The sequence below is a fragment of the Vicia villosa genome, linkage group LG7 (assembly GCF_029867415.1).
Source record: "Vicia villosa cultivar HV-30 ecotype Madison, WI linkage group LG7, Vvil1.0, whole genome shotgun sequence".
NCBI classification, from domain to species: Eukaryota; Viridiplantae; Streptophyta; class Magnoliopsida; order Fabales; family Fabaceae; genus Vicia; species Vicia villosa.
Window position 1 is genome coordinate 51,653,744 of NC_081186.1, and position 144,179 is coordinate 51,797,922.

General features: G+C 39.8%; 4 protein-coding genes across 4 annotated transcripts; all 4 read left to right on the forward strand.

The window, feature by feature from the left end:
- The first annotated feature begins 59,321 nt into the window (after positions 1–59,321).
- Positions 59,322–59,947, forward strand: LOC131619045 (uncharacterized mitochondrial protein AtMg01010-like). The gene has a single exon (XM_058890187.1). It carries the CDS (start codon positions 59,322–59,324, stop codon positions 59,916–59,918), a length of 597 nt encoding a protein of 198 aa, XP_058746170.1. The 3' UTR covers positions 59,919–59,947.
- Positions 59,948–60,012: 65 nt separating this feature from the next.
- On the forward strand, positions 60,013–61,134 carry LOC131620561 (cytochrome c oxidase subunit 3). The gene has a single exon (XM_058891685.1). The coding sequence runs from the start codon at positions 60,294–60,296 to the stop codon at positions 61,089–61,091; it is 798 nt and encodes a 265-aa protein (XP_058747668.1). The 5' UTR covers positions 60,013–60,293; the 3' UTR covers positions 61,092–61,134.
- A 17,796-nt stretch (positions 61,135–78,930) lies between these two features.
- LOC131620563 (NADH-ubiquinone oxidoreductase chain 3) lies at positions 78,931–79,334 on the forward strand. The gene has a single exon (XM_058891687.1). It carries the CDS (start codon positions 78,978–78,980, stop codon positions 79,332–79,334), a length of 357 nt encoding a protein of 118 aa, XP_058747670.1. The 5' UTR covers positions 78,931–78,977.
- LOC131620562 (small ribosomal subunit protein uS12m) lies at positions 79,250–79,796 on the forward strand. The gene has a single exon (XM_058891686.1). It carries the CDS (start codon positions 79,383–79,385, stop codon positions 79,758–79,760), a length of 378 nt encoding a protein of 125 aa, XP_058747669.1. The 5' UTR covers positions 79,250–79,382; the 3' UTR covers positions 79,761–79,796.
- Positions 79,797–144,179: the final 64,383 nt, after the last annotated feature.

Here is a 144,179-nt window from a genome sequence, read left to right on the forward strand (position 1 = left end):
TTGTTCATCAAACTCAAAAGAAAACCTCACCTCTACACAGATCCTTCTAAGCAAATATGAGTATGCTCCATTGAAAACTTGCTTAATACCCACGAAAGAACTGGAAGTTTTATGTGAAACTGCTGTGGACTTAAACAATCTTAAAGCGAATGGCTTTAAGTGTGATGCAAGAATATTTGAGCAAGGATGGTCTAAGTATCTTGATAGATTGGTTGGTCCAATTTATCCTGAACTTGTGAAGGATTTCTGGGTACATGCAACGGTTACCCCAACTGCCATCATTTCATTCGTGCTAGGGCATGAAGTGGTTATCACTGAAAAGCTCATCAGGAAGCTGTACAATATGAAGGATGAAGAAGGCTGGACTGGTTTTCGACATGCATCAGTTGATTGGTCTAAAGTTGAATAACAAATCTCTCAGACTTGTGGAATTGACTCTAATAACACAGGCACCTTAAGGCCGTTTTATAGAGTATGGGCTGAGATTATTCTGGGTTCCCTTCACCACAGAAAAAGGATGCTCTCCTCCTCCTACATCAGTCCGGATCACAAGTATACTCTTTTCTGCATTGGCAAAAAGACTGAAATCAACATCTCCCATATTTTGTTTGAGAATCTGAAGACTTCTATCTTTGAGTCAAGAGAAGACGAAAGGGCGAAGTACCCTCATATTTCAAGAACGACTATTCCTTTTGGAAGAATGATTTCAGACATTCTGATTGAAAGCAAAGTGCTGGACTCCATCAGAAAACTCAATGCATCCCATTTGCTTGGAGTAGTTCAAGGTCCCATTTTCAATGGTGTGGATTTGTTCAGATTAGAACTCATTCAAAGTGTACCTTCCGTATGCTCAAGCTTTCCTGACATTCTCTCAAGAAGAGTTGCTGTTGAAGGTTTTGCCCCCTTGTTTCAAGAAGAACTGCATCAGACTGTCAAGCTTTACCTGGAAGATTGTGTTAGGAAGCAATCAGATATTGATCCTGCTTGGATCCGTGGCAGAATACTTCCGTCCAAGGATGACCTTTTAAAGAAGGATCAGAAGGAACAAAAGGCTAGGTCTAAAAGAAAAGCCCGAGAAGATGAGGCTAAGGAAGCAAAGAAGTTGAGAGTCACCTTTGATCCTGACAAGGTGAACTCTGAAGAAAGAAGAGATAAAAGGATCAGAGATTCCTTTCGCAGAACCAGATCCTCTTCTTCTGTACAAACCTCCAGGCAGGTTTTTACTCCACCTCCTTCTGTCCCTAAACCATCTTTCCAATCACCTCCATCTGAACCAAAAATAAACTTCACCTTACCAAATCCTTCTCCATCATCCTTCTCCTCTCCTATTTTAAATCCCACACCTTTAAGTATTCTTCCTCCAACCCCTTCTGATAAATCTTTCTCACCTATTCCCTTTACAAATACTCCATCCTCTTCTCAATCTATCATCTCTGATATTCCATCATCATCAATCATTCTCTCAGATATCCCTTCTTCCTCATCCACCGCACCTCCATCTTCTATATCCCATCCCTTACCTACCAGAAAATCCAAACCTTACTGTCTTCTCTACCCTGACTACAAATTCACCTTCAATCCGCCTGAACCTGAACCCTATACCTACCTGGAACTTTTCAGACATGAGGTGATTAGCAGTCTAGACCTTCTGAAGGATGCATTTCTAAATGGTCTGGATGATGTTTCTACAAGAAATCTCTGGAGAAGATTTCGCAAGGATTTTCAAGTAGAAGCAATGGGAGTACAGAAAAGACTAGTGGTTGCTGCTCCTGGTTACCCTGGCTACCTTCTGGAGGATGATAATGGTATATACTACCATCCTCTCAGAAATTGTGTTGCGGCTGAGGAGAAACCCTTTGTGGATGAGCTGGAACAATTAAGACTGGCTGCTGCAATGGAAGCAAATCCATGCAGGGATATTGTTATCTTTATTCCTGATCATCCTGTTCTGCTCGGAGACTTCAAGACACTCTTTAACTATCTGAGGGAAAATCCTTCTAAGAAAGGCCCAAGCTTGGTCATTCCGGAAGTTGTTGACCCACCAGAAGTTGAATGTCCTTCTGCTCCCAGAAATCTAGCTGCCATTCTTCAGGCACTTAAGAATGGAGACTCAGAAATTCCTGCTGCAGAATATGGAGATGCTTCTATGCAAGAAGCAGATGCTGAAGATCATGTTGCTGAATCAGATCCCGTTGAGGAAATTCCTGCAAATGATCTATCCATGGAAGCTACAGATCAAGTTGCTATTCCTGTGGTTGAAAGCGGTGAAACTTCTTCTGATCAATCTTCTCGTCTTGCAAGGACTCTGGAAGAAATTCAGAAGAGACAGGATGAGCAAAGCTCACTCAATGCTGAGTTTAGAACTTTCATGGTGAGGCAAGATGGACACAACAATGAAATTCAAGAGATGCTGGCCAAGATCCTGTCAAAGCTAGGGTCATAGATTGAGTCTGTGTTGTTTCTTTCTTTTTGCTGCATCTGTTTTTGTGCATCTTGTCTTTCTTCTCTGTGTGTACTTCTGTACCTGTTGTTTGCACTTAAATGAAATCATCCCTTTCCTCCGTGTGTTTCTTTTTGTTTGTCTCTGAATCTTTTCTGTTTTTTGATGATATGACAAAAAGGGGGAGAAATATGTGATAAATGATTTGATTTAATCAGTTGCTTTTACTAACAAGAACTGCAAGTTCTATATGGTTTAAGTGTTTTGCAGGTATAAAGAAGTGAAGAAAATCTTCAAAGCAAACACAAGAAGCAAAACAATAAGAAGCGTTATTCTGTAAAAAGAATAAGCTTATGGAAACTGAAGCAAGTTGAGTGCTGTCAAGCTTCAGAATCAGAAGCACTAATAATAGAATTTGATCCAAAATTTGTCTATTTGCTTTGACAAAATTCTATTTGCTCTGATTCATTATTTTAGCCTATATGGCTCTGATACATATCATGTGTTCTAATATACATTTTATGTTCTGACTCGTTCATGCTGACTTTTGTCGTTTAGTTTTTGTTCTGTAACATTTCAGGATGTAGAGATGCTCTGATGATGCTCTGGTACATTCAACAATGTTCTGATACAAATCTAGCATGAAGTGATGTTGGTAGAAATTCAAAGCTTTGAAGCTATCCGAGGGAAGCAGAAATCAGAAGCTGTGAACGTTCTAAAGATCCAGAAAACTCAAGTTCTGAAGCTGTCCTAAATGGAAGCAGAAATCAGAAGCTGTGAATGTTCTGAAGATCAAAGAAATTCAAGTTCTGAAGCTGTCCTAGATGGAAGCAGGAATCAGAAGCTGGGAATGTTCTGAACATCAAAGAAATTCAAGTTCTGAAACTGTCCTGAATGGAAGCAGGAATCAGAAGCTATGAGTGTTCTAGGGATCTAAAGAAATTCAAGTTCTGAAGCTGTCCAATGGAAGCAGAAGTCAGAAGCTATGAATTCTCTGAAGACAGAAGCTTATGTGATCGTCTCTACCGAAATAATCAGGGAAGTCTTTTATTAAAGTTCTTCGAGTATTTATTTCAGGGGGAGATTATTTATCTCAGGGGGAGATTGTTAATCTCAGGGGGAGACATATTCACATGCTTATGCTATAGTTGTGTAATTTGTCTTTTGCCGTATGCTCTTTCTGATCGCAAATTCATATCATTTATATATGTTTTTGTCATCATCAAAAAGGGGGAGATTGTTAGAACAAGATTTGTTCTGATCAATTATCTTAGTTTTGATGATAACAATAATATGAATTTTGCTTAAGATAATATGGTACTCTAATCCAATGCAATTTCCTTTTCAGGAAATATATATAGAGTATGCATAAATCAGCGCTCAGAAGCTTTGACTCAGAAGGTTCAGCATGCAACATCAGAACATGGTCTGGCAAGACATCAGAAGATGGTCGAAGCAGAATCAGAACATGGGTCTATGGAAGCATCAGAAGAACATGAGATCAGAAGCACTGAAGTTCTGATGGTATCACGCTCAGAAGCACTTCAAGGTCAGAAGATCAGAAGATGCTTTGCACCAAGCTGTTTGACTCTGATGATAATCAAACGTTGTATTTACAAACATCAGATCAGAAGAAAGTACAAGTGGCAGGCTACGCTGACTGACAAAAGGAACGTTAGAAGCTATTAAAGGCAACGTCAGTAGACACAGCGTGAACAAGGCTCGAGGTAGTTGACAAAAGCGTATAACATTAAATGCAAAGCTGTACGGAACACGCAAAGCATTAAATGCGCTCAACGGTCATCTTCTCAAGCGCCTATAAATATGAAGTTCTGATGAGAAGCAAGGTTAACAACTCTGAACCAAATTCTGTGAATATTAACTTGCTGAAACGCTGTTCAATTCAAAGCTCAGAATCTTCATCTTCATCAAAGCTCACTACATTGCTGTTGTAATACATTAGTGAGATTAAGCTTAAACGTTAAGAGAAATATCACAGTTTGTGATTATAGCTTTTTAAGAAGCATTGTAAAACTCTTATTAGATTACATTAAGTTGTAAGGAACTAGAGTGATCAAGTGTTGATCAGAATACTCTAGGAAGTCTTAGCTTGTGTCTAAGCAGTTGTAATTAGAGTGATCACGTGGTGGTCAGGATACTCTAAGAAAGTCTTAGCTTGTGTCTAAGCAGTTGTTCCTGGAGTGATCAGGTTGTGATCAGGATACTCTAGAAGACTTAGTTGCGGACTAAGTGGAAAACCATTGTAATCCGTGCGATTAGTGGATTAAATCCTCAGTTGAGGTAAATCATCTCTGCGGGGGTGGACTGGAGTAGTTTAGTTAACAACGAACCAGGATAAAAATAACTGTGCAATTTATTTTTATCTGTCAAGTTTTTAAAGCTAGACTTATTCAAACCCCCCCCCCCTTTCTAAGTGTTTTTCTATCCTTCACAAGCCTTGCTGATTAGTCATCTCTCTTCATTCCGTACCATAGAAGCTGATGAAGTGGTCATTGGAACTGCATTCCAAGCCCTGTCTGTTAATGATGAAATCAAAAAGGATGAAGCTTCCATTGCCTCCTTCAAAGATGCTCAACTGGTGGTTCAGAATGGACATTCAGGAGTCTGGGGACAAGTGGTGAGTCTACAAGAGAACAGGAATAGAGCTGGTCTGGGATTTTCTGCCTCAGAAAAGTTTATGATGAAGTCTGAATCTGCTTTTCGTCCTTATCAAGATATGTTTCATAGTGCTGGGTTTCTACACCCGACTCTTCCAGAGGTGAACGCTATTGTTGAAGATGAACCAAAGCCAGAGGTGCCAACCTTTGTGACCCATGGAAAGATGATTAAGAACTGGATCACCATTGACATTCCTGAGTGTACTCATGTCTCAGAGTAATTTGCTTTTATGTTTTTCAAAATCCTTTCATTCTGCCCAAGATGAAAGTGAAGTTGTTGGGGCTATTTTCTGTTTGTTTTAAACATTAAAATCACCAATAAAAGTCATTTTGTTTCTGCATATAAATGCTTTTTATATTTTTGCTTTTTCTGGAAAGTGGTAACACAAAAAACCTTAAAAAAAATGTTTTCATTCTCCATAATCTGCACGATTACATGTTTGCATATATCTTTCCTTTTCCTGAAATAATAATCATTTGTGCAGATTAATCAATAAAACCGTTGAAAGTAATGACCCTGCGCCCTCTCCTAACTTCGAGTGTCCTGTGTATGAGGCGGAAGAAGAGAGTGATGAATGTATTCCTGATGAGATTTCCCGACTGCTTGAGCACGAGGAAGACACTATTCAGCCATATAAAGAGCCATTGGAAATCATCAACTTGGGTTCTGAAGAGGATAAAAAGGAAGTCAAGATTGGGGCACTGCTTGGTCAAGATGTTAAGAAGAGGATGGTAGAGCTTCTTAAAGAGTATGTTGATATTTTTGCGTGGTCCTACCAAGATATGCCTGGACTGGACACAGATATTGTGGAGCATCGCTTGCCGTTGAAGCCAGAATGTCCTCCTGTCAAGCAAAAGTTAAGAAGGAGTCATCCTGATATGACAGAAAAGATTAAGAATGAGGTCTTGAAGCAGATAGATGCAGGTTTCCTTGTCACTTCTGTATATCCTCAATGGATTGCCAATATTGTGCCTGTTCCGAAGAAAGACGGAAAAGTTCGCATGTGCGTTGATTATAGAGATTTGAATAAAGCCAGTCCGAAAGATGATTTTCCTCTACCTCACATTGATATGTTGGTAGACAGCACTGCAAAGTTTGAAGTTTTCTCCTTTATGGATGGTTTTTCAGGATATAACAAGATTAAGATGGCACCTGAAGACATGGAAAAGACAACCTTTATCACACCATGGGGGACATTCTGTTACAAAGTGATGCCTTTTGGGTTGAAGAATGTTGGTGCGACATATCAGAGGGCCATGACTACTCTTTTCTATGATATGATGCACAAAGAAATTGAGGTTTATGTGGATGATATGATTGCCAAGTCCCAATCAGAAGAGGGGCACATGGAAGATCTGTTAAAGTTGTTTCAGCGTTTGAGAAAGTATCGTCTCCGCTTAAACCCAAACAAATGCACTTTTGGTGTCCGTTCTGGAAAGTTATTGGGTTTTGTTGTCAGTCAGAGAGGAATTGAAGTAGATCATGATAAAGTCAAAGCAATTCAGGAAATGCCAGCACCAAAGACTGAAAAACAAGTGAGAGGTTTCCTCGGACGTCTGAATTATATCTCCAGGTTCATTTCCAATATGACTGCTACCTGTGAGCCAATCTTCAAGTTGTTAAAGAAAAATCAGGGATGTGTGTGGAATGAAGATTGTCAGAAAGCTTTTGACAACATCAAAGAATATCTGCTTGAACCTCCCATTTTTGCTCCCTCCAGTTGAAGGAAGACCTCTGATTATGTACCTCACAGCGCTTGAAAACTCAATGGGATGTGTGTTGGGTCAGCATGACGAGTCTGGTCGAAAAGAGTATGCAATATACTACCTTAGCAAAAAGTTTACCGAGTGCGAAACAAGATACTCGCTGCTTGAGAAAACTTGCTGTGCTTTGGTGTGGGCTGCTCGCCGACTGAGACAGTATATGTTGAACCACACCACCCTATTGATCTCCAAAATGGATCCAATTAAGTATGTATTTGAGAAACCTGCATTAACTGGAAGGATTGCTCGCTGGCAAATGTTGCTATCAGAATATGATATTGAATATCGAGCTCAGAAAGCTGTGAAAGGAAGTGTGTTGGTAGAGTACCTCGCTCACCAACCAATTGATGATCATCAATCTATCAGAATGGACTTCCCAGATGAAGATATAATGTATTTGAGATCTCAAGATTGGGATGAACCATTGCCAGAAGAAGGGCCTGATCCCGAATCCAAATGGGGTTTGATTTTTGATGGAGCTTCTAATATTCATGGCCATGGAATTGGCGCCATTATCATCACTCCACATGGATCACATGTCCCTTTCACTGCAAGGATATGTTTTGACTGTACAAATAATATTGCTGAGTATGAAGCTTGCATCATGGGACTTGAAGAGGCCATTAATTTGAGAATTAAGATTCTTGATGTTTATGGAGATTCTGCGCTTGTGATTAATCAGATTAAAGGAGAATGGGAAACTCGTCATCCTGGTTTAATTCCTTACAAAGATTACGCCAGAAGGTTATTGACATTCTTCAACAAAGTTGAATTCCACCACATCCCTCGAGATGAGAATCAGATGGCCGATGCTTTAGCCACGTTGACTTCCACGTACAAAGTGAATTTCCATAATGAGGAACCTCAAATTACAATCAGGCGTCTCGATAGACCTGCCCATGTATTTGCAGTTGAGGAGGCAACAGATGAAAAGCCTTGGTATTTCGATATTAAGCATTTCCTCCAAACTCAAGAGTACCCACTTGGGGCATCAAATAAAGACAAGAAAACTTTGAGGAGATTGGCTGGCAGTTTCTTCATCAATGCTGATGTTTTGTATAAAAGGAATAATGACATGGTTTTGCTCAGATGCGTGGATAGACACGAAGCAGACATGTTGATGCATGAAATTCATGAAGGTTCTTTTGGTATCCATGCCAATGGACATTCGATGGCTAAAAAGATGCTTAGAGCAGGTTACTATTGGTTGACAATGGAATCTGATTGCTACAAGTTTGTAAAGAAGTGTCACAAGTGTCAAGTGTATGCAGACAAGATTCATGTGCCTCCGACACTTCTCAATGTTATTTCTTCTCCATGGCCTTTCTCTATGTGGGGTATTGATATGATTGGCATGATTGAACCCAAGGCTTCGAATGGACATCGATTCATCCTGGTAGCAATCGATTACTTCACCAAGTGGGTAGAAGCTGCTTCATATGCTAATGTAACAAAGCAAGTTGTGGTCAGATTTATCTGCAGATATGGTGTACCGAGCAAGATCATCACTGATAATGGCTCGAATCTGAACAATAGCATGATGAGAGAACTGTGTGAAAGCTTCAAGATTGAACATCACAACTCTTCGCCTTATAGGCCAAAGATGAATGGAGCTGTTGAAGCAACAAATAAGAACATTAAGAAAATTGTGCAAAAGATGGTTGTTACGTACAAGGACTGGCATGAGATGCTCCCATTTGCTTTGCATGGGTACCGTACATCTGTTCGTACTTCAACAGGGGCAACTCCCTTTTCTTTGGTTTATGGCATGGAGGCAGTGCTCCCTATTGAGGTTGAGATTCCATCATTGAGAATTTTAATGGAAACCAAGTTATCTGAGGCTGAATGGTGTCAGAGCAGGTTTGATCAATTGAATTTGATAGAAGAAAAGAGAATGACGGCTTTATGCCATGGTCAGTTATACCAGAAAAGAATGAAGAAAGCATTTGATAAGAAGGTTCGACCTCGTGTATTCAGAGAAGGCGACCTCGTGCTCAAAAGGATCTTGTCTTTCACCTCCGATTCAAGGGGCAAGTGGACTCCTAATTTTGAAGGACCATATGTTGTTAAGAAAGCCTTCTCTGACGGTGCATTAATTCTTGCAACTATGGATGGAGAAGAGCTCCCACGTCCCGTGAATGCTGATGTAGTCAAGAAATACTTCGCCTAAATAATAAAAGAACAGCTCGCTAAGTTGAAAACCCGAAAGGGCGGCTTAGGCAAAAAAGAGCGTCTCGGTGGATTGAAAACCCGAAAGGGCGGTCCAGGCAAAAATTAGAGACATAAACAGAATAAAATACCCGGTGGACTGAAAACCCGAAAGGGCGATCCAGGCAAAAATTAGAGACATAAACAGAATAAAATACCCGGTGGACTGAAAACCCGAAAGGGCGGTCCAGGCAAAAGTTAGGGATTCATGGCAAGTAACTACATCAGACAAGACTTGATCATCAGCAGTCATCTGTTATCATGAAGAAGTTCAACACTTTTCAACGGAAGCCTTTGCTCAGGAATTCCCAGTTGAGAGAGAGGATGGGGTCATTACATTTCAATGTACCTTTTCCACAAAATTACCACTTTCCAAACTTTGTAATAATCTATGGGGTCTTGCCTTTTGCAGGCTATCATTCCATTAAAAAAGTTTGAGCCTTTATCTTTTTATTGGCAATCTTATTTCTTTCATATCTCTCAAAATGTCATTTATTGTTGATAGTAATTTTTGAAACAAAGAGAAAATTGATTTCAACAAAATCCTTTTGAAAATTATAAAAGAATTTTTACTTTGATTCATGAGTGCATTACAAGGAATGGATATGTTGATGTATTCATATGCAGAAGAACGTATTACACTCAATACACCTTTGGCCTGGTTCGAGTTTGGTTTAGAACTCAACTACGGTGTTCTCTCAGCTTCAATGTTCCCTAGTGTTGGGTAACATATATTCTGAAGCCATCGAAAGATTGCTAGCAGTTTCTGCTTTGGTGTTCAGCCTGGGACATGCTTGATTATGTCATCTTCGTACACTATCTCTTTCTACCTCCAGTGGGACGTTGGTAGTTCACCTTCAGTGGAACGTTGGTGTATTTTGTTATCTTCATCGTCAGTGGTACGTCGATGTACATCTCTTTCTACCTCCAGTGGAACGTTGGTAGTTCACCTTCAGTGGAACGTTGGTGTATTTTGTTATCTTCATCGTCAGTGGTACGTCGATGTATATCTCTTTCTACCTCTAGTGGAACGTTGGTAGTTCACCTTCAGTGGAACGTTGGTGTATTTTGTTATTTCCATCGTCAGTGGTACGTCGATGATTCATCTCTTCATATCATCAGTGGTACGGTAGTATATCTCTCTTCATGCCTACAGTGGAACGTTGGTATGTGTTATCGTCAGTGGTACGGCGGTACATCTCTTCAATCATCAGTGGTACGATGGTGTGATTTCTGTTAACGGAAGATTGGCATTCTAATTCAGGATGCATATTTTCTCATCCCCAGTGAAAGAGGATGTTCCCTTTTTCTCATCCCCAGTGAAAGAGGATGCTATAACCTCTCTGACGTGAAGTGTTTTCCTCAGAGAAGTTTCTTTTCCCACCAAAGTTCCGTCTCTCCAACAAAGTCTTGCCTTCCCCAGTGGACCTTCTAAGACGTTTGTTTCCCAAGCGGAGTTATAGCAAGACATTTGTTTTCCCCAGTGGATCACTTGTTATTCCCCCAGTGTTGTCATGCTTTATTATCATCACATGCATTCATTAACATTGCATTGCATCTTAGGCTCAAAAATTGTGTTTTATATATTTAAGTCTCTTCGATTTTTGTCAAAACGAAGATTTCCAATCATCGTATCTCCAAATCGAAGAAACTTAAATAGGGGCATCTGTCATACCCCAATTTTTGACCCTAAGATCATACATCAATTGCATTCAATCATCAATCAAGAGCACCATTGTGAAGCTTGATCTTTGATATTGTGATTATCTCTGAGGGGAATTATCGAGCATTTATAGTTTTTTATTTGTTTATACTAACCAAAAATCAAAAAATATATGTTTTGTCTCTTTTGTTTATATTTTACAGGTGAAAGATCGGGCAAAAATCAAAACAGTGAAAGAAAACAATTTTTGAAAATTTGAAGGTGGAAATCGATTTACCCCTGTGGGAAATCGATTTCCTGTGCGCAAAATTCAAAAAATATAAGAGGGAAGCTTGACATCATTTTGGCACCTTTTTATTTGATCATTTTATCAATTTTCCACCTCATCAAAATTAACTCATTCATTAAACCCTCTTTAACCCCATTTTACCACTTTTTACCATTTAATTGCCACTTTAATCACCAATTAAACACAAGTTAATTACCAAACACAAAAAGACCAATTTGCCACTACTCTTGCTCCAATTCTATAAATAGGGCCTTCTACTCTCTCATTTCTCAAGCTTGGAGAGCCAAAAAATTGCTTGCAAATTCATTTCTCACCCTTTCCAAAACCCTCACCCAAAGATCATTTTCATAAGATTAGTAAGGTTCACATTGAATCTTGCTAATTTTGAACTAAGCCTCCTACATTTCACTCTTTTCTTTGATTGTTCATCTCCATACTTGAAGGATCTACACTTTGTGCTTGTTCTTGAAGCTACTTCAACACTTTAATTCAAGAATTGGTAAATTTCTCAATTCTAAGATGTAGATCTTTGTTGCTTGTGTTCAATGCATCTTTGATGCTATATTGGTGCTATTTGATGGTGATTTGATGGAAAATTCGTGCTCCTATGGATATGTGATCATAAGGTGTTTGTATGTTTGTCTAAATCAAGTTTCCAAGTTCATAATGCTGTTTTTTTGAAAACTGTGCGCAGGAAATCGATTTCCTACAGAGGGAAATCGATTTCCACTCTGTTTTTTGCGCCAGAACTGAACTCTGCACTCAGGAAATCGATTTCCTACAGAGGTAAATCGATTTCCAGTAAGGCAGAATGTGTTTTTTGCCTTTTTTATGCTTGTTTTGGCTTCCTACTTCCTCCACTTCATTAATATCATTGGATCTAGGATGTTGATAGGTTTGAAATGACCTAATCCATAATATTAGATGAATGATATTAATGATAGTGTGAGTTGATTATCTTTTGTGAATTTTATTCTTTTTCCTCCATTTCATTAATATCATTGGATCTAGGATGTTGATAGGTTTGAAAGAACCAAATCCATAATATTAGATGAATGATATTAATGATAGTGTGAGTTGATTATCTTTATGCATTTTATCTTCTCCTTCTCCTTTTTTTCTTTTGATCGATGAAAGTCTTAATACTTTGAGAATTCTTATGGATTCTTAGTAAAGACTAGATCGTTACCTATTTTCTTTTCGTGCGGTATTGCTTTCGGAAGGCGATCTACATATCGTTCTTCTCGCATGCATTAGCACATAAAGTTTTGACCGGCCTCGTTGTAGGGTGATTTCTATATAAATCACTTGGCGATCTGCTTAACATAGCGCAATATTTCGTGTCCCGAATAAAAAAGATCAAATATGGAAGAGAATTGTATGCGGTTGATTTAAGACTTGTGGAGGTTTTTATCGTGTAGTCGCTATGATTTTATCAAGCTTCTGATAAACCCCATTGAATTTAAATCCGAGTACATCATTCACTCACCATCGATCTCCATTACTAACTTTGATAACATACTTGACAAGTTTCAAGATGGTTATCTTTAACATTTAACAACTAACTTTAATTTCCGCACCTTTACTATACCGCTCTTTATATTACCGCTCTTTATATTTCTCGCTTTATCGCTTTACTTTATCATTTCATCATATTTACCTTCCGTCATTTTCTCTTTGTCCACTTGGACATATGTTTATGCTTCCGTATTTTTTCTTTTGTCCACTTGGACCATACTTTATTTTTCGCTAAAACACTAATAAATAACCAAAATCTAAAAAATACATAAGGCTCTCTTTGGAATATCGGTTACTATCCCTAGCACTTTGGAGATTCGGACTTATGGACCTTGTACCTCTGGACTCATTCTATTACTATCCTGTGATTGTTCTGTCTGTCTGGCATTGTTCTGTTGTATGTTTATTTGTGCAGGTATTTCCTTGAAAGCCCTTGATGGTTAATTCCAAGGCATTGATATAAGGATTTTACCCGAAAACAGCCGTTACTCTGCCCGATTTTCGTCAGAATCTTAATATGCTTAATAAAAAATGGTGCTAAGACAATAAGTTCATCTGGATCCCCAAGTGTTAATGTGTTGGTATTGATAAATCCAAAGGATGGGAAAACTACCTTGGCTCTTAATGTCAAGTGTTGGCTTCTTATTCGGTTAGACCGTTTCTTTCCTTAGCTTTTATTTTATGCATTAGGTTAGCCTCTTCATCTCCTCCCATTCTTAAATTTTCAAAATCTTCTCCCTTTTTCCAAAATATTCTTATGTTTGCAATCTTTTCAAAACCTTTTTCTTAAAAATATCTTTCGCCCTTAGTGGCTTTTCTTCAAAAGTTTAGACACCGTTAATTGTCGAAACGAGTGGTTATACCCCACGATTTTGAAATTGATTGATAATAACGAGATCTTTTCCGCATGAGAGAGCTAGTGGCATACTCGTTGATTTTATCCGAGTTGGCGCCCTTCTTTCATTTGCGATGCAAAGAACTTGTTTGTTCTCATGCTCAAGATCAATGGCTGAGTATTTCTCTCTAACGACAACAAAGTGTTTATTCGTTTTAAAAACATTTTTCCCAAAAGTGGAACTACATTAGCTCTGACTTCTCCATTGCACCGAGGAGGTATGTAGGCCCAAAGCTAAACGCTTTGTCGAGCTTATTTTTGAAAATAAAACAAACCGTTTTTTAGCACACACACAACACAGATTTTCAAAAAGGTTCTCGTGGAGTACCACGGATATGAGGGGTGCTTTAAACCTTCCCCTCATATAATCAACACCCGAACCTGAGTTATCTTTCTTGTTTTAAAAACAAAACTTTGGGTTTTACGTTCTTTTCCCTTTTCCTTTGAAAAAATAAAGCGCGGTGGCGACTTTCACTGAAATATTGATTCGAGTCAATATAATGGCTTCGATATCAGATTTTCCCCGCTACAGTTTGATTACGAGGATGATTCCTAAAGGTATCGACGAAGGTTTATACATGCTTGGGGCAGTGTCTACAAAGTAGAAAGCAAGACTTTAGGGCAATGGAATTCAATTCCCATGGAACCTTACCTCAAATGGGTGCGTACCCGTGCACAAAAGTTAATCATGCCATATCCCGCTATCCTACCTATGACTATTGAACCAGGAGTCGAAGGGGAGGAACCTCGAGTTATTATACATCCGGACATGCCAACTGACCTAGAAGAGTTGCAGAAATCTTGGGTTCAGCTAAAAGAGGAAAGAGACACCTTCAAAGCACACTGTCAAGACTATGGGAGGAAAGTGTTGGAGCTCACCAGACAACTCCAAGAAGAACAGCAGATCAAAACATTCATGGGTGCAAAGAGAAAGCGTCCACGGGAGACCTGAGGGATCCTTCATTTTCTTTATTTTTCTGTTTTGTAAGCCCGAATGAGGCAAAGAAAAAAGAAAGAAAGAAAAAGAAAAAAAGAAAAAAGAAATAATTGTTTAACTAACAAATGTTTTTTTTTTTTCTTTTTAACAAATCTAAACTCTAAGATCCTTGAAAACATTGCATATACATTTCATTCATAAACATTGCATATACATTTCATTCATAAACATTGCATAACAGGTTCACATGAGGGGTTTCTCATCTCGCTGTTTATTTCAGTTAGAAGAGATGGAATCCGAAACAAGCATCAAGAATCTCGAAGCGCAGAACGCCCAAGTTTAGGTAGCAATTCTGGAATTATCAAAGGGGCAACAAGAACTGAAAGCCCTGATAATCAAGAAGAAAAAGAAGCCCAAAGGATCTGTAGGCTTGAGTCACCTGAAAAGGAAGATCAAAATCCCAGTCAAAAAGCCTAAAAAGCCACCGATCCCTGAAATAGTCGGTGATGGTGATCAGGAAGACAATCACAGCAACCAGGGTTCTGCCAAACCCTCTCTCTCTTCTAATGAAGAAGATTATCATTCTGGAGACGAACAGGATGATGACAAATACCAGCAGTTGGAAGAACGCATGAAAGCCATGGAGATACAGAAAATACCTGGTTTAGACTTCGACGACCTTGGACTTGTCTCAGATATTGTTATCCCTCCAAAGTTCAAAGTTCCTGTCTTTGCAAAGTATGATGGAGTCTCTTGCCCAAAGTTGCATCTAAGGTCCTATGTGAGGAAGATATTACCTCATACGGCAGATAACAAATTATGGATTCATTTTTTCCAGGAAAGTCTGTCAGGTACTCAACTCGAATGGTACTACCAACTGGAAAGTACAAAAGTTCACACCTGGGGAGACCTGGCTGCTGCTTTCTATAAACAGTATCAATACAATGCTGACCTTGCACCAACTCGTACTCAATTACGAGGCATGACCATGGCACCAAAAGAAAGTTTCAAAGAATATGCGCAAAAGTGGAGAGATCTAGCTGGAAGGGTTCAACCACCCTTATCTGATCGCGAGCTAGTTGACATGTTCATGGGCACTTTAACTGGCCCGTTCTATAGTCATTTGCTGGGAAGCTCATCATCAGGTTTCACTGACGTGATACTAACTGGAGAGCGTGTCGAAAGTGGCATTCGAAATGGAAAAATTCAAGTAGGTTCTTCCTCTGGTACTGCAAAGAGACCCATTGGTGGGAAAAATGAGGTCAATACAATGCAAAATCAAAAAAGTCGCAAAAGTGAACATCACCAATCTATAGGGGCTGTCTTGATCTCTGCATCTACACCTCAACAAGATCAACCGCCGAAGTATATGCGTCGACCCGACGCACCGAGAAGGAATTTCACTAAAATCAATATGCCAATCTCTCAAGCATTACAACACTTGTTAAAGGCAAATTTGATTATATTGAAAGATCCTCCGAAGAATGTCAACACTTCATCTCCTAGTTACCGCCCTGACGCAACATGTGCATACCATTCCGATTGTCCAGGACATGACGCAGATCACTGTTGGGCTCTGAAGAACAAAATCCAAGACATGATAGATGCTGGGGAAATTGAGTTAGATCCTCCAGAAACTCCAAATGTCATCACTGCACCTATGCCAAAGCATGACAAGACAGATAATGCTATCATCGACACTGTTTATATCTATGATGTGAGAGAATTGTCAACTCCGCTCCTTGAAGTTAAAAGAAAGCTAATACGAGCTAGTTTCTTTCCAGGTTGTGACCCCGATTGCTCTTATTGTGCACACCTACCCAATGGTTGTGAGAATTTGAAAATGGGAATTCAAAAATGGATGGATCGTCGTGTCATTATGTTTGAAAGGCTCCCTTCTATGGACGATTTATGCGAAGTTTTTGCAAACAGGTTGAGAATAGAGGACGTTTCAGTGGTTTCTAACATACCATTGAAAATCCCTACCAAAGCTCCCTTTAAAATTTCTGCTGCACCCAGAGTAGCATCTGTGATCATTACCAATCCAGCTCCATTTCCATATTCCACCGACAAAGCTGTCCCGTGGAAATATGACATTGGAGTTTATGTCCATGGAGTTAAACAAAAGGAGGCCGTAAATCCAACTGTTGACAATATTATGGGGACTAGTAAGATTACGAGAAGTGGAAGGATCTTTTCACCAGAAATTTCTCCAAATGTTGCTACTACTCCAGTCCAGGTCCCAGTTTCTAATCAAGATGTCAATGTTCGAGGCAAAGAGCCACTGACCGAACCAGCTCAAGTACCCGTTGAAGTCCTTGTTGATGATCCTTCGAGGCAAGAAATGGAGGAAATATTGAAAATCATCTGCAAAAGTGATTACAATATTGTTGAACAACTGAGGCACACTACTTCAAAGATCTCAATGCTATCTTTGCTAAAGTATTCAGAAGCTCATGCTAAAGCTTTAATGAAATTCTTGAAAGCTGCCCATGTACCACAGGAGATTTCAATCAACCAATTTGAAAATTGCGTTGCTAGTCTTACAATGCACAACGGTCTCGGTTTCTCCGATGCTGATTTAACCCCTGCTGGGAAAAATCACAATAAAGCCCTGCACATCTCTATTGAATGTAACGGCGCCACTTTGTCTCATGTGCTGGTAGACAATGGTTCCTCGTTAAACGTATTACCAAAAGTAGTACTGGAAAAACTTGACTTCGAAGGAGTTGTGTTACAACCAAGTGATGTGGTGGTAAGAGCCTTCGATGGGTCGACAAGAACGGTATATGGAGAAATTAGGCTCCCAATCAGAGTGGGCTCTCAGGTCTTTGATTCTGCCTTTTCTGTGATGGATATTCATCCAACATACTCCTGTTTACTAGGACGCCCTTGGATACATGGGGCAAACGCTGTAACTTCTACCCTGCATCAGAAGTTAAAGTATCCAATAAAAGGGAAGATCGTCACAGTCCATGGTGAAGAAGAATATGTGGTTAGCCACCTGAGTAACTCCAAGTATGTTGAGATGGATGGAGAATTCATTGAAACCCCCTGCCAAGCTTTTGAGGTGGTCTCTCCTGATGTCTCTACTGCCAAGCACATTTCTGTTAATCCTGCTATAAAAATAAATCCAACAATGGCTTCTCTCAAAGATGCAAAAGCTGCAATCAAAGAAGGTGGTGGCACAACATGGGGATAACTCATTGATGTGCCTTACGAATTCGACAAGCTGGGTTTGGGCTATGCTAATGGAACTCAGAAGAACGATCAAAGTCTTCATTCTGGAGGGTTAATGACACATTTCATCAGCCAAGAAGTAAATGCTATTGAAAACGATGGAATGATTCAACAATATCCCAATGGAGTTCCACCTGTATCCATGGAAGTTTGGGACACTTTGGGAGAACCAAGTGGCAAGTATGACTTTATGGTAAAGTATACTGCTCCTCCGAGTTTTTCGATTGCCATCGAAAACATTGTCCCGACTGGATGGGATAATCAGTTCGAGGATTACAAAAGTCTCACAAGTTCCATTATTGAGCAATATCAAAGTCCACCTAAAGAAGTTTGGGATACGCTAGGAGAGCCAAGTGGCAAAAATGACTTTATGGTGAAATATTCCGCTTCTCCAAGCTCACAAGTCGCCATTGAAGACATTGTCCCAACTGGATGGGATGAACATTTCGAAAACAATTTCACTCCTAGAGAAGCCTGGGAGATACCAAATAACGAGGGTTATTTTCTGTCACAGTACACTACTCAGCAAAATGCACAAGTCTCTATCCAAGACGTCATCCCGATTGGATGGGACGGCCTTATCGAGTATCTCTCTCAACCAACAGAGATACCTCAACCTAGATCCTCATATCCAACAGAGCATCTTGCTCGTCCTGAAGGATCAACAACTCATCTCGTCACCAAAGAAGTCAATGTTGTGGGAGACACAGAAGACAATTGCAACTGGGGCAACTGGATATTCCCCGCTCACAACAATGGGTTGAACAACTGGGAAGCTGAAGATGTCATCTCCTTTGATCAGGAGTAAATGCATTTTCCTGTTTTCACTGTCCACATGTTCAAAAATAAAAATGGTTCCTGTACTATCGAACCATGAGCTTGAAAGCAGTGTGCCTTGCCCGAAGCACACTGGTCCTTTTTATAAGGGTTTGTCATATCATGATCATATGTTCATATAATAAAATCATGGGACGTTTGCATGTTCAAATTATTGCGATCCTTTTTATTCATTTCTTCACTTTGTTTTCAAATAGCTGTGTGTTCTTACACACACCCACATAATAAATGCAGATTCACATTCACTCTGGATCCTGTCGATAACGATTCTGCTATTGCCAGTCATGACTTTGAAAATCCGATCTACCAAACTGAGGACGAAAGTGAGGAAGATTGTGAAGTACCAAGAGAACTTGCAAGGCTGTTAGAACAAGAAGAAAAAACTATACAGCCGCATGAAGAGCCAACTGAGGTTATCAACCTGGGCAGTGACGAAGAAAAGAAAGAAGTCAGGATAGGGGCTGATTTAGAAAACAGTGTCAAACAAAGACTGATTGAAATGTTACAAGACTATGTCGAGATATTCGCTTGGTCTTATGAAGATATGCCTGGTCTCGACACGGATATTGTGGTCCATCGCCTGCCAATCAAAGAAGGTAGCACTCCAGTTAAGCAGAAACTACGGAGAAGTAGGCCTGACATGTCCAAGAAAATCAAAGACGAGGTTGAGAAGCAATTCAATGCTGGCTTTCTGAAAGTTGTAAGTTATCCTCCTTGATATAGCTAACATCGTGCCTGTGCCTAAAAAAGACGGGAAGGTCAGGATGTGTGTAGACTACAGAGATCTGAACCGGGCAAGCCCCAAAGATGATTTCCCTTTACCTCACATCGATGTTCTGGTTGATAATACTGCACAATCCAAAGTATTTTCCTTTATGGACGGATTCTCCGGTTATAATCAAATCAAGATGGCACCCGAAGACATGGAAAAAACAACCTTCACAACACCCTGGGGAACCTTTTGTTACAAAGTAATGCCCTTTGGTTTAAAGAATGCAGGAGCAACATATCAGCGTGGAATGGTAGCTCTGTTCCATGATATGATTCATCAAGAGATAGAGGTTTATGTGGATGATATGATTGCAAAGTCCAACACCGAAGAAGAACATCTGGGTCATCTGCACAAGCTGTTTGACAGACTCAAGAAGTACAGGTTGCGACTGAATCCGAACAAGTGTACCTTTGGAGTAAGATCCGGTAAACTCTTAGGTTTCATTGTCAGCAGCAAGGGTATTGAGGTTGATCCTGCCAAGGTCAAAGCCATTCAAGAAATGCCTATACCCCGTACCGAGAAACAAGTCAGAGGATTCTTGGGACGTCTGAACTACATAGCCAGATTTATTGCCCATATGACTACTACTTGTGTGCCGATCTTCAAACTGTTGAAGAAAGATCAAGTAGAAAGATGGAATGACAAATGCCAGTTAGCCTTTGATAAGATCAAAGAGTATCTCCAAAAACCGCCAATCTTGTTACCACCTGTGGAAGGAAGACCTCTGATAATGTACCTAACTGTGTTAGAAGATTCAATGGGGTGTGTACTGGGGCAACATGACGAGTCCGGTCGAAAGGAGCGTGCAATCTACTATCTTAGAAAAAAGTTTACCGATTGTGAAACAAGATACTCACTGCTCGAGAAAACTTGTTGTGCCTTGGCATGGGCAGCTCGCCGATTAAGACAGTATATGCTAAACCATACCACTTTCCTGATCTCCAAGATAGATCCTATCAAATATGTGTTCGAAAAACCTGCTCTCTCTGTAAGGATAGCAAGATGGCAAATGATTCTAACAGAGTATGACATCCAGTACACTTCGCAAAAGGCAATAAAAGGAAGTGTGGTAGCTGATCATCTGGCTCATCAGGCAGTGGATGATTACCAAGCATTAAACTTTGACTTCCCAGATGAAGACATTATGTTAGTTACTGACTACAAACAACCAGGACCGGAGGAAGGACCCGAGCCAGGATCCCGATGGACTATGGTTTTTGATGGAGCTTCTAATGCGCTTGGCAATGGCATCGGAGCTGTGATCATTTCTCCTACAGGAGGACATACACCATTCACTGCCAGATTATGTTTCAACTGCACTAACAATATAGCTGAGTATGAAGCATGTATTCTGGGTCTCAAAGCTGCAATCGATTTAAGAATCAAGGTCCTGGAGGTCTACGGAGACTCGGCCCTTGTAATATATCAAGTCAAAGAGGAATGGGACACGAAGCACCCGAATCTAATTCCTTACAAAGAATATGTGCTGAGTTTGATTCCTTACTTTGAAGAAATCACTTTTGAACACATCCCGCGCGAAGAAAATCAACTGGCAGATGCTTTAGCTACCATGTCATCTATGTTCAAAGTCAGGTGGGACAATGAGGCGCCAATGATCACCATTTATAGACACAATGAACCAGCCTATTGCAATGAGATTGATACCGAAGGAGTGGAAGAAAAACCATGGTTCCATGAAGTAAAAAGATATCTCAAAGCCCAGGAGTATCCTGAAGGGGCGTCCATTAACGATAGAAAGTTTCTAAGAAGATTTGCGGCCAAATTCTTTCCAAGTAATGGAATCCTGTACAAACGCAACCATGACTCGACTTTACTTCGTTGTGTAAACAAGAAGGAAGCAGAACAGATTATGGAAGACATACACGATGGTGCTTTTGGTACTCATTCAAGTGGACATACAATGGCTAAAAAGATTCTGAGAGCAGGTTATTACTGGTCTACCATGGAGACAGACTGCCATCATCACTCCAGAACTTGACACAAATGCCAGATATATGCCGACAAAGTACATGTACTGCCAGTTCCATTAAACGTTCTGACGGCTCCTTGGCCTTTTGCAATGTGGGGTATTGATATGATTGGAGAAATCAAGCCTACTGCCTCCAACGGACATCGTTTCATACTGGTCGCTATTGACTACTTCACAAAATGGGTAGAGGCAGCCTCGTTTGCTTCAGTTACCAAGAATGTTGTAGCCCGGTTTATCAAGCACAATCTCATTTGTCGGTATGGCATCCCTGAAAGGATCATCACAGACAATGGCACAAATTTAAATAACAGAATGATTACTGAACTTTGCACACAGTTCAAGATCAAACATCATAATTCATCTCCATATCGACCAAAGATGAATGGCACGGTGGAAGCTGCCAACAAGAACATCAAAAAGATCATACAAAAGATGACAGTAACCTACAAAGATTGGCATGAGATGTTACCTTTTTCTCTTCATGGTTATCGCACATCAGCACGTACTTCAACAGGGGCAACTCCATTTTCCTTAGTCTATGGTATGGAGGCAGTTCTTCTAATCGAAATCCAGATTCCTTCCCTAAGGATCATGAAAGAAGCCGATCTAGACGAAAACGATTGGATTCAGACTTGATTGGACCAGATAAACTTGATTGATGAGAAGAGACTTGCGGCTATTTGTCATGGTCAGTTGTACCAGAAACGTATGATCAAAGCCTTCAACAAGAAAGTCAAAATTCAGACATACCAAATCGGTGATTTGGTTGTCAAACGCATCATCCTACCACAGGGTGACCCCAGGGGCAAGTGGACTCCCACCTATGAGGGACCATTTGTAATCAAGAAAGTATTCTCCGGCGGAGCTATGTTGCTTACTACTATGGATGGCGAGGATTTCCCACACCCTGTAAATGCGGACATAGTCAAAAAGTACTTCGCTTAAAGAAAAGCTCGCTAAGTTGAAAACCTGAAAGGGCGACTTAGGCAAAAATGAGCGTCTCGGTGGATTGAAAACCTGAAAAGGCGATCCAGGCAAAAATTAGAGACTAAATAAATATTATCCCGGTAGGCTGCAAACCTGAAAAGGCAGCCTAGGCAAAAGTTAGGGAATAAAGCATACGACTATGTCCTGTTTGGCTATTTACTCACATTCAAGGTTCAACACATCAAAGGCACTAATCAGTCCAATCATTTTCTTCCAACAAGTGAGGGATGAGATACTCGAAGACAGATTGGCAATATCAGAATTGAAACTTGACTGGATTGTTTTCACATAGCTATTTCTCTTTATAAGTACTTTTCAAAGTTTTATGACAATTTCCAACTACTAGGATTTTTGTCTCCTTGTACTAATCCGCCTGTTATGGCCCTCTTTCAAAATCAACACAATTCACGCTAAAATCAATGTTTTCACTTTTTCTGTTTTGAATGCATAAACGTCCCAATGATAATTTTGAATGAACATATGCATTTGAATATGATTAACAAGAAAAACAGGAATAGCATTCAGGCAATGTCCCAATCATCTGGACATCGTTCCAACACCAGCATCGGAAGAAAATTTCCCCAACAGAGACGTACTTCTCAGCAAATTCCTCTATGAGATTTTTCTCTCCAACAAAATGATTCGAGAAATCTTATTCCCCAGCAGGGCTGTTCAAGATCACTATCCCCAGAAAGTGTGGTCTCCACACCAAGGATTGGTCAAATAGTGCATCGGAGGATTATGCATCTTTCTCATTCCCATTCAAGGGGCATCAAAATCAGAACTTTCAAATTACCTTCATCCCCAAGTGGTATTCCAAGATCCTTCAATAGAACATTCTGGTTCGTGAGAAAGTTCCCCAGCTGAGTGTACTCAAGCAGGGTAGCGAAGATCGTCAAACATTCATAATGCCATCGTTTCCAAAATAGCAAGCAGGGATTTATTTTCCCAACTAGCAGTTTGATACGCTCTAAACTGCATAAATCATGCATCATACGCATATTCATACACATCATATAATGTTTCATGACAAACGCATACATAACATGCATATTTCTCCTTTAGTTCAAAAATCTCATACATTACATGCATCATGACATTGCATATCACTAACTTGATTTTTCAGGTGGACGAATATCCTCAGCAAGTTATCTTCAATCACGAGCATTCTTTTCAGATATAATCAAACCAAAGATTCACTCTGAAGAGCTCTAATTCTAAACAAGCAAAGCGGATCTAAGTTGATACCTTGGACGGTTCCTTCATGATCTACCTTCAGATCTAAGTTGATACCTTGGACGGTTCCTTCATGATCTACCTTCAGATCTAAGTTGATACCTTGGACGGTTCCTTCATGATTTACCATTCAGATCTAAGCCGATATTTAAGACAGTTCCACGACGATCATTCTACAAGATCTAAAAGCAGATACCTCGGACGGATCTGTAACAATCAGAATTCAAAAATTCGAAGCAGAAACTTTGGATAGTTTTGTAATAATCATCCTCCTAGACTTAAAGCGGTAACCTCGGACGGTTCTGAAACAGTCAACACAGAGGTTTTCAAATCCTTCATCAAGATATAATCAATGGATTCATTCTGATGAACAAACCATCAACACATTTGCCAGATGGCATCTAAAAGCCCATCTCAGGTAATGTTTTAATCTGCCAACAACATTTCTCAGACAACATTCAAATGCAATTTCCAACATCACGTCTGGTGGAGGTAAGTGCAAATTTTCAGGGCATCTAAATATTCAATCATCTTCTACCTTCAGATTTCAAACAATCTCTTCAGGTTTAAGAAGATTGAATAGGGGCAACTGTTGTACCCCAAAATTTGCCCGCATCTTTTTAAGAAAACTTCTGTCTAAAAATTAAGAGCTTCACATAATCTTGGATTTTTATTCCATAAATATCCTGATTTATGAATACTTGGTTTTTAGAATTTTTCTTATACGGTATTTTGGCTCGCTGTTGAATTTATTTTTACGCAAACGCCAAGTACTGTTTATCACTTCACACACGCTATCTATTTGAGATTTATTTACGGATAAATAGTACTGATGCAATTGGTACAGAATTTATTTTTGCAGGCACAAAGTCCGGAGTTTCAGACTGTACTGGTAACAATTAAGTTATTATTGTTTCCCACTAATTTTTGTACTATATTCTATTATTTTCAAAATCTCTTTCTTTCAAATCAAATCCTAACTTTATTCTACACATTTCTCTTTTCAAACCCTACCATACACTTTCTTTCAAATCCTACTACCACTCAAATTTTCCTTTTTTGTACGGAATCACTTCATTCCCCAACGTCTCTATCCTTCTTTTCATTCTATAAATACCTCTCATTTTTTCCATAAAATCTCACATCAAATTTCATTCAATCTCTCAAATTTCTACCTCATATCCATTTTCTCTTCTTCCCCGGCAAAAAAAAATGGCAAAGTGGATGGAGACACTTTTTCTTATAGTCATCACCATTGCTACGGTGATCATGTCCTTCTTCTGTCTGCATAGTCCTGAAAAATATGGACTTGCGATGGTTACACTTCCGATCATCTATTTTCTGTTGGTCATAGCATGGATTATTAATCGTCATATGTAAAGTTTGTCGTATCTTCTGTTTTTAGAATGTACCGTTCTTTATATTTACTGTGCTGTTTACTACGTTTTTTTAGGTAATATTTGTACTGTCAGTATTAAGTATTACACTATCTATTATATCGTCATTTAACCAGTAAGATAATATTATATGTGTTTATTGCTAGTTAAAGTATTTATTTTTTCTGTGCATTAAATCCTTTCAGTCTTATTATTGACGGTAATTTTGTTCTCGTACAGTGTACTTTAATTATTTATTATGTTTGTGTTTTTCTAACAAATCATGTAAATAATTTCTCACCATTAACACAACAAAAACAAAAAGAAAAATTAACTTTAACTGTTGAATTTTCACTTTAAATGCTACATTAATACCCGGACCGCCAGTTGACAATCAAAACCGCTGACAGTGCAATTCTCCGTGTTTTGTACCATCAATCAAATCAATCTTTTGCATTTTAAAATTCCAAGATTTTTGTTCTAGAAGTCTTCTGAATATCACATGATTAGCAGAGACTCAACACTGCACAAAAATCAGGTACGCTTAACTATCTCCTACACAAACAGTCCCTGACTAGGGTTTTTTTTGTTTTTCAGGAGAACAAGTTTTTGAGACCTCAGATGGATTTCATGGACCACCATATATCTCAAAATACCACTATGCAAATTTTCAAACTTCAATTCACTCAGATGCACAATCAGCAGCTCAAACAGTCAACAGACGACCCGTTTGACCAAAAAGTCAACAGACAGTCAAAAATGAAATTTTTTGTCAACATCCATAATTTGTCAAAAGATTCATCATTTGATCATTGGTTGATCATAATTCATCAAGGAAAGATCAAAAATCAACAAAACCCTAAGTTTCAAAATTAGGGTTTCTCCTAAAAAGTCAACTGAACTTTGAATGGCCATAACTCTCTCATCATTCATCAAAAAAATTCCAACCGAGGCTCATTTTGAAGGAAATTCAATTATCTTTCAAATGAAATTGGTCCTATGGTCATTGGATTCACCATTTGGAAAATATGAGCTAAGACATTACAGGTCATTTTCAAAGTCACCTTTTTCAAAAGGACACACAAGGAGCATGGGAAATAATTTTGATATGAGACCAAAGTCATTGGTTAGAGGACTCTTTGAGGTTTCTAAAAAGTACAAGAACTCCTTCATATGATAAAAATTGAGGGATTTATGCCTTGTTGAAGTTGGCTAAATTTTGGGAAAATGCATGAAACCAACATTGATCAAAAATGTTTTTTTCCAAAAGGGGCCAAGTTTTCATGATCCAAACATGTTTCCCATAATGTGAAGGGCCTCCCACGACCAAGACAAAGCCCATAGCATTTTTGTTTCTTTTTTGGTTTAATTTTATCACATTAAAGATTAAATTGAAAAAAGAAATGGAAGGATGATATTATGTAGCTTGGATATTAAGCTAAGTGGCCAGGTTAGAATCTATTCGTCTATTAATTTCTTTTGCCACTCAACATAACATCACTCTTTATCAGATGGATGTTAAGAGTGCCTTCTTAAATGGTTATATAGATGAAGAAGTTTATGTCCATCAACCTCCTGGTTTTGAAGACTCTATGTCTCCTAATCATGTTTTTAAACTTAAGAAATCATTGTATGGACTGAAACAGGCTCCCAGAGCTTGGTATGAACGCTTAAGTTCTTTCCTTCTGGATAATGGTTTCACTAGAGGAAAAGTGGATACTACTCTCTTTTGTAAAACCTTTAAAAGGGATATTTTAATTTGTCAAATATATGTAGATGATATTATTTTTGGAACATCTAATGCTACACTTGGAAAGGAGTTTGCTGAGTCTATGCAGGCTGAGTTTGAAATGAGCATGATGGGAGAACTCAAGTATTTCCTTGAAATACAAATAAATCAAACATCAGAAGGAACGTATGTTCACCAACCCAAGTATGTGAAGGAACTTCTGAAGAAGTTTAATCTTCTAGACTGCAAAGAAGCCAAAACTCCTATGCATCCAACATGCATTCTAGGTAAGGATGAGGTAAGCAAGAAGGTAGATCAGAAGTTACACAGAGGTATGATTGGATCTCTTCTATATCTGACTGCTTCTAGACCTGACATTCTGTTCAGTGTTTGTTTGTGTGCTAGATTCCAATCAGATCCTAGAGAATCTCATTTAACTGCTGTTAAGAGAATTCTAAGGTATCTGAAAGGTACTACTAATGTTGGCTTAGTCTACAGAAAATCTAAAGAATACAACTTAGTAGGATTCTGCGATGCTGACTATGCTGGAGACAGAATTGAAAGAAAAAGTACTTCAGGAAGTTGCCAATTTCTTGGAAGTCATTTGATCTCTTGGTATAGCAAGAAGAAAGCAACTATTGCTCTATCAACAACAGAAGCAGAATATGTCGCTGCTGCTGGTTGTAGTACACAGATGCTCTGGATGAAGAGTCAGTTAGAAGATTATCAGATATTTGAGAGTAACATTCCTATATTCTGTGATAATACTTCTGCTATATGTTTATCTAAGAATCCTATTCTTCATTCAAAAGCTAAACATATTGAGATTAAACATCATTTCATAAGGGACTATGTTCAGAAGGGTGTTATATCTTTAAACTTTGTTGATACAGACCATCAATGGGCTGATATCTTTACAAAACCCCTGGCTGAAGATAGGTTTAAGTTCATTCTGAAGAACATCAGTATGGATTTATGCCCAGAATGAGAAGATGAGAAGTTCTTATGTATGAGTATCTTCTGAAATGAAAATGGATCATTTTCTTTATATCAGAAGTTCTGATTGAAATCTTTTAGAAATTATGATTCGGTTATTACTAACGTTTCATTGTCTAAGTTGATTCAGAACCTCTTTTAAAGCAAAACAGCTGTTACGTTTTATCTCGGGATGGTAAACCTGTCGTTACTATTCATGGATAAACGTGCGTGCAGTTGAAGGGACGCCGACCATAGGTAACTGTGCCAGTCACCTCATTTGTCCTTATTATCTCTCCTCACGTCACGTAACATTAAATGCTATTCATCATTCGTTTCATTTTATCTTCTTTTAAATACTCTTCAAACTCTTCTCTTTCCCTCTCATCTTTCTCTATCTCTTTGCATTCCTCATCAAGTTTTTCTCTCTCTCTCTTCCATATCAAACCCTACCTGTTCATTTTTCTGCAAACCCATCATGAACTCTTCATCAAGCCCAGGAAATAATGAAAATGATCAAAACAACAAAAGAAAAGCTGTTGAAACATCACCTTCCAAACCCAAAAAGATCAAAATCACCTATGATCCTCTCAAGGTGAATCCATTCGAAGCAATGTTATCTGGAAACTATTCTAGACGTGTGTTTCATCCCCCTGGTGAAAGCCCTCCATCATCTCCATCTTCTTCCTCATCGTTCGACCTTCAAGACTCAGCTTCCTCTTCATCTAACCTTTCCTCTCCCTTAATCCATTCCGAAGAAATCTCTTCATCTTCACCCGCTGAGAATGTTGTCTCTGGTAAAGATGGTGGAAGATCTGCATCAGAACCAAGTCTCCCTGATCCCTCGCCTGGAAGCCCAAGAAGCAGTCAATGAGGCGTTTCACTTCTTCATGGCATGCTGGCACAGACTTTGTCTTAGCTAGGGTCTTAGGTTTTGGTCTTTGTAGTTTTCTTTTCCTTGTTGCATCTGCTTGTTAAACATCTTCATGTAATATCCTTTTTGATTATCAATGAAAAGTTTCTTTGCTTTTACATTCCAGTGTTTCTATTTGTCGTTTTATGCATCTGAATCTTTTGAAATATGCTTTTTGATGTTATGACAAAAAGGGGGAGAAAGATAAATGATAAATGATTTGATTAATCTATCAGTTGCTGGGTAAAGCTCCCACACATTTACTAACAAGAACTGCAAGTTCTATATGGTTTAAGTGTTTTGCAGGTATAAAGAAGTGAAGAGAATCTTCAAAGCAAACACAAGAAGCAAAACCATGGAAACTGAAGCAAGCCGAGTGCTATCAAGCTTCAGAAATCAGAAGCACTGATAATAGAATTTGATCCATATCTGTCTATTTGTTCTGACAAAATTCTATTTGCTCTGATACATTATTTCAGCCTATATGGCTCTGATACATATAATGTTATAGCTCTGATACATATAATGTGTTAGAATATACATTTTATGTTCTGACTCGTTCATGCTGACTTTTGTCGTTTAGTTTTTGTTCTGTAACATTTCAGGATGTAGAGATGCTCTGATGATGCTCTGGTACATTCAACAATGTTCTGATACAAATCTAGCATGAAGTAATGTTGGTAGAAATTCAAGCTCTGAAGCTATCCGAGGGAAGCAGAAATTCAAAGCTGTGAATGTTCTAAAGATCCAGAAAACTCAAGTTCTGAAGCTGTCCTAAATGGAAGCAGAAATCAGAAGCTGTGAATGTTCAGAAGATCAAAGAAATTCAAGTTCTGAAGCTGTCCTGAATGGAAGCAGAAATCAGAAGCTGTGAATGTTCAGAAGATCAAAGAAATTCAAGTTCTGAAGCTGTCCTAGATGGAAGCAGGAATCAGAAGCTGTGAGTGTTCTAGGGATCTAAGGAAATTCTAGTTCTGAAGCTGTCCAATGGAAGCAGAAGTTAGAAGCGATGAATTCTCTGAAGACAAAAGCTTATATGATCGTCTCTACCGAAATAATCAGGGAAGTCTTTTATTAAAGTTCTTCGAGTATTTATTTCAGGGGGAGATTATTTATCTCAGGGGGAGATTGTTAATCTCAGGGGGAGACATATTCATATGCTTATGCTATAGCTGTGTAATTTGTCTTTTGCCGTCTGTTCTTTCTGATCGCAAATTCATATCATTTATATATGTTTTTGTCATCATCAAAAAGGGGGAGATTGTTAGAACAAGATTTGTTCTGATCAATTATCTTAGTTTTGATGATAACAATAATATGAATTTTGCTTAAGATAATATGGTACTCTAATCCAATGCAATTTCCCTTTCAGGAAATATATAAAGAGTACGCATAATTCAGCGCTCAGAAGCTTTGTCTCAAAGGGTTCAGCATGCAACATCAGAACATGGTCTGGCAAGACATCAGAAGATGGTCGAAGCAGAATCAGAACATGGGTCTATGGAAGCATCAGAAGAACAAGAGAACAGAAGCACTGAAGTTCTGATGGTATCACGCTCAGAAGCACTTCAAGGTCAGACGATCAGAAGATGCTATGCACCAAGCTGTTTGACTCTGATGATATTCAAACGTTGTATTCACAAACATCAGATCAGAAGAAAGTACAAGTGGCAAGCTACGCTGACTGACAAAAGGAACGTTAAAGCTATTAAAGGCTACGTCAGTAGACACAGCGTGAACAAGGCTCGAGGTAGTTGACAAAAGCGTATAACATTAAATGCGATGCTGTACGGAACACGCAAAGCATTAAATGCACTCAACGGTCATCTTCTCCAACGCCTATAAATATGAAGTTCTGATGAGAAGCAAGGTTAACGATTCTGCACCAAAACAATTTATATCAAACTTGCTGAAACGCTGTTCAAATCAAAACTCAGAATCTTCATCTTCATCAAAGCTCACTACATTGCTTTTGTAATATATTAGTGAGATTAAGCTTAAACGATTAAGAGAAATATCACAGTTGTGATTATCGCTTTTAAGAAGCATTTGTAATACTCTTAGAATTGATTACATTAAGTTGTAAGGAACTAGAGTGATCGGGTGGATCAGAATACTCTAGGAAGTCTTAGGAGTGAACTAAGCAGATTGTAACTAGAGTGATCGTGTGGATCAGTAGACTCTAGAAAAGTCTTAGAGGGTATCTAAGCAGTTGTTCCTGGAGTGATCAGTGTGTGATCAGAAGACTCTGGAAGACTTAGTTGCTGACTAAGTGGAAAACCATTGTAATCCGTGCGATTAGTGGATTAAATCCTCAGTTGAGGTAAATCATCTCTGCGGGGGTGGACTGGAGTAGTTTAGTTAACAACGAACCAGGATAAAAATAACTGTGCAATTTATTTTTATCTGTCAAGTTTTTAAAGCTACACTTATTCAAACCCCCCCTTTCTAAGTGTTTTTCTATCCTTCAATAGGAGTCTCGCATCTTACTCTCCAACTCCCAGGTCAAACTCTCACCTGCCGCACTTAACCATACGACTTTCACCAAGGCGATCTCTTTGCCTCGCAGAGTCTTAGTCTCACGACCCTCAATACGCACTGGCATTGTCTCCACCGTCAGGTTCTCACGCACTTGCACATCATCCATATGAATCACATGGGATGGATCTGCAATGTATATCCTCAACTGAGACACATGGAACACATCGTGCAGATTAGAAAGACTTGGCGGTAACGCCACCCGATACGCAACTTTGCCAACTCGCTCCGATATCTGATAAAGACCAATAAAACGCGGAGTAAGCTTCCTCGATTTCAAGGCTCGCCCAACACCCGTCATAGGCGTAACTCTTAAGAATACATGATCACCAGCTTGGAATTCCAAATCTTTCCTTCGCTTGTCATGATAACTCTTTTGCCTACTCTGTGAACTTCTCATCTTCTCACGAATAAATTTCACCTTTTCTGTAGTCTCTCTTACCATCTCAGGTCCGAGTACCACACTCTCGCCCGATTCAAACCAAAATAATGGAGTTCTACACTTACGACCATATAGCGCTTCAAAAGGTGCCATTGCGATACTAGAATGAAAACTGTTGTTGTAAGTGAACTCTATCAACGGAAGATAAGTATCCCACGAACCTCCCTTCTCAAGAACACATGCCCTCAACAAGTCCTCTAACGATTGAATAGTCCTTTCGGTCTAACCGTCTGTCTGAGGATGATAAGCCGAACTCAACCTCAACTTAGAACCTAGAGCCTCTTGTAAACCTTTCCAAAAATCTGATGTGAATCTCGGATCTCTATCCGACACAATACTCAACGGTATACCATGTAGTTTCACAATCACTTTGATATAAATCTCAGCTAACTTCACAACTGGAAAAGTGATGTTAATAGGAATAAAGTGAGCAGACTTTGTCAACCTATCAACAATCACCCAAACTGCATCAAAACCTCTCACAGTATTCAGTAAACTCATCACAAAGTCCATAGAAATACTATCCCATTTCCACTCTGGAATATCCAACGGTTGCAACAACCCTGCAGGACGCTGATGTTCCACCTTCGACTTCTAACATACCAAACACGCATACACAAATTGAGCCACATCTCTTTTCAAACCAGACCACCAAAAGATCTTCTTCAAATCCTGATACATCTTATTGGCTCCCGGATGGATACTCAAACTGCTTCTGTGACCTTCCTCTAAAATCATCTTCTTCAGCTCGGAATCATCAGGTACACAAATCCGACCACGGAATCTCAAAACACCCTGACCATCCACTCTGAAGTCGCCATCATCACTTTGATTTGCCACCTTAAACAAATCAACAAGTTTCACATCCATCTTCTGTCTCTCGCTAACGGTCGACAGAAAATCATTCGTCACTTTCAACATACCCAACTTCACACTATCTGGTGTCAATTCACATACCAAACTAAGATCACGAAACTGCTCCAAAAGTTTCCACTCCTCTGCCATCATCGCGGACATATGCAAAGATTTCCGACTCAAAGCATCGGCAACCATATTAGCTTTACCAGGATGGTAATTCAAGCTAAAGTCATAGTCCTTTAGGAATTCCAACCACCTACGTTGTCTCATGTTCAATTCTTTCTGATCAAATAAGTATTTCAAACTCTTATGATCACTAAAGACCTCGAACCTTGCACCGTAGAGATAATGCCTCCAAATCTTTAATACAAAAACAACCGCAGCTAACTCTAAATCATGAGTGGGATAATTCTTCTCATGAATCCTTAACTGTCTCGAAGCGTAAGCCACCACCTTACCTTCCTGCATCAAAACACCACCTAACCCCATATGCGATGCATCACAATACACCACAAACGGTTCCTTAGGATCAGGTAAAACCAAAACCGGAGCTGAAGTCAACCTTCTCTTCAACTCTTCAAAATTCCTTTCACAAACTATGTCCCAAATAAACGCCTTACCCTTGCAAGTAAGCTGAGTTCACGGAAGTGCCAACTTTGAAAAGCCTTCTATGAATCTTCGATAATAACCCGCCAAACCTAAGAAGCTTCTGATCTCAGTAACTGATCTCGGAACCTCCCATTGTAGCACTGCATCTACCTTGGATGGATCCACTACAATCCCGTTACCTGAAACCACATGACCAAGAAAACTCACCTCTGATAACCAGAACTCGCACTTGGATAACTTAGCATACAACTGCTTCTCCTTCAAAACCCGTAGCACAACACGCAAATGCTCCTCATGCTCCTCCGGAGACTTAGAATAAATCAAGATGTCATCTATGAAGACCACAACAAACTTATCCAACTAATCATGGAATATGCGATTCATATACTCCAAAAACACACCAGGTGCATTAGAAACCCCGAACGGCATCACCAAAAACTCATAATGCCCGTACCGAGTCCTAAACGCAGTCATCTGAATATCTTCCTCCTTCACCCGAATCTGATGGTAACCAGATCTTAAATCAATCTTGCTAAACACATTGGCTCCCACCAACTGATCCATCAAGTCGTCAATCCTAGGAAGCGGATACTTATTCTTAATTGTCACCTTGTTTAACTGGCGATAATCAATACACAACCTCATGCTTCCATCCTTCTTCTTTACCAACAAAAATGGAGCTCCCCATGGTGAAACACTAGGCCTCACAAAATGTTTTGCTAGCAACTCTTCCAATTGTTTCTTCAATTCCACTAACTCTGATGCCGACATTCTATATGGCGCCATAGACACAGGCCTCGTACCAGGAACTAGATCTATGGAAAACTCCACCTCTCTCTTTGGCGGCACATCAGAAAAGTCTTCAGGAAACACTTCAGGAAATTCTCGCACTACTAGGAAATCCCCAACTGCAGCTCGACCCTCCACAGTTAACGATGCAAACACACCAAACAATTGTGCCCCATCTGCCAATAGTCGATTCAACTCCTTGGTAGATAAGACACCAAATTCTGCATCCTTCTTAAGAAATGGAAATCTCACCAACTTATGATAACAATCGATGTGGACACGATTATTCATCAACCAATCCATTCCCAGAACCACGTCTAACTTGTTCATCGGCAAACAAATCAAATCAACAGTAAAGTCCTTACCGAATATTGATACCGGACAATTCACACAAACAAAAGAAGTAGTCACCGACCCCATTGCTGGTAAATCGATAACCATCTCACCACCCAAATCAGATAAAACAAGATCTAATCTTTTAACACAATCGGTGGCTATAAAACAATGCGAAGCACCCGTATCAATAATAGCAATTAAAGAAATGCCATTAATAAAACAAGTACCTCTGATCAGTCGATCACCCTTATCCGTCTGTGTTCCAGCCAATGCAAACACCCGAATCTTCTAATAACCTACCGCCTTCTTGATATCAGAACGCAACCCATTCTCGAACTTAATGCACTTAGAAAATTCTTCTCCCTCACCAACAAAGTGCGGGTAGAATTTCACAAGTTCATTAAACTTTGCCGCATATTCAGACACAGACATGCTGCCTTGAACCAAAGCCAGAAACTCAGTCTCTTTCTTCCCACGGACATCCTCTGGGTAATACTTCCTCAAAAACTCCCTCTTGAACACCGTCCAGGAAATCTCTTCACCGGTTGTTTCTAACCTTGCCAAAGTCTCCAGCCACCAATCATCAGCCTCCACCGCTAACTGATGAGTGCCATACCTGACTTTCTGCTCTTGCGTGCAATCCATCACACGAAAGATCCTCTCCATCTCCTTCATCCAAGTCAAGGCTCCCTCGGGGTCATGCGTTCCCTTAAACACAGGAGGATTCTCCCTCTGGAAAGTCGCTAAACTCTGAGACCATGCATTCTCATCCGTATGCATAGCTTCAGCCATAGCTTGCAATGCAGCAGCAATAGCAGCGTCATTACGTCCAACCATCTCTAAACTTCACAATAACACCAAGAGAAGTAAGCCCAAAGAATAACACAAGAATGGTTAGACCAAACGACACGACACTTGGTCGGACAAGACCAACCCGCTCTGATACCACTAATGTAACACCCCAATTCTACCCAAGCATATAGGTACAAATATCAGAGTATAAAAATTAAATTCATAAAAATAATTAGGGCGTTACACTTAAGTAACCACATTACCAAATATAACATACTCGTAAAAGATGCGTAACACAAATAATCAAAGAGGAAGGATTCTCATAAACACTTGATAGTATTCATACTTATATATATATGCATCGGTAAACAGAATATCCACAACATTCCCCCAAAATACAACGTATGATAAGGTATTCAAAATGCATAATATGAATACATCCAAAGGATCAAATATACATCAAAAGGATCCTATAAGCATCATCTACAAAATAAGTGTTCGATCCCCCCTAGGTGTTACGTATCACGAGCGGACGACACCAAAACGGATGACTACTAAAAGAGCACCTACACTTGCGGATCACCTGCACATTACCCACGAGTAGGTAACATTAAGGCAGAAGGGTGAGAATATAATTCATAATGAAAAGCATGATAAATATAGTAATGCCAACAAGTATCATCAAGAATCATACAACAAAGTAATCCACTAAGTCAACCACAATCAATATATAAGTAATGCGACACATGAATGATAACATAAATTATAAAGACAGACGATGATGAATGAGACTCGACTATGCATATGCATGTGGTACCAAATCCGGAGTAAAACTCCTCCTTGTCATTATGACAAATACACCTGCCGAGCATTATGCTGGGACTTTATTCCACTCAGGAAGCCCGCAGGCTGTCGTCATCGAGCATTTAGCTCCCACTGATGACCTCTTGCCACTCAGGCTAATATACCGTTACCGAGCATTAAGCTCCTACTGGTAACCAATGCCCGCAGGCCATCTGTTAACAGCATTCCGCCATTAACGTATTGAAATGTTATGTTGTGCATACAAACGACTCGATTACATAACAACAACAACAATAATATAACTCGGTCACATATCCACATCACACCAGTTATATTAATCCACACGGATACATCACCAAAATTGCCACTCAGGCGTTCAAACTCACACAGCACATATATACCGTCAAAACATACTCGATTAGCAAATATCATTTCACAAAATACATTTATGAAAAATTCATTCAACCACCAATACACTCCTCTTTATCATAAAGCATACTTAAGGGTTCCCATAATACTTCAAACGGCGCGTAGAAACGACCTACGGTTCAAAAGATACAACAAAACGAAGTTTGGAAAATCTATATTTTGCTCAGTTCGCTTGAGCTCCGCTCAGCGGACCCAGACAGAAAATTATCAGACAAAAATGCAGAAACTCCGCTCAGCGGACCTCCACAGAGATTTTCCTGCAAAAGAACCTCCGCTCAGCGGACCCTAGGCCGCTCAGCGGACCTGCGTAAACCTAGAAAAATCAGTTCTGCAACAGTCCGTCTCAGCTCCCTCTAAACCATTCAAAACCCATTTAAACCTTCATCCCAACACCAATACAACACAAACATGCTATATATACACCTAATCCATGATTAACACATGGTTGAATCATCACATATTACCGTTGACCTATATTTCTTCATAAGCAAGGAAACATGAAGAAATGAAAAACAAACATGATCAATGAAGATATCTATCATCATACTACACATACACACCACAAAATCAAGTTTATAACTTCAAAACTCACAAAACACCCAATCCACCATTGTTGGTCAAACTTAGAAAAGAACAAGAACAAGAACAAAACAAACAAAACTACAAGAATCATACAATCAAGATAAACTAGATTCACCCCCTTACCTTGGTTAGATTCTTGGCTCTAGCTTGGTTTGGATTTCTACAACTCTCTTCTTCTCTTTGTTTTTCTCTTCTTTCTCTTCTCTTCACAAGTTTTCTTTCTTTCTCTCCAAAATATCTCTCTTTCTCTCTATAACTCTTTCTATTTCTCTACTTATCATTTTCACCCTCTTAACTCTCATTAATTCTTATTTTGGCCCAAATGTTACTAAACATTAATTCTAACCAATTAACACCCACAACATAATAATTACACACATGGAAAGTAATAAGTAAAATATTAGCATAATTAATATTTACCGACTGACTCGACTCAAAAACGGTAAAATTTAGGAAAATGTAGCAAACATCACAATTAATCAGAAAAACACATTTACGGGCGTTACAGTAGTACCTTTTAGATACCTCAGAATTCTCTTAACAACAGTTAAGTGAGATTCTCTAGGATCTGATTGGAATCTTGCACATAGACAAACACTGAATAAAATGTCAGGTCTAGAAGCAACAAGATATAGAAGAGATCCAATCATACCTCTGTAGAGCTTCTGATCTACCTTCTTACTTACCTCGTCCTTACCTAGAACACACGTTGGATGCATAGGAGTTTTTGCTTCTTTGCTTTCTGAAAGATTAAACTTCTTCCGAAGTTCTTTCACATACTTGGTCTGATGAACATAAGTTCCTTCAGAAGTTTGATTGATCTGGATCCCAAGGAAATACTTGAGTTCTCCCATCATGCTCATTTCAAACTCAGCCTGCATAGACTTAGCAAACTCCTTTCCAAGTGTAGCATTAGAGGTTCCAAAGATAATATCATCAACATATATTTGGCAAATTAAAATATCCTTTTTAAAGGTTTTACAAAAGAGAGTTGTATCCACTTGTCCTCTAGTGAAACCATTATCCAGAAGGAAAGAACTTAATCTTTCATACCAAACTCTAGGAGCTTGCTTAAGGCCATATAATGATTTCTTTAATTTGAAAACATGTTCTGGAGACTTAGAGTCTTCAAAACCAGGAGGTTGGTGGACATATACTTCCTCATCTATATAACCATTTAAGAAGGCACTCTTAACATCCATCTGATACAAAGTGATGTTATGTTGAGTGGTAAAAGAAATTAATAAGCGAATAGATTCTAACCTGGCCACTGGTGCAAAGGTTTCAGTATAGTCAATACCTTCTTACTGACTATAGCCCTGAGCAACCAGTCTGGCTTTGTTTCTTACGACTTCTCCTTTTTCGCTTAGCTTGTTTCTGAAGACCCACTTAGTTCCAATGATGTTAAATCCTTTTGGTCTTGGAACAAGATCCCAAACATCATTCCTTGTAAACTTATTTAGTTCTTTTTGCATGGCAATTATCCAGTCAGCATCCTCCAGAGCTTGATCAACAGAAGTTGGCTCAATAAGAGATACTAGACCAAATTGACATTCTGCATTGTTCTTAAGGAATGCTCTTGTTCTGATAGGATCTTCTTTCTTCCTAATGATAACATCTTCTAATTGAGCAGAGTTGAGTTTGGAAGATCTTCTGATAGTTGGCTTTTCAGAAATTCTGAGATTCTCTAATGAAGCAGCAACTTGATCTTCTGATACTTTGCTTCTTGGTTCTTCAGAGTTTGAGTTAGAGATTTCAATATCTGCAAAATTCTCAAACTGCTTTGGCTTTTTAAGACCAAGCTTATCATCAAATCTGATATTAATTGATTCTTCAACAATCAATGTTTCAGTATTGTATACTCTGTAGCCTTTAGAGCGTTCAGAATATCCAAGAAGGAAACACTTATGTGCCTTAGAATCAAACTTATGGAGATGATCTTTAGTGTTCAGTATATAACATACACATCCAAATGGATGGAAATGAGAAAGTTGGGCTTTCTGTTCTTCCACAATTCATAAGGAGTCTTATTAAGAATAGGTCTTATAGAGATTCTATTTTGAATATAACATGCAGTGTTGATTGCTTCTGCCCAGAAATGCTTAGCCATATTGGTTTCATTGATCATGGTTCTGGCCATTTCTTGTAAAGTCCAATTCTTTCGCTCTACAACTCCATTTTGCTGTGGAGTTCTAGGATAAGAGAAATCATGGGCAATTCCATTTTCTTTGAAATAAATCTCAAAGAATCTGTTCTCAAATTCACCACCATGATCACTGAGTGCAGAAGTCAAAGAACATTGTATGAGACTCATCCTTGTGTTTCAAGAACTTTACCCACGTCCATCTGCTATAGTCGTCTACGATGGCTAATCCATATTTCTTCCCTCTGATTGATGCAGTTTTGACTGGGCCAAAAAGATCAATGTGCAGAAGTTCTAGCGGCCTAGAGGAAGAGACAACATTCTTAGATTTGAATGCAGGTTTGGGAAACTTCCCTTTCTGACATGCTTCGCAAAGAGCATCTGATTTGTATTTCAGATTAGGAAGTCCTCTGACCAGATTAAGTTTGTTAATCTGAGAAATCTTTCTCAAACTAGCATGGCCTAATCTTTTGTGCCAGACCCATTGCTCTTCACTAACAGACATAAGACAAGTAACCTTTTGATTCTTAAGATCTTGAAGATCAATCTTGTAAATGTTGTTCTTTCTCTTGCCTATAAATAGGATTGAGCCATCCTTCAGACTAATAGCTTTACAAGACTTTTGATTAAAGATTATGTCATAACCATTGTCACTTAATTGACTTATGGAAAACAAGTTTTGAGCTAATCCATCTACTAGTAGAACATTAGTTATGGAAGGAGAGTTACCAATGCTTATGGTTCCAGAGCCAATGATCTTTCCCTTCTGATTCCCTCCAAACTTAACTTCTCCAGCAGATTTAAGCACCAGGTCTTGGAACATAGACCTTTTTCCCGTCATGTGCCGCGAGCACCCAGAGTCCAGGTACCATGACATGTTTTCCTTTGTCTTCTTTGCAGCCAAGGATATCTGCAACGGGAATAATATTTTCCTTAGGTACCCATAATTTCTTGGGTCCTTTCTTGTTAGTTCTCCTCAAGTTGTGATTGAACTTGGGTTTAGCATAATAATTAACAGGAGGTACAACATGATATTCCTTAGTTTGAGCAACATGATATTTTCTATTTTGTGTCACATGTTTCTTAGTGTGTGTAATGTGAAAAATCTTAGCATGTGATGTGAGCCTAACATCATGGCAGTGGCCATACTTAAATTGATCATACAAGGGCTTGTATGTGATTTTCATATCATCCACAGATTCAAGTTTGTATGGGGTTTCACCCTCATAGCCTATGCCAACTCTCTTGTTTCCACTAACTGCATATATCATAGAGGCAAGTTGACTTCTTCCAATACCTCTAGATAAAAACTTCCTGAAACTCAAGTCATATTCCTTAAGAATATTGTTCATGCTTGGAATAGACTTTTCTGAACTAGAAGATGATTCAACATCTTTGGATAATTTTAAAACTTTTTCCTTAAGTTCAGAATTTTCTAATTCAAGCTTCTTAGTTTCAGATGCAAAACGGTGAATATGTGAGACATTTGTTGTTTTGATTTGAGCAAGCAATTAGGAGGTCTATCCTATATTTATAAGGTCTTTTCCTATTTCCTTTAGAAAATTCTCCTTTTATCAGATGTAAACAAAAGTTCGATTTTTGCATTTTAAACAGTAGAATTTGATTTTGATTTCTGAAAAGAGTAAAAGAGGGATTACCCTAAGAGGTGCAAGTGTGATTGTGTTCTGATTCAGATATTTTATCTTTGAAGTTAGTGACCTAACGCTTCAATTTTTTTATCTTTGACATACACGCAGTTTTATATGTACATAAATTAAAATGCAGAAATGTAAAATGCGGAAAATAAATCTACGCTATTACATCGATTGTGCGGGAAATGTAAACTACGCTATTTACATGATTTTGACAACCTATACACTTATCTAGGAATTTTAAATTGCAATAAGATAAAGAAATATTTTTGGATTTTTTGTATGGTTGATTTTAATTAGAATTAATGCATGATTAATTTAATTAAAATGAGGAAAAGGTAGAAATAAAATTTAAACCTAAAAATTAAGTTTGAAATATGTTCAAAATACTTGTCAATTAATTTTAAAATAAAACTAATTTTTTTGATTTTTTTTTTTAAATTGATTTTGAAATTATTAAGTTAGATAATCATATAATTATACAAATAATTACACAAATAATTGAAACTTAAAGAGAAAATTATCCTAAATATGTACAAAATTAGTCTATAATATATAAACTAAATTTAATATAAAGAATAATTTTTTTATGATTTTTTGATTGGTTGAAATAATTAAAAAGCAAATATATAAATATATACTAATTAATTATACAAAATATTTTAATTATTAAGAAAACTAAAATATTTTTATATAAAAAAATAATAGATTATTTTAGAAACCTAAAAATATTTTTGTTATATTTTTTTGATTTTTAAAACTATTTTAAATTAATTTTGTAAAGAAAATAAAATAAAATAGAAAATATAAAAAGACATGATTATGTGTGGCAATTAGTGAAGGTCTATGATAAGGATGCGTGTTTTGATGCGTTGGATTGAGGATTAATGAGATTAGATGGCTCAGATATTGAGGCACACGGTAAAAGTGAAACCTGCAAAGCACTGAATCAGAGAATTTTAAAAAATAAAACGCGCGCGCTAGCCACTCAGATGAGGACACCTCATCATCTTCAACCTCTCGTCACCACTTTTAACAGCGCTCTTGTATAAACAACACTGTTATCAGTGAACCTTAAACCTGGAAAATAACAAATAGGGGTTAGACACAAAAGAAATTTGGCGCGAGGTCATGGTTTGATTCGTCTAGTTCATACAAATTCAAAGGTACCACTTAGAACCTGTAATTTTGCCTAATTCAAGAAACCCTATTTTTGAGATCATGAACCCTAAAATGGTGGCTTCGTGAATACTCAACCAAACCTTAATTAAATGTCCAGAAACGATCAGGACATCAAACCAAGTTCAAATATATGACTACATCATGCTGAATATGCGTGTATGATGGTATTTTTGGAAGTTTCAGTTTGGACAAACCGTGAGCTCTAGTGGATGATTCTGAGTGTTTCAAGGCTTGCAATCAATATGGATAGATTCAGTGATGTTCAAGGATTGTGTTTGAGTGTTTATTTTGTATTGAAAATGGTTTAAACTCAGAATTCGAATTTTGAATTTCTTTGAAAATTTCAAGTGATTACAAGTATGATCTAAGCATAGCTTTGGTTCTGATCTTGTCTCTCTCATTGATGAAGTGTTGCACTTCATTTATAGGCAAGGAAGCACTTAGAAACTAAGCTAAGAAGCAATAAGTGCTTTGTTGAATTTTTGAATATTATAACATATGTATCTTTGAATTCAAGCAACCATGGCTTGATTTTTCCACTCTCTTCTGCTGTACTATCCTCTTGTGGCAGAGTTTAATGCTCCTTGATGGCCTGTATTCATATCAACTCCGTTGATAGAAAAATCTGGGATGTCATCGTCAATGGTCCTATGGCTATCACCATAACCAACGATGTTGGCGTTACCAGACCTAAATCTCAAGCACAATAGGATGAAAAAGATGAAAAGAATTACGCGTATGATTGGAAAGCTAGAAACATGATTATAGCTTCCTTAGGGGTCGATGAGTACTTTCGCGTATCACATTGCCAAACGGCTAAGGCAATGTGGAATGCATTACAAGTCGCCCATGAAGGAACTAATGATGTTAAGCTAGCTAGAATCAATACTTTGACGCAAGAGTTTGATCTCTTTCACATGAAGCAAGGTGAAATCATTGCGGAAATGCGAAAGAGATTTTCTCATATTATTAATCGTTTGCACACTTTAGGACACATTACTCCCAATGTTGTTGCTACTAATAAAGTTTTGAGATGTCTGAGTAGGGAATGGCAACCTAAAGTCACAGCAATCAAATAAGCCAACGATTTCTCTACATTGGATCTCACGGCTCTATTTGGAAAGCTTGAAGAACATGAGCAATATCTCATAAACCTAAACAAGCACGAAAAGAAAGAAAAGAAAGAGAAGTCAAAGGACACCAAAAAGAAGTCTATTGCTTTAAAGGCTTCAAGTTCAAAGTCATCCACCAAAGATGCGTGTGATAATGAATCTAGTGACGAAGATGATAGTCCGGATGAAGACATGGGTTTGTTCGTGAGAAGATATAATAAGTATCTTCGAAAGAATGAAATTAAACACTCGGATAACAATCTAGTCGACAACGGAAGGTTCTCACCCCCTCCGACATAGTTCTCCGACGATGCCCCCTGGGCGAAAGGGGCCACCATTCTCTTTCTTTCTTCAATCGTTCCGATCAGGACAAGTGGGTTGGTTTCGTCCTTCTATCTACGCAATTCTCTGTCTTCGTTCGTGATCATGTTGGGCGAAAGGTAGTTAGTTGTAGAGGAGCGGCTGTGAAACGGCGATTCCCCCCTTTCCATTGAAGTAGGGGGGGCCTCCTTCCCCACCATTCCGGCCTATTATTTATAGGGATTTTACCGATGCTGAAGGTAGCTTGCTTACCAAGCCACCCACTTGATAAGCTAGTCGCCAGAAAGAAGCGGCGAGGACGCGAAGCTTCCCTCCCCCCTGTAGTCGAAGTACTCGGCGCTACTTTGATTCAAAAGGTAACCGACGGTTCCCGACTTTCTCCGGTTTCCGCAACCGTAATCATTTGTCACTCCATCCATAAACCTTTTTTCAATAGCGGTACGCTCTAAAAAAAGTAAAGGATAAGCTTGCATTCTAGAAGCGGTAGCTTCCCGCCTCCTTAATTTCTACTGCCTTGCCTCCTTCGGTGATAAAAATTCCCTTCCCTTTTCTAAAATGCCCGATTGGTCTGCCTCAGCAAATGTACAAAGTGGACCGCTGTTTGGCTGACCCTCTTCTTCCCATTCGGGTTGGGTTGACCCAGAAGTCAAGTAAGAAGGAATGGAACCACTGGAGAGTCGTCCGCAGTTCACACTTGGGCAAAGACGACTGACTTTGTTTGGAAGCGGAACACGAACCGATTTCCGCTATTCCGGGTTCTTATTGAGCGTAGCGAAATCAAGGTTGTTTATTATAAAGTCAGCGAAGTTTCTATGGTGTTCTACCTTTGCGTAGTATCGGTCCACAGTGGAAGGCTCCGTACCGACGCCTCACTACTACTTAATTAATGGCTAAGCTATTTCATAACCTGAGCTTTCCTTAACCAGCTGACCTTACTTCGTAACCTTAACGTACTTTCTTTCTTACTATATCATAGGCCTTCGCCACTTCAAATGGGCGCTTCGCCCTTTCTTTTTTTTTATTAGAAAAAAACGGGGCCTTACTTATTCAGTTCAGGGAGGATGAAAGACAAAGAAAGGGATCAGGGGGCTTCTTGATCGGAGAAAGGGAAGGGACTTTTTGGACCTAACTGAGAAGGAGACAGAAAGGGATCACCTGACCTTATCTTGAGTGAGAGAGGCAAGTCGCAAGGCAAAAAGCTTAGTCGTTTTCAAGTCTGAGGGTGCGGGATTTCTATGTCATTCAGTGCCTAAAGTCAGTAAGTCAAAGAGTACGAATACCTGCTCTAGTACTAATACCAGTACCAGCAGCATGGCATTCAGTAAACAAACAACTCTCCCAAAATAGACTAGCAGCGGCAAGATAGTCAGTCTCTTCCCCCTGCTTCATTCATAAGTAAGATCGCTTTCTCCGCTCCGGGACTTTCCCTTAAATCAGTTAACTGGGTATGAGAAGGCCTCCCCTCTAGTCTATAGTAGCCCTTCTTCCTCCAACCCTGAGTTCCAGTGAGACCAGCCGAGCCAAGCGAGTCCAATAACAGCATCGTCAATAGCAGAGGATATCCCTCCAACAGCTTAATTTTAGGATGGCACTTGCACTTGGGTTGGGAGCTTTCCCTTCTCTATGGCTAATTCCTCGCTGGCCGATCGCCTTTCACCTGGTTCTATAAAGAAATAAATTTCCCGGTGTGAGCTTCTAATTCTGACAACAGCTAAATCTAGGGCACTGCATAAGGAATAAGGAGGAGATTCCCTGGTATGAATTCAATTGATTGGGCATTTCTCTTGGAGCGATGATTCTTGGCCACTTCCTATTAAGATAAGGTTTCCCATCCGAAGTCTTTGCTGCTGTTAAAGGATTTGTTTCGCTACGCCCCTCTTCCTGAGGCCTTAGCTTCGTGATTAGGAAGCTTCTTTGTGAAAATCCTCATATCCTTTCTTCCGGATGAACGAATCAGACTGAACCACTGTAGAATTTTCAGCTGCTGGCAAGGAGCTACTCTTTCCCTCCACTCCGGGCTGGCAAGCTTATATCTCTCGATAGCTGCATCGGATCTTTCCTGAAAGCTGGGCAAGGTGCGAAGCGAACTCATATCGTCGTATACCCAGGGTGCGTAAGCCTTCTGATCCTACTTTGTCGTTTAGATTATGCCAAAAAGACGGGGAAAATGATCAACTGTCACATTTTTATGCCAGTTTAGGTAGGGCTAAAATGAACTTTAATCCAAAAAGACCGAGAAAACGCTCAACTGGCAGGATTGAACTGTCACTAAAGAGGGAAAAGTGATTGCTTCAAATTTTCCCGATAAAATGGCACATTCACATTGAAGATAATCGGCTGGCTGTGGGCTTGAAGGAAGAGAAGAATTCAAGGATAGCTTTGGTAACTATTTTCCCCACAATGCTCCAGCTGGATTGAAATAATTCAGCAGTAAAACCGTCAGGTCCTTGTGCCTTATTTGCCTTTAGAAAGATTGTCTTCTTAACATCATCAGCCGTCATAAGAGCCACCAGTGCAGATCCTTGCTCATCAGTGATAAAATGGCTTAGCAATGATCTGATCTCTTCAGTGTCACCACCTCAACCATTGCTATCTGCAGTTCCAAGGAAATTCTTGAAATGCTGCAAGAATTCCTTTTTAATCAAAGCAGGTTCCTCAATCTCCTGTAGCAGAGGTGATAGATAGAATTCTGCTCTTAGCAGCTTTGGCTTTGACAACTCTGTGAAAATAGCTAGTGTTTTGATCACCAGCTTCAAGCCTGTTTACTCGGGATTTATGTTTCATAAACTGCTCCTCAGGCAGGACACTTGCTTTCTTTCTTTTAATGGTTTACCCACAGACCAGAGGGTTAAGGCTCTCACCTTCTTTTCAAATCAAAGAAAGAAGAGCCCGGACCTTTCCCACCTCCCTCAGTTTTTAGTATTAATTTATTTTATCCTTTTTATTTTAAGCGTACTTAACCTGAACCCTGTCTATGAGTAAAGCAATCTTTGGAATCTTTCCTAATCCGCTTTCTCTTTTTCTTATGCCTTGGGAGCCCAGTCTTTAGGAGAAGCAGCTGCTCACTCGTGACTAAGGAATGAATGCCTGGTTATGTCAAACTATCCTCAATCTCTTTCCCCTATCGGAGTTGGAGATAGGTACACGCGTAATAAAAGAAAGCTTTGACAGATCCATTGATCACGTTAAGTGCACATAGCCCCTCTCGGTTGGTCGCTTTTCGCCCTACCTCTTTCGCTAAGACCCTTGTCCTGTCCCTAGATATAGCACGTTTAGGAACCTATCCTAGAGATTGTGTGCCAAGAGTGGGACATTTCTCTTAATAGTAAAGGCGTAAAGGCTCAACTAGAGATCTTCTTTCGGTTCTTCCTTTTCTAACCTGAGAGACCCACTACTCCGTTTTTTCCATTCGCTACTTTTTGTAATTGCTGAAATTGGTGGAAATGGATCCTATCTATTTAGCGTGATTCTTCTCTAAAGGAACCCTCGGGCGAAAAAAATAAGAATTCTTCTTCTATCTTTCTTTGTCTCCTCGGTTCCTGGGTGAGTAGAAAGGGGTCGATGAAAGGCCATTCTATCTACGAGTCTATCGGAGAGCCAGTCGGTACGTCGTTACGGATTCATAGCGAAGCCCTTTCTCATTTCAGCCATTGGTGATTGCCCATCTACATCAATAAGAATGAGGCATGACTTCTTTTCCAGTAGCTATGCCTGAACTGAACCTCGTACAAGACTTTCTTTCCGGCCTTACGCTTCCCAGTCTCAGGAAAAGAATAGCTCTTTCGGTCAAAGTCGATAAGGATCAAAGTCCAATAGCTAGGGTGGGATTGTCCTCTGTTCTCAACTCGGGAAGGAAATAAAGAAGCATGGATTCACCTATTCCAGAAAAAAATAAATATGCTTTAGGTTTAGCTTTCGAAAAAGACAAGGCCTTACAACAGCTCATTCCCGGAATAAAAAGAAGAGGATTCTAAGCCCGCCTAGAGTATAGCTTCCAGCTCGGCTAAGCAAGGACTCCATCCTAAGTAAAGCAGTCTGAAAGAAAGATGCCACTTGCACTATATATATAATGCATTTTCCTGGTACACCAAGCCTAAGCAGCTCAGCCGTTGAAGCGACCTCTAAGCCAAAGAGAGAGTCTATGGCGCTACCCCTACTGTCAGGGAGAGGGTCTTTGTCCTCGAGGGAAGGAAGCGTAAGCCAAGCCAGCTTAACTAATGACTGGTCATTGTTACCGAGTTCGTTCCAACGACTACGACCGAGCCTTTTTTCTTTTCATCCTTAGCGCCTCGGTCTAGAGAACTCCAATATTTACGGATAGGGACTTAAAATTCTTAATTAGCCTTGTCTTGACTAGCCTAGTAGCTCTGGTTGCTGAACTATTGATGAAGGCTTGTCGTAGATCAGCTTTTATTGACTACCGGAGATGGCTTTATTGCCATTTCTTTCTTCGCCGACCCGCCTCCCGCTTAGAGCATGAAAGGGGAGAAGGAATAAGTCTTACCTGAGTAAGCCTTAGGCCTTAGGGGAGTCACCTTCCGATCCGGATTCAATGATTAAGGAGTTTGAGTGAACACCCGGTGAAATGGATTTAGGAAAGCACGTGCCATCCTTGGTTCTTGCTCCAGTTGTCGGACTAGGAGCAGCTATATCATCCGCAGCAGATCTTATAGAGGAAGAAGTGATGCTTTTGGACGTCTTTCACGAAGGCTATAAGCATCGATCTTGCCTTGGTGTTGACCCGAGGGAGAAGCCCTTTACTTCTTCTTTTGCGGCAGGAGCGCTGTCTTAACTTAATTTATTCAAAAACCCTTCTTGCTAGACTTTCCATATTGCTAATCTCGAGCAAAGAAAAGAGTTTTCTTCAATCAGAGAGTTGGCTTAGTAGGAAGAAGCGGGTTAGATAATAGAGACTGATCTAAAGGCGAATCTGCCAAACTTAAAAGAAAGAGCCCACTGCAAATCCTCTATCTAGTTTAGATTACACAGTTGGTCAACAGACTTTAAAATATGAACCCGAAGTGGATGCCCCGGATCTTTAATTCTTTGACAAAGAGTCAGCTTCCTTCTTAGTAGATGGACGAGGGCGGCACTGCCATACATAGTCACCCATAGGACTTTATTCACATAGTCTATGATCCGGCAAGTCGAACCTGGCGAAGTATACTCTCCCTAGAAGCTGATGTTGGTTGTTGGCTAGGTATACCCGGATTCGGTTTACCCATGGAACTTGTGATTCCCTTGCGATCTTGTCTTCCTACTATAGAAAGAAGGATCAGCGCACGGATCAGGCTTTCGCGGAAATAGGCGAATGCTATGCCTAAAGTAAAGGTAAGTCAAGGCCCGGGCATTCTTCCAATGCAATACCTTCTTCCTTTACTGCTTGACTTTGTTTGCCTATCCACTGTTTGTTAAGGGCATACCCCCAGGTGCTATTGACTCAGCTCTTGGGGATATCATAGGAAAGAATGAAGCGAGGGACGAAAGCATCTTAGTGAAAGGATAGGATAGCCAAAGCATTCATATTCTATGCTTAAGTAAAGTCCTCACTGCCACGCCATTCACTTCTTTCTACGCTAAAAGATCACAGGCTTGTTAGCGATGTGGAGTCAGATTCCTACTGACCCCTTGCTTGAACCTAAAGTATACTTAACTGAGCAAGCTAGGCAGAAATCACAGTCGTAAATAGACAAGACTGTCCTACCTTCTAGTCAGACGGAAGATAAAGTAAATCCCTACCCTAATACACAGCTTCAAACCGGGCGTAGGTTCGCTGGAAAGTGAGTCTTCATCGAGTAATTTGATTAGCATCCCGCCTTTCCTGGAACTTATTCACTCGGAGTGGAATCGAACCACGAAGGATTTTCAGTCCTTTGCTCTAACCAGCTGAGCTCCAGCTCCCCGAAAACAAGGTTCAACTCTTTGTTGAGGCCACTTGTGTAGGAAAGCCCTTGATCGAATGGCGGGGTCTGCTGAAGAGCGACCCACGTCTTCCTCGTCATACAGCACAGAAGTCTGACTTCCACCTCAAATGCAGCTTCTTATTGACAAATTGCAACCGGAGTTTGCCATGACTGATCCTAGTTTTCGAAAGAAGATCGAGAAAAGAAGCCAAGACCCTTCTACCGTACCGAATTACGCTTTCACCAGGAGCGTAGCGAAAAACAAACAGTAAGATTTTGGTCCGGCTTACTCTCTATACTTAACATATCTTGCTTCCCTATCACCATCTCTTCGGAATGGCACTGAATTCGTACTCCCCAGGCTCCGCACTCACGATACCCCCACAATCTAGTATAAATAGTGGCCGTTCACGTCAGGAAGGAAAATAAGAAAGAGGGAGGACGGATCCCAAGGGTAACTTAAAAAGCAAACATGCTTACCATGCTCATCAAGACTCTCAGCAAAGACTCCAATCGAGTGACTGGAAGTGGATTTGCCCAAACTACTCCTAGAGTGAACGACTTCCTCTGGCTTTGTGCCCATGATCGTCTAGCCCTTCTCCACACTCGGCACATTAGTCAGGGATCCTGTTGGTGCCAAGGAATCAATGAAAGCACCGACCATGTCCTCATAACCTGCCCTAAAGCTACTAAATTATGGCCTCCCCTCTGATCTGAACAAGCCTAACCATGGACTTCGTGAGTGGCTCAAGAATGGAATCCAATAAAATCTCACTTCTGCCCATGCTAATCTTCCTTGGGCATTCTATTTCCCCTTGCGTGCTGGACACTCTTGTCCGAAACAAAGAAGCCCTGGACCCAAACAAAAAAAAGGCTTTGTTGGCAATCCTTATTATATAAAGAAATTAAAGTCTTCAATTTATACTTTATATTTATTTAGAATAAGCAAAGCAGGACTTATTCTTTCTTATCTAGTTACAGCTGATAGGGAAAGCTCTTGTACTCTATAAAGCAAAGCTAGTCTCATAAGACTAGCTAAAATAAAATATTCCATATGCCAAAGCTTGGAGTGGGAGTTCGGTTCGATCCCTCCTGGAAACTTTCTTTACTTCACAAGAGTCCTCCTCGGATCAGAGAACTGGCTTGACACAGCCAAAGAAAAGAGGATAGTTCGATCCCAGATTGAACCGAAGCCTACTTCCTTTTTCTCGGGATCTTTCTCTTTCTTTCGGGAAAGGGAACAGCACCCTACTATGAATAACAGCAGTTCCTAGCCTGGGCATCATATCATCACTTTTATATACGCTATTTATTAATTAGTCATAACACCACAATCCAACAGACCTTCCCCACTAGACTGGAGTAGCGAGAAGAGAAGCCTACCTAGGACAGAAAAAGCACAAAGTCAAAGACAGAAGAAAGGGGCCGAGGAAGAACCTGAGATCATGTCGTAGGGATCAGAGATCCTGACTGAGGTTAGTCAATCAGTGGCAGCTCAACCATAATCAGAGGAACGAGCCACTATCGATTAGACAAGAACTGGCCTTTCTTTTTGTTAAAGAAATAAGACAGCCGGCGCAAAAGCTACAATACAGGAATCATAGAAGCTCAAGCCCTCAACTCGACCTGAGAAAACAGCTGCGGTTAGGCAAGGAAGGGCTGTCATAGCATCGATGAGTTCGCGCCTTCTATTCGAGTAGAGATCCCCACCCAGGTCTGTCTGTGGGAGAAGAAGGGCTGAAGCAAGGAGTGGAGTTTTCTCCCCATCTCGCCCAACACCATAAACTATAGATTCTCCAAGAACTTGGCTGGGCTTTCACTTCTAGCGTGGAAGAAAGGGCAACGAGTTCTACTGCTTACCCAACTTTGTGACATAGCGATAGCGGATAAAGGAAGTATAAGAGTTCCACCGCCCTTACTTAAGGGTCAGGCAGAAGAGCAGCCTTTAGGCAGACTATAGTATACCACCAGATGGAATAGCTGCGGCAAAGAGAAGAGGGCGGAAAGAAGAAGAGCTCAAGGCCGCCACAACATTAGATTCGCTACCTCTCTCTGATTAGCGATAGGGGCTGTCAGCCAACAAAGCGATGGGAGCGAGACGGCCAGAAGCGGAGGATCAATCGACTGGAATAGCCCTTAACTCCTCACGCAACGCGCACTCTAATGATTCATTAAATGGATCACGGAATAAGACGTATCCGAGATTAATTCTTTTTTCATTATATGAGTGGAAAGACAGGGAGAAAAGCATTGATAGTTTTCCAGTTCCACCGCTTGCCTTAATTTAATATAATAAGCCCGAGGGGACAAGAGAAGAGCAATAAAAGGCCCAGCCTTGATTGTTGTAGCTTCAAGCCACTCAAGCAGAGAGAAAGCCCTTGTTCAAGCTTGGAGCAAAGACCAATGGAAAAGGTGAAGGATCTCCGCAGCTAAACCATCGACAGGTTCTCATATAATGGGCTAGCGTCCGGTTTAATACAATTAAAAAGGGGAAGAAGCGGATCGGGATTTGGAAGATCAACCACGAGCTCTATTGATTCTCCAATCCACTGGGCAAAGACATACCCGGCATACTCAGACTAAGATGTTCAGCATATCCGAATTCTTATCTATAGTCACGAATTTTTCGATTCCTGAATCTGAAACTCTCGTCATCGAATCTGTCAGTTAGGGATCGAGTCATTCTTGATCACTAGTTCTCTCTTGATCTCTGATTCTGAGGTCATGTCAAGGTTGTTTTTTCTGAGAGTCTTCGGTTGGCTGTCCGGGGACCGGCTTCGCGAGACCATTTCGATCCACACTGGAGAAGTCCTCTCTCGGGCTAGGCTCTATTGGGCGGAGGTTATCCTTTCTTTACTAGAGGAGCCGGAAAGGAAGAGGCACCAATTTAGGTGCTTGCTTCCCCTGCACCTAGAGGATCTAACACTGATGGTGACTATAGATCTGGAAGTTACTTAGATGCTGGTTATAAAAGCTACTCAATCTGTTACTTGGGACTAAAAACCAGCTCCTGCCTTTCTTTGCTTCTAATGATAGAAAGGAGGGGAGGGAAGGATGCGCGCCAGACAGAGGGAAAGCCCGTAGCTTCACGGGGCTTTTCTTTACTAAACATACGCAACTAAGTCTACTAAATAGACTCCTGCCTTTTCCTCTACCAGATTTTCGGTTCCGTTCCGTCAGGTGCTTTAATAGCTCGATCTGGAACCAACCTATGGTACTGTCTATGCCCATCATGCTATTAGGTTAACAACCGGCTATGGAGCTTGTTATGTTCCTGCCCCTTTCGGACAAGATTGCCTAGATTGATCAGATTCTCTTCCTATCTATTCATAAGACAAGATCCATCAAGGAATCCAGCGGCAGGGTACTTGATTCCGATATCTCCCCCCGAGGGTGAGGTAGACTTCCCTATCCTTAAGGAGAAAATAAGATCTCTTGCTTTGCCCACAAGCCCTACTAGCTTAGCAAGTCTGGTCGCAGGTGTGTTGTTCGTTCTAGCGATAGGCTCCAAGCGCGATTCTGATTCTAAATTAGGTTTTATGTTCTGCAATGAATCTGTTCTAAAGAAAGACCTGCCTATAAGAGGGGCTGGTTCACGGTAATGAATGGTGGTATCGGTCGGGGCAAGCACTCGTTCCCGCAGCCCTTGTTGCAGCTGATAGACTCAAAAGTAAGGGCACGAAAAGCTGTCTTAAACAAAAAACCTTCTCGCGGGAAGCCCCCACAAAAAAAAGGGGGACAAGATTCATCGATTAGGTGGCAGCAAGGTTTGTGACTCTTTGATCTATCGGAATTGCTATCCATCAGAGAGAGAGAAAGGAATTTGTCTGGAGGACGGCTAAGGCTGTTGTCAAGAAGGTTATGCCTGCCAGTCTCTCTCTTCTAAGGCCTCTATGCCTGTTCTCGAATCCGCTCTTATCTTATCCGCTGCTTGAGAATAGGCTTTGAGGAAGGGTACCACATATCCCTCTTAGTAAACCCTAAGATAAGGACAGAGAAGAGGTAATCCTAATAGTAAACTATTAGCGTCCCCGCTATCAGTCCAGTACCATTAGTTCTCCAAAGGTCAAAGGCTAGCCTTCTAAGAACCTTTCACTCTTGCCTGTTGATTGATATTCCTATCCTTCATTACCGGGGAGAACGAAACTTATTAGCATGGAACATATGCCATGATCCATAAGCCTCCAAGCCTCATTCAAACGAAGGATCCTAACTCAAAGATCAGATCATCTTGTGGAACTGCCGATTGCTTCTTTTTTTTATTAAGAAGAGCTCAGTCATTTAGGATCAACAACACGTTATGAGGCCAGGCCGCACTTAACTAAGCCCACCAATTAGATGTTCAGTTCAAAGCCTAACTACCACAATAATGCAAGGCGGGAGAGAAGCCGGATGCGTATCATAGAAGGACTTATTTATTGGTCTATCTAATAGCCGTACAGTCGCTACTAATACTAAGACAGGGATGACAGGATTAGTCTTGAAGTCTTGATCTCTCTAAAAAGGGCTCTCTAAATCCCTAGAGATTGTTAACTTCTCTATATGAAAAAAAATCCTAAAGAAAGATCTAATACCAATTTTGGAAAAAATTCGTGGATCGACTAAGGAAGGCTATGAAGCTATCGATTCAATGAAAGAAAGAATAGTGGTGCTCAAACAGCACAGTACAATCACGGAGTTGTAACTACAATGGCTGCCCATGTACTGGTATCCTTTATGCGTTTTTCTCAATAGGTAGAAGCATAGCGCTGTCCAAATTGATAGCAAAAGATCAAACTTCAAGCTAGGCGTAGGCCGAGCATTCCTTCTTTACTTTAGAGTTTCCTTTTTTCATGCCTTAGCAGAAGAGAGGAGGCTGTCAGAGCCTACTGATCTGTTAGCGGATAAAAGAGCAGATTCGATTCTACGCTCGGAACCTTGGTCCAGCAATCTACTAAAGCGCTTGGATCGGAGATCGCATGACCAGATCCTATTCCATACCAAGCTTGGAAAGCTGTGCTTCGGTGCGGCTTTGTATACAGGGAGGAAGCCTTGAACTGTGCAAACGCAGAACAACCTCCAAACCGGATAAGATCTCAAGAGCTTACTACTCCATCCTAGGGCATGTTTACTTTTTCGGTTACAAAGACTCGTGTTAGTCAAAGCTACTAGAAAGCTTGAGCCTCAAAATCAAGCATGACCTTCGTAAAGGTCCAGTATAACTCGTATTCGTGATTTACTAACTTCGGCGCCCTAGCTAAGGAGACACGACCTCGGACTTGAACAAAGGGGAATCAGACTCTCTAAAAATGATAAGATTATCTTCTATGAGAAATTACTTACAGCGATCCTGCATCTCCGCCTAGTTACTTCGCTCCGCCCCTTGATGACAAAGTAAACATAGCCGAAAGGCCCTTTTTTTCCTATCGCTTTGCTAGACTCCTCTACACCTATCTTATGAAATCCGTGCCGTTAAATTTCCTTTTTCCCTCCCTCCTGTCTCACCGCAACCTGTCGCCTAAAACAGGAGAATCGAAGGAAAGCAAGTTTAGGCTTCAAGTCAACTACATCTCAAAGCCTCGAAGGTTATAAGAAAGCAAGCTAGGCCCCTCATTCAATTTAGCTACTAAAGTCTTCTATCCACTACGTCCCTCAACCTAGCGTATGAAAGACAAAGAGCCTTAACAGTTGACTACCAAAGCCCCCTCTAAAAATAAAAATGCGGCACCCCATTCCCGAGCCCAATGGTTAATAGAAAGGGCTTGCTTGAGTGTATGAACGCCTAGAAAGCTATGGCTTGGTCCCCTATTGCGGATTAAAAAAGCTTTCTATCTCGGCCATAACTAACTGGTAATCAGTAATCAGGAGTTTCAGGAAACATCTAGGATTACCTACCCATTACACCAAACTGCAAATAATCAAGTGTCCTGAAATGCATGTCAGGCTAAAAATAAAAATAAGAAGAAGTCAGAGTACCTACCATCAATCTCCGTAGCTAGATCGGAGATGCAAGAACATAGATTGGAATAGACAGATTGAGATGTGCTCCTTCGTAGCGAGATTCCCATAGATGTGACTTTCCCCTTACGTAGTAGAATGGAAGTGACGAAGCATCTATTGAACTACCATTTATGGAAGAGTAGCAACAAGATTGGAAGCTCTTTCCCTTGGGTGTGCATTCATATGGCAGTCAAAAGTAGCCTTATTTACAGCCTTTTTTACTCCATAGGAAGCGAGAGAAGCAATAGAAAAGGAATCCAAGTCAATAGAAGTAGTAGGCCCATGCCAAATGAGTAGGCTGATAGCCTGGGAATCTAAGTCACTAGACCAGATGGAATCGTTGCCTGGCTTTGACTCTTCCTAAGGCAGTTCGTGAAGCAATTAGCGGAAAGGACAGACTGGCTTGATGCCTTTGCAGATGTCTATGACTCTGGAATCAGTCTCGAATCCGATTTCCGACGAAAAGGCTTATGGCCCGAAACTGGCATCTGAATTGGATTCATTTTCATTTCCCAGTGGCTGGGCACCTGCCCATGCTCATCTTTTGGGCATTCTCTTTCCCCTATCATCCTTTGACCCACTCAAACTTCATAATGTAGAAAAAAAAAGAAACACTATGTGATAATGGTATCAACTATGATTCTCACTATAGCTCTGACGGAGTCAGTTTCTCAACACGGGATCTCTATACCATTATGAAACAAAGAGAAAGCATTATCTATCAGGTCAAGGGACTTCTTTCCATTGGGCTTCTATTGAATGTAATCAGGCTCATCTCTCCGGTTCGTCCTTGCCGGTTGGTTATAGTTCAGATTCAGTGACCACAGAGTCAGTCTTCGGTTCCATATCAGTGTCTACAGAAAAGGGCAACCGGCTCACATCCTTGCCCGGGACAGTCCTAATTGAAACATAAGAGTGTGTTTGACTTGAGTTTGTTCTTCACTCTCTTCCCATCATTATGGAAGAGTAGTTGCTTTGCTGTATAGCTAAGATTTCGACCCTTCCATTGGGAGTTCTTCCTTCGATTCTTCGTATGTTTTCTCCCTAGCCCTAGCAGCCTTTACGGGGTGCTTTCCGGTTGGGTGAGCTACCCTTTTTCAATGATATATGGATCAAGGCCTCGCTGAGCTAGATCAGCACGAGCTACTAAAGTAAAGATAAATAAGCTCAAAGCCTCCGGGCGTGGGAAGAGGTTGGGAAACCGGCCAGGCAAAAGGCTATCCTGAATCAGATACCATTCTGAGGGGAGGGGAGAGACCCGTAACCAAACAAAGAGGCCTAACTGCAAAGCAAACCAGAAAGAAAGATGTCATCTATGCTCTTGACATCGAGAAAGAGCTTCGTTGTTTGATCTGTCCACTGGGACATCTACAAATTGAATCATCAAAGAAGAAGAACAGGCATTGTCCGCAACCCTTGTTGAAAGAGGAACTGCCTTTACTCGTCAAAGCCAGCATCCCAGATGCCTTCATGACCTATAGACTTGTTATTCTGCTTCTGTGGAATCTTTGTCTTGTTAACCCCTAAGGGGAAGATCACCACTCTATTAGTGGGACTTCTACCGGTTTATTGGATAGAGTGAGTCCTCTGATTCTCTATATCGATCTACTGGGAAAGCATCGATCTAGCCTCCCACTCATTCTGCTAAAAGGATGTCCTAGAACGGAGAAGTGGAATCAAATGATCCATCTTAATTTTCCCATAGGACACATTGAAAGAATGCTTCCTTGTCCTTGTTGCTCGGGGAAGATAAGGTATCCATGCCGGACATCGTTCTTTCTCGGATTCTCTTTCTCGGCCCATCAAGAACTCGGCATCGAAGACTCATTGCTCTAGGCTGATGGATTTGCTTTCCAGCCTGTGGTGAAGACCCATTCCTTTGTTCGTTATATTCTATTGGTTCTTGCCCTAGCCTACTCTGATTTTCCAGACGGAGCTTTTTTATTTTTCTATTTCGCCCTTGCTTGTCTAACGGGAGCAAAAGGACTCCTATCTTAACTCACCGTAGTTGAAGAAGGAATGCTTGGTAGTGCTAATGGAATGGATTGCCCCAGACATATGTCAAAAGAGAATCTCGATAGAATCAATAATAAAGCTCATTGGAATGAAACATGGCATCCATCTTCATCAACTTACAGTAAGCGCAGTGGAGAGAGCGGCTCTCGGGGAGCGGGCACTCATGGAACGTAGCGATCTCAAGATACCTGACTTGCTATCTCTTCAAGTAAATCACGATGATGAGGACTCACTCATCTCTATGTGCGGATCATCGTCTGATCCATGCCCTTGGGTTGTTCAAGTAATTACAGATGGATGAGATAGCTACCTTGATTGATTGCTGGGAATAGAGAACCAATCTATCTCTCTTATCTCTCCCGGGGGTAATTAGAAGAAGGAAGCATTGATGAGTTCACTGCGTGTTGGTAGCGAGGATAGAGAGAACAAGAATGAGCAGCCTTCCATGAATAGAACACCAAGGAACCTTTCTGGATCTGCTTACTGCTAGCGAAGAGGAAAAGGAATGCTTGTTGATTGGACTGATGCGAGATAGCTAGATAGAGAATGAAAAAGCCTTAGATGAACTACCAAATAGAGGTCTTTCCCCGGATTGAACTCACAGAGATGGCTAACAAAGGGTATTGATGTTAATATAATTAGAATGGAATGGAGTCCTACTTTCTTTCCCTCGGCACCAAGCTACGAAGCCAATTGATCTATCTTGGGATGCTTTCCCGTAGATGAAGAATAGGATGGATCGGTCTATGCCCACTCACTCATTCTTTTTTGTTTGAAATGAGCCTGCGGCATGCCTTCTACGCGCTATACCCACTTGATTGAATGGCTTTGCCCTCTTCCTTGGCTTCAATCTCTGTTCCAGTAGAAGAAGAATAGGGCGCTTAGCCGGGAAAGAGCTTCTATCGCTAATGGTCACCGATCTAGGGCATCCTAACCTAGGGAATCTAGGTTCCTAGGACATAAAGGAAATGAGGACTTGTTCTGTTCGTCTATCGAGCATCTCCGTCTCTAGCTCTGGGTTCTCAGTTCGCTAACTAGTGTCAAAGAAAGGGTTTATCACTTCCATTGGTCCATAGAATACCGAATCACTGACAGTCAACAAGACAGACCGATTTCACTCCTTCGATGGAGATTCATCACACTCTATGCACTAGCCCTTTTGTCAATTCATTAACGGACAGAAGCAGACATCATTCAATAAGAATGTGTGTATGAGTTACGCCCTTCCGAGAAGAAAGCAGAAAGCTAGTCTTTGAATCGCTTAGGATATGCATTGGTTGTTCTTCCCTCAATAGACAGATACGATAAAGAAAGATCTCACTGCTGGGAGGTGGAGATGGATAACACCCCAAAACAACTAAAGGCTGACCAGGTCGAAGAGGGAAGTAACTCGTAGGATAGGAGTCTCCCTTTCCCTATATATAGCCGGTGAGTGAATAAACAACCACAGGAGATCAGCCTTTCTTTACTCTTTCCAGCTGAAAGAGAATCTAGCTAGGTTCGTAGTGTCAAAGACAGGAGGTTCACAGCACTTTACCTTGTTGTTCAACAATCTTGATACCCATCAAAAGCAGTCCGTTTCCTTGAATGACCTTAGGAGGGGCTCATATGCTTTCAAAACGAGATCTTCTGTTGTATGTAGAGATTCACATAGATAATGTGTCGTTGCCTGTAGCCTGTAGAAGGAGTGGGAGGATGGTCTTTCTTTGAGTTCGATAAGCAGTAGCAGTGCGTGAGACAAAGGAACGAGGTCACAAAGCCAAAGCATTTTCACATTTGATGTCATTGCCACTCTCATCAATCAAATGATTCAAATAATATTGTATATAATATAGAAGGGTGTATGGGGATGAGCAGAAAGACAGAACACCCATACATCATCTTCATCCCATGCTTGGCCCATCTAGGGGGCAGCATCAGAGGGAAGGAAGAACGGGTGAGAGGGCCTTCGATTTTGATTCTTTTTCTTGAGGGGGATTCTGTCTGTCAGAAATCACTGTCTGTCTGGTCTGCATTTAAAAAGTGTTAAGTGGACAATTCCTTCTCTTGATATGGAGGTTTTAGGTCTCTGGAAGGGCCTTCGTTCTTTCTGTTAGTTTTCGTTTGTGAATCTTTCTCCCATGCATAATTTGTTGGTCAACAACCACAACTCAATAGAATTCATTCTTTAAGACTCCGGACTCTCTTTCTGTCCGGAGGGAATCATTGTTTCTCAATCAATCATGCCTCAACTGGATAAATTCACTTCAGCACTGGTCATGTCAGAATTTGCACCTATTTGTCTCTCATTCGTGATCAGTCTGCTAGTTTCTTTGATCTTACTCGGTCTTATTTTTGTTAATCAGTCGCAAACAACACGAAAGTTGCCCCCTGGCTTTGTTTTTACTATGGCTCTCGGTCTTTTCTCTTGCTTTGGCACTCCTCTTCTTGCCTTTAGTGCCGACACCGTACCTTCCCCTTCGGATTTGTTTACGTATACTTCCGACATGCTGGAAGACTCGGCGAGTTCCGGGCGTAGTAGTAGTACCTCAGCGGTCAATCAACCGCTTCCGGGGGAACAAGCTATGCCTCCCGCAAATCCGGTTATGCAGGAAGCTGCTAATCGGGCTCTGCCCTACCCCTATCAAAATAATGAGATTATAGGGGGGGACAGTGTGGAATCCATCCAACGGAGGCTTTTGGGGAGATTCCCCTCTCCTTCAGCCCATGAGATTCAAATGGCCCGGATTGAAGCCGAAGACCTATTCGAGGTCAAGGTCGATATCTGTCAGGTCATGGCGGGCCTTCACCCAAGCGGGGATTGGATGGGACGGGGGGCTAGAGCTCTGGATAATATTCGTACCGCCACAGGGGAGGAGTCCTTAAGTAAGCTCCTTCGAATGCGTGAGGACCTGCAGACTGCGGGTTTTCAGTCCGCAACCTTCCGGCAATTGGCCGACAGAGTGCCATTCCGGGCGGATGCGGATCAACACTCAGCCACCTAGGACAGGATGAGATCGCGTGCAAGACGCGACGCTCCGATATCTTTGGTCTTTTTCAAAGGGAACTGAGCCCTTTTTTTAAGTTTGCTTTGGATTTTGTTATTGAAAGGGTATAGCTGCTATCAAAAAATGCTTGCTGAAAAGAAATAAGGTCCATTTTCCCACGTAGTTCGTCGGTCAAACCAACGATTCTCTTCTCAAAGTTATAGAGAGATCTTTTTCTAGTTAGACTTCTATCAATGCAATGAAAGAACCATCCCTTCCTATTTCTTTGTCCTGTCAGATAGAAATATAAGAAGACCCAAAAGAGCCCTTCTTTACCACTTTAGGGGGTGGGGGTGAAGGGGGGGTTTACATACAACCGAGGCAAAGTGGTTTATGATTGAATCTCAGAGGCATTCTTATCATTTGGTAGATCCAAGTCCATGGCCTATTTCGGGTTCACTCGGAGCTTTGGCAACCACCGTAGGAGGTGTGATGTACATGCACTCATTTCAAGGGGGTGCAACACTTCTCAGTTTGGGCCTAATATTTATCCTATATACCATGTTTGTATGGTGGCGCGATGTTCTACGTGAATCCACGTTGGAAGGACATCATACCAAAGTCGTACAATTAGGACCTCGATATGGTTCTATTTCGTTCATCGTATCGGAGGTTATGTTCCTTTTTGCTTTTTTTCGGGCTTCTTCTCATTCTTCTTTGGCACCTACGGTAGAGATCGGGGGTATTTGGCCCCCAAAAGGGATTGGGGTTTTAGATCCTCGGGAAATCCCATTTCTTAATACCCCTATTCTCCTTTCATCCGGAGCAGCCGTAACTTGGGCTCATCATGCTATACTCGCGGGGAAGGAAAAACGAGCAGTTTACGCTTTAGTAGCAACCGTTTCACTGGCTCTAGTATTCACTGGCTTTCAAGGAATGGAATATTATCAAGCACCCTTCACTATTTCGGATAGTATTTATGGTTCTACCTTTTTCTTAGCAACTGGCTTTCATGGTTTTCATGTGATTATAGGTACTCTTTTCTTGATCATATGTGGTATTCGCCAATATCTTGGTCATCTGACCAAGGAGCATCACGTTGGCTTTGAAGCAGCTGCATGGTACTGGCATTTTGTAGACGTGGTTCGGTTATTCCCATTTGTCTCTATCTATTGGTGGGGAGGTATATGAAGGAACGAAACAGTGGATTTAGGAATGAAAGCTCGAATACAAAGAGAACCGGGCTTTTCCAAAGAATTACTGCAGCTTTCCCAGCTTCGTTATCCTTTGAATTACTCCTAATTTTTATATTCCTAGTGTCATGAGAAATCAAAACTTTCTATACTCATTCCTTCTCTTAGTCGGTGTCTCCTATTTACTTTGTCTCATCTTGGGTGAGAGTGAAGTTTTTTGGGCCTTGCTCTCAAAGGTGGGATACTCCGGTACGACGCGAGCCATATTTATACCATTTCTAAAATTGACAGGTTGCTCCGGAAGGCTGGCTCTTGTTCTGTTTTTCGCCGTGAAAGCGGTGAATGGAACCCTCTTCAAAGATTTTTTATCTTGTATGGAAGAAGCTGGGCCGTCTTCGGGCGCATCAAGCTCTAACCCGGGTAATCCCGTTGTACCCCCTATTGATCAAGGTCTACACGGCGAAGTGAAACAAGATTAAGTTTGGGATGCAGTAGACGCTGAGGAAAGGAGGAAAGAGGAAGAACTGCGTAACTCCAAGGAATGGAAAGAAAGTGAGCGTCACCTGCTCAAGGTGGAAAACATTAAAAAATCCATAGGCCAACGAGCGAAGGAAATAGCTCAGGAAAGGGGATTAACCCCAGGACGCTGCGAGGCGGTGGAAGATGCGGCAAACTACATTGCCGAAGATGTGGAAGATATAGCAGAAAATCAACAAGTAAGCTTCCTAGTCAACTTAATGCGAGACCTTAATAATCCCAACAGCGAGTCGTGGGAGCGCATCGAAGAGGAGGTGAAAAGATGGCGCTCATGGGAGGATTAGGGTCGACCAACAAACAGGGAAGGACCTCGTACCTGGTTCGGCAAATAAATAAAGTATCACACATCCTCTTGTTCCCAAGAGTCCCATGTTCTTCTCTCATGCTTCTGATGGATCTAGCAAAGACGGATCCACCTCTTATAGGGAGGGATCTGGTCACTCATTCGGATTGAGATTCATCCAAGTCTACCATAACGGCTGCTAAATCCCTCCCTATTTCACTTTGACTCTTTTCAGGGCGGGAAAAAGACCGGCTCTCTAGTTCTGTCATGGAAGGGGGCAAGGTGCTGACCGATGTCGATTAGGAAGCTGCTCCTGTTGTAAAGAAGTGAGGCAGCGAAGAAGAAGCATTTTAGCATTCACCTGTCCGTCCTTCTTTATGGAATGCTCAAGCCTAGTGAGAACTCAAGTCGATTCGAATGACTGGATCCGCTGGAACTAAGGCTATTTCCAATGCCCGAAAGGAAGGTGCTTAAGCTGAAAGAGTGGTCAGTGAGGCTCAATTCTTTGTATTGATTCCAAGACCCAGGGCATAAGGAATTCACTAAGTATAATAATATTCTCCTTTTGATTCAATAGAAGGGGATGCCCCCAATGTGGTAATAGCCGGTAGAGACCTACGTTATTCACAATAGGTGAACTTGCTAGAATGCTGTTTAATAAACTTCTTTATATAGGTAACTGGAAAGCTCTATCCCCCTACGTCAGCTGGCTTAAAAAGCTATTTTTCCTTATTCAACTCGGTAAATTGAAAGAAAGAAGTCCCAACCACGAGGCTTTGCCGCGAGAGTTTCGACATTAGTGATTTGCTCTGAATCAGGCCCCTAAACCAAGGCAAATAGCCCATAATACATATGAATCCGACAGATCGGACCGAACTGCCAATGAAATCCATTTAGCCAGTTAAGCTAAGAAGAAAGAAATAGATCAGAAATCGAGTTTGAAGGCCCGAGAGTACGGGAACGGGTCCGGTAGGGAAGGTGCGAGATGATGAATGAAAGGGTCTGCCTCAACAGATGAATCCGTGACTGCTGCGACTGAGGAAGGAATCGATGAAGTCATTGCCAGCCGTCTTGTATCCTGGCAGAAGATCCCCCAAAAAGCAAGCAGCATTTCTTTCCTCGGTAAGGCCCGGGGGATGCCTCCTACCTTCCTTCTCGCAGTCAGCTATGTAACTCAGAAAGGTTAAAGCTACTCTTTACAGCTTCTTGTGGTTGACGCTAAAAGCTCCTTGTGACAACTCTTCTTGTTCGCTCCTACGCGTATGCCGAGTTCCATCTTTGGAAAAATTAAACTCGTTGCCAGAGAGAAAACATCACAAAATTAACCGACCCCGCCCATGGTCAGTAGTCAAGATCTATTATTAAAATAGTTGTCGAGGGAAGGAAGTCGAAAATCAACAGCTCAGAAAGCTTTCCCTTGACAAACCCGCACTTTGACAGCAAAAACCGCCCGCTACTCACAGAGAACAGAGATAAGGAGGATACGAGGGCTCGCTCGCGCTTAGATTTTTTAACATGTATGCGGGCCCCTTTCACTTGACTATTTAGGTTAATTAGGCCCACTACGAACGAAAGACCAATGACACACCGGGACTTTCTTAATAGAGAAAGAACCGAACCGGGGAAAGGCGATAACGACCCAGGAAATGGTGAAGTACGTGAATCGACTCCCTCTTCGAGTAATTTAACATAAAAGAAATAAGAAGGGACTGACTTCTTTCTTGACAAGGATCCTGAAAAAATAGCACATGCTCCAAGGACTTAACGGAATTAGGAGGCACACTGGTAGGTATACCAAGAGAAATGCGGGTAAGCGACGAGGGAAATAACCCCTCCATAAAAGCATGCATTTCCAGACAAGAATATTTTTTTTTGAGGAATTGTCCACATGATGAACCAAACGGAGCGGGCAGAGTGAAGTTACCATTTTAGGAGCAGATGTCCCGGCTGGTAAGGGAAATGAATGAAAGAAGCTTCTCCAATAGGAGGCATGTGTTGAGCATTTGTTTCATTCCTTTGGCAGCTGAAGTTCCAGTTCCTTTTCTAGTTCAGGTTATGGTTCGAGTGGAGAAGCAGAGAGGGCATACCTTCCCTAAGTTGGTTAGATCGCCCGAACGAAGGAAGCTGTCTTGTCTCGCAATGGCAGAAGAAAGATATATCATTGCCAATCGGGAGGAAAGGAAGAGTCATTTACCTCTTTCTCCCTATCGATGTTTGACCCGATTTTGCTCCCCGGGCCTTAGCAGCCCACCCCATAAACCGCTTCCCTCGACTGCCTTAAGAGAAGAGAAGAGGAGGGGATTTCGAAGAATGGAATTAAAATTCCTAAAGGTAGTTTACTTGCTTACTTGTTAGAGTCAGGAATCTTTGTCAATTTTTTCCGCAGGGAAATGGCTCCAAAGGACCTGTGCCTCTATCCTGACGAGGTTATCGTCACCGATGGTAGTCGCGAGTTCGCGGAGTACACAACCTTAAGGTAAGGTCGTGGGTCCGACAATGGCTTAACTGCGTCAAGTGGTACTACATGGTTGCAGTATCTCCAGGCGTAACCATCCAGGATCTCTTAGACGCACCATTCGTGAACCGGAAATGGCAGGTTGAATCGACCGACTCTCAGTTGGTCCGGTTCGGCCTTGTCTGGAAGGTTTTTTATTTTGTTGCCCTAAGGCGTTTGGCCTGTTAAGCCAATGTCCTAGTCGCTGCAGCGATTACGGATACCTCTCAGGCATCTCAACTCTGTGAGTCCCGCAGCTTTCTTTATGTTTTGTGAGTTGACTCCTTATGCTAGAGCCAACCTGGCCTACCGGTCTTGTAAACCGATAGTTCCTTTAGGTTTGACACCTGAGGGTGCCCTCCTTTGGGGTCCATACATAAAGGACCTCATCAGGGTGTTGATAAAACTAGCTAAACCGGTTTCAGTGAGGTCAATCAAATGGAGAGGTACGAAGTCACTCGACTTAAAGGAGAGGAGAGGGAACAACCACAACGTTATGCCCTAAAATAGAAACGGAGCCCTTCCGAATGACCTATAATGGATTCTAATACACTAGACAAGAAAGGGGGCCGACGAAAGAATATCGCCCGTCCGATTTCTTCGTCCGGTTTTTTTTAACTTTTTTTTTTACAGATAAGATATTTCGTTTCTAAGTTTCCGGACTTGCCCTTCGCACGATTCTATCATAAAATGCTCGTTCCAATCGGAACTGCATGCAAAGTCAAAAAATAGGGTTCTCTTATTTATAGAGAATTCCATTATGGATGAAGGAGTTCCATTTTTAATTCAGAAGCCCGGAGATGGTCAGGTGGTTTCTTGTAATTTTGGGAATCTTTTCGTTAACAAATATGGATTCCCCATAGTCTCGGTGTCTGAGGATTTAGAGGATCCTAAAATATAAGCACGATATGATTTCTTCATTATATATTTATATATTTTTAGAGAAAAAGATGGATAGGATTTATGACTTCCACTTCCTATAGGACATGAGGGCTTCAAGCCTATGCTAAGAGAGTAAGGTTCCTGTCTCGATCCTTTTTCTTTCTTCTTTTGCTTTCCCTGCAAAACTATTCTCGGAAATTGATTGCTTGACTTTAAACTAAACAATCAAGAAATTATCTTCCCACGCCTACTAAAAACTAGGGACATGGTTATAGCAGTCTCTGTTCACTCATGCTTGCTGCTTAAGACTCTCTACACCTGAAAGATATAAGTAGTTTGACGGCGAGGAAGAGCTTGAAGAAGGAAGAAGTACCATTGGCGAAGTAGCTTCCTCCAGTCTTTGTATGTATGGGGTGTACCCGATAAAGATACAAAGCAGCTGAGATCAGAATGAGTAGCATTGATCTCTCCGTTTGGTCCGACTAATCAATGTAAAAAAGATTCCATCGATCGGTGAAGCACATTAACGGAAGTGTGCACGCTAGCGCTCTACTCTAAGCTTCTAGTTAGCTCAAAAAAACGGACTCCCCTAAGTGGGGCACATGGGTTTGTGAAGATGCGTTGGTTGATCCGGAGACATGGCCACTACTGGCCTACGGTCCTGTCAGATTGCATAGCACATGCTAAGAGCTGCGATGCCTGCCAGAGGTATAGACTCAGCGCAAGCCGGCTTCCGAGTTATACCCGATTATAAAGCCTTGGCCATTTCGAGGTTGGGCCCAGGAATAGTGAGTTTATATTCGCTGATATGCTTAGCGAGAATACTTCGCAGCCGCAATACCAAGATGGGCTCAGATTTTTTGAACCAGAACTCTGCTGTACAACTAGCTGCTGCGATCACAGCCTCAGCTAGGATATATATGTAACCTTATATCTCAAGAGAGGACTGCTACTACACGGACACAGACTCAGTTGTGCTTGGCCTAAAGAAGTTATTTCTTCTTCTGTCTTAGGTAAGTTTAAGCTAGAGGACAGAGTCATGAAAGGAGACTTTTTAGCACTATTTCTACATCGCAAAAGATAGCACCAATGTACTAAAGTACAAGGGACCGGCGAAAAACCTGGTCAGTCCAGAATGGTTTGAGTCACAGTACGCAGATCCATCTCGTACAGAACAGGTAGCGGTGGAAGCCAACTTCCGGATTGATTGGCACACTCTTAACATCATCAAGAAAGAGATGTCAGGCTTGGGATTAAGCAGGGGACCAAGAGGATACCAGTATATCACGGAGATGTATGGGTGGATACTGATCCAATTGATATCAAAGACTTGTCTTCCCTAGATCACATTGGTAAAGTACTTAAAAAATAACTCAGGTAATACAACTACTTAAAAAAAATGCCCTTTTATCAGCGCAGAAAATTAACTTTCTTTCACGAGCTTTACTGCTTCCATTCTTTGTACCAGGGATAAAAAATAAATTGCGTATAGCAAGAAAGGAATAAGAATGATAGATGACTAAAGTAGGTACTGGGACCTTTTGGAACATGATTAGGGAAAAAAAGAATATCTAATAGACTGATACGTACGAGCGAACAATAGTTCTTATCTCTTCTCTGTACCGGTAAAGACTTTGACCTTAGAGTAAGGGGAGGGCCTAAGACTTTATTTATAGCCGGGAAGATAATTTATTAATCGAAGCCATAGCTTAAACCTGGATAGAAGGACTTTATCTGGTCTGGAAAGGCTCTAGGAATTCTCTCTACTCTAGAAGCCATAGGCCGTTGAGCAATAGACTGAAGAGGCATCTCTAACAAAGGGAGAAGGCCAGAGGTATAGATCCGTTAAGGCCACTCCTTAAGCAGGACTTTCGGTCAGTTCAAAAACCATTAGGTAGGGCCTGTGCGTGCTATAATAAAAAAGGGAAGACCCTTAAATCTACTTGAATGGATCTTGGCAAGGCGGATCGAAAATCATTAATGCCAGAATAAAAACGCCAAAGAAAAGCGGGAAAGTGGGGCTATATATCATATAGTAAAGCCAGAGTCAAGACTACATGCCTATTTGACTGCCCGATCGTACATTTCAATAGCTTTAAGAGAGTTTTCATATAGAAGTCTCGGACCCGCCGGGGAAGAGACTGAAGAAAGTTCAGCTCTTTACGCTGCTTTTTAATTACAGGGGTATTCTAATTCTTTCGGACATTAGCGAACATTGAACCGTTGAGCCTGAAAGAGTGAGAGCTTGATGAGATTTTTAGGGCCGATAGGCCAAGCCGATTAGACGGACGGAAATAAGCAACTAGTCGTGCCATCATACTATACCTTACGGTTGAATTGAATATAGAAGGGCTTCCCTTACCTTCTATAAGCCGATTTCGAAATGCGTTTACTTCCCCTTTCTGGCGGCTAGTGCCCCACCTTTCAAGTTGACAGATTCGTATTACTTCGAGATAACTGTCAGAGCCCCCATTCTCGAACTCCTAGAAAATGCCATTCCATCGGGTTACCACGCACACAAAAATAATTCACATTTGTCGTCATTTCAAATATAACCTTCACGGGTCCCCTCAACATCCTTAACGGCCTGGTTCATTAAGATGTTGAACTGAGACTTCTGTGGACAAGCTGCGCGACAGAGGCCTAATCCTTGAGCTCTTCTAATCCCCGAAGACGCTCTAATCCTTACAAGGCCATAGACTAACTTCTCAAAGAGAATGATTACTCCATTACACAAAAAAGGCATCTGGTTGTAGGCGTAAATCCAAGACAAGGTTACAAAGTATTCGTATTCTCGCGATACCCACAGACAGTTGAGAGACCCACAAAGGTAGGCCCGGTGCTCGCTTAGTGGCAAAGAGGTTCACTATGAAATATGGACAGGATTATGAGGAGACGTTCAGCCCTCTTGCTAAGATTACCACGCCTGCAGCAAGGCCCATGCCTTGTAGTCGACCGGTGCAAGCAGGACTTTCTTTTCGAGTTTGATATTCTTATCTGCAAGGTTAGTGCTTTTTGGTGGCGTACAATGCCTTACTAGGTAGAGACAGGCTAGTTGCCTCGCTTCATTCTTAGTCTTTTGGAATGAGATTGAGATGGTCCTAGCAGACAAAAGACCTTTGCGGGCAGAAACTGGAACGTACTTGAGGCGGAAGGAATCGAAAGTCTCTCCCAGAATAAAGAATAGCCTACCGGCTTCCCTAAAGCCAAGTTGCGCTTCCCGCGTTAAGTTTAACTAGCGGCTTACTTTTAGCCGTCGGGGAAGAAGTGCTGTGATGTTTGAGAACTCTTTCTGGCAAATAGACCTAGACCCGCGCGAGCAATTGTAGCCGAGCAATGGATAGTTCCTTAGGCTGATCTTGCCATTACTCTATGCCTTTATCTAAGAAGGAGGTAGACGCGGTCTTGCAGGGCCTATAATATAAGAGGCTCTTCCGGCTTGAGTTTGCCTGAGTCTGAAGGACTCTTGAGGAAGAGTTAGACGCTAGAGGATTTTCCATCGACAGAATTCGGTAGGAGACAGTCTCATAACTCTGCAAAAATGAGAGTAAGAAGCTCAATGCCCTTACTCACAAGAGTCAATAAATTAAATTTTATCTCTCCAAGAGACTTGACCTCTAGAAAGATATCTTATCCGAAAAGTAATGACGCTCTCCCTTTAAGAGTTCTATCATATGTGAAGCCTTTCACATTATATCCTCCGGAAGAAAGTAAGGCATGACTTTTTCCCATACCTAAATTCAAGGCCTGCTATCACAGCGCCTACCGGAGCAGACGCGGGAGAGACTCGTCACTGTTAACATCCTCTCCTAAGCCCGGTATGACGACGAGCGGACTCCTATGGAAGTTCAAGAGAAGAGGGAGCTCTGAACGTCTCTCAAATGTCGCTACAAGCTCCTTCGGGAAAAGTAGCCCTGAGCCTCCATGACCTACTACTCCTTTAGAGAAGAAAGAGGGTCACTGGCCTCTGTAGGGGGGCCTATTCCGGCGCGGAAAGAGTCTTCGCTTACACGATAAAATTTAGCTTTTATGTGAGAAATAACTTTTACAGTACTACTATTACTACCAATCTTCAACGTAGAACAAAGTAATAAAGTACTTTAGTAGTCCCAGGCCTGATATCACAGCGCCTACCCTGCAGATGAAAGACTTTATCCTTAGAGGCGGCTTCTAATTGAGTGAATTAATTCCTACTGTCTTACTAAAAAATAAATTGCGTATAGCAAGAAGAAGAATTCTATCAGACTAGTCTCTATCATTAAGCGTGAAAAGCCAGCGCCCGAAGGTGCTTTTTCGAAAGCCGGTCAAAGAATCGATTATATGCCTGGCCAGAAGACCGATGAGCCTTACCAGTGAAGCAAAGAAGAGAAATTAAAGTAGCTCTTAGAAAGGTAACTGAATGCGTTTCCGGTGTTAAAGTTAGAAGAGTAACTGCTCTCGTAGTCGTTTCCGCTCTTCTCTGTTTTGAAGCAAAGCATGCTGAAAGCAATAAACATCTTAAATTCAGCTCTGAAAGTATCTTAGCCTACCGGTGGGCGAGCCTAGCTTGTCTAGAGAAGTATAACTAGAAAAAGTCCTGATGTTCCGTTCTTGTTGTTTGAAAAGATCTCGGATCCCTCATACTTACTTGTGACTGTGAAGAGTCTATAAGGAGAAGTGGGCATCTTGATCTGAGCTTCTTCCCTTATATAATATAAAGATCTAGCTTCTTAATTTCAAGGTATAGTCTCAAATAAAAAAGAGGAAGCCCGGCTTTGACAAGCAAGCCATAGCCAAAGCAGCAGCTTTCAGATCATAGTCCTAATTTCCACCTACCTTTCTCGCTCTATCATTCCATTCTATCAGTCCGGTAGTCGGTCCTAACAGCGGTTGAAGCCTTCGAATCGGCTAAGTGTTTAGTATCACCTTAATCCATTCTTTTGCTTTAGTCTTTCTTTCTGAGTAGTCGATAGCGAGTCTGACGGGTCTAGCACCATCCGCCAATCGCTTATTGGTGAAAGGGCTATGTAGTAACCAGTCCGGTTAGCATTTCAGTGTCCGTCAGGAAGACGAGTTTGAATCTTCTTTGTTGTATGAAAGGCTCTTTTTATATTTGGTAGGACTTCCATTTCATATCGTGTGTCGGAGAATCGGATTATTATGATGAGCGATTTGACTCTGATCCACCAGCATCCACTACCGGAAGGAATTACCTAACTTACCGCCTGCTCTTATTCCCATCGATATGCCCGGAAACAAGAACTTTCTTTCTCTAATGCCCTTTAGCTTAAGCCTGACAAAGATAGAATGTTTAACTTGCCCTACCGCTGCCCGCTTAATACTACTACTAGTGAGACTCCTATTCTGCCACCCTATCTAGTAAGAGCCTCTACAGCAATGTTTGGCGCAATCAATATCCATAATCGCTCGTCTTTCATTGATTGAGGACTTGCCTGACCTGGTAATCTTCCCATAACACAGGTGGCTTTCGTCCGGGTAGATTATTTAAGTAAAGTGATCGTGTATGCTGCGGCTTAAACTAGAAGTTAATGATGAACAGGCCTTCATTTCCTTTAGGTATTGTTGGTTAGAAGAGAAGTATTCTCTTACTCTTAGTTTAGTCGCGGGTGAAACTTTTGCTTTTTACTGTTGGAGTTAGGTTTTGGGTGACGATGCAGTTGCATAACAACCTTAAGAGCTAAGGACAAGGCTCCTCTTTCTCTGCTTTTAAATACAGTACCCTTTCATTTAAGAGAATAAGATAAGAAGAGTAGCTGTACTCTTAGAGCCTACTATGACTTCTTCGTCTTCTCTTTTTCCTTTATCTAATAAGAAAAAGGGTTTTAGAGGCTTTTCTATAGCTTTCTAAGCCCTTTCTCTTAGCCAGGGGAAAATCCCAGTCTAGAGGAGAGTTTTCTATAAAAATGTGGAAAGATGAGGAATTTCCTTAACTTACTTAATAGGTTACCCGATCCCTAACTAAAAAGTGGGGGTCGAAGAGAATAGATAAAAGATTTTTCGAGGAAGGGTCTTTGCCAGGAGGCCAGAGATTATTGAATTTACATAGCATAAAGAAAGACGGACATTCTGCTTCAAGTTGCCATTGAATTGCTTTCCGTTCCCTTGCTGAGTCAAAGGATGAACAAAAAAGAAATAAAAAAGGGCGTCGATAGACAATAGACCAAGGAGCGAAAGCCACTCAGTTGATTGCTAAATCTCTAGTTCGTGAGAAGGATTTGCTGCTTGAATTGATAGAGGAATAAGACAAGGGCTTATAGCGCCTTCTCTTTTTTTTGTAATAGGAATGGAGTATCTTTCAAGGAAACTCAAGCAGGAAGCCAGAACTAATCCAAACTTCAGTTATCATAAAAATTGCAGAAAGAATGAGATTAATAATCTTTGTTTTGCGGATGATTTACTAATTTTCTGCTCAGGCGCTGAAGATTCCATTGCTGTGGTCAATCAATGCTTAAAAGAATTTGCAAATCTTTCTGGTCTTACTGCATATCCAAGAGTCAAATCGACTATGGAGATCTTTCTGATGCTGCAAAGTGAAATATTGAAAATCTAATTGGCTTCAATTCAATGAAGGTAAAATGCCAATAAAGTACCTGGGCCAGTCCTTCAAAGCTCTCAGTTAGTGATTGTTTGCCTCTAATTGAGAGAATCAAAGCTAGAGTACAGAGATGGACTGGAAAATACCTATTATATGCTGGGCAACTGGTTCAGAGTGCCCTCTTTAGCATGCAAGTTTACTGGAGTACTGTGTTCATACTGCCTGTGCAGGTTTTGATTTGAAGACAAGAAGATCTGCAGAGGGTTCTTATGGTCTGGTCCTGATATGGTTAAGAACAAAGGGAATGTTGCTTGGAAATTTGCTGCCCTTAAAATTAAAAAAAAGAAGGTGGTTTCGGGCTTCATTGGTGGAGCGGAATAAAGCTGCTATGTTGAAGCATATCTGGGTTCTGGCTGCAAAAAGTCCTTATATAGATTATAGGTATGTATTTTACATACAATGCTTCTTTTTTTTATAAGCATTTTGTTGGTGTATTTAACCACAAACCAAATAATGGTAGCTGGATTTTTAGGAAACTTTTACAGGTGAGAGAGTTGGCTATAAGATATATTATACATGATGTTGGCAATGGAACCAATACATCTCTCTGGTATGGTATGACTCTTTGCTGCCTATAGGTTCTATAGTTGAAAGGTATGTATGGTGAGCAGATCATAGGGGAGTCTGGTGTTCAAAAAAAAATGTAAAAGTTGCAGACATACTTTATAATTCCAAATGGTCCCTCCCTGCAGGTGCAAATAAACACCAGCAATAAATTGGGGAGTGTATCAGAGCCATAAGGCCCTTGAACAGTGAGCGATAAGACACAGTTATATGAATGCCTGATCACTCAGTTTTCCATAAAAAGCGCCAGGAGGTTAATCAGACATAAACAAGCTACTATGCCTTGGTTTAGGAGATATTTTTTAGTTAAGAAGGAACTCATTCGTGGACTTATTCCGACCCTTTACCAGAAGAAAACAGAGGGGCGGTATGGTTTCATAAGAGGTACTCATTATACAGATATCCTTTTTCGAATTGCCCGATTCACAGTGCCCACCTTATTCTCTCCCCAATCACACAGGAATGCTCGCTTGTCCGCCTACCAATGATGCCTTTAACTTTCAGATTCTACATATGGAGTGGAGAATGCCTCTACTACCTGTGCCAGCAAACAAACAAAGACTCTAGTAGAGTAGGAATGGTTTAGCTCGCTATAGGGGAGGGAGATAGTTTACGCGTCAGTTGAAAGTGGGAAAGCTCTCAAGCAGCAAGTACTTTTTATCCCTTCACATTCAAGTAAAGTATTGGGAAGGTATCTAGCCAGTGAGGCAAGTTAAGTAAGGAAATAAGGAAAGCAGCTGAAGCAAGGTGCCTAAGCCTTCAAGTTGCGAGGTCTTTTAGGGTTAGATATACTTGTAATCAGTTAGAAGAACTCGGAGTCTAAGATGGTAACAAGAGAGAACTAAGTGCAATACGTACAACCTACTAGTGACTAATTCCCCCCGGCGTCTTATTCCTGTTATCCCAGTAGTAATTGAGCAGGGCGAGGAGTCAATTTCTCTTCTTTCTTTTCTCATTAAACTATTATATATGAAATGGTGTAATTATGGATCTCATTCGTATTCAAGTGGTTTGCACTAATAGTTGCTCGAAATGGATAGCTTTGTTTCCGGGAATTCGAGGATACTGCCAATCTTGCGCTTCAACCAACCGTATGCTCTTTCATGATGAGGTCGAAGCCCTGCTAGCGAAGGAATGCATCCAACAGTGTTCTGTCTAATTGGTCCTCTCATGCCATAATTTGCTCATAAATCCACTTTGTTCTCCCGGAAATAACTTTTTTTATAAAACATTACTTATGTGACTTCGATCTGATACCTCTCGATTCAGAGAGGAAATGCGCATTTGTATCATTTTGACTCTCCCCATCTCGAATTCTACTAATTTTATATGGGACTGGTTGTGAAGGGAAGCTTTGTGGGAGAAAGGAGGAAAAGGTCAGGCTAGTCAAGGCTTTACTCAAACATATGGGATAGATTACGAGGAAGCCTTTGCCCCGGTAGCCAAGATGAAGTCTGTTCGTCTCCTGCTCTCTATTGCTGCGAATCGAGATTGGCCTCTGTTCCAATTATATGTTAAAAATGCCTTCCTGAACGGGGACCTACAGGAAAAAGTTTACATGAGTTAAACCAATGTGATCATGACATTGTAGGTGCTTGCGATGGGGCGGATGCGACTTCCCTCAGTTGGTTTGGGTGGTATAGCCCGTTGCAGAAGTCCCCCCTTTTTTTGATCCATTTCTGTCTTTAGTCTTTAGGGAGCCAAAGCTTGACTTTACTAAAAAAATAAGGCTCGCGCAGGGGCGCTCACGTTTTTTGGCTGAGCCGTATCTTGCTGGGTGGGACCGAGAGCAAGAAAGGACGGGGGGCAACCATGCATGTTCTCGACCGTGTCTCCGAGGGACAGTTGAACGAGCGACTCATGAATGCTGCCGGGTTGGACGAGCCAATAACTCGAACGCGTTCGGTCTGTTTTTTGAGCAAGAATCACAGCGTTACCTTACCTTCACCATGATACGGACTCCAAGTTCTTATGGCAGAGCGCGAGGAGATTGATCATATCAATATGATGATGGGAATGGAAACCAGAAGCACGACCGACCGGGGTCCAAGATAATCAAACCATCAGTAACAGTAGTAACGTAAGCATGAGACTTTTTGGTAGTACCGGTGAACCAGATGGCCGCGGCGATGGAATCTGGGACGGAGGACTCGTAGTATCTCTCTAGATCTGGCAAAAGCTAAAGACCCCTTAATTCGAATGGGGGCTGACCACTGAGCCCACTCTGGCCTCGCAGGGCGGGCCCCTTTGGTTTCGAGCTGGAGCTGCCATAGCTTATGGCTAGAGCAATGGGAGGGGGCCCCGGCATAGAGAACAGTAAGGATAACGAGCGCTCCGCCCGCTTGGCGGGCGGCAGGAGCTGCGGGCAAGTGCTTGGTAGGCCAACAGCCCAGTGAACCGGGCGGGGCACTCGACGAAAGGGGGGCACACTGAGCAAGTACGATAAATTAGCCCCGCGGAGCTTTATTAAAAGCAAGGACCACTACGGGAGGTCAAACCAAGGAAAGGCCCTATGGAAGTCGGGGCTCGTCCCCGGTCAATATTGGATCAAACAATAGAGGGCCGTAGCACTGACCTATTCTTTTTTTTATTAAATACAGGGAAAAGATCGTAAAGTTCCCTACCGATACAACAGACACTCTCAACGGATCCTCTGCGCGCCGGGCATACCTCTTCCTTCTGTGCGTCTTTCTCGTGGCGGGAACAGAACAACAGGGAAAGACCCGGCCGACCTGCCCAAGGCTCGAGGGCGAGCTTTATTTAAGAGATAATGGGGAGTGAATCGAAAGGCTTCCGTTTTCGTTCTTGGGGTGGGGGGCTCCTCTCGATCTTATTCGTAGTTGGGAAGGGGGAAGGAGTCTAAATCAATGGACATTAATGAACCATCATTGATGGACGTTGCACATGACACGATCAATTCGACTCAAGGTCCGGCGCTAATAGAAGTTGCTTACTCTCCTAGTTAGAAGGAAAAAGGCAGGGCTTTTTTCGTAGTAATAGTGGGCGGGTCTCATGATATCTATGCCGGCCGTCGGAATAAAATGAAGGGGCCGAAGGACCATTCGATTCATTAAGGGGCACAGATCTAGGCCTCTGAGTTTGGTCAATCACCAAAGGCGGGGGGGGGGGAACCACTATGGGCGAGACCCCCCGGCCTCTATTCTTTTGCATAGTCCGGGGGCCGGCCGCTGCAGAGCTGTGGGGCATAGCGGCGCCCTCGCCTGGCGCCATTCCCGGATCTAGCAGCAGACGGGCGGGCCGGGCCTGAATTCAGACCAGACTCTTCTTTATTTGAGCTGCTCCCACGCACGCAGACCGGAAGATCTCAGTTGTCCTGGACTTGACAAGTACGTAGAGATCTTCGTGGGACCGGGGAGGGAGTCTCAATCGATCTTTTCTAGGATTCCTTATCACGCACGGAGATATTTCCATTGATAGATAAGAGGGCTCCCCCCCTTGAACATACTCTTAAAGGTTAGGTAGGTTACTACCTGCCTCTACGGAAGAGGTTTACTTTGTACCGCCCGGAGGTCATATAGATAGAAACCCGGAGCGATAAGAACGAAAGGGTTGGTGTGGCCACAGCTACAACTACTGGCGCTTCAAAAGGCTTAGATTTCTTCTAAGGGCGCTACAGCAAGCTACCTTTTTTTAGGTCGTGTAATAGGGAGGTGTAAGCCTCGAAAGCCTTTAGTACTTCGGTAGGGCGAGCAGCCCTTAAACCGGTTTGGAACTCTTCCCGTATTTCTGCATTTCATTCTCTATTCGGCCCGCCTCAAACAAAATGATAAAAAAGGATAGGACTATTGATTCGAAGTCACTACGAAAGGGTCGGTCAATAGCATAGCTCTTTATTTCCCCGGTCTCCTTTCGAAGGAAAGGCCTTCGCATTCCTAATCCGGTAGGGGGCCGGACGGCTTTGTTTGCCCCAGCTTGGCTAATCGCATCCCCGCGCAACGACATTCCGCCCCTTACCGTTCTCGCTCAGTCTTTGCAACGGCTGGGGAGGCAGTCGTAGAAGCGAAGCCTATCGCCACGCCGACCATAAAATACGAGATTGGGCCCCTTCTCAAAGATTTGATGGAATGGCCCAGCCCACCCAAGAGCGCTTATGTAATATGGGAACTCATGGCTGGGAACAATCCTTCCTTATGGTTTTGATATCCGGTAGGAATAATCAGAATAAAAGTCCAGGTTGGTTGGTGAGCCTAGTGATAGGAGACTATCTAGCTTGGTTCGGAGAGCACTTGTTGGGTTAAAGATTTTTTTGTTGCTAAATGTTACGGCCTAAATGCTGAACTATTGACCCTACTTGTTCGGATGGGTGTTCACCCCAAAGTGTTCCCGGACCGCATGCATACATACGTAAGTAACTTAGTGCAACATGGCAAATTTAATTGAGAGGAATCAGCAAAGAAAAGAAAAACGGGTCAACATCTTAATGTGTATTTTTTATAAATTGTCCTCGGCTCGGGCTGAGGAGTGTCCACATGAGTTCGTTGAGGTGTCTACACAGGTTCGAAGACGCTCTTTTATATTCTGTCGAGAGTTCGGATTGCTCCACCTAAGTAGAACGAAAAGAAGGAATTTGAAATTCAAAGGGGGAGCCAGAAGCTTCGCTTCCGGTAGCTTGCTTACTCTCCTAGTTAGAAGAAGGCTCTTTGGCGAATTCTTTAGATCTGGGTAGAGTCTCGCTCAGTAAAGAGAGTTGTAGATTCCTAGAAAAGGAGAGGAGCCTTGATTCTATTCTTTGATCACCCAAAGGTTTAATTAAGGCTTTACCTGTTGTTCTATATCTATAGGACAGAAAAAACATCCAAGGAAAATGCCCTGCAACCAATTACTGCCTAGGGAACCCATTTGCTCGCCTGGCACGACAAACTAAAAACAGGATGATTGGAAACTGGCCTAGCATATGACTCTATAATCAGCTAGTCGGAATCGGAATATGCTTTTACCCTTGCTTGAACTGGTTTACTCACAGGCACTGAAACTAGATAGCAACTGTAATTGTAATTGGATGGCAAGGAAATCACAAGATTGCTCACTTAAAACCTAGCTTGCTGGCGCCTGCTGGCTCTCCTAAGTCTCTTTCCCTTTCCTGCAACTGGAACTCTAAATGTAGCACTGGATGTAAACTCTCACTTGAAGAATTGCTAGCTTGCCTAGAATTCCTACTTGAATAAAAGAAAGGCCTGCTTTCAATTTAAAGGCTTCCTCACTCACCGTAACAGACTCAGGCGCTAGAGAACTCGAACAATGTCAAAAGAGGGCATTGGGATTTTCATAACCCGGCTTTCAAACTAACTTAGATATGCCATTTTATACACTCACTTACAAGAGGCAAGTTTTAGAAATAGAAATAAACTTTCTTACACTAGGGGAGATTCAGTATATGCTCACTTCGGAAAAGATGAGTAAACAGTCAAGGAGAAGGAAGTAGATTAGGGCAGGCTAACAGCGCCAGGAAATGTATGAGAACTCGCCTGTCCTGCCTATGTAACCTATTCGATTCACTCTCCTGGTCCGACAGCAAAACAAAGTGAACTTCCACGGGATCTGCCATCGAAAGGAAATGGCCTGGACATTGCAGGAAATACATATATATAGGCTGCAGATGGCCCAGAATATGCGATTGCGGATATACCTTAATACGGTATGGGGCTTATCTTTCCCTTGCCAGCTGGGATATTTTATGTGAGCAAGCCTCTTTCTTCCTTTGCTTTGGGACGAGGCCTGTTATCTTAATCCATCCAGAGGGAGTGCCCCATAAGCCAATGCCATTCCATTCATTTCCCGTTACCTGCCAGCCATTAATTAGGAATTAGGAGTTCTGTCCATGCGATCTAACAGACTAACAGGACAAGCAGTAGTTTTGAAAGGAAATCTGGCAAGGAAAATCCAGCAAACAAGGGATAGGCATAAGGCAAGTCTTTCCAGTAAGTGGTCGCAAGCGAATGACCTAGGAAGAAGCCCGTTTACAAAGAAGTTCACATGCCCTGCAACGGATCTCAAACAAAGCGTGGCTGACAGCGCCAAGAAAGTATGGCTTACACTTCCTTAGGAAGTCAGAACTGGTGGAAGTGGGCTGGCTAATTTACCACAAGGGCTCAGGCCTAATTGGACTTATAAAGAGTTTTCAGTCACAAAGGAAGCAAGCTATTATTCCTTTCAAGCAAGAAGGACTCGGCTTACTCACCAGGAATGCACCCTAACCTAAGGGAGAGGGGATAAAGGGATTAGGCTCTGCAGATGAAATAAAGAAGAAGGATAGCATTCTCTACTTCTATCATTGGTGCTATCGTATATGAGGAGCTTTCTTTTTGGTATGAAAGGTGATGTGATCTTCAAAATAAAATCTCATAAGAGAAGGAAATGGGGGTCGTGGAAGAATTGGGTTCGAGTCCCATAGCCCCAATGTGTCGAAATATCATGATTGGGTCGACCAGACCAGGCCCGGATCTTTTTTCTTTTTTTCCGGTATGCCGCTCCGCGAGAATGGAGCGAAAGAACCAAGTGGTTTGTGGTAATGTCAGAATTTGCACCTATTTGTATCTATTTAGTGATAAGTCTGCTAGTTTCTTTGATCTTACTCGGTCTTCCTTTTCCCTTTGCTTCCAATAGTTCGACCTATCCAGAAAAATTGTCGGCCTACGAATGTGGTTTCGATCCTTTCGGTGATGCCAGAAGTCGTTTCGATATACGATTTTATCTTGTTTCCATTTTATTTATTATTCCTGATCCGGAAGTAACCTTTTCCTTTCCTTGGGCAGTACCTCCCAACAAGATTGATCCGTTTGGATCTTGGTCTATGATGGCCTTTTTATTGATTTTGACGATTGGATCTCTCTATGAATGGAAAAGGGGTGCTTCGGATCGGGAGTAATCACTAGTGATAGGGCAAAAATAGGGAGGAAGGACAAAGGAAAGAGCGATGCCTACATTAAATCAATTGATTCGTCATGGTAGAGAAGAAAAACGGCGCACGGACCGTACTCGAGCTTCGGATCAATGTCCCCAGAAGCAAGGAGTACGCCCGCGTGTTTCAACGAGAACACCGAAAAAACCAAATTCAGCTCCACGTAAGATAGCCAAAGTACGATTGAGCAATCGACATGATATATTTGCTCACATTCCGGGCGAAGGTCATAATTCGCAGGAACATTCTATGGTCTTAATAAGAGGAGGTAGAGTTAAAGATTTGCCAGGTGTTAAATCCCATTGTATTCGAGGAGTCAAGGATTTGTTGGGAATTCCGGATCGAAGAAGAGGCAGATCAAAATATGGTGCAGAAAAACCCAAATCGATATGAATGGAGGATGCCTCTGGAACTTATTTTTCTCGGTCAGGAGAGGTACGAAGTCACTCGACTTATAATTATTTAGAATGGAGTATGTGAGTCTTTATTAAAAATTGAGATTAGAGCTCGCTCTATCAGTCCAATAGAAAGACAAGCCATACAAGGAAAGGAAGCCATAGAGGCAAGTCTAAGTGCAGTTCCTATTGAGTCAGATCTCGCTAATATGGGCATTAGGGGATCCCTTTTATATGATATAGATATTATAGAGTATGATTGTAGGCATCTTTCTTCTAGTCTCCTGCTCGTACATTAACAAGGGAAGTTGTCCTTCAAAGAGCTGAACAGTCAAGGAATCAGTCCCAACAACGTCTACGTTAACAAAGGATACTGTAACAAGAAAAGTGCTTACTCCACCAGCCAGCAGCTCCTTCTTTCACAACCAAGTCTGGCTATCTTCCTGAGACTGGTATCCTTACTTAGGGTATTACCCCAGCAGCGGCAACTCTCACTGCGGTTATGAAATCTCGACGCGCTACCACCGCTTTATTTAAGAAAAAACTAAACTAGAGCTGGAAAGCAGAGGAAAACTGATCGTTGCTGAGCTTGCCGTTAAAGAGTAAGATGCTGATTATATAGCTGCTCCGATTCCTTCACCGACCGAGAACGAGAAGGAAGTCTTTTATTACGAACAAGCGCTAAAGAAGGGGGGTGGGATCTCTCCTAAAAGAAAGAATTGACCTCGAGCCTGTCCTACTTATTCTTATTTTCCCGTTCCTGACCCTCGGATCAGTTGGCAAATCGAATCCCACGGGTACTTGACTAAAAAAAGGATCCGACTTTATAAGGCTTCTCGAACCAGACCAGAATCTTTTAAGCTCTATGGGAAGACTGACTCTAGGTACACAGAAAGACCAAGCTAAGCCAATCTCACGTCGAAACAGGGAAATTATAGCCCTTGAAAGCAGCCCACTTCGGAGTCTCTCACAGGAGAAGGACTGACCTTTTCTCTCATTCCTATCGAGAAGACTAAGTCAGGGCGAGCTCTTACTTAGAGAGAGTTAGTTGGGTAGGGTCACTCTAAGATCAATAAATCCTGAGTCACGAGAGAGATTCTCCACACGAACGACCCGTCAGGTTATAACTTACATTGGTGAATCGGACCAACACCTATCTTACACCAACAAGGAGTCGCTTTTGTTACGCAGTTCGAAAGCTTAAGCCTTCCTACATATGCGGGCCCACCGGTTTAGTTTAAAGAGTCCTCTATCCGGACTCCCCCTAGACCTCTGTCTGGCCTAGGGAACTTATCTAAGCTCGAGAGCTCCTGTCTCCTCACAGCGTAAGCGGCTCACCTCTCCCCGGAAACAAACCAAAGCAAGCAAACTAACGACGAGAAAGTCTCATGGTACGTCTGCTAGTCCCTTTGATTCCCAATCGTGCACTGCACGGCGATAATAAAATAAATTCGTAGGCCGCCTTTTGTGTTTTTCTCCCTGAATCTTTTATCTAACATGGTTAAGTGCTTGCACCTAGAACCGACGCTCTGATGCCAATTGAAGGATAGAAAAACACTTAGAAAGGGGGGGTTTGAATAAGTGTGACTTTAAAAACTCTTAAGATAAAAACAATGAACACAATTATTTTTATCCTGGTTCGTTGTTAACGAAACTACTCCAGTCCACCCCCTTAGAGTGATTTACCTCAACTGAGGATTTAATCCACTAATCAATCTGATTACAATGGTTTTCCACTTAGATAACCTCTAAGTCTTCTAGAGTATACTGATCACAACTTGATCACTCTAGGAAATCACCACTTAGATAACCTCTAAGTCTTCTAGAGTCTACTGATCTCACTGATCACTCTAGGAACCTTTTACAATCAATGTAAAATAAAGTTTACAAGAGTATGAATTGCTTCTTAGAAAGCTATAATCACAACAGTGATATTTCTCTTAAGTTCTAAGCTTAACACCCACTAAATATTACAAGAGTTTGTGAGGTTGAAGATGAAGTTCGTGAGCTTTGAATTTGACAGCGCTTTGGTATATTTCACAATAGTTTGTTAACTGCTTCTGATCAGAACTTCCATTTTTATAGGCGTTTGAGAATATGACCGTTGGGTGGCATTTAATGCATTGCGTGAATAGTACAGCACTTCATTTAATGTTTCACACTTTTGTCAACTACCTCGAGCCATGCTTTTGCTGCTTTTACTGACTTTTCCTTTTGTAGCTTCTAACGTTCCTTTTGTCAGTCAGAGATTAGACTTAATAGCCTGTCATCTTGTACTTGCTTCTGAACTCATATTTATGAATACAACGTTTGAATATCAGAGTCAATCAGCTTGGTGCAGAGCATCTTATTGTCTTCTGACTTTGAAGAGATTGAGCGTGATACCATTCAGAACATCAGTGGTTCTGCTTCTGACTTCATGTTCTTCTGATGCTTCATAGTCCATGTTCTGACTCTGCTTGACCATCTTCTGATGTCTTTCCCGAGCATGTTCTGATGTAGCCATCCAGAACCTTCTTAGTCAGTGCTTATGAGCGCTGAATTGTGCATACTCTTTATATATTTCCTGAAATGGAAAATGCAAAGGATTAGAGTACCACATTGTCTTATACAAAATTCATATATATTGTTATCATCAAAACAAGAATATTGACTAGAACAAATCTTATTCTAACACATATGCCATTTATAATGATTGTATATGCATAATCGAATTCAAAAAATATGACACAAATCGTGAGGTGTATGCACGCGTTTCTGTATGTTCCAATTGATGGTGATGATCCTAATAGCTTCAAAAAGTGATGAAGAATCGTTCCTGATGCTTAGAAATGCTTGAATCCACCTAAATCCTTGACTGCAAAATCACTTTTTCTCCATGGTTTTTGACTTTGTTAGGGCTCCTTTTTGCAGAATATTTCGTCCTTAAACCTTGTGAATGCCTTCTGTACTTATAGTACAAGGTGTTAGGTCAACAAAACTCAACTAAATCTTGTTAAATCCATGATTGGAATCTTGATTGAAATCACCATGGAAACCTTCTAAAATTAGCTCTAATTTCATTCTTCTCTTTCCAATCTCTCTAATCACAAAATTTGATCTAATTATGTTGATATAATCTTGATAATCTGATCATATAATAGACCTAGAATCAAATCTTTGATTTTCCATTATTTATTTTAATTAAATTGAATTTAAAATGAATTAAAATCAAGATAAATAAAATAAATAATAAAATGGCATGGGATTGGGCCAGGAGACTTATAACAATATTAGAATCATGTTTGGATCCAAGAAATAAGGGCCCATTTAGAGAATTTTCAATTTTAGTCAATATCTCCTTCATGCATTTCTTCAAAATTTTGCCAACTTTAACAAGGCATAACTCCTTCAATATTTATCATATGAAGGTGTTCTAGGACTTTTTGGAAAGCTCAAGATGTCCTCTACAAGCCACTTTGGAATCTTTTTTACATTTGAGGATTTTATCTTGATGATATGGCTTCTGAGAAAATACTGCTTTTTGCGAGCTCTTGGAAGGACCTGTAATGTTTTGGCTTATATCTCTTATGCGGGAGCATTTCTTGACCTTGGGACCAACATAAAAGTTGTAGAGAATTGGATTTCCTTGAGAATGAGCTTTGGTTGGGAAATTTCTGATAAAGTATGAGAGAGATATGATCAGTCAAAGTTGGGTTGACTTTTAGTTCAAAACCCTAATTTAGAAACTTTGAGTTTTGTTGATTTCTGAACTTTTCTTGATGAATCATGATCAACCCTTGATCAAATGATGAATGTTACTTCAACATAAGGATGTTGACCAAAAATCAAGAATTTTGACTGTACTTTGACCATAGTTGACTTTTAGTTCAAATCAGTCGATTGTTGACCATCTGAGCTGTTTTGTGAATCAAAGCTTGAAATATCGTGGGCAAATTCTGGGGTATGACACAGACCAAGTACTTAGACTTGTCCAACAAAATCAACATTTAGGACATAATAATATCTCAAACACGGTCGAACAAATTTTGGTCCAAAATGGTCTTAACATAGGACTCTATAGGCCAAATTTTGTGTCCCCTTTTTAGAATACGTTTGACAAACTGAGTTACTTAGGGGTTGAAAAGCACCGAATCTTAGGTCCCTGTTTCAGCAATGGCAAATTTCTTGGTATTTTAGTGTTCACTCCTCTTCCACCTTCAGATTCCGACTGGCACACAAGCCAATCTACATCTTCAGGTCTAAGAAAATTGAAGGCAGCTGTCATACCCTAAAATTTGCCCACGATATTTCAAGCTTTTATTCACAAAACAGCTCAGATGGTCAACAGTCGACTGATTTGAACTAAAAGTCAACTATGGTCAAAGTACAGTCAAAATTCTTGATTTTTGGTCAACATACTTATGTTGAAGTAACATTCATCATTTGATTAAGGGTTGATCATGATTCATCAAGAAAAGTTCAGAAATCAACAAAACTCAGAGTTTCTAAATTAGGGTTTTGAACTAAAAGTCAACCCAACTTTGACTGATCATATCTCTCTCATACGTTATCAGAAATTTCCCAACAAAAGCTCATTCTCAAGGAAATCCAATTCTCTACAACTTTGATGTTGGGCCCAAGGTCAAGAAATGCTTCCGCGTAAGAGATATAAGCCAAAACATTACAGGTCCTTCCAGGAGCTCGCAAAAAGCAATTTTTTCTCAGAAGCCATATCCTCAAGATAAAATCCTCAAATTCAAAAAAGGTTCCAAAGTGGCTTGTAGAGGACATCTTGATATTTCCAAAAAGTCCTAGAGCACCTTCATATGATAAATATTGAAGGAGTTATGCCTTGTTAAAGTTGGCAAAATTTTGAAGAAATGCATGAAGGAGATATTGACTAAAATTGAAAATTCTCTAAATAGGCCCTTATTTCTTTGATCCAAACTTGACTCTAATATTGTTATAAGTCTCTTGGCCCAATACCATGCCATTTTATTATTTATTTTATTTATCTTGATTTTAATTCATTTTAAATTCAATTTAATTAAAATAAATAATGGAAAATCAAAGATTTGATTCTAGGTCTATTATATGATCAGAATATCGAGATTATATCAACATAATTAGATCAAATTTCGTGATTAGAGAGATTGGAAAGAGAAGAATGAAATTAGAGCTAATTTTAGAAGGTTTCCATGGTGATTTCAATCAAGATTCCAATCATAGATTTAACAAGATTTAGTTGAGTTTTGTTGACCTAACACCTTGTACTATAAGTACAGAAGGCATTCACAAGGTTTAAGGATGAAAAATTCTGCAATAAGGAGCCCTAACAAAGTCAAAAATCGTGGAGAAAAAGTGAGTTTGCAGTCAAGGATTTAGGTGGATTCAAGCAATTCTAAGAATCAGGAACGATTCTTCATCACTTTCTGAAGCTATTAGGATCATCACCATCAATTGGAACGTCCAGAAATGCGTGCATACACCTCACGGTTTGTGTCATATTTTTTGAATTCGATTATGCATATACAATCATTATAAATGGCATATGAATACATATTCTTGATCATGATGACATTTGCAACCTTTCTGGATATTTTAATTTGATTTTAGTCGCAGACACAAGGATCCACCATTGCTAGGGTTTGGAGTTCAAATTTGGGGATTCTTGAATTAAGGAAAATTGGCCCAAACCGTGGCCACCAATGGATTCAGAGGGAAGTTTACAATTGATCTATGTCTTTGGATTTTGTTTGTTCGTTGTTTTTGGTTAGGATCAAATTTGCAGGGGGCTAAGGAAACACGCAAAAACCGTGGCAAACAAAACGTTGCCTTTTTAGAATATTCGCGAGGAAGAAGATGACTAAGCCAGTGCACGTTTTTCCAAAATTTAAAATATAGCTTTGTTTATATTAATTTTGTTTCCATTACATGATAACATAAACGCGCAGATCTACTGGCAAAAGGCTTAATGGCATTCAGCGTGAGGGCCTGGGTTCGAACCCTACCCTCCACGCTATTATTTTGGTTATTTGTATCATGTGGCTTGCAGGATGATCCGGTGTTCACGCCTATATCAAGACTATGGTGCATCGCCATCTACCAACCCTAGGATCTCTGCAGAATCAGATCCAACGCACGCCATGATGAAGGCTCACCGTAGACCTCACAGGCTTGCCACACCTAATCACAGAGCTAAGTTTCTTTAATTTTTATTATTTTTAATTACATAAACCTTTTTATTTATTTATTTTTCTTATTTTTATTTAACTTATTTCGTTTAAACATTTTTTTATTATTTTAATAATTTCATATAACTATTTATTTTATTTAATCGAAGATTCGATTTTTTCTCACAACATTAAAAATAATTGTTTTTATAACAAAGAAGGATATTATTTTTCGTATGTTTTTTTCGTAAATTGATTAATTAGTTATAATTAATACAATAATTATTTAAAACCATGTAAATACCATATTTAATCACATATTCGATTTCCTTACTTTCTAAACAATTATTTAAATTGTTAAATTAATTGTTTTGCCTATTTTGGTTTAAATTAGGGTTTGTGCGAATAATCAAAAGATCTTTAATACACTAACCTTTCTCTTCTTCATTCTTAATTTTCAGGATTGATCAAGGATCGATGAAGGCTCAAGCCATTTGATTATTTTGAATTAATTACTCTCTTTTTCCTTTTGCCTTATTTTTCTATCCGCAGGTGTTTATTGTAATAGCGTAGGAATTTATATTTTCTGCCTTTAATTTCGCCATAATATTAATTGCTGTGGTTAGTAATCCTAGGGAGTGCAAGCCTGTTAATTAACATAGCTCACTTATCTACAAGATAAATATCTGAATTTAACCACATGATTGTGTCACACACACACCTTTAGGGTAACCCTTCTTATGTTGCATGTTGCCTTTTAATTACGATTCTAAAATAGTCAAGTCCCTCGAATATGAGGATACCTAAGCAAAACAAATGTTACTCTCAGTTCATCATCATAAGCTCATAGTCCCCTCGATGTTGCCTCGGTAATGATGATTGTCCCAATTGCTAAGGTATCCTCGTCGGTTGCCTAAAGATTAAATGACTATTCTATCCTTCCCTGAGACTACCTACCCTCTATATGGTAAGGACAATTTTATGGCGAACGATAATTTCTCGATGACCCTTAACATCCAATGAAAGGACTTCCTACCCTCCTTATGGCATGGATAGCCCTTTCAAACCGAAAAGCTAAAAGAACAATTTTCCTAACTTAGGGTAGGTGCTCCTGATTGCTTACTCTTTTCAAATTCAAAACTCTTTTTCCCACTCATTTTTAAATACTTTCAAAAACAAGGCTACGCTTATTTACAAGCTAAAGTCCTTAACAAAGTTTTTCAATTCACACACGACACTTTTCGAACAATTCAAACAACCAAAGTGAGCTAAGCAATTAAGAGCCCATGGATACAAAGGGTGCTTACACCTTCCCTTTGTATAACTTACCCCTCGAACTCAATCTCTTTTAAAGGTCTTTTTTCTGTTCTTTTAGCCTTTCTAAAATTGGATAAAATAAAAGTCGGTGGCGACTCTTGCTATCCGCAACATTTCAAAAAGTCAGTTCTCCCACCGTATTACAGTCTGCGTCTCGATGTCGCTGGACCATCCTAGGAACTGTTTGATCAATGCGTTCCTCTTCATCCCTATGTGGGACTTGCCTTTGGTATTCTGGCACAGGCCCGTTTTCTGGTGTTTCGAACATCCTCACATTCGACGTCTGTGGGGTAGGTTTAAGTGGAACCTCTGGGGTACTGAAGAAATATTCTATTCTGGCTATTTGACCAGCTAACAATGCCTAACTTTGATTGGTGTTATTTATCATGGGAGTAAAATAGTCCCAATTTGCTGAGTCAAAGAATTTACCATGTCATGATTACTTTCATCCATTTGTTGCCTTATCGACAACATTGACGTGGTGTTTAACGAAGGCGACGCTTGAGGGAAGTATCATGTCCCTTGTGGTTGACCACCTGGGTTGGACGAATTCCCAATATCCATAATATTCTCTATATAAGTCGATGGGGTTGTATGTAACCCCGCCATCATTGATGTAGGCATTCCGTAAGGATAAAAACTAGGAGGAACGGTTCCTCCTTGGAATAATGGTCTTGCCAGATTCATAGGCGACCGTATTTGATTCATTATGGACGAAACTACCGCTGGCGTCGACCCTTGGGTGGTTGTCGTTCTTGGTGAAGATAAAGCCGTTATGTTTTACAGAAGTGTACCAGTTTGGATTGTTTCCACTTCGTTTCTAGGGGGATCAGAAGCGTTGGTGTTATTACTAGACATCTCGTTTAATTGTCTGCCACTTCTTAATCTCATTCATACTCAAAAACACTACTTTGTGTTAATGAAGAACGTTCAAAACAACAGTTTATAACTATAATAAACATTAGCACAGGGTCCCACCAGGTGTGCCAATTTGTTTACCCAAATTTCTAGTAAACAACGCTAGTCTCTTATTTAAGGTTACAGACGAGATCAACTAGAGAATATCATAACTAATTGTGCTATGTTTGGTTTAAATGTAGTTTTTACTTGTATTTAATGCATAAAGGATAAAACTTGAAAAGGGTGGAAATGCACGGAATTTAAGGGAAAGGGCCAAAAAATGACATAAAAGGTGATAAAAAGTGCAAGAAGCAATAAGAATTTAAAGGGATTAAAAGGAAATCATTGCATAATAATGTAAAATGGTACGCATACGTACATTTCAGAAAGTTACACTCGTTTCTCACTAATTTGCACACAGATTCAGTATTCTTTTGCAAACGTAAAAATGCGGACCCTGAATCCTATGAACAAAGTCGTTTATATAGACTTTCAAATAATAATTGCCTTAACGCTCGACTAATAATCTGCCAACACGTGTCTCGACCATGAAGTCTTCGTCCATTAATTTTCCACGTGTCCCAGAGTAAAAACTGTTTGATCTTATCCATTCGCTGTCGATTCTTGGCGTCAAATGGTTGAAATAAGTCCAAAACCTTCTAAGTCTTTACCTCGGACTCCCTCTACACAAACTGCTTCTTCAACTTTCTGACTCAACCACAGTCAAACACCTTTAACGAAATCTCCCTTTTGACAATCGAAAACTTCACTTCCCTAACTCCCTTCTTTGGACATCTTTATGTTATCATTATTTATCCAAATAGCAAGTCGAAATCTTTAAGGTAACAATAGGTTGTCTTGCCAGCTTGATAGTATGTAAAGTGGATGAGTCTAAGCAAGATGGTGTTGTGTTATTGTCTTTGATGGCAACCTTGGATGTTCCTTAGAAGAGAACAAACGAAGAATTGCCAATAGTTCGCGATTGTGCGGAGGTATTTCTTGAGGATGTAAGTGATTTACCGTTGGAACGTGAAGGGGAGTTTGCGATCGACTTAGTTCCTGGAACTAGTTCTGTTTCGATGGCTCCATACCGGATGTCAGCTTCTGAGTTGAAAGGGTTGAAGAGCCAACTTGGGGATTTATTTGAGAAGAAGTTTATTCATCCTAGTGTGTCACCATGGGGTGCGCCTGTTTTGTTCGTCAAGAAAAAGGAAAGATCTATGAGGTTGTGTGTTGATTATAGACAACTGAACAAGGTGACGATTAAGAACAAGTATCCATTTATGAGGATTGATGATATGATGGATCAGTTGGTGGGGGCACGTATGTTCAATAAGATATATTTGAGGTCTAGGTATCATCAGATTTGCGTGAAGGCGAAAGATATTCAGAAAACTGCTTTTAGAATGAAGTATGGACACTATGAGTATTTTGCTATGCCTTTCGGTGTGAGTAATGCACCTGGTGTATTCATGGAGTATGTGAATAGAATATTTCATGAATATCTTGATAAGTTTGTGGTTGTGTTTATCGATGATATTTGGATCTATTCCAAGAGTGGAGATGATCATGCTGAGCAATTGAGGATTGTTTTATCAGTGTTGAAAGAGAAGAAATTGTTTGCTAAATTTTCTGAGTGTGAATTTTGGTTGAAAGAAGTGAGTTTACTTAGACATGTGATTTCAAATGAAGGTATTTCAGTCGATCCTTTGAAGATTGAGGTTGTACTCAATGGGAAGCTCCTAAGTCTGTTTTTGGGATTAGAAGTTTTCTTGGTTTAGCTGGTTATTATTGTAAGTTCATTGGGGGATTTTCTAAGTTGTCGTTACCGTTGATGCAGTTGACTAGGAAAGGTCAAGCTTTTGTTTGGACTTTGCAATGTGAAGCTAATTTTCAAGAGCTTAATAGAAGATTGACAACTGCTCCTATTTTGATTTTGCTAGATCCTTTGGAACCGTTTGTTGTGTATTGTGACGCTTCGTTGATGGGTTTGGGAGGTGCGTTGATGCAGAAATAACAAGTAGTAGCTTATGCTTCGAAACAACTTAAAGTTCATGAAAGGAATCACCCGACTCATGATTTAGAGTTGGCAATTGTGGTCTTTGTGTTGAAATTATGGAGACATTATCTTTATGGTTCGATATTTGAGGTATTTAATGACCACAAGAGTCTGAAGTATCTCTTTGATCAGAAAGAGCTTAACATAAGACAAAGGAGATGGTTGTGTTAGAACAAGATTTGTTCTGATCAATATTCTTAGTTTTGATGATAACAATGTATATGAATTTTGTATGAGATAATGTGGTACTCTAATACTATGCAATTTCCATTTCAGGAATTATATAAAAAGTATGCACAAAATCAGCGCAGGAAGCACTGACTCAGAAGGTTCAGCATGCAACATCAGAACATGGTCTGGCAAGACATCAGAAGATGGTCATGCAGAATCAGAACATGGTCTATGGAAGCATCAGAAGAACTTGAGATCAGAAGCAGAAGCACTGAAGTTCTCATGGTATCACGCTTAGAAGCACTTCAAGGTCAGAAGACAAGAAGATGCTCTGCACCAAGCTGTTTGACTCTGATGATATTCAAACGTTGTTTACACAAACATCAGATCAGAAGCAAGTACTAGCTGGCAGGCTACGCTGACTGACAAAAGGAACGTTGAAAGCTATTAAAGGCAACGTCAGTAGACACATCGAAAGCAAGGCTCGAGGTAGTTGAAAAAAGAGTGAAACATTAAATGCAATGTTGTACGGATCACGCAAAGCATTAAATGCTCCCAACGGTCATCTTCTCAAACGCTTATAAATTGAAGTTCTGATGAGAAGCAAGGTTACGAATTACGAATTCTGAATACAACACTTGCACAAATATACAGAAACGTTGTCAATTCAAAAAGCTCTCAAATTTCATCTTCAACCTTACTACATTGCTGTTGTAATATATTAGTGAGATTAAGCTTAAACTTAAGAGAAAATCACAGTTGTGATAATAGCTTTATTAGAAGCATTGTAATTCTTAGAATTTGTTTACATTAAGTTGTAAGAACTAGAGTGATCAGGTTGTTGATCATTATACTCTAGAAAGTCTTAGAGGGTATCTAAGCAGATTGTTCCTAGAGTGATCAGGTTGTGATCAGTATACTCTAGAAGACTTCAAAGTTGTCTAAGTGGAAAACCATTGTAATCTTGTGTGATTAGTGGATTAAATCCTCAGGTGAGGTAAATCACTCCAAGGGGGTGGACTGGAGTAGTTTAGTTAACAACGAACCAGGATAAAAATCATTGTGCAAATTGTTTTTATCTTACAAGTTTTAAAGCTACACTTATTCAACCCCCCCCCCCCTTTCTAAGTGTTTTTCTATCCTTCAATTGGCATCAGAGCGCCGGTTCTAAGGTGCAAGCACTTAACCGTGTTTAGAAAAGATTCAGGAAGAGAAAAACGCTTAAGTCAAGATGTCTGGTGAAAATCCAACAAATACATCTACATCTGGCTCTGCTGAGCAATTCAATGGAAATGGTAACAATGGTTATACTAGACCACCAGTATTTGATGGTGAAAACTTTGAATACTGGAAAGATAAACTTGAAAGTTACTTCGTTGGTCTAGATGGTGACTTATGGGATCTGCTGATGGATGGTTACAAACATCCAGTGAAAGCTACTGGTGTAAGGCTTACAAGACAAGAAATGAATGATGATCAAAAGAAGCTATTCAAAAATCATCATAAATGTAGGACTGTTTTGCTGAATGCTATCTCTGCTGAGTATGAGAAGATATCTAACAGGGAAACTGCCTATGATATATATGAGTCGTTGAAAATGACCCATGAAGGAAATGCTCAAGTCAAGGAGACCAAAGCTCTTGCCCTAATCCGGAAATATGAAGCCTTCAAGATGGAGGACGATGAAAACATTGAGAAGATGTTTTCAAGATTTCAAACGCTAACTGCTGGATTAAGAGTTCTGGACAAAGGCTACACCAAGGCTGGTCATGTAAAGAAGGTCATCTGCTATGAGTGCAATGAGCCTGGACACTTCAAGAATGAATGTCCAAAACTTCAGAAGGAGAATCCCAAGAAGAAGTTTCATAAGAAGAAAGGTCTTATGGCAACATGGGATGATTCAGAATTAGAATCAGAATCAGACTCTAAAGGTGAGCAGGCAAACCTTGCACTGATGGCCACAATGGATGATGGATCAGAATCTACATCAGAATCAGATTCTGAAGAGGTATTTTCTGAACTTTCTAGAGAAGAGTTAGTTTCCAGTTTAATTGAACTTCTGGAACTCAAGGCTCATCTTAGTATCAAATACAAAAAGCTGAAAAAGCTATTTGAATTTGAAACTAAGAAGCTGGAAGTGGAAAATTCTGAACTGAAGGAAAAAGTTTTAAAATTATCCAAAGATATTGGATCTCCTTCTGAATCAGAAAAATCCATTCCTAGTCTCAATCATATTCTGAAAGAATATGACTCGAGCTTCAGAAAGTTCCTATCTAGAAGTATTGGCAGAAGTCATCTTGCTTCTATGATATATGGTGTTTCTGGAAACAAAAGGATTGGCGTTGGCTATGAGGGTGATACCCCACAAAAATTTGAACCTATTAATGATTTGAAAATCACATACAAGCCATTGTATGATCAGTTCAAATATGGCCACTCACATGATATTAGGCTCACTTCACATGCTAAAAGTTTTAACACTTCACACACCAAGAAGCATGTGACACAACCTAAAAAATATCAAGCTGCCAAACCTAAAGAATATCATGCTGTTCCTCCTGTTACTTATCATGCTAAACCCAAGTTCAATCAGAACTTGATGAAAACTAACAAGAAAGGACCCAAGAAACTGTGGGTACCTAAGGAGAAGATAATTTCTGTTGCAGATATCCTTAGCAGCAAAGAAGACAAAGCATAAAACGTCATGGTACCTGGACTCTGGGTGCTCGCGACACATGACGGGAAGAAGGTCTATGTTCCAAGACCTAGTGCTTAAATCTGGTGGAGAAGTCAAGTTTGGAGGAGATCAGAAGGGCAAGATTATTGGCTCTGGAACCATAAGTATTGGTAACTCTCCTTCCATAACTAATGTACTTCTTGTAGAAGGATTAGCGCATAACTTATTATCCATAAGTCAATTAAGTGACAATGGTTATGACATAATCTTCAATCAAAAGTCTTGCAAGGCTGTAAGTCAGAAGGATGGCTCAATCCTATTTACAGGCAAGAGAAAGAACAACATTTATAAGATTGATCTTTCAGATCTTGAGAAGCAGAAGGTGACTTGCCTTATGTCTGTTTCTGAAGAGCAATGGGTCTGGCACATAAGATTAGGACATGCTAGTTTGAGAAACATTTCTCAGATTAACAAACTAAATCTGGTCAGAGGACTCCCAAATCTGAAATACAAATCAAATGCTCTTTGTGAAGCATGTCAGAAGGGCAAGTTCTCCAAACCTGCATACAAATCTAAGAATGTTGTCTCTTCCTCAAGGCCATTAGAACTTTTGCACATTGATCTGTTTGGACCAGTCAAAACAGCATCTGTCAGAGGGAAGAAATATGGATTAGTCATTGTAGATGATTATAGCCGCTGGACATGGGTAAAGTTCTTAAAACACAAGGATGAGTCTCATTTAGTGTTCTTTGAATTCTGCACTCAGATTCAATCTGAGAAGGAGTGCAAAATCATAAAGGTCAGAAGTGATCATGGTGGTGAATTTGAGAATAGATTCTTTGAGGAGTTCTTCAAAGAAAATGGTATTGCCCATGATTTCTCTTGCCCTAGAACTCCTCAGCAAAATGGAGTTGTAGAGCGAAAGAATAGGACTCTACAAGAAATGGCCAGAACCATGATCAATGAAACCAATATGGCTAAGCACTTCTGGGCAGAAGCAATAAACACTGCATGTTATATTCAGAATAGAATCTCTATAAGACCTATTCTAAATAAGACTCCTTATGAATTGTGGAAGAACAGAAAGCCCAACATTTCATATTTTCATCCTTTTGGATGTGTTTGTTTTATTCTGAATACTAAAGATCATCTTGGTAAGTTTGATTCTAAGGCACAAAAATGTTTCCTTCTTGGATATTCTGAACGCTCTAAAGGCTACAGAGTATACAATACTGAAACATTGGTTGTAGAAGAATCAATCAATATCAGATTTGATGATAAGCTTGGTCTTGAAAAGCCAAAGCAGTTTGAGAATTTTGCAGATATAGATATTGATATATCAGAAGCTGTAGAACCAAGTAGCAAAGTCTCAGAAGCTGAAAATCTCAGAAGCAAAGAATCAGAAGATCAAGTTGCTGCATCTTTAGAGAATTTCAGAATTTCTGAAGAGCCAACAGTCAGAAGATCTTCTAGACTCATCTCAGCTCACTCAGAAGATGTGATCCTTGGAAAGAAAGATGATCCTATCAGAACCAGAGCATTCCTTAAGAACAATACAGAATGTCAATTAGGTCTTGTTTCTTTGATCGAGCCAACTTCAGTTGATCAAGCTCTAGAAGATCCAGACTGGATAATTGCCATGCAAGAAGAACTAAATCAGTTTACAAGGATGTATGGGATTTGGTTCCTAGACCAAAAGGATTCAACATCATTGGTACAAAGTGGGTTTTCAGAAACAAGCTTAGTGAGAAGGGAGAAGTGGTAAGAAACAAAGCTAGACTGGTGGCTCAGGGATATAGTCAACAAGAAGGAATTGACTATACAGAAACCTTTGCACCAGTGGCCAGGTTAGAATCTATTCGCTTATTAATTTCTTTTGCCACTCAACATAACAATACTCTATATCAGATGGATGTCAAGAGTGCCTTCTTAAATGGTTATATAGATGAGGAAGTCTATGTCCACCAACCTCCTGGTTTTGAAGACTCTAAGTCTCCAGAACATGTTTTCAAACTTAAGAAATCATTGCATGGATTGAAGCAAGCTCCTAGAGCTTGGTACGAAAGATTAAGTTTTTTCCTTCTGGACAATGGTTTCACTAGAGGACAAGTGGATACGACTCTCTTCTGTAAAACATCTAAGAAGGACATTTTAATTTGTCAAATTTATGTTAATGATATTACTTTTTGGAACATCTAATGCTTTACTTGGAAAGGAGTTTGCTAAGTCTATGCAGGCTGAATTTGAAATGAGTATGATGGGTGAACTCAAGTATTTTCTTGGGATTCAAATCAATCAAACTTCTGATGGAACTTATGTTCATCAAACAAAGTATGTGAAAGAACTTCTGAAGAAGTTTAATCTTTCTGAAAGCAAAGAAGCCAAAACTCCTATGCATCCAACGTGTGTTCTAGGTAAGGATGAGGTAAGTAAGAAGGTAGATCAGAAGGTTTACAGAGGTATGATTGGATCTCTTCTATATTTAACTGCTTCTAGACCTGACATTCTATTCAGTGTTTGTTTGTGCGCTAGATTCCAATCAGATCCTAGAGAATCTCACTTAACTGCTGTTAAGAGAATTCTGAGGTATCTGAAAGGCACTACTAATGTTGGTTTAGTCTACAGAAGATCTAAAGAATACAACTTAGTAGGATTTTGTGATGCTGACTATGCTGGAGATAGAATTGAAAGGAAGAGTACTTCTGGAAGTTGTCAATTTCTAGGAAGTCATCTGATCTCCTGGTACAGCAAGAAGCAAGCTACCATTGCCCTCTCAACAACAGAAGCAGAATATGTTGCTGCTGCTGGTTGTAGCACACAAATGCTCTGGATGAAGAGTCAGCTAGAAGATTATCAAATATATGAGAGTAACATTCCTATCTTCTGTGATGATACTTCTGCCATATGTTTATCTAAGAATCCTATCTTACATTCCAAAGCTAATCATATTGAGATTAAACATCATTTCATTAGGGACTATGTTCAGAAGGGTGTTCTCTCTTTAAACTTTGTGGATACAGACCATCAATGGGCTGATATCTTTACGAAACCCCTCGCTGAAGATAGGTTTAAGTTCATTCTGAAAAATATCAGTATGGATTTATGCCCAGAATGAGAAGATGAGAAGATCTTATGTATGGTTAAATTCTGAAATGTGTTGGGATTATGTGTATATAAGAAGTTCTGATAATGATCAATTAGAAGTTCTGATTCTGTTATTACTAACGTTTCATTATCTAAGTTGATTCAGAATCTCTTTTAAAGCAAAACAGCTGTCACCAGTTTTCCAGAAAATGAACACGTGTTTACTATTTCTGGACAAGCATGCGTGCAGTTGAGAAGACGCCGCCCTAGGTAACTGTGCAAATCATTTCATTTTGTCACTTTACCTCTCCTAACGTCATATCTCATTAAATGCAAATTGATGTCATGTTTTTCTGTAATCATTTCACTTAAACCTTTTTGCAGTTATTATTTTCTTTTACCCAACCTTTTATATACTCCCCTTCATCTTCATTTCATCTTTTTCACTCTCTCTCTCTCTCTCTCTCTCTCTCTCTCTCTTCATTTGTCCCTCTCTTTTTGCATTCATCGCATAAACCCTAGTTTGTGTCTGAAACTTAGCATCTCATCATGAATCCTTCGTCAAGTTCCTCAAACCAAGCAGAAATGTCTTCCACTCAACTGGTTCTGAGCAAGCGTGGTTTTGCTCCATTGAAGACCTGTTCCATTCCTACTGCAGAGATGGAAGTTTTTTGTGAGTCTTCAGTGGACTTTGAAAATCTGAGAGCACATGGTTTCAAACCTGAAGCAAAGACAATGGCACAAGGATGGTCAAACTACCTTGATAGATTGGTTGGACCAATTTATCCGGCTCTTGTAAAAGATTTCTGGGCTCATGCAACGGTTACTCCAACTGCAATCATCTCCTTCGTGTTAGGGCATGAAGTTGTGATTATTGAGAAATTGATAAGGAAGCTGTACAACCTGGATGATGAAGAAGGATGTACTGGTCCACTTCCTGCCAGAGTTAGTTGGCCACAGGTTGAAGGACAAATATCTTATGCTACTGGTCTTCAATCTCACCAAACTGGTACATTGAGGGCGTTCTATCAAGTCTGGGCTGAAATCATTCTGGGATCTCTTCATCATAGAAGAAGATCATTATCCTCCATGTACATTAGTCCTGATCACAAATACACTCTCTTTTGCATTGGAAGAAGAATTGAACTGAACATATCCAATATTCTGTTTCAGAATCTGAAGATGGCTATTGAAGAGTCAAGAGATGAAGAACGTGAGAAGTATCCTTATCTTCAAAGAAATACTATTCCTTTCGCCAGAATGATCTCAGACATTCTGATAGAAAGTGATTTGATGGACTCTCTAAGGACTATTGGAACGTCCAAATTCTGTGGAGCCATTCAAGGGCATGTCATCAATGCTTTTGATCTGCTAAGACTGGAACTTATCACGAAGGTAACTTCGGTTCCTGCAATCTCCTCAGATATTCTGACCAGAAGAATTCCAGTTGAAGGCTTTGATACCTTGTTCCAAGCAGAACTTCATAAGGCTGTTAAGCACTATTTGGAAGCTTCTGTAAGAACTCAATCTTCTGTTGATCCTGCGTGGATTCGTGGAAGAGTGCTTCCTTCTCTGGCTGACCTTCATAAGAAGGATCAGAAGAAGCAAGAAGCAAGGCTAAAAAGAAAGGCTCAAGAAGAAGAAGTCAAGAAAGCCAAGAAGCAAAGGGTCACCTTTGATCCTATCAAAGTAAATTCTAAGGAATTTCAAGACCAGCGCATCAGGGAGTCTTTCCGTACTGTAAGAACTACAAATTTTCCCAGGCAAGTATACCAACCAGCTCCTTTTGATCCTTAATCTTCTATCCAACCTTCTCCTTCTGAACCTCACAACACCTTCACCATTCCAAATCCTCCTCAACCATCTCTTTCTACACCTGTTTTGAACCCCACTCCACTAAATGTCTGTCCTCCCACACCCACTGATATACCTTCCTCATCAACCATCTCCACAGATATTCCAACTTCTTCAACCACAGCACTTCCACCTTCTATATCCCATCCCTTTCCTACCAGACAATCCAACCCATACTGCCTTCTCTACCCTAACTACAAATTCACTTTCAATCCTCCTGAACTTGAACCTCATATCTACCTGGAGCTGTTCAGACAAGAAGTTATCAGTAGGATGGATCTCTTGAAAGATGCCTTCTTCAATGATCTTGATGATGTTTCTACTAGAAATCTCTGGAGAAGCTTTCGCCAAGATTTTCAAGTTGGAGCCATGGCTGTTCAGAAGAGACTAGTGGCTGCTGCCCCTGGTTATGCTGGATATCTTCTTGAAGTTGATGGTGGAAAGTATTTTCATCCAATCAGAAACAGGAGAGTTCTTGAGGAGAAGATGTTTGTTGATGAGCTGTTGGACAATCCTTGCAGGGATATTGTGGTCTGAAGACCTAAGTATCCAGTTCTGACTGGAGACTTCAAGTCCTTGTTTGACTTTCTAAGGGAAAAGCCTTCTGAGGAAGACCCCAATTTGGTCATTCCAAAAGTTGTTGACCCGCCAGAAGTTGAAGGTCCTTCTGCCCCAAGGAATCTTGCTGCCATTCTTCAAGCTCTTGAGAATGGAGATTCTAATCTTCCTGCTCCTGAGTATGAAGAAGATGTTGATATGGGAGAAGCTGATGCTGAAGATCATCCTGCTGATTCTATTCATGTTGAGGAAAATCAAGATGATGATCTCACTATGGAAGCTGCTGTTGAGAATGTTGTCCCTCTGGACAGAAGCTGTGAAGCTTCTTCTGGTGAACCTTCTCTTCTGGTGAAGACTCTAGAGGTTATTTAGAAGAACCAAGCTGAGCTAGCTTCTCGAATGGACAAGCAAGAAGACACCAATGTTGAGTTCCGCTCTTTCATGGAGAGGCAGACTGAGAGCAATGCCGGGATTCATGACATGCTGGCCAAGATTATGTCTAAGCTAGGGTCGTCTTAGTCCTTTGTGTCTTAGTAGTTGTTTCTTTGTTTCTTGCATCTGTCTTCTATGCATCTTCCTTGTACCTTTTGATAATTCTCTTTTGCTATCAATGAAAATTATCTTCTTTTCTCTCATATTGTTTTGTTTTTCATCTGAATCTTTTGTGTTTTTGATGTTATGACAAAAAGGGGGAGAAAATGTGATAAATGATCTGATTTATATTATCAGTTGCTGGGAGAAAGTCTCCACATTTCTAATAAGAATTTGCAAGTTCTATGTCTTTGAGTGTTTTGCAGGAAGTGAAGATATTCTTAAAAGCTCAACATGAGAAGCAAAGACATGGGGAAAAGCAATTCTGTATGGAATCAAGCTCATGGAAATTGAAGCAAGCTGAGTGCTATGAAGCTTCAAGATCAGAAGAAAGAAGGATGAATGTTATGATATTCTGATGATAGAGTATGCTCTAACACATTCTTATTCCTTATATGTTCTGATGCATGTTTTAGTTCTAAATATGCTCTGAAACATTATTGTTTATGCTCTGATACGTATTATATGTTCTGATACATATATTATGTTCTGATTCATTCATGCTCTGACTTTTGTCGTTTAGTTTGTTCTGTAACATTTCAGGATGTAGAGATGCTCTGATGATGCTCTGGTACATTCAACAATGTTCTGATACAATCTAGCATGCAATGATTCAAGAAGAAATTCAAGCACTGAAGCTGTCCTATGGAAGCAAGAAGCATAAGCTATGAATGTTCTGAAGATCTAAGCATATGTGATCGTCTCAACTGAAATGGAAAATACTCAGGGAAGTCCTTTATTTATAAATTTCTTCCAGTATTTATTTCAGGGGGAGATTATTTATCTCAGGGGGAGATTGTTAATCTTAGGGGGAGACATATTCACACACTATGTTTATATGCTTATGCTATAGCTGTGTAATTGTCTTTAGCCGTCTGATATTCTGATTGCAAATTCATATCATTTATATATGTTTTTGTCATCATCAAAAAGGGGGAGATTGTTAGAACAAGATTTGTTCTGATCAATATTCTTAGTTTTGATGATAACAATGTATATGAATTTTGTATGAGATAATGTCGTACTCTAATACTACGCAATTTCCATTTCAGGAATTATATAAAGAGTATGCACAAAATCAGCGCAAGAAGCACTGACTCAGAAGGTTCAGCATGCAACATCAGAACATGGTCTGGCAAGACATCAGAAGATGGTCAAGCAGAATCAGAACATGGTCTGTGGAAGCATCAGAAGAACTTGAGATCAGAAGCAGAAGCACTGAAGTTCTCATGGTATCACGCTTAGAAGCACTTCAAGGTCAGAAGACAAGAAGATGCTCTGTACCAAGCTGTTTGACTCTGATGATATTCAAACGTTTTTTACACAAACATCAGATCAGAAGCAAGTACTAGCTGGCAGGCTACGCTGACTGACAAAAGGAACGTTGAAAGCTATTAAAGGCAACGTCAGTAGACACAGCGAAAGCAAGGCTCGAGGTAGTTGACAAAAGAGTGAAACATTAAATGCAATGTTGTACGGATCACGCAAAGCATTGTGCAAATTGTTTTTATCTTACAAGTTTTAAAGATCATTGTGCAAATTGTTTTTATCTTACAAGTTTTAAAGCTACACTTATTCAAACCCCCCCCCCCCCCCTTTCTAAGTGTTTTTCTATCCTTCAGGTTGGAATTCCTTAAAGATTATGATTTTGGATTGAACTATCATCTGGGTAAGGCGAACGTTGTTGTTGATGCTTTGAGTATGAAATCCCTACATATGCCTATGTTGATGGTGCAAGAATTGGACTTGTTAACAATTTAGAGACTTGAGTTTGGTATGTGAAGGCACTCCTAATAATGTTAAATTTGGGATGTTGAAACTGACAAGTAGTATTCTTGATGAGATTAGAGCGTGTCAGAAATCTGATATTGGTTTAGTTGATCGGTTTACTTTGATCAACCAAGGCAAGGGAGGTGACTTCTGAATTGATGAAAATGGTATAATGAAGTTTGGTGATCGGGTGTGTGTTTTTGATGTTGTTGAGCTTAGGAAGAGCATTCTTGAAGAAGGACACCGTAGTGGATTAAGTATTCATCTTGGTGCTACCAAGATGTATCACGATTTGAAAAATTTGTTTTGGTGGCCTGGAATGAAGAAGGAAATTGCTGAGTTTGTTTATTCTTGTTTGACTTTCCAGAAGTCAAAGATCGAGCATCAGAAGCCGTATGGATTTATGCAACCGTTGTTTATTCCTTAGTGGAAATGGGACATCATATCTACGGATTTTGTTTCTAGTTTACCAAAGACGGTTAAGAACTGTGAAGCTATTTGGGTTATTGTGGACAGGTTGACAAAGTCTGTTCACTTTATACCGATGAGAATGCATTATCCGATGGAAAAGTTAGCTCAGTTGTATATTGAGAAGATAGTGAGTCTACATGGTATTCCTTCGAGTATTGTGTCTTATAGAGATCCAAGACTTACATCTAAGTTCAGGGAAGGTTTACAGAAAGCTTTGGGTACTAAGTTGAGATTGAGTTCTGCTTATCATCCGCAGACTGATGGTTAGACAGAAAGGAAAATTCAGTGGTTGGAAGATATGTTGAGTGCTTGTGTGTTGGAAAAAGGTGGTGCTTGGGATAGTTATTTACCTTTGATTAAGTTTACCTACAACAATAGTTTTCATTAGACTATTGGTATGGCTCTGTTTGAGGCTTTGTATGGTAGGAGGTGTAGGACGCCATTATACTGGTATGAATCTGGTGAGAGAGCTGTAATTGGACCGAAGATTGTTCAACAAACTACAGAGAAGATTAAGATGATTTAGGAGAAGATGAAAGCTTCTCAGAGTCGTTAGAAGAGCTACCATGATAAGAGGCGAAGAACAATTGAGTTTTAAGAAGGAGATCGTGTATTTGTAAGAGCTACTCCTATGAGTGGTGATGGTCGAGCATTGAAGTCAAAAAAGTTGATGCCGCATTTTATTGATCAGTTTCAAATTACGGAAAAGTAAGGGAAGTAGCTTATCGTATTGTTTTACCACCGACGCTTGTGAATTTGCACAATGTGTTTCATGTGTCTCAGTTGAGAAAATACATTACGGGTCCTTCTCTTGTGATCCAAGTGGATGATGTACAAGTGAGGGACAACCTGACGGTTGAAGCATTTCCTATAAGGATTGAAGACCGAAAGTTGAAGCAACTGCGTGGTAAAGATATAGCATTGGTCAGAGTAACTTGGGGAGGACCAGCAGGTGATAATGTTACTTAGGAGCTGGAGAGTCAGATGAAAGACTCTTATCCTGAACTATTTACTTGAGGTACGTTTTCAAGGACGAAAACTCTTTAGTGGGGGAGAGTTGTAACATCCCATAATTTCCATTATTTAATTTAAGTGGAATTTGAATTATTTATTTTGATTAATTAGCCTTTTTGGTGAATTATTGGGAAAAATATGAAAATAAGTGATTGAGTTGGTGTGACAGTTAGTAAAAGGGGAGGTGTTATCTTATACGCCTCATATTAAGTCATTATATTTTTCATAAAAATAAAGGAAATTGGAGAGAAGAAAAATAGAAAGCAAAAGAGGAGAAGAAGAGAAGAATCAAGGGTACGTGAAAGAGTAGAGTAAGAGGAATAGGACTTTCAAGAATATTTGGCTAAGGTAAGGGGTGACTAATCCTTTTAGACTATATTATTAGTTTAAAGATGATAGGACTGATTATGTATGTTGTTAGACGATAGGACTGGTCTAGAGGGGGGTGAATAGACCACCTTTTTCCGACTTAAGAAAATTTTAGTTATTTGAAACGTGACTTCCCTGAATCACTTAATCGTCTAAACTTGATTATGTTATCGGGGACCGGATATGTGCACTAAACCGAACGAATGAAAATGTCAAGTGATGAATTACGTTTTAACGAATATCTCAATTGTCTCAATTTCACACTATATGGTATATTACTCACAATGAACGTTTTCACTAAAATTTGAACAAAAATTTGATTGAGTAATTTTATCGAACACTTGGTGATCGATATTTTACCTAACCTTAGTTTTTGTTCAACAATGGAAGTAAACGAAAACAAATGGAAATACGATAAACTAAAAGCAATAAGGAACACAATATTTGTTTAGGCAGTTCCTCTATCGTCCTCGCAGGAGTACGTCTGCCCCTAATTTCAAATGAAATTAGGAAAGTTTTATTAGATTGCAAAATGTTTAACAAGGATAGAAAGTACCAATCACCAACAACACACATGCAATAAAATTGAATACAATTCGATCCTCCCCTTGATTCAAGTTGAATCAAGTCAATGTCTAAGATCTTCACGATCAAGACCCCGATCGTTCCTTTCTCAATCCTCCGGTTGTAGCAAGTTTGTTGAGTAGATCTTCAATCTCTCAAACCCTTATGCACGGCTGAATTGATTACCAAAGAGAATCGATCGTCAAAAACCTTCGAACAAAATCTTTAATGAAGAAGGAAAAACCCTAAGGTTTTATACAAGAAACACCCTCAACAATCTTCACTCGAACAAGATGAATGTCTACCGTCGAATCTCGAACAAGAAAAACTCTACCGTCGAACATTATCAACACACGTTCCTTACTTCGATCGAGAAAGATGCTTATGTGTGATTCTCGATCAATAAGCGAAAGGTTGAAGATGAGAAGAAGCTGAGTCTATATTTCACGTTTCTTGTTGTTTTTTCTTGAGAATGATCACTTGAGTATTTATACCACATACAATGCATAGATCAAAATGAACACAGCAGAAAACCAAATTATTAGCGACAGGTCGACCTGCTCTCTGCATAGGTCGACCTATGTAATGCTTTGCACCTGAAAAATGGAGCCAAGTGAGACCTTTGTGTCGACCTAAAGGGTCGGCATACGCATTCCCGTGGATTCCCCAAAAGGCCATGCGTCGACCTAATGAAGTAATGCGTCGACGCATTCCATTCTTGCACTTGAGCAGCCAAACTTTGATGCGTCGACCTGAAGGGTCGGCGTGCGCATTCCCGTGAATACCTTAAAAACCCAATGCGTCGACCTAAGAAGGTGATGCATCGACGCATTCATCCTTCACCTGACTTTCTTCACAAATGGCTTGCAATAGGTCGACCTATGATGTGTGTGAGTCGACCTATTGGTGTTTTGTGTCCAAAAATGCTTGTCTTGGTTGCATGTGCTTGATTTTTATGTTTCCACTTAAGTTGCGGTTGATTCACAATATTTTGACAGCATGAAAACAACACCTTGCCCTCACATACTCCCCCTTTTTGATGATGGCAAAATTTGTGAATCTTAGTCGAGGTGTTGCTTGTCTGAAATGAATGCTCCCCCTTTCTTTATGCTCCCCCTTTCTTGGTGCGTTTGTTTTCCATTGCTTGTTGATTCACTCGGTTTTCTCCCCCTTTGACAACATCAAAAAGAGACAGATAATATTATACATATATGACGGAATACCATATCTCAATCTTGATCATTATTAAGCCCTTTTGCAATCATAATCATAAAGCACTCATTCACATAAAACAATTCTTAATGATAAAATAAACGGCAATATAACATAAACAGCTAAACGATAATGAGCACATAGCTCAATTCAAATCCTTACACAAACACAAAGTACGGTAGAATTATGTCTAGCAGAAAATAAAATTAAGTCACAAAATACAAATAAAATGTTCATGACAATATGGAAATGTTGAATGCAAAGAAAATCAAAAGAGAACACTAGGCATTGGCATCATCATCTCCTTCTTGAGCCGGTGGTGGTTGTTGAGCTAAACGAACTGGAGGAATAGGGTAGTGTTGCATGAAAGCACTAGTGAAGGATGAGATTTGGTTGCTCTGGGCATCCGACATGCCTTAGAGCGTGTTGTACCTTTGCTCTTGAAGTGTTGAGTAGGCGGTAAACTGAGCACCTTGCTCAGTGACACGAGCGGTTAGAGTAGTTAGGCGCTCATTCATCAAATTTTGATTTTCCATTTGTTGAAGACGCATAGCCTCCATCAATTGTGTAATATTTGAGCCGCCAGTTTCAGCACCCACATCTTCATCTTCATCTTCACCTGCAATATCTTCCTCTTCATCAATGTTCATTTCGTCCTCATCTTCTCTATTGAGATCCGGATTGTTGCCTCGTAGAACAGCACCATAGGCACCCGTGGCGCGATTGTAGAAAAATCCCATCATATTCAGTGTCTTCTTGGTGAATTCTTGGTCAATGGATATGGTCTTCTTTGGAAGCCGCTGAGGTGGAATGTTGACTTTGTTAAGCACCCATTGGATAAGAGATGCATATCCAATAGCGATTCCTCTACCTGATTCCTTTAATTCAAACATACGCTTCACAATAAAATGAGGCCAATTGACCGGAATTCGGCTCTTGATCAACCAAACTAAGTACACTTCTTGTTGGTCAACACGAGAATATCCAGCTTGTTTGGGTCGGATGATTCGTGCCACAATGCATTGTAGAATTCTGTCAACAATGTTCAAGAGACCTGTAGTAGCGGACCGAGGAAACAAATTGCTTTGGACTATATGGTCAGCATGAGGGCGCCGCAACATGTTCTTCAGAGCAACATTATAGTCAAATTGGGTCATCACATTTGTATCAGTTACCGTGACGGCATTCTCACGGAGTGGAAACAGACCCAATTGCCTCCAAGTGTTGTCGGTGATGGCGTATGTGGTTGTACCCATATGAAAGTTGAAGGAACTCCCTTGGAAGTGTCCTTGCATACCATTATAGAAAACCCTTACCAGATCCTCATTGTACTCATGGCTTAGTTCAAGAAAAGTACCCAAATTTTGAACTTCAATTAGTTCCATTACTTGTTGAAGATGAAGTCTTCGTAGAGTTCCTGTGAATAGCATGAATTGTTTGATGACTTTTCGGGTTCTGAAATGGGAAGAGTAGGATTCCATAAGAGCATCAGGAATGAGAGTTAAGGCATCCTCTACTTCAGGTTATTGTTGAGAGGAAGAGTCTTCTCTGCTTGCTCTCTTTCTCAGTGATTTGTGGGAAGCCATGGATGAGTGAGAGAGAGGAGATGAGTGATGCTTAGGGTTTTTGGGAGAGGGTCGGCGCAAGAGGAGAAGGAAGATACTGATATTGCTTTGTGTTCCCTTTTAAAAATGTAACCTAATTTTGAAATTTTGCGAACGATGCGTCGACCTATGCAGTGGATGCATCGACGCATTAGCCTTAAATTTTTAAAATTTATTTTTGAGTAGGTCGACTCACATAAAGAGTAGGTCGACCTAAGGCTTGCAAATTTCAAATTTTGGTAGTATGCAATGAATGAATGCATGTTATGAACAAATCTTGCATAGAATAAACATATTGATGAACACATTTTAACTTTACCATGGTGATACATTACCATGAAATGAGTTTTAAGGTTGAAACGATATTACCTTTACACAAGGGAGATGAGAAACAAGCCCTCACATATCCTTTAATGAACACTTCAAACATTGTGAGAGCATAGATAATAAATAAAGCATATGCAACTACTCATAGTTGCAACCTATCCGATATATCAAGGACGCCGAGTTCCCTACGGATGTGAAAGAAGGGCTCGATAGCTAGTGGTTTTGTAAAGATGTCGGCAAGTTGATTTTTGCTATCAACATGCTCAAACACTACATCACCCTTCTCAACATGATCCATAAGGAAATGATTTCGTATTTCTATGTGTTTAGTGCGAGAGTGTAAGACCGGATTTTTGGTTAGATTGATAGCACTTGTGTTATCACAAAAGATAGGAATATGATCAAGCTTGACATTAAAGTCAAGTAATTGTTGCTTGAGCCAAAGTATTTGAGCACAACAATTACCAGCCGCCACATATTCCGCCTCGGCGATTGACAAAGCAACGGACACTTGTTTCTTGCTATGCCAACTAACCAAGGAATTTGAAAAGAAGTGACATGTTCCACTAGTGCTTTTCCTATCCAATTTGCACCCGGCAAAGTCGGAATTGGAATATCCAACCAAAGAGCAATCACTACCTTTGGAGAACCATAAGCCATGCTTAGTTGTACCTACAAGATACCTAAGTATGCGCTTAACGGCATTTAAGTGAGACTCCTTGGGACATGATTGATATCTTGCACACATGCATACATTAAACATAATATCGGGACGGGAAGCGGTAAGGTAAAGTACGGAACCGATCATACCTCTATACCTTTTTACATCAATCGGCTTACCATGTTCATCCCGATCAAGATTTACCGCGGTAGGCATAGGAGTGTCAATGGCCTTGGACTTTGCCATATCAAACCGTTTGATGAGTTCTTGACAATACTTGGTTTGACTCACAAACGTTCCTTCTTTTAGTTGTTTTATTTGAAGTCCAAGGAAGTAGTTTAGTTCACCCATCATGCTCATTTCAAATTCTCCCTGCATAAGCTTAGAAAACTCCTTTACAAGAGTCATGTTAGTAGAACCAAAGATAATATCATCCACATACACTTGAACTAATATTGAATGCTTTTCATGTCTCTTAATGAATAGGGTAGTATCAACTTTCCCTCTTGAGAAACCTTGATTAATTAGAAAATTGCTAAGCCGCTCGTACCAAGCTCTAGGAGCTTGTTTTAAACCATACAAGGCACGCTTAAGTTTATAAACATAATCAGGATAATCAACATTTTCAAATCCGGGAGGTTGAGATACATAAACTTCTTCATTAATAAACCCATTTAGAAAAGCACACTTAACATCCATTTGATAAAGCTTAAAGTTTTGTGAACATGCAAATGCAATTAACAAGCGAATTGCCTCAAGTCGGGCGACTGGAGCATAGGTCTCCTCATTGTCGATCCCTTCCTCTTGGCTATACCCTTGAGCAACAAGACGGGCCTTGTTGCGAGTGATGATACCGTTTTCGTCTAGTTTGTTCCTAAACACCCATTTAGTGCCAATTACTCGATGGTCTCGCGGAGGAGGGACAAGGTCCCATACCTCATTTCTCTTAAATTGGTTTAGCTCTTGTTGCATAGCTAAATACCAATGCTCATCGACTAATGCATCTTTTGAGTTTTTAGGCTCAATTTGAGAGACGAAAGAATAATAAAAACAAAAGTTACTTATCCTTGACTGTGTTGTCACCCCTTTTGATATGTCTCCTAGAATTTTCTCCATAGGATGGTCCTTAGAAGATTTCCATGCAAGAGTAAGATCACTCTTCTCGCCTGGTTGATCTTCTACTTTCTCTTTAGGTGTTTGATCCACTTCCTCTTCATTATTCTCGGGTAAGAGGGATTCTTTATCTTTCTCAAGCTTGGTATCTGGATCAATAAGTAAACTCTCAGTTGAGACACCTGCACCATTAAGAACACTACCTTTTCCGACAACTTTCGGACAAGACTCATCAAAAGAGACATGTACGGACTCTTCAACAATATGTAACCTTTTGTTGTATACTCTATAAGCTTTACTAGATTGAGCATATCCTAGAAAGATACCCTCATCCGCTTTTGCATCAAACTTGCCAAGATTTTCTTTTCCATTGTTTAGAACAAAGCATTTACATCCAAATACATGAAGGTGAGAAATGTTCGGTTTTCTCCCTTTTAAGAGTTCATACGGTGTTTTGTTTAAAATAGGACGTATCAGGATCCTGTTCAGAACATAACAAGCCGTATTAATGGCATCGGCCCAAAAATATTTTGGAAGCCCATGTTCATTTATCATAGTTCTCCCAAGTTCTTCCAACACACGATTTTTACGTTCCACAACTCCATTTTGCTGGGGGGTTCGTGGTGCAGAGAAATTATGATTAATGCCATGAGTGCCACAAAACTCTTCAAAGAGATGGTTTTCAAACTCACCTCCATGATCACTTCGGATGGATACTATGTTAGTGTTTAATTTATTTTGAATTAACTTGGCAAATTTCTCAAATGCGGAGAAGGTGTCACTTTTATTTGCTAAGAAAATCGTCCAACAATATCTAGAAAAGTCATCAACTATGACATACCCATAATAGTTTCCACCAAGACTTTTTATTCTAGATGGTCCAAAGAGGTCCATATGGAGAAGTTCAAGAGGTCTTGTAGTTGAAACAATGTTTTTAGATTTAAAAGAGATCCTCGTTTGCTTCCCCATTTGGCACGCATCACATAAGTGATCTTTGGAAAACTTTATTTTAGGTAGGCCGGACACTAAGTCTTTTGAGACGATTTTATTAAGCAAATCAAAGTTGACGTGAGCTAAACGTCTATGCCAAAGCCATGAGTCTTCACTCATAGTTGCTAGACATTTTGCTTCAATCGAGGATACATCATTTAGATCAAACATGTATACATTATTTACCCTCAGGCCTTTGAACACATCATCTTTCTTGTCATCATTTCGAATTATGCAACTTTCTTTAGAAAATGATACTGAGTATCCTTTGTCGCATAATTGACTGATGCTAATAAGATTGTGTTTAAGGCCCTCAACTAGAAGGACGTCAGAGATAGTAGTAGAAGAGAGATTACCTACACTACCTTTACCGAGTATTGCTCCCTTGTTGTTATCACCATAGGTCACAAATCCTTTCTTCTTAGCCACAAAGTCATAGAATAAAGATAAGTCACCCGTCATATGTCTTGAGCATCCGCTATCTAGAAACCATCTTCTCTCGGATGGCTCAAGACATTCCACCTACAAATTTAAACAAGGGAAATAGGTACCCAATTTTCATTGGGTCCTTGTGTGTGAGTGAAACAAAGGTTGCTCTTGGGAGTCCATTTGAAATGCCTTTGGGAACCAAGAATCTCCTAAAGCGACATTTTTTAATGGTATGTTCATTTTTGCAACAATATAGACATCTTGAGTTTGAGTAGTCATCACATTTACTAGATTGATCTTTTATCACATAAGTGTATCGTTGATACGGATTTATCATACTGTTTTTGAAATGTGATCGATCAATAGCATATGTGATTTTTGGTTGTGAGGCCATGTCTAATTTGGATTTGATAGTTTTAACTTCTTTTTGCCAAATGTGACAAGTTTCACATCCTCCCCACTTAAACCAAGGACCTTTGTCAACAACGCCTGTGTCTTTGATACTTTTGATCATAGATTCCTTGAGAGTTTCTAATTCCTTTTCGGAATCGGAAACTTTCTTCTCAAGGTATTTAAAAATTCTTTTATTTGAGGCTAAGCGTTGAAATGCTTCCTTAGCTTCATGATGCAAGGTATCAAAGGCATGCTTTAATTCAAAATAAGACATAGTGTCATACCCCAACTTTTGACCTAAGATACTGTGGTGGTCGTTTTCTTTACCTCCCCGTTTCACTTGGGAGGACGGCACGCTAAACCCTTCACGCGAAATTTGGAAGGAGAATGCGCCCGTGGTGGGATGAATTTTGTTTCAGTTCTTCCTACGATATCACACGAACTTTCTTATTTGTCCTACGAGTAGGAAAGGGGAAAAAAGATCTCAACTAAACCCTAGGAGTTTGCTAAGTGTGGGGATTTCACCTAGACTAGAAATTCTGGAGTCCGGGAGGTCGGTTATACATAGGGAAGTGTTTAAACACCCTACATATATGTAGTACTCTACAGGAACCTTCTCTGTGTCATTGTGTTTGTGTTTATTGCTAATGATTGGGAAAGTTTCTCCTTTGTATTAGGAGAAGGAATTGAATTGATTTTAAAAGACAGACAGACAGACGAACTGACTATTTTTGGTATTTTATTAGCTCGCTGAGATTCCTTGTGAACCTCATGCCTACATATCCCTAGTGGAAGTCAGAGCTTAATGTAGTTCGGGGAACTAACTAGGGAAACTAATTATTTTTGGTGCCTTGCTTGAAGCTCAAGGTTGAAGCTTGGAATTAAATCTCTGTTTACAGTAAAGAGACATGAAATCATCTCTACAGAGAGGTATTTGTACCATTCTACCACAAACATTTAAAGAGTGACAGAATAACTGAATTCATTTCATTCAAGAGGGGGACCTTACTTGTGTATGTGCAAGTATACCAGTCAAATGCCTCTTAAATGAAAGAAGGATGCTCATCCAAATTAGGAAAAGTTACCACATGTCTGGGTTTTACTGCCAGCTCATGCCTTTCAAAATCCTAAATGGGAGACTTGATTAAAATTGAAATGAAATGTTTGTTTGAATGTGGTAGAGTAGTAAAAATATCTCTCTATAAAGATAAGCTATGTCTATCTACTGTATAAAAGATTTGACTTTAGCTGGCTTGTATGAGGCCCAAGCTTGAGGCTTTTTGATTGATTTATTAATATTATTGACTCTGGGAGATGACTCCACTGGGGATTAATTACAGGGTATTTTAGTGTTCTGTACAAAGCCCAGAATTGAGGCTGACTCTACTTAGGGAGACTCTATTTATGTGCCTTGTACAAAGCCTAAGGTTGTGGCTGACTGTTGAGGATAATTGAATGAATGACTCTATTTTATGTGCCTTGTACAAAGCCCAAGGTTGTGGCTACTGAGTGATGAAGAACTCACTGGGGAGACTCTATTATCTGCCTTGTACAATGCCCAAGGTTGAGGCAGACTCTTGACAGGGGAGTTTTATTGTTTGGGTGCCTTGTATGAAGCCCAAGGTTGAGGCTAACTGTTTTTTTGTTGGTTTTGACTCTACTGAGGAGATTTTATTTATTAAAAGACTGTTTTTCTTTGGAAGCTAACCCTTTCCAGGGATTTTGACTCAGCTGGTGAATTTGTCTGTTAAAAGACTGACTTTATCATGTTTTTTGGAGGCTGACCCTTTCCAGGGGTTTTGACTCTTTCGGGGAAATTATCTCCTAAGAGAAATGACATTTTTATTAATTGACTTTGGAGACTAACCCTTTCCAGGGGTTTTTATTAAAATGAAGGAATGTGTGGAAGCTAACCCTTTCCAGGGATTTTGACTCAGCTGGTGAATTTGTCTGTTAAAAGACTGACTTTATCATGTTTTTTGGAGGCTGACCCTTTCCAGGGGTTTTGACTCTTTCGGGGAAATTATCTCCTAAGAGAAATGACATTTTTATTAATTGACTTTGGAGGCTAACCCTTTCCAGGGGTTTTTATTAAAATGAAGGAATGTGTGGAAGCTAACCCTTTCCAGGGATTTTGACAATTTAGACAGATGTTGGAGGCTAACCCTTTCCAGGGGATTTTGTTAATATGAATGGCAGAAAGATTATCTAGTGGAGACTTCTTGTTTAAAGCCCAAGATGAAGGCTGACTCAATGCTGAGGATGACCAAACATGGATCCTAGACTCTTCTAAGGAAGATTGATGAAGATAAGGGTGACAAAGACTGTCCATGTCTCTCGTTCCAAAAAGTGTACTCAATGCAAAATTGAGACAAACTTAGCTTGTTTAAAGTCTGGTTTAAATTGGAAGAAACTCACCAGGGTAGGCTAAAAAGGTGACTAAAGACCTGTTCCTATGTTTATAAGAAACCTGATGGGTCCTTGTATACAAGCTCAAGAGGAAGCTGGAAATGCTTTTAAGAACCCTGTGGGTCCTTGTACAAAGCCCAAGAGGAGGCTAATCGAGGGTCCTTGTTATAGCACAAGAGAAAGCTTATGTGGTTTTTGAACTTATTTTGGCTCTAAGCAAATGGGTAAGAGGTTTCACCGGGAATAATTCCTCTTTGGGTGGATGTGTCCTATTTATTTGGATTCTAAGGTTTTTGCCAAGATGTTTCACCGGGAATAATTCATCTTGGGGGTTTGAACTACAGATCTCTAATTAGGAAAGAGCCTTCACCGGGAAGACATTCTCAATCCTAGGTCATATTCCTATAATATATATATAGTTTAACTGTCCTAAGGTTTATACTCAAACGTAGTTCTAAACTAATATATGCACAATTTATATTTGACAGTAATTTAAATAAAGACTGTAAATTGAAAGCTTGTAAAGCCTAACCTGGATGGAGTGGAGGCCATTGAAGAAGTATGTACAGAGCCTCAACAGTATTTTTGTTGTTTTGTTGATAACAGTTGAATATATATATGATAAACAGTTAATGGTTTTGAAAACAGAAGAAGTGAAGATGGACAAAGGTCACATAGGTATCTGAAGAGTTTCACCGGGAATAATGCCCTTCAAATACCAGAAGAATGTTTTGAAAACAGAAAGAAGATTTTGAAAATACAGTTTTGAAAACAAGCTAAGAAGAGAAGGTTTTTGGGACTTACACTCTATTAGAGGCCCAGTACTTTACAGTACTGGTGTAAAAGCAAATTGAAAATGATTTGGAATGATACAAGGTTTTGTTGTTTGAAAACCCTAATCATCCGTTTAATCAGAGATTGAAAACAATTTTGAATATTGACAAAAGTCAAATTAATTGAGGTAAAAATAAAGAACTTCTAACTAATTAAGACCTAAACAATTAGGGTTTTACCATAAAATTATTCACAAATTGATTAGGTTAAAATAAAGTGATAATATATATATTTAAAGTATTTAAGAAAACACTTAAAAACATACTATTTTAAACCTAATTAAAATTCAAGAAATACATAATATTTTTATGATTTTTCATAAAATAGGTATATTAAATGATAAGTGTGTGAAAAATGAAGTGAAAATAAATTAATTTGATAGGTTAAATGAATATGTGAAGTTTTGTGAGAAAATGAAAGAAATTGTGTGTAAAAAAATAGTTTTGGCCCTTGGAGGGTTTGAACCCACGCCCTCTAAGCCACACACTCAAAACAAACACCACTGAGCCAACGCGCGTGTGGTGATAGTGACTTGCCTTCATTTGGTTATGTTTCAAAACAAGTTGTAAATCCTTGAAAAATAAAAGAATCAAAAAGTCTGGGGCGAGGGGGATTCGAACCCCAGACCTTGGGCATGAGGAGACTAAGAGCGCATGTGTGGCCACTAGGGCAAGTTATTCAGTCGTTTAAAAAACACCTATCATTAAATATAAAATAAACTCTGCCCTGAGGTTTGAAATTTGCGCGCCACCACCATTGTCATCTTCTTCCTCAAGCTCCGTCAATTCAAATTTCTGAGCTCTCTCAACTCTCAACCATTTGCAATGATGTAAACATGAAACTTGCTCTAAATTCACTCACGATTCTAAATATGTAACTAACATGAATTAATATTAACTACATCTAACTAATTTACCAGAAATCGTGAAGAACCCTAAAATTTCAAAATCAAATTAAATGACTATACTGCAAGATAAATGGATGATGATAGAGGGTTTTCAATCCTCTGATGATGCTGAACAAGATAGAATCGAGCTATTTCATAAAGAGTACTTAAATTAGAGAAGTGAGGTTCAGGAACTTACCTCTGAAAATGGAGGTCGTGAGGATGATTGAGAGCACCTGGGCTTGAATGAATGATCTCAATAGCTTCCCTGAGACTCAATGATGCTAACTGAATGCTTATTGGAGCTTGAATCCTCCTGAATTGCTCTATGGTCCTCCCTCGATTTCAGCTTCAAGTGAACATGGAGGGTGTTGATTCTTGAGTTACAGATGAGCTGCAGCCATCTGGTTAGCTTCACTATGACCTGAGGAATGTTCCTGGATGATTGGCTTGGCTCAGAACCTTCTGAATTACTCCATGGACCTCCAACTGCAAATGCTCCAAAGTGAGAGCAACAATGATGTTCCTCCACTTACAGAAGTGATCCAGGTGCTTGGATCACCTCAAATGACCTCCCTTGAGATGTTAGAATGCTTACTTTCCAAAGATGAGCTCTGGTTTGAAGAAAACGATTCTTCTTGCCAAAGAACTTTGAAAAACAATAAGCATGAGAAGAGAAAGAGAAAGCAAGGAATTGAGTTGCTTTGGTGTGTTTTTTGAATGAGAATGAGCCCTCTATTTATAGGCAATTGGATCAGAGTAAGTGTGCATAGTGAGCTTGCTTAATGAGGTGAGTTTGGTTTCTTAGCCATGAAGAAAGTTTGAAAATATTCCAAATGCAATGATGCATTTTCGGGCTAGCTTCCCCAACCATTGATCTTGCATGATCTTAGGGGACATTTCTGATTCAGAGGAGAGTTCTAATTGGCTTAGAGCAAGATTCCTTGATGATTCACCATTTGCCATAAATTCAAAAATGCAATCATTACATAATCACATGCCTTTGTTTTTGGGAATCTTCTCTAATCCTTATGCAATGATGAATTTGAATGTATGGCATGTCTTCAGATGTATTAGAGGTCGTGTAGCATCATTTAGTGAAGCAAAATGCACAAAATTGCAAAGTTTCAAATTGTACATGACCTATAATTTCACTTCATGAGGCCAACTTTGAACAAGCATAACTCCTAGCTCAAAATGAATTTGGAGAAGGTTGAACACAATTTGGAAAGCCCTAAACATCTACTTCAAATCATTAGTTTGGAGTTTCTTCAGAATCCTTTGGCAAATTTGTGAAAAATGAGGCCAAAGTTGGAAGAAAACTAGGTTAAAACACTTAGAAAAATTTCTAAGTGTTTATGACCTAAACTTCAAAATTTCCAAAACTTCATAAATGGTTGATCTTTTGAAAAAAGTTCCTTTGTAAGATGTTGTTTTATTTTGCAAGATCTACAACTTTCATGTTGGAAGTTTTTTGAGTTGTGTAGGTGAAATTTTGAGTTCTCACCATGCCTTCAAAAACCCTAATTCCCGACTTTTCGCTACTTGATGAATTTCTTTGAATTTCTTTGGTCAAATGACTTTGACATCCATATATTGATGATATTGACCTTTGAAAGTCATTTTTTGACCAAAAACCTTAAAAGTCAATGATGATCCTTCACAGTTGACTTTTTCCAGACAAAGTGAATTTTTGGGCTTTTGTGTAGAAACAAGATCTTTTCCCCAAATGAATGATGTAAATGGATTATATTGAGGTAGTAGAGATTCTTGAATCATGTCTTGAGTTTTGGATTCATGCCCTGATTAAAAGTCAACTATCTTGGTGAATTAGGTCAAAAACCCTAATTGTCGACAAGAGGACAATGATGACTGTAGACTTTGAACTGAGATGTAATGTCCAGTGGATCTTGTCATATGAGTTATTTGAAGATGATTGATGTCTTTGAATGGTTCCCTGGGGCTTTTTAGGGTTTCCCAAAAGTGATCCCTGATTTTAGTCCTTGATAGGCTCAAAACCCTAGTCTGGTGACCTGAGTAAACCTGTACTCATATGACTGGATGTCTAATCAATCATAGATGAGAAAAGTGAAGTTTTTGAGCCTCATGATTGTATTAGGGACTAATCCTTGTATTGATTGATCCTTTGTCTGAGCTTTCTTGTCTTTGAGCATCCTCGATTAGATACCAGATGGAGAAGTGACTGCTCTGGGAACTTGTCTTGACCTGATGAAAAATCCTGAAGATATGCCATCTCAGGGGGGGTCAAAAATTAGGGTATGACAGATACCACCTCATATCATCTACATATGCATCATTTCCATCTCTAACAAATTGCATAGTTTGTGTTTGCTACTTGTGACTCAGCCGGATTAAATCAAGAAATCACTCATCAGTACAAGTAACAATCAATTAGGGTTTTGTTCTCCCTTCATCTCAAAAGAATTATCTTCATAAACAATCAACATTTGGTCCTAAAAGATTCATTTCAACAAGCTCAGGGACTTTGAATCAACCAGATTAGGGTTTTGACTAAAGACAGTATACTCCTGACTTTTGCTCAGGATTTGACCTAATGAATTGGGACATGAACTCAGGACCCCAAGTACATCATTTTGACCTAATCTATTAACTCAAGACATCTTCTACACAAGGATTGATCAACAGTGGAATTTCAAATCATTAGATTAGGGTTTTGAGCTATCAGGGACTGAAATCAGGGATCACATTTGGGAAACCCTAAAAATCCCCAGGAAGTCACTCAAAGGTTTCAATCATCTTCAAATAATCCCTATGGCAATATCCAATTGAAATTACATCTCAATTCAAGATCCACAGTCATCAATTTCATCAGGTCGACAATTAGGGTTTTTGACCCAATTCACCTGAACCATTGACTTTTTAATCAGAACATGGTGCCACAACTTAAACAATGGCTCAAGGTCCTCCAATACCTCAATATTATCCATTCATACCATTCATTTGGTGAGGATAGCCTGGTTCATTTGAAATCTCCAGAAACGCGATTCGTCTGAAAAAGTCAACTGTACAAGATCACCATTGACTTTTTGGAATTTTGGTCAACCATGACTTTTGAAGTTTCAAATCATCAATATATGATATAAGAAGTCATTTGATCAAGAAAAATCAAGAAAATCAATCAAGAATCAAAAAGTCAAAAGTTTGACTTTCCATACTTAGAAAAATTCTAAGTGTTTTTCAATGGTTTTTTCCAAACTTTGGAAGGGAATTTCTCAAAATTTCACCTACAAACTGAAAAAAACTTCCAACATGAAAGTTGTAGATTTTGATCCAATAAACAACTTTGTCACATATGATGATTTTCCAAAAGATCAACCATTTAAGAGATATGGAGCTTCAAAGTTGGTATCTTTTGAAAATTTCACTTAAAATCTCACTTTTCTCAAAGTTCATGGATCTTTTTCACCCATTTCCTTAAATGTCTTGAAGAAACTTCCAACTAGGGTTTTGAAGTACATAACATGAGCTTTCCAAAATGTCCAAGAGCATGAAAAAATATGGAGTGTAGCCATGGTTTTGAATTTTGTCATTAGAGGTCATTATGCATGAAATTTCAAGCCATTTTCACAAAGTTCTTACACTACATGACCTATAATGCAAGTAATGATGCATCAATGCAATAATTGGGAGATATTTTCTGATTTGAAGATCAGAATGGAAGAGGATAAGAAGCTTGGAGATTTAACCATGGTTTAGTCACTTTTAACCATTTGCATTAAATGTAAAGATTCCATTTTATCTCCAAGTGCCAAATCACCATTCTTTGATCAACTTGCAAAGCTTGGAGTTCAGAATCCTTGGCCTATAAATAGAGGTCCAAACTTCATTCAAAATCACACCAAAACCTCACAAATTATAGGTTTTCTCTTTCTTTCTTAGAATGCAAGTTTCTTAAGTTTCAAAGAGGTAGAAATTCCAACCTCCAAATCCTTGATGTTCTGGGCAAAGTGATGATTCCAACAACTTCTAAATATCATATGTTTTGTGTTTGATCCACTCACACACCCCAAATCATCCCAAAACTCAGAATCATCATCTCACCTCCATGTTTGCATAAAGTGAACCTTAACATGCCAATTCTCACATCAAGCCATATCTGCCCAAACTATCACTTCTAACACCCTCCATATACTTCATATGAATGATCCAAACACTCACATATGACCTGTAACCTCATAATCTTCAAATTCGATTCACACTCCAAGGCTCTGCAGATCGGGTTCCATAGCTTAGCACAGGTGAATTCAAATTGTTCCAAGCATCCAGACACCTTCCATAATCATCATTGAAGCTATCCAGATTGTTACAAAGCATCTGTAACACCTCCAGATCAAAATTCAATTCTCAGTTTGGTCGTTTTTGAGGAAAGTACACTTGAACTTCAAACTCCATGAATCATGCATCATAAATGAAATATTGCTTTGCCATCTTGTTTCTGCACTATCACTGATCATTAACCCTCAATCAATTTCATAATTCATCAATCATACACGATTTCATGTTGAAATTCAGTTTTAGGGTTCTTCATGGTCATACGAAAATTAACCATCTTAGAACAAAAATAAATGAAATTAAAGATCACCATCATGTTCCTTATGGAAAATCGAGTGAAATAGACCCTTTACTTAATCAAAACAATTCAGTTTCAAAGATTTTCAAAAAAATCAGTTGAAGGTGTGTTCTTGGCGCCATTTTTGATTCAGAAAATTCAAATACTTGTTTTAAAATATAATCAGTTCAACGCGTGTTATTAACAAGCCACAAGCGTGGCGCAGTTAGTTCATGTTTTGGTTGGTGAGAGTGAGGGCGTGGGTTCAAACCCTGGCAGGACCAAACTCTATTTTTTTTATCACTTTTTTTCTTCAATTTCTTCACAACTTTTACTAACTATTTAACCAATCAAAACTCATCATTTTTACTTCATTTTTTGCACACTTCTCATTTAATATATATATATTATATGAATATCAATAAAATCACAAAAAAAATATTTATTTAATACATTTTTTTATTAAGTTTAAAATGACATTGTTTCTAAGTGTTTTTAATACTTTAAATATTGTTTTTCATTTGATTTTTCAAACCTAATTACTTGTAAATATTTTTTGTGATCAAACCCTAATCACTTAGGTCTCAATTAAGCATTAAATTTGTTTTTTACCTTAATTAAGTTAATTCAAAAACTGTTTTAAAACAAGCGATCGCCGTTTTTCAAAACAATAAACCATTTCTTTTTGGTTCTCTTTGCAAAAAACTCTTGATCAAATCTTTTTGGATTAATCAATTGATTTTCAAAAACAATGGGCCTCTCGAATATTAGAGAGTATAAGTCCCTTTCCTTTTTCTTTGTACAGTTTTTCTTTAAACAGAAAACTTCTTTCAAAACAAAAACTTTTAAACTGTTTTCAAAACCTCGCGCTTTTAAACAAGACAATCAACCATGTTTTATAAAATAAAACAGGGGCCTCCACATAGGTATAAGTCCCATTCCTGTACATGAAATTAGGTATTTCATTGTACACACACCTTTTTGTATATATCTCGTTCAATTTGTTTTTTTTAACTTCGAACAACAAATCAAAAAATGAAGGTTTTCTTTAAATCTTCCCAAAAATACCATGGGCCTCCATGTAGGTATAAGTCCCGAGCCCTTTTGTGAATACTTGTTCACATAACTTTTGAATAAACTCAATGGGCCTCCCCCCGAGTATAAGTCCCGAGCCCCCGTGCATACAAACGGATCATCCTTACAGGTATATTTCCTTCATAAACTCCATTGTATACACACACCTTGTCATATATAACTGTTCATACTTGTTCATATTTGTTCATGTACTTGTCAATATTTGTTTGTACTTGTTCATATTTGTGATTGTGTTATGTATATGCTTGTTCAACTTAGTACAACACTAGGTTCCCCATAGCCTCCTATTGGGCTTCGTGCAAAGAATCTCCCTAGTTTAGGTTAGGACATAGAGTATGGTTTCCCGGTGAAATCGCTCTAAGAGCTCAAACCAACTATACCATGCCTCCCCTTGGGCTTCGTACAAACGACTTGTCCCTCCCATAGCCTCCTCTTGGGCTTACAATGCAAGGACCCTCGGTAGTCCCGCCCATAGCCTCCTCTTAGGCTTACAATGCAAGGACCCTCGGATAGCCTCCTCTTGGGCTTCGTACAAGGACCCACGGGCTTCTTATAAGCATCCCCAATATTCAAAACAAATACCCTAGGAGATTAGACATTTATCATATCTATGATAGGAGTATCTCTTCTATATCATCACAAACAATCAATCAATCAATCAATCAACTTAACTTTTTTTGCCACAAGGCTGGCTAATCAATCAAACTTTTTTTTGCCACCATACTGGCTGATTAATCAAAGTTTTTGTCAAAAGGCTGACTTCATAGAAACTTTTGCCATAAGGCTGGCTGATTAATCAAAACTTTTTGTCACAAGGATGGCTTCATTGAAAGTTTTTGCCACAAGGCTGGCTAAAAAACATCTTTATCATTCTAAGCACCATAAGTGGCATGGCCCAGGGCTTATAATGAAAAGATTTTCAAACAAAATCAAACAGATGTATGCGATGATATAGATTAGATACATCGAACATTTAGATGACATTTGTCTCTTATCCTTTGCTTCCACTAGCATAAGTGGGAACTACGATTGCTCTGACTTTCTCAACATCCCTTTGAGAATACATAGGCACAAGGTCGTATCCTTGGCGAGCAAAACTTCTCCCTCAAACCACTCAAACCTTAGCACCCGTAGACCCCGAGCTACAGATGCTCTGATTCCCTCTAAGGGATATGTATGCAGAGGATCGCGATGATCTTTGCGAGCATAATCAAACAAACACCCTAGGTCCCACCTATCTCACGAGAACCTCTCCATAACATAGAATGAAACAAACATAACAAAGAAACCTATAAAGTACTATAGATACGTTGGGTGCTAATACCTTCCCTTCGTATAACCAACCCTCCTACCCGGAATCTCTCCCCCACTTTTAAGGTTATTGCAGCTTTTTTCCTTTTCCTACTTTAGAAACAATAAAAAGTTTGGTCGAAACAAAAGAAAAATCATTTTTTGAGCACTCGAGCCCAAAGAAGGCATCAGGTGTCTCATCCCGAAAAAAGATACGATTTTTCCCCGCAACAGAAAAATGGCAACTTCACTAGGGACCATCTTTTTATTGTTTCCAAAGAAAGGGTTAATTCTAATTTTTGTGTTTGTTATTTCATTTTTGTTACAAGCTTGGTTCTGTGGTTCTGTTACATCTGTGGTTCTGTTACAAGTGATACATTATGGACAAATCCTAACCCGGATTAAGAACACATAAGAATTAGGTGGAGGGTATAGTCATGTATGGCATACAAGGAGTCAGTCCTTAAAAAGCTGGCATGAGAATCCTTCCGCTCAGTGGAGGTTCCTTGTTGGTAGTATATGTTTAGCAAGTTCAGTTGCGAAGACATTATTGCTTTCATTGAACTGTAGAAGCTGAGTTGGCTGTAGAACCCATAACCCATCCTGGCCTTATTAGGTTGTGGCGCAGAAACTATTCAGGTGAAGACTTGGATTAGTTGTCATGCGGAGAGCCACACTCAGACGAGTTTTTCTTGAGAATATTGCTAGCTCACAAGTTCAGTTGTGCAAGCCGGTAATATCCGAAAGAAAAATGTAGACTCTGACGTATCAGTAGAACATGTTGTGCAGGTGATAAACCCTAGTACTATCCCATGTTTGGTTCTCTGACCTCATGCTCGTGACGCTGGACCTTTGAACCTATGTGTACTATGTTTTGAATTACCATGTTTGTAGTACCATGTTTGCGTTACCATGTTTGCATCACCGTGTTTGCCTTACCATGTTTGTATATGTGGCATTCATGCATCCATGCATTCATACATTCATAAAAATCCATCTTTTTCCATAAAAAAAAAAAACATGATTTTTCCAAAAAAATTTAGAGAATTTTCTTTGCAAACATTATAGGATTAAGTTATGGAAGGGGTAAAAAAGCATACCAAAAAGTACGATTTCAAAATGCCTAATGTGGAAAGACTGAAAGAGTTAGCATCTTCTGTTCAAGATCCTTCTGATTTTAGGAAAAGCCATGGAAAGCTTTTGCCTATCTTGAACACTCATGTTGATGAAGGACTTCTCAAAACTCTGGTTCAGTTCTATGATCCCGTCTACCGATGTTTCACCTTTCCAGACTACCAGTTGGTACCAACCTTGGAAGGATATGCCAATCTTTTGGGTATTCCTGTATCTAACAAAATACCTTTCAATGGTTTGGAAGCCATTCCTAAGTCACCTGTCATTGCAGCAAGTATCCACTTGAAGAAATCTGAAGTAGAGAGTAATTGGACTACCAAAGGAAACCTTCCGGGTTTAACTTCGCAGTTTCTAATAAAGAAAGCCTTTGATTTCATCGAAACTGGTAGCATGATAGCTTTTGAAGCTGTACTAGCCTTGCTCATCTATGGGTTGGTTCTGTTTCCCAACGTCAACGACTTTGTTGATATCAAAGATCTTTCTAATTGGAAATCCTGTTCCGACTTTGCTTGGTGACACGTATTTCTCTATTCATCACAGGAATCGCCAAGAAGGTGGAATCATTATATGTTGTGCACCTCTTTTGTACAAATGGATTGTTTCACACTTACCTAAGTCTCCTATTTTCACGGAAAACCGAGAAGGTTTGCGTTGGCCTCGAAGACTTATGTCTCTTACTAATAATGATATTCATTGGTATACCTTGGCTCGCTGTGGTACAGAAACCATTGATAGTTGTGGAGAGTTCGCCAACGTACCTCTCATTGGCACACAAGGAGGAATTAACTACAACCCGGTCCTAGCCCGACGACAACTCGGGTATGCAAATTCAGCTAAACCCATTGGTCTCGCAGTGGAATGCTACTTTTACCGAGAAGGGGAGGATCCTCAAAGGTTGATAACAAGAATGGTAAGAGCTTGGTACGACGTCCGAAGAAAAGAAAAAGGTGGGGAAAGAAACTGCATTGCTACAAACGCCTATACCTGTTGGGTGAAGAAAAGAGCAAGGGAGTTTCAAATGCCTTATGATTATGAAAAACCCATGTTCCCTGCGGTGTCTCAACTACCCAACATTCCCATTGACACTACAGAAGAATACCAAGAGATTTTAGCCAAGATGAGGTTAGAAAAATACGCTTGGGAAGAAAAGTTTCGTAAGACTGATATGGAAAACAGAAAGTTGAAGAAAAGAGTGAAAGATCACGAAGAAACTCTTTATTATCAAGATGGTTGGCTCATGAGTAAAGATGCGAAGATCCGTCAGAAAGATGCTGCAATCAAGAGGTACATCAAAGAAAGCAAGAGAAATCTTGAAGGTTCAACAAGCAACGCTCCGATGCCTGACGACTGGAAGAATGTTGTTGACAAGCTGAGGACCGAAAAGGCCGAATTGAAAGCTCACTATGGGAAAGAAATCCAGAGGCTCAAGCTGCACAATGCATTTGGTTCTTCGTCTAATGAGGATACTTAGGATTGTTTAGCTTTCTATTTTATCATTTGCTTCTGTAAGGAGCTGCGCTCCAATGTTGTAACATTTCCCATTATTTCAATAAAAGAATAGTTTGTGTTCAAATGTTTGCAAGAAAATAATCTTTAAAATAATTGGAAAAATCATAAATTTCTTTTTGCATACATCATTCTGCATATCGTGTCTGTTGTATAGAGTCTCATCTTTTGGATCTTTCTCCATTAGATCGTCAAGCTGTCGCGTCTCAAAGTTTCTCGACCACGCTCGCAATCAGATCACAGATACAATACTCGTTCAAGCAGAAGAAGAGTAATGGAACACTCTGAACAAGAGAATATTGAGCTCCGTGGTACGGTGACCACCCTTCAAGAAAAATTGGAAAGTCTCACTACTCTGGTTGACTCCCTAATGGCCGCACAGAATCAGCAGCCGCCACCCAACAGTCAAGCGACGGTAACATCTGAAGTCACTACTCCAGTTTCTACAGTTGCATTCAGCATTCCATCTTTCTCTATGCCAGAAGGTTGGGGCACGCCTTTCAGCTTTGGTGCAGGTTTCCGCCATAATTTCTCTGGGGTTCAAACAGCTACAACTGAAGCGCCTGCTACGCAAGGTTCAGCGTTTATTCCACATTCAGGGGTAACTTTTTCCCAAATCACTATGGCACTCTCTCAACCCACTATGACAGTTCCGACCCCTACTGTTCACACTATTCCTTATGATGGCAATGAGATTTATCATGATCAAGGTGATAGCACAAATCAGCGTAATCTTGTGGAAGATCTCCAAGAACAGTTCAACAAGATTCAGCTGGAAGTCAAAGCTATTCGTGGCAAAGATTTGTTTGGGAAAAATGCCCAGGAGATATGTTTAGTTCCCAGTGTACAAATACCAGCTAAATTCAAGGTCCCTGACTTTGAGAAATACAAAGGTAGTTCTTGTCCACAAAGCCATCTCGTGATGTATGCCCGGAAGATGTCTACTTATGCAGATAATCACCAGTTGCTCATCCATTACTTTCAAGACAGTTTGACTGGTGCCGCACTGAAGTGGTATACAGGTTTGGATAGCACCAACATTCGGACTTTCAACGACCTAGGTGAGGCCTTTGTCCGACAATACAAATACAACTCGGATATGGCTCCAGACAGAGATCAACTCCGATCCATGGCTCAGAAAGATCATGAAGCTTTCAAAGAATATGCCCAACGATGGAGAGAAACTGCTGCTCAGATTAATCCACCGTTAAAAGAGAAAGAGATGACAAAGATCTTCTTGAATACTCTTGGCCCGTTTTATTATGAACACATGATTGCTAGTGCTCCAAGTGATTTCACCGAAATGGTAAACATGGGGATGCGTCTAGAAGAAGGAGTCCGAACCGGACGTCTAACTAAAGAAGATGGATCTTCAAGCGGAACCAAAAAGTTTGGAAGTGGTTTCCCAAAGAAGAAAGAACAAAGTGTTGACATGGTATCCCAAGGAAAGCCAAGAGGAAACGTCAATCGTCAACGACAGATTGCTGCTATCGCACCAGCCATTAATACAACACCAAATTCGGGATTTACCCCGCAGTTTCAACAACAACAGCCTCGACAACAGGCTCAACAGTTTAACAATAATCAGAATCGTGTACAAAGAGCTCCACAGTTTGATCCAATTCCAATGACCTACACAGAGTTGTACCCTGCTTTAATTAAAAGAGGTCTTGTTCAAACTAAAACACCACCACCAGTACCTGAGAAACTTCCATGGTGGTACAAAGCTGAGGTCTCATGCCCTTATCATCAAGGAGCACCTGGCCATGATCTTGAGCATTGCATAGCTTTGAAATATGAAGTTCAGAGGTTGGTTAGATCTAATCTCCTCTCTTTCAGAAATTTGAATCCAAATGTGCAAGCAAATCCGCTGCCCAATCATGGAGGGCATGTTGTAAACATGGTGTATGGATGTCCTGGTCCATATCGAGTCTATAATATCAACTTCTCAAGAGCAGATTTGGTACAAATGCACGCTACTCTCTATCAAGGGGCGAATTTTCGCCAGCATCACTACGGTTCCTGTAGCATATGTTGTGTAGATCCTCATGGATGTTCTATTGTGAGAAGAGATCTGCAAGTCTTGCTAGATAATGGTACTATTCAGATCTACAGAAATAGGAATGAAGATGAAGTTAACATGATAGGATGTTATCCGCATGAGCTTTTAGTCTCACATATCAACTCGGAAATGCCTAAAGTTAACGTCATCGTTCCTCATTTCAACATGCCTGAGCGCATAGAAGTTACCTACAACAAGCCAAAGGTTCCTATTGCTCCTTTGATCATTTGTCTACCTGGACTTGTTCCTTATGACTTTGACAAAGCAGTTCCATACAACTACAATGCAACAATGATAAAGAATGGACAAGAAGTTCCTTTACCTACTCTTTCATCTGTCGTGAATATCGCCGATGTGAGTCGAGTAACAAGAAGTGGACGTGTGTATACTCCACTACCTTCAAAGCAGCCTGTTGCTCCTGCAACCGGGCAAAATCCTGTTGATACACCGGTGGGGAATCCTGTGGAAACTCCTGTCAGTAATACAAGCACTGATGTTGGCCAATCCAGTGAAACCAATGTCAATCCTGACTTTGATGAAATTTTGAAGCTTATCAAAAGAAGTGAATACAAGATTGTGGATCAGCTTATGCAGACTCCTTCAAAGATCTCAATACTTTCATTGCTTTTAAACTCTGAAGCACACAGGGAAGCCCTGATGAGAGTCTTGGATCAAGCTTTTGTAGATCATGATGTGACTGTTGACCACTTTGATGGGATAATAGCTAACATAACAGCTTGCAACAATTTAAGCATATGTGATGAAGAACTCCCCGAGGAGGGCAGAAATCACAACCTTGCTCTACACATTTCTATGAATTGTCAGTCAGATTCTTTGTCTAATGTATTGGTGGACACCGGATCTTCCTTGAATGTGATGCCAAAGACGACTCTTGCTCGTTTGTCTTACCAAGGAATGCCTATGAAGTTCAGTGGTGTGGTAGTCAAAGCATTTGATGGATCGCGAAAATCTGTTATCGGCGAAGTCAACCTTCCCATGACAATTGGTCCACATACATTTCAAATCACATACATTCAAGCTGCTTATAGTTGTCTGTTAGGACGACCATGGATCCACGAAGCAGAGGCAGTAACTTCTACGCTCCATCAAAAGTTAAAATTTGTAACAAATGGAAAATTGGTAACAATAAGTGGGGAACAAGCCTTGATGGTGAGCCATTTATCCAATTTCTCTTTCATTGGTGCTGATGATGTGGAAGGAACTCAGTTCCAAGGTCTCTCTTTAGAAGACGAATCTTCCAAAAAGAAAGCGTCAATCTCTTCTTACAAAGAGGCAGTAAAAGTAGTGAAAGATGGAACTACCACCGGCTGGGGGCAAGTTGTGATCCCGACCAAGAATGAAACTAGAGCAGGACTCGGATGTTCACCAACATTCTCAAACTGCACCAAGAAGGATGAAACCCTTCGTCCGATCAAAGAAACGTTCCATAGTGGAGGGTTCCTTAACCCAATTCCTCAAGAGGTTAATGTCCTTATTGAAGAATGCATCGAAGAAGGTCTCTCCGATACTGAAGAAGAATGGAAATGTTATCTCAATGACTCGGGATACATATCTCAGGAAGAACCATATCCTCCTTCAGAGAAAACAAGTGCTAAAGAAATTCCGCCTATTCCTGCAGAGATCTGGGACACCTTGGGACAACTAAGTGGAAAATTTGATTATATGGTGAAATATACTGCACCTGAAAGTTCAAAGATTGCGATTGAAGACATCCAACCAACTGGATGGGGAGATCCCTTTGAATATAATAGTCAACCAGAAGAGGCTTACGAATACTCTCAATTTTCTCAGCAGCCTAAAATTACTGAAGATTTCGGCTTCAATGCATCTACCAAGATTTATAATCCTGAAGATGGTTATTATCACATAAATGCCATTTTTGAAGATAAAGGGGAAGATGGCCCCGCAGTTGACTTAGAAAGTGTCTCTGATAATGAGTCTCTTCATCCTGAAGACTGGGAATTACATCCTGAAGATCCTGAAGATTGTGACTCATCATATGCTCTTCAAGAAATAGAAGAAGACAGTTTCAACTCTACAAAGAACAAGGGTGACAAACCAGGACCTTCAAATCATGCTCGTCCAGCGGTCAATGTCATTGCTGAAGATAATTCTGAGGAGAATTTTCCTGAATACATAATACACAGAGGAGTTCGTTGCTACTGGAAAGCTGTTGACGTTCCGAATGTTGTTCGCCGCTCAAAGTAATCACCTCGCTGTTATTTTGACCTCCTGCCTGGCCCAAAGCAGAGAGATGTTTTATAGGGGCCTTGCTTTTAAATGTTCCGCCCAAATAACTTTGTGTATAGGGCTTTGTTTTAAAAGTTTCCCTCTTTGTCCTGCCCAAGACAAATGAGTTTGTGTTTAGGGCTTTGTTTCAAAAATGAATCATAAATAAAGTGTCATTTTGAATTCCCTACACTATGTGTTTTATTTTTTGCTTTTTTCTTGAAATGGTAATCCTAAAAAACCAAAAAAAAAAACTTTTCAAAAAAATCTGCATACACTCTTGCATTCATAAATTTTCTAAAATAAATATAAATCATATGTGCAGATTTACTATTGATAAACCCATTGAATGCAATAACCCTATGCCCTCTCCCAACTTTGAGTTTCCTGTGTTCGAAGCCGAAGAAGAGGAAGAAGAGGAGATCCCAAACGAGATCTCTCGATTACTTAAGCACGAGGAAAGAGCCATTCTGCCTCACAAAGAGCCTTTAGAAAAGATCAACTTGGGTTCTGAAAAAGACAAAAAAGAAGTGACCATTGGATCACTGCTTGATGCTGATATCAAGAGTAAGTTGACATACCTTCTCAAAGAATATGTTGACGTGTTTGCCTGGTCCTACCAAGACATGCCTGGGTTGGATACCAATATTGTTCAGCATTACTTGCCATTGAAGCCAGAATGTCCGCCAGTTAAGCAGAAATTGCGAAGGACTCACCCTGATATGGCTAACAAGATCAAAACAGAAGTTCAAAAGCAACTCGACGCAGGTTTTCTAGTCACCTCTGAGTATCCTCAATGGTTGGCCAACATAGTGCCAGTTCCAAAGAAAGATGGCAAAGTCAGAATGTGTGTTGACTACCGTGACTTGAACAAGGCCAGTCCAAAAGATGACTTTGCATTACCACATATCGACATGCTGGTTGATAACACCGCTAAATTCAACGTCTTTTCCTTCATGGACGGGTTCTCCGGTTATAATCAGATCAAGATGGCTCCTGAAGACATGGAGAAGACATCTTTCATCACCCCATGGGGTACATTTTGCTACAAAGTGATGCCATTTGGATTAAAGAATGCAGGCGCAACTTACCAAAGGGCGATGACTACTCTCTTTCATGACATGATGCATAAAGAAATTGAAGTTTATATGGACGACATGATAGCCAAGTCCAGCACCGATGAAGAACATATTGAATACCTTTTGAAGTTGTTTCAACGACTAAGGAAATATCAGCTTCGCTTGAATCCTAACAAATGTACTTTTGGGGTTAGATCTGGAAAGCTCTTGGGTTTCATTGTCAGCCAAAGAGGTATCGAAGTAGATCCCGACAAAGTCAGAGCTATTCAAGAGATTCCTGCACCAAAAACTGAAAAGCAAGTAAGAGGATTTCTCGGACGATTAAACTATATCTCCAGATTTATCTCTCAAATGACTGCTACTTGTGGGCCAATTTTCAAGCTTCTCCGCAAAGATCAAGGGGTTGTATGGACTGAAGATTGCCAGAAAGCGTTCGACAGTATCAAGGAATACCTGTTAGAACCACCAATATTGATTCCTCCGGTTGAAGGAAGACCACTAATCATGTACCTTACCGTGTTAGAAGAATCCATGGGTTGTATGCTTGGACAGCAAGATGAAACTGGTAAGAAGGAGCATGCCATCTATTACCTGAGTAAGAAATTCACAGATTGTGAGTCTCGTTACTCCATGCTCGAAAAAACATGTTGTGCTTTGGCTTGGGCTTCAAAACGTCTCCGCCAGTACATGATCAACAATACTACTTGGTTAATCTCCATAATGGATCCGATCAAGTATGTCTTTGAAAAGCCTGCATTAACAGGAAGGATTTCCCGATGGCAAATGCTGTTATCCGAATATGACATTGAATACCGTGCTCAAAAAGCAGTCAAAGGAAGCATTCTCGCCGATCATTTGGCGCATCAACCAATTAATGAATATCAATCTCTCAAGTTTGACTTTCCTGACGAAGATGTCATGTACTTGAAGATGAAAGATTGTGACGAACCATTACCTGAAGAAGGTCCTGATCCTGGATCAAGATGGGCCTAATTTTTGATGGAGCAGTAAATGCTTTTGGCAATGGAATTGGGGCAATCATCATCACTCCCAAGGGTACTCATATCCCGTTCTCTGCCAGATTTCTATTTGATTGTACCAACAACATTGCCGAATATGAAGCTTGTATCATGGGTCTCGAAGAAGCCATTGACTTAAGAATCAAGATCCTAGACATATATGGAGATTCAGCCCTCGTGATCAACCAAATCAAAGACAAGTGGGAAACTTACCACCCTGGCTTGATTCCTTACAGAGATTATGCAAGACGACTGTTGACTTTCTTCAACAAGGTTGAATTGCATCATATACCTCGAGATCAGAATCGAATGGCAGACGCCTTGGCTACTCTATCTTCCATGTTCAAAGTCAATCATTGGAATGATATGCCTACAGTCAGAATCACACGCCTCGAAAGGCCCGCCTATGTATTTGCAACCGAAGCAGTCGTCGATGATAAACCGTGGTTTCACGACATCAAACGCTTCCTTCAAACTCAAGAGTACCCACTTGGGGCATCAAACAAAGATAAGAAAACTCTAAGGAGACTTTCTAGCAGTTTCTTCCTGAACGGAGATGTGCTATACAAAAGAAACTTCGACATGGTTTTGCTCAGATGCGTGGATAGACACGAAACAGACATGTTAATGCATGAAGTGCATGAAGGGTCCTTTGGAACCCATTCAAATGGGCATGCAATGTCCAAGAAAATCTTAAGAGCAGGATACTATTGGTTGACAATGGAATCTGATTGTTGTAAACACGTGAAGAGATGTCACAAGTGCCAGATCTACGCAGATAAGATCCATGTGCCACCGACTCTACTCAACGTTCTCTCATCTCCATGGCCTTTCTCCATGTGGGGTATTGACATGATCGAAATGATCGAACCGAAAACTTCAAACGGTCATCGTTTCATCTTAGTGGCAATTGATTACTTCACCAAATGGGTTGAAGCAGCATCTTACGCCAATGTTACAAGACAAGTGGTTGTGAGGTTTATCAAGAACAACATCATTTGCCGATATGGTGTTCCCAGCAAGATCATTACTGACAATGGTTCAAACTTGAACAACAAGATGATGAAAGAATTATGTGAGGAATTCAAGATTGAGCATCATAACTCTTCTCCTTACAGACCAAAAATGAATGGCGCCGTTGAAGCTGCCAACAAGAACATTAAGAAGATTGTCCAGAAAATGGTCGTCACTTACAAAGACTGACATGAAATGCTGCCATTTGCTTTACATGGGTACCGTACTTCAGTGCGTACTTTAACAGGGGCAACTCCCTTTTCTCTAGTATACGGCATGGAAGCTGTGCTCCCCGTAGAAGTTGAAATACCATCAATGAGAGTCCTCATGGAGACTAAGTTATCAGAGGCTAAATGGTGTCAAAGCAGATATGATCAGTTGAATTTAATCGAAGAAAAACGTATGACTGCTTTATGCCATGGACAATTATACCAAGCAAGGATGAAACAAGCCTTCAACAAAAAGGTTCGACCTCGTGAATTTCGAGAAGGCGACCTCGTGCTTAAAAAGATCTTGTCTTTTCAACCAGATTCTAGGGGCAAATGGTCTCCTAATTACGAAGGCCCGTATGTTGTCAAAAGAACATTTTCTGGCGGCGCCATGACTCTTGCAACCATGGATGGTGATGAACTCCCACATCCTGTGAATGCTGATGCAGTCAAGAAATACTTTGTCTAAAAAATACAAAAGAACAGCTCGGTAAGTTGAAAACCCGCAAAGGGCGACTTAGGCAAAAATGAGCGTCTCGGTGGACCGAAAACCCGAAAGGGCGGTCCAGGCAAAAATTAGAGACAATAAAACAGAAAAAAATTCATCCTGGTAGATTGAAAACCTGAAAGGGCAATCTAGGCAAAAATTAAGGATTTATGACAAAGTAACTGCATCAGTCCATACTTCGTCACCTGAAGAGTCTTTTCATCAAAGGATCTTCAAACAAATCATCGCCAATCTGAAGCAACAAGCACAGTTGGAACTCAAAGTTGTTAGGGGAGAATAGTGGTTATTGCTTTCAATGTAGCCTTTTCCGCATAATTACCATTTCCAACTTTTGTAAATACTCTATGAAATCACGCCTTTAGCTGATTACCATCCTATTAAATAAGTTTGAGCCTTGTGCCCATTTGTTTGCAATTCTAATTTCTTTTAGCTTGCAAAATGACGCTTTAATTGTGTTATTCACTTTTGAAAAAAAAAAGAAAAAAAGGGTTTTAAATGAATTTACTTTTCTTTTTCAAAATAAAAGCGAAACTTTCCTTTGAGTGGTGAACAACCGAAGGAACATCAACAGCTATCTCCATAGGATGAATCAAAGATTATGATAGGAAAAGCTCTTCTATCCCCTGTGAAGAAGGTCTTTTATCCCTAGTGACGGAGATTTTTTATCTCCAGTGAAGAAGTTCTTCCATCTCAGTAAGAAAAGATGCTCATCTTCCCCAGAGAAGTTTAAAGCACGCAGCATCATTCATCACCTGTGTCATCTACACCGTGTTGAAGAACATTTACCAAGTATCTGGTTGTATTGCGACGTTGGTCCGTCTCCAGTATATACTTCTTTGTCTGTCAGTATTGTCAGTATGCATGCTACATTCATGACATTCATCATTCATACATATTTGCATCATTTATGCATTCTTGCATTTTTTCAATGTATGCTTTAAAATCACTTGTTTAGGATATATCTATCCTCTAAAAAAAAGTACGGGAGTGTCATCTCTCCAAGTAGGTTGTCACCCATAAGCAAAAAGAACATTTTCTTTCTCCAGTTCCCCACTGAGATCATTCCTCGTGGAAGAAGGTTGCTTCAGTCTTCTCCTCTCAAAACGAAGGAGAAAATATCCAGTTGAGTTCATTCCTCATTGGGTACAAAGTCTTGTTTGACTGTTTCTTTCCAATTCATTCATGGATAGAACCCTGTCTTTACCAGAGATTCAAATTCCGATTCCCCAAATAGAGTCGTGAAAAATAGACAATAAGCAATAGCCTCATCATCCGAGCAGCTTATGTCTCTTTCAAAAGCTTTTTCCTCTTAAGGAAATCAATCATGAAGACCATTTGACAATCAGGGCCTTATTACTGTTCACAAGGCTGAATAACCAGTAATTTCCCTAACAAAGTCTCCAGGATCATTTTATCACTCGGATGATAATTGGTCATGTCTTCAAAACCACTATCACGAGGCTGGTAGTTGGTAACCTTTTTGTTCCGGTTATATTATTAAACATGTCTATCACCATGCTGATAGTCGGTAATATTAACCGAACCTTTGAAACTCTTATTTACCATGTCAAGTCTATCACCATGCTGATAGTCGGTAATAAAGTTTCATACCTTTCACCATCGCATTATTAAACAAGTCTATCCCTGTGCTGATAGTCGATAATGTCGATAGGTAAGCTTTTCTTACAAAGCTATCATTCCCCGGTGAAGCATACACTTGCTTTCCCAAAAAAAAACGGGTTCTCTTTCTAAAAACGGATTGAGACATCCTTCCCGGTCTCTTTTCCCCAGCGGAGTCAGTTCTTGATATTCCCTCGGTAAAGATATCCTTGCATCATTCGCAATTTTGGTATCTTAGGTCCAAAATTTGCGTCTTCTGATATTTAAGTCTCTTCCACCTATCAAAACGAAGATTTTCAATCTTCATGCCTCAGGTTGAAGAAACTTAAATAGGGGAATCTGTCATACCCCAATATTTGACCTAAGATACCACCTCATATCATCTGCATATGCATCATTTGCATCTCTAACAAATTGCATAATTTGTGTTTGCTACTTGTGACTCAGCAAGATTAAATCAAGAAATCACTCATCAGTACAAGTAACAATCAATTAGGGTTTTGTTCTCCCTTCATCTCAAAATAATTATCTTCATAAACAATCAACATTTGGTCCTCAAAGATTCATTTCAACAAGCTCAGGGACTTTGAATCAACCAGATTAGGGTTTTGACTAAAGACAGTATACTCCTGACTTTTGCTCAGGATTTGACCTAATGACTTGGGACATGACCTCAGGACCCCAAGTACATCATTTTGATCTAATCTATTAACTCAATACATCTCCTACACAAGGATTGATCAACAGTGGAATTTCAAATCATTAGATTAGGGTTTTGAGCTATCAGGGACTGAAATCAGGGATCACATTTGGGAAACCCTAAAAATCCCCAGGAAGTCACTCAAAGGTTTCAATCATCTTCAAATAATCCCTATGGCAATATCCAATTGAAATTACATCTCAATTCAAGATCTACAGTCATCAATTTCATCAGGTCGACAATTAGGGTTTTTGACCCAATTCACCTGAACCATTGACTTTTTAATCAGAACATGGTGCCACAACTTAAACAATGGCTCAAAGTCCTCCAATAACTCAATATTATCCATTCATACCATTCATTTGGTGAGGATAGCCTGGTTCATTTGAAATCTCCAGAAACGCGATCCGTCTGAAAAAGTCAACTGTACAAGATCACCATTGACTTTTTGGAATTTTGGTCAACCATGACTTTTGAAGTTTCAAATCATCAATATATGATATATGAAGTCATTTGATCAAGAAAAATCAAGAAAATCAATCAAGAATCAAAAAGTCAAAAGTTTGACTTTCCATACTTAGAAAAATTCTAAGTGTTTTTCAATGGTTTTTTCCAAACTTTGGAAGGGAATTTCTCAAAATTTCACCTACAAACTGAAAAAAACTTCCAACATGAAAGTTGTAGATTTTGATCCAATAAACAACTTTGTCACATATGATGATTTTCCAAAAGATCAACCATTTAAGAGATATGGAGCTTCAAAGTTGGTATCTTTTGAAAATTTCACTTAAAATCTCACTTTTCTCAAAGTTCATGGATCTTTTTCACCCATCTCCTTAAAGGTCTTGAAGAAACTTCCAACTAGGGTTTTGAAGTACATAACATGAGCTTTCCAAAATGTCCAAGAGCATGAAAAAATATGGAGTGTAGCCATGGTTTTGAATTTTGTCATTAGAGGTCATTATGCATGAAATTTCAAGCCATTTTCACAAAGTTCTTACACTACATGACCTATAATGCAAGTAATGATGCATCAATGCAATAATTGGGAGATATTTTATGATTTGAAGATCAGAATGGAAGAGGATAAGAAGCTTGGAGATTTAACCATGGTTTACTCACTTTTAACCATTTGCATTAAATGTAAAGATTCCATTTTATCTCCAAGTGCCAAATCACCATTCTTTGATCAACTTGCAAAGCTTGGAGTTCAGAATCCTTGGCCTATAAATAGAGGTCCAAACTTCATTCAAAATCACACCAAAACCTCACAAATTATAGGTTTTCTCTTTCTTTCTTAGAATGCAAGTTTCTTAAGTTTCAAAGAGGTAGAAATTCCAACCTCCAAATCCTTGAAGTTCTGGCCAAAGTGATGATTCCAACAACTTCTAAACATCATATGTGATGTGTTTGATCCACTCACACACCCCAAATCATCCCAAAACTCAGAATCATCATCTCACCTCCATGTTTGCATAAAGTGAACCTTAACATGCCAATTCTCACATCAAGCCATATCTGCCCAAACTATCACTTCTAACACCCTCCATATACTTCATATGAATGATCCAAACACTCACATATGACCTGTAACCTCATAATCTTCAAATTCGATTCACACTCCAAGGCTCTGCAGATCGGGTTCCATAGCTTAGCACAGGTGAATTCAAATTGTTCCAAGCATCCAGACACCTTCCATAATCATCATTGAAGCTATCCAGATTGTTACAAAGCATCTGTAACACCTCCAGATCAAAATTCAATTCTCAGTTTGGCCGTTTTTGAGGTAAGTACACTTGAACTTCAAACTCCATGAATCATTCATCATAAATGAAATATTGCTTTGCCATCTTGTTTCTGCACTATCACTGATCATTAACCCTCAATCAATTTCATAATTCATCAATCATACACGATTTCATGTTGAAATTCAGTTTTAGGGTTCTTCATGGTCATACAAAAATTAACCATCTTAGAACAAAAATAAATGAAATTAAAGATCACCATCATGTTCCTTATGGAAAATCGAGTGAAATAGACCCTTTACTTGATCAAAACAATTCAGTTTCAAAGATTTTCAAAAAAATCAGTTGAGGGTGTGTTCTTGGCGCCATTTTTGATTCAGAAAATTCAAATACTTGTTTTAAAATATAATCAGTTCAACGCGTGTTATTAACAAGCCACAAGCGTGGCGCAGTTGGTTCATGTTTTGGTTGGTGAGAGTGAGGGCGTGGGTTCAAACCCTGGCAGGACCAAACTCTATTTTTTTTATCACTTTTTTTCTTCAATTTCTTCACAACTTTAACTAACTATTTAACCAATCAAAACTCATCATTTTTACTTCATTTTTTGCACACTTCTCATTTAATATATATATTTTATGAATATCAAAAAAATCACAAAAAAAATATTTATTTAATACATTTTTTTATTAAGTTTAAAATGACATTGTTTCTAAGTGTTTTTAATACTTTAAATATTGTTTTTCATTTGATTTTTCAAACCTAATTACTTGTAAATATTTTTTGTGATCAAACCCTAATCACTTAGGTCTCAATTAAGCATAAAATTTGTTTTTTACCTTAATTAAGTTAATTCAAAAACTGTTTTAAAACAAGCGATCGCCGTTTTTCAAAACAATAAACCATTTCTTTTTGGTTCTCTTTTCAAAAAACTCTTGATCAAATCTTTTTGGATTAATCAATTGATTTTCAAAAACAATGGGCCTCTCGAATATTAGAGAGTATAAGTCCCTTTCCTTTTTCTTTGTACAGTTTTTCTTTAAACAGAAAACTTCTTTCAAAACAAAACTTTCAAACTGTTTTCAAAACCTCGCGCTTTTAAACAAGAAAATCAACCATGTTTTATTAAATAAAACAGGGGCCTCCACATAGGTATAAGTCCCATTCCTGTACATGAAATTAGGTATTTCATTGTACACACACCTTTTTGTATATATCTTGTTCAATTTGTTTTTTTTAACTTCGAACAACAAATCAAAAAATGAAGGTTCTCTTTAAACCTTCCCAAAAATACCATGGGCCTCCATGTAGGTATAAGTCCCGAGCCCTTTTGTAAATACTTGTTCACATAGCTTTTGAATAAACTCAATGGGCCTCCCCCCGAGTATAAGTCCCGAGCCCCCGTGCATACAAACGGATCATCCTTACAGGTATATTTCCTTCATAAACTCCATTGTATACACACACCTTGTCATATATAACTGTTCATACTTGTTCATATTTGTTCATGTACTTGTCAATATTTGTTTGTACTTGTTCATATTTGTGATTGTGTTATGTATATGCTTGTTCAACTTAGTACAACACTAGGTTCCCCATAGCCTCCTATTGGGCTTCGTGCAAAGAATCTCCCTAGTTTAGGTTAGGACATAGAGTATGGTTTCCCGGTGAAATCGCTCTAAGAGCTCAAACCAACTATACCATGCCTCCCCTTGGGCTTCGTACAAACGACTTGTCCCTCCCATAGCCTCCTCTTGGGCTTACAATGCAAGGACCCTCGGTAGTCCCTCCCATAGCCTCCTCTTTGGCTTACAATGCAAGGACCCTCATATAGCCTCCTCTTGGGCTTCGTACAAGGACCCACGGGCTTCTTATAAGCATCCCCAATATCCAAAACAAATACCCTAGGAGATTAGACATTTATCATCTCTATGATAGGAGTATCTCTTCTATATCATCACAAACAATCAATCAATCAATCAATCAACTTAACTTTTTTTGCCACAAGGCTGGCTAATCAATCAAACTTTTTTTTTCCACCATACTGGCTGATTAATCAAAGTTTTTGTCACAAGGCTGACTTCATTGAAACTTTTGCCACAAGGCTGGCTGATTAATCAAAACTTTTTGTCACAAGGCTGACTTCATTGAAAGTTTTTGCCACAAGGCTGGCTAAAAAACATCTTTATCATTCTAAGCACCATAAGTGGCATGGCCCAGGGCTTATAATGAAAAGATTTTCAAACAAAATCAAACAGATGTATGCGATGATATAGATTAGATACATCGAACATTTAGATGACATTTGTCTCTTATCCTTTGCTTCCACTAGCATAAGTGGGAACTACGATTGCTCTGACTTTCTCAACATCCCTTTGAGAATACGTAGGCACAAGGTCGTATCCTTGGAGAGCAAAACTTCTCCCTCAAACCACTCAAACCTTAGCACCCGTAGACCCCGAGCTACAGATGCTCTGATTCTCTCTAAGGGATATGTATGCAGAGGATCGCGATGATCTTTGCGAGCATAATCAAACAAACACCCTAGGTCCCACATATCTCACAAGAACCTCTCCATAACATAGAATGAAACAAACATAACAAAGAAACCTATAGAGTACTATAGATACGTTGGGTGCTAATACCTTCCCTTTGTATAACCAACCCTCCTACCCGGAATCTCTCCCCCACTTTTAAGGTTATTGCAGCTTTTTTCCTTTTTCTACTTTGGAAACAATAAAAAGTTTGGTCGAAACAAAAGAAAAATCATTTTTTGAGCACTCGAGCCCAAAGAAGGCATCAGGTGTCTCATCCCGAAAAAAGATACGATTTTTCCCCGCGACACATAGCATCAACATTATTATATTTATCATGACTTACAATCTTTTTCTTCTTTTGATGTGCCATGAGACATAGGTTTACGGTTTCCTCTTCATCGCTTGAGCTTTCTTTGCTAGATGAGTCACTATCACTTTCCCAAGCGATGTAGGCTCTTCTTCCTTTTGGTTGCTTCTTTTGAGGTTTACTTTTGGTCTTATCTTTCTTTAGTGAAGGGCAATCCGGTTTGTAGTGACCGGGTTTTCCATAGTTGTAACAAGATCCTCTAGGTTTAGTCTTTTTGTACTCATCTTGCTTGTTAGACTTTGATTGACGTCTATAATCAACTAGATTGTTGTCCGAGTGCTTAATTTCATTCTTTCGAAGATATTTGTTGTACCTTCTTACGAATAATCCCATATCTTCATCCGGACTTTCATCTTCATCACTAGACTCACTATCACATGTATCTTTGGTGGATGACTTAGAACTTGAAGCCTTTAAAGCGATAGACTTCTTTTCCGTGTCCTTTGACTTTTCTTTCTTTTCTTTCTTTTCGTGCTTGTTTAGGTTCATGAGGTCTTGCTCATGTTCTTCAAGCTTTCCGAATAGAGCTGTGAGATCCAATGTAGTGAGATCATTGGCTTCTTTGATTGCCGTGACCTTCGGCTGCCATTCCCTACTAAGACATCGCAAAACTTTGTTAGTATCTACGGCATTGGGAGTAATATGTCCCAATGTGTGTAATCGATTTATAATGTGAGAAAATCTCTTTTGCATATCCGCCATGGTTTCACCATGCTTCATATGAAAGAGATCAAACTCTTACGTTAAAGTATTGATTCTAGCTAGCTTAACATCATTAGTTCCTTCATGGGCGACTTGTAATGCATCCCACATTACCTTAGCCGATTGGAAATGCGACACACGAAAGTACTCATCGACCCCTAAGGAAGCTATAATCATGTTTCTAGCTTTCCAATCATACCCGTAATTCTTTTCATCTTTTTCATCCCATTGTGCTTGAGGTTTAGGTCTTGTGATGCCAGCATCGTTGGTTATGGTGATAGCCATAGGACCATTGACGATGACATCCCAAGTTTTTCTATCAACGGAGTTGATGTGAATGCACATACAGTCTTTCCAATAACTATAGTTTTCTCCTGTGAAAACAGGCGCTTTAGTATACGCCCCTTTTTGACCGTTCTCCATTTTCTAAAAAGTTATATCAAGCACTAGAATGAACCGGAGCTCGTGATACCACTTGTTAGACGATAGGACTGGTCTAGAGGGGGGTGAATAGACCACCTTTTTCCGACTTAAGAAAATTTTAGTTATTTGAAACGTGACTTCCCTGAATCACTTAATCGTCTAAACTTGATTATGTTATCGGTGACCGGATATGTGCACTAAACCGAACGGATGAAAATGTCAAGTGATGAATTACGTTTTAACGAATATCTTGATTGTCTCAATTTCACACTATATGGTATATTACTCACAATGAACGTTTTCACTAAAATTTGAATAAAAATTTGATTGAGTAATTTTATCGAACACTTGGTGATCGATATTTTACCTAACCTTAGTTTTTGTTCAACAATGGAAGTAAACGAAAACAAATGGAAATACGATAAAGTAAAAGCAATAAGGAACACGATATTTGTTTAGACAGTTCCTCTATCGTCCTCGCAGGAGTACGTCTGCCCCTAATTTCAAATGAAATTAGGAAAGTTTTATTAGATTGCAAAATGTTTAACAAGGATAGAAAGTACCAATCACCAACTACACACATGTAGTAAAATTGAATACAATTCGATCCTCCCCTTGATTCAAGTTGAATCAAGTCAATGTCTAAGATCTTCACGATCAAGACCCCGATAGTTCCTTTCTCAATCCTCCGGTTGTAGCACGTTTGTTGAGTAGATCTTCAATCTCTCAAACCCTTATGCACGGCTGAATTGATTACCAAAGCGAATCGATCGTCAAAAACCTTTGAACAAAATCTTTAATGAAGAAGGAAAAACCCTAAGGTTTTATACAAGAAACACCCTCAACAATCTTCACTCGAACAAGATGAATGTCTACCGTCGAATCTCAAACAAGACAAACTCTACCGTCGAACCTTATCAACACACGTTCCTTACTTCGATCGAGAAAGATGATTATGTGTGATTCTCGATCAATAAGCGAAAGGTTGAAGATGACAAGAAGCTGAGTCTATATTTCACGTTTCTTGTTGTTTTTGCTTGAGAATGATCACTTGAGTATTTATACCACATACAATGCATAGATCAAAATGAACACAGCAGAAAACCAAAATTATTAGCGACAGGTCGACCTGCTCTCTGCATAGGTCGACCTATGTAATGCTTTGCACCTGAAAAATGAGCCAAGTGAGACCTTTGCGTCGACCTAAAGGGTCGGCGTGCGCATTCCCGTGGATTCCCCAAAAGGCCATGCGTCGACCTAATGAAGTAATGCGTCGACGCATTCCATTCTTGCACTTGAGCAGCCAAACTTTGATGCGTCGACCTGAAGGGTCGGCGTGCGCATTCCCGTGAATACCTCAAAAACCCAATGCGTCGACCTAAGAAGGTGATGCGTCGACGCATTCATCCTTCACCTGACTTTCTTCACAAATGGCTTGCAATAGGTCGACCTATGATGTGTGTGAGACGACCTATTGATGTTTTGTGTCCAAAAATGCTTGTCTTGGTTGCATGTGCTTGATTTTTATGTTTCCACTTAAGTTGCGGTTGATTCACAATATTTTGACAGCATGAAAACAACACCTTGCCCTCACATATGTTGTTTATCTCAATTTTATGTATTAGAGGTTTTAGGGTTTTGGAATCTATAGAGTAAATTGGATGATTTTGATGAAATTGAATGGATATAGGTTATGGTTAATGTTAGATAACCTCAATGTATGATAGAAATGAGTTATAATGTTGAATTGGTACTGTTTTGATGATTACAATTGTTTTGGTGCGTTTTGGTTTGGACTGGAGAAGATGAAATGTTGTCAAAAAGGGGATTTTTGAGTTTTTATGTAGCATGAGTCGACCTATACTGAAGCCAGTGTCGGCCTGAGCTAACCCGCAAGGGCAAAAATCTGGGGTTCTTCAGGATGAGTCGACTCATGGGTCGGCCTGAGCATTTCCCGCAGGTTATCTAATTTTTTTGACATATTTTGTAAAGACCATAACTTTTAAACCGTTAGTCCATTTTGTGTGCCGTTCAAAGTTGTCATACCCCAATTTTTGACCTAAGATACCACCTCATATCATCTGCATATGCATCATTTGCATCTCTAACAAATTGCATAGCTTGTGTTTGCTACTTGTGACTCAGCAGGATTTAATCAGGAAATCACTCATCAATACAAGTAACAATCAATTAGGGTTTTGTTCTCCCTTCATTTCAAATGAATCATCTTCATCAACAATCAACATTTGTTCCTCAGAGATTCATTTCAACAAGCTCAAAGGCTCTGAATCGACTGAATTAGGGTTTTGACTGAAGATAGCATACTCTTGACTTTTGCTCAGAGATTGACATAATGACTTGGGACATGACCTCAAGACCCCAAGTGCATCATTTTGACTTAATCCATTGGCTCATAACATCTTCTGCACAAAGATTGATCAGACAAATCCTCAGATCAGGGTTTTGAACTATCAGGGACTGAAATCAGGGATCACATTTGGGAAACCATAAAAACCCCCAGGAAGTCAATCAAAGGTTTCAATCATCCTCAAATAATCCCTATGACAATATCCCATGGAAATTGCATCTCAATTCAAGACCTACAGTCATCAATTTCATCAGGTCGACAATTAGGGTTTTTTGACCTAATTCACTAAACCACTGACTTTTTAATCAGGACATGGCGTCACAACTCAAACCATGGCTCAATATCCTCAAATGCTTCAATATGATCCATTCATACCATTCATTTGATGAGGATAGCCTGTTTCATTTGAAATCTCCAGAAACGCGATTCGTCTGAAAAAGTCAACTGTACAAGATCACCATTGACTTTTGGGGAATTTTGGTCAACCATGACTTTTGAAGTTTTGAGTCATCAATATATGATATGAGAAGTCATTTAATCAAGGAAAATCAAGAAAATCAACCAAGAATCAAAAAGTCAAAAGTTTGACTTTCATACTTAGAAAATTTTTCTAAGTGTTTTTCATGGTTTTTTCCAAACTTTGGAAGGGAATAACTCAAAATTTCACCTACAAACTGAAAAAAACTTCCAACATGAAAGTTGTAGATTTTGATCCAATAAACAACTTTGACACATATAAATTGTTTCCATAAGATCAACCATTTAAGAGATATGATGCTTCAAAGTTGGTACCTTTGGAAAATTTCACTTAAAACTTCATTCTCTTCAAAGTTCATGGATCTTTTTCACCCATTTCCTTAAAGGTCTTGAAGAAACTTTCAACTAAGCTTTTGAAGTGTGTAACATGAACTTTCCAAAATATCCAAGAGCATGAAAAAATATGGAGTGTAGCTATGGTTTTGAATTTTGCCATTAGTGAACTTTTCACTTGAAATTTCAAGTCATTTTGCCAAAGTTATGAACCAAATTGCCAAATGATCCAAATAATGATGCATAGATGCAATGATTGAAGATATTTTCTGATTTGAAGATCAGAATGGAAGAGATAAGAAGCTTGGCAAAATAACCATGGTTAAGTCACTTTTAACCATTTGCATTTAATGTAAAAGATTCCATTTTATCTCTTAAGCCAAATCATCACTTCTTGATCAACTTGCAAGAGCTTTGCATTCAGAATCCTTGCCCTATAAATAGAGGTTCAAATCACTCTTCAAATCACACCAAAACCTCACAATTATAGGTTTTCTCTCTTCTTTCTTAGAATGCAAGTTTCTTAAGTTTCAAAGAGGTGAAATTCTCAACCTCTAAACCTTTGAAGTTCTGACCAAAGTGAGGGTTCTAACATCTCATAAACATCAAGTGTGATGTGTTTGATCCATCCACACACCCCAAAAACACCTAAATCTCAGAATCACTCTTCAACCACCATGTTTGCATAAAGAGAGCCTTATCATGCCAAAATCAAATCCAGGCCATTTCTGTCCAAACTATCACTTCTAACACCTTCCATATACTTCATATGAATGATCCAAACACTCACATATGACCTGTAACATCTCCATCTTCAAATTCGATTCATACTTGAAGCAACTGCAGTTCAGGTTCCATAGCTTAGCTCAGGTGAATTCAAACTGTTCCAAGCATTCAAACATGTTCCATAAGGTCCATTGATGCTGTCCAGATCAAGAAACAACATCTGTAACACCTCCAGGCACGATTTCAATTTCCA

Bases quoted from the DNA above. Each gene is read 5' to 3' on its own strand.
- LOC131619045 (XM_058890187.1), top strand. From the start codon at position 59,322: ATGGCTCTCGGTCTTTTCTCTTGCTTTGGCACTCCTCTTCTTGCCTTT.
- LOC131620561 (XM_058891685.1), top strand. From the start codon at position 60,294: ATGATTGAATCTCAGAGGCATTCTTATCATTTGGTAGATCCAAGTCCA.
- LOC131620563 (XM_058891687.1), top strand. From the start codon at position 78,978: ATGTCAGAATTTGCACCTATTTGTATCTATTTAGTGATAAGTCTGCTA.
- LOC131620562 (XM_058891686.1), top strand. From the start codon at position 79,383: ATGCCTACATTAAATCAATTGATTCGTCATGGTAGAGAAGAAAAACGG.